At 42.8% G+C, this 144179-nt stretch overlaps 12 non-coding genes across 12 annotated transcripts; 6 read left to right on the top strand and 6 right to left on the bottom strand.

Moving 5' to 3' along the window:
- The first annotated feature begins 31578 nt into the window (after window positions 1–31578).
- On the top strand, window positions 31579–31692 carry LOC140280726 (U5 spliceosomal RNA). Its single transcript, XR_011909656.1, has one exon. It is a non-coding gene; the product is annotated as a U5 spliceosomal RNA (small nuclear RNA).
- A 308-nt stretch (window positions 31693–32000) lies between these two features.
- LOC140280475 (U2 spliceosomal RNA) lies at window positions 32001–32184 on the top strand. Its single transcript, XR_011909439.1, has one exon. It is a non-coding gene; the product is annotated as a U2 spliceosomal RNA (small nuclear RNA).
- An 11075-nt stretch (window positions 32185–43259) lies between these two features.
- Window positions 43260–43373, top strand: LOC140280711 (U5 spliceosomal RNA). The gene has a single exon (XR_011909642.1). It is a non-coding gene; the product is annotated as a U5 spliceosomal RNA (small nuclear RNA).
- Window positions 43374–43689: 316 nt separating this feature from the next.
- LOC140280775 (U2 spliceosomal RNA) lies at window positions 43690–43880 on the top strand. The gene has a single exon (XR_011909702.1). It is a non-coding gene; the product is annotated as a U2 spliceosomal RNA (small nuclear RNA).
- Window positions 43881–66737: 22857 nt separating this feature from the next.
- Window positions 66738–66928, bottom strand: LOC140280803 (U2 spliceosomal RNA). The gene has a single exon (XR_011909722.1). It is a non-coding gene; the product is annotated as a U2 spliceosomal RNA (small nuclear RNA).
- Window positions 66929–67244: 316 nt separating this feature from the next.
- Window positions 67245–67358, bottom strand: LOC140280706 (U5 spliceosomal RNA). Its single transcript, XR_011909638.1, has one exon. It is a non-coding gene; the product is annotated as a U5 spliceosomal RNA (small nuclear RNA).
- Window positions 67359–88784: 21426 nt separating this feature from the next.
- On the bottom strand, window positions 88785–88898 carry LOC140280643 (U5 spliceosomal RNA). The gene has a single exon (XR_011909581.1). It is a non-coding gene; the product is annotated as a U5 spliceosomal RNA (small nuclear RNA).
- Window positions 88899–102005: 13107 nt separating this feature from the next.
- LOC140280779 (U5 spliceosomal RNA) lies at window positions 102006–102122 on the bottom strand. Its single transcript, XR_011909704.1, has one exon. It is a non-coding gene; the product is annotated as a U5 spliceosomal RNA (small nuclear RNA).
- Window positions 102123–117286: 15164 nt separating this feature from the next.
- On the top strand, window positions 117287–117400 carry LOC140280599 (U5 spliceosomal RNA). Its single transcript, XR_011909540.1, has one exon. It is a non-coding gene; the product is annotated as a U5 spliceosomal RNA (small nuclear RNA).
- Window positions 117401–117708: 308 nt separating this feature from the next.
- On the top strand, window positions 117709–117892 carry LOC140280528 (U2 spliceosomal RNA). The gene has a single exon (XR_011909487.1). It is a non-coding gene; the product is annotated as a U2 spliceosomal RNA (small nuclear RNA).
- A 5027-nt stretch (window positions 117893–122919) lies between these two features.
- Window positions 122920–123103, bottom strand: LOC140280527 (U2 spliceosomal RNA). Its single transcript, XR_011909486.1, has one exon. It is a non-coding gene; the product is annotated as a U2 spliceosomal RNA (small nuclear RNA).
- A 308-nt stretch (window positions 123104–123411) lies between these two features.
- On the bottom strand, window positions 123412–123525 carry LOC140280722 (U5 spliceosomal RNA). The gene has a single exon (XR_011909652.1). It is a non-coding gene; the product is annotated as a U5 spliceosomal RNA (small nuclear RNA).
- Window positions 123526–144179: the final 20654 nt, after the last annotated feature.

Below are 144179 nucleotides of genomic sequence, written 5' to 3'. Positions count from 1 at the left end.
CTTTTCCTACCCATTTTTCAGTAATTATAGGTGGATATTCACATCTTCTTGCAGCTGAACACCTCCTCTCCCGCTAATGATCATGTAAGGTTTGATATTCGAAAATTTTCTTTCATGTTTTAAAGCAATTATTAATGGACATTCACACCTACTTGCAGCCGAACACCACCTCTCCCGCTTTTGATGATGTATGGACCGGCATTCTTACCTTTTCTAACACATTTTTCAGCAATTATGGTTGGAGAATCACACCTACTCACAGCCGAACAACTCCGCTACCGCATTTGATGGTGTATAGTCGGGATTTCTCACCCTTTCTCATCAGCTTTTTGCAAATTATTCTCTGACATTCACACCTACTTGCAGTCGAACAGCTCTGCTCCCGCTTTTGATTATGTTTGGTTAGATATTCGAACCTTTTCTTAACTGCTTTTTTACAAACTTTGGTCGGACGTTCACACCTTCTTGCAGCCGAACACCTACACTTCCGGTTTTGATAGTGTATATTAGGGCATACGAACCTTTTCTTACCCGCTTTTTACAAACCATGGTCGGACTTTCACACCTTCTCTTAGCTGAACAACTCAGCTCCCTCTTTTGATTGTGTACAGTCGGGTATTTTAACCTTTTCTTACCCGCTTTTTACCAACTATGATCGGACATTCACACCGTCTTACAGCGGAACACCTCCGCTCCCTCTTTTGATGGTGTATGTTTGGGCATTCGAACCTTTTCTTACCCGCTTTTTACAAACCAGGGTCGGACTTTCACACCTTTTAGTAGCCGAACAACTCCGCTCCCGCTATTGATTGTGTACAGTCGGGTATTTTAACCTTTTCTTACCCGCTTTTTACCAACTATGGTCGGACATTCACACCGTCTTACAGCGGAACACCTCCTCTCCCGCTTATGATCATGTACGGTTTGATATTCGAAAATTTACTTTCTTGTTTTAAAGCAATTATTGATGGACATTCAAACCTTCTTTTTGATGGTGTATAGTCGGGCTTTCGAGCCTTTTCTTCCCGGTTTTTACAAACCATGGTCGGACTTTCACACCTTCTTGTAGCCGAACAACTCCGCTCTTGCTATTGATTGTGTACAGTGGGGTATTTTAACCTTTTCTTACCCGCTTTTTACCAACTATGGTCGGACATTCACACCGTCTTACAGCGGAACACCTCTGCTCCCGCTTTTGATGGTGTATAGTCGGGCATTCGAACCTTTTCTTACCCGCTTTTTACAAACTATGGTGGGACATTCAAACCTTCTTGTATCCGAAAACCTCCGCTCTCTCTTTTGATCATACATTGTCGGACATTCGCACCTTTTCTTACCCGCTTTTTACAAACCATGGTCGGACTTTCACACCTTCTTGTAGCCGAACACATCCGCTCCCGCTATTGATTGTGTACAGTCGGGTATTTTAACCTTTTCTTACCCGCTTTTTACCAACTATGGTCGGACATTCACACCTTCGTACAGCGGAACACCTCCGCTCCCTCTTTTGATGGTGTATGTTCGGGTATTCAAACCTTTTCTTACCCGCTTTTTCCAAACTATGGTCGGCTATTCACAGCTTCCTCTCCACCATACTTGTATGGTTGGATATTCACACCCACTTGCATCCGAAGACCTCTGCCCCAAATTTTTTTGATATTTAGTCGGACATTCGCACCTTACCCGCTTTTGGCAAACTATGGCCTTCTTGCGGCCAAACACCTCTGATCTCGCATTTGATGATGTAAGGTTTGGCATTCAGACCTTGCTTCACCTGCTTTTCACCAAATATAGTCGGACATTCACACCTTCTTGCAGCCGAACACTTCCGCTCCACCTTTTAGTGTTCTATCACACCTTTTTTTCACCGCATTTTATACATTATGGTCGGAAATTTTCAACCACTCTCATCCGAAGACCTCTCCTCCCGCTTTCTTTAATATATTTGAACTTTAGTCGGACATTCAAACCTTCTTGCAGCTGAACCACCTCCGCTCCCTGTTTTGATCATATATGGTCTGGCAATACTACCTTTTCTTACCCGTTTGTGAGTAATTATGGCTGGACATTCACACCTACTTGCCGCCGAACACAACCCCTCTCGCTTTTGATGATGTATGGACCGGTATTTTTACCTTTTCTAACACATTTTTCAGCAATTATGGTCGGAGATTCACACCTACTCACAGCCGAACAACTCCGCTCCCGCATTTGATGATGTATAGTCGGGCATTCTCACCCTTTCTCATCAGCTTTTTGCAAATTATGATCTGACATTCACACCTACTTGCAGTCGAACAGCTCTGCTCCCGCTTTTGATTATGTTTGGTTGGATATTCGAACCTTTTCTTAACTTCTTTTTACATATTTTGGTTGGACGTTCACACCTTCTTGTAGCCGAACACTTCCACTCCTGCTTTTGATGATGTATGGTTGGGCATTCACACCTTTTTTTTGCCCATTTTTTAGGAATTATGGGTGGACATTCACACCTTGCAGCTGAACACCTCCTGTCCCACTTATGATCATGTGCGGTTTGATTTTCGAAAAGTTTCTTTCATGTTTTCTAGCAATTATTGATGGACATGTAGACCTTCTTGCAGCTGAACACCTCCGCTCCCGCTTTTGATCATACATTGTCAGGCATTCGCACCTTGTCTTACCCACTTTTTACAAACTTTAGTCGAACAGTCACACCTACTTGCAGCCGAACACAACCTCTCTCGCTTTTGATGATGTATGGACCGGCATTCTTACCTTTTCTAACACATTTTTCAGCAATTATGGTCGGAGATTCACACCTACTCACAGCCGAACAACTCCGCTCCCGCATTTGAAGGTGTATAGTCGGGCATTCTCACCCTTTCTCATCAGCTTTTTGCAAATTATGATCTGACATTCACACCTACTTGCAGTCGAACAGCTCTGCTCCTGCTTTTGATTATGTATGGTTGGATATTCGAACCTTTTCTTAACTGCTTTTTACAAACTTTGGTTGGACGTTCACACCTTCTTGTAGCCGAACACATGCACTCCTGCTTTTGATGATGTATGGTTGGGCATTCGCACCTTTTTCTTACCCATTTTTCAGGTATTATGGGTGGACATTCACACCTTCTTGCAGCTGAACACCTCCTCTCCCACTTATGATCATGTGTGGTTTGATTTTCGAAAATTTTCTTTCATGTTTTCTAGCAATTATTGATGGACATTTAGACCTTCTTGCAGCTGAACACCACCTCTCCCGATTTCGATGATGTATGGACCGGCATTTTTACCTTTTCTAACACATTTTTCAGCAATTATGGTTGGAGATTCACACCTACTCACAGCCGAACAACTCCGCTACCGCATTTAATGGTGTATAGTCGGGCATTCTCACCCTTTCTCATCAGCTTTTTGCAAATTATGATCTGACATTCACACCTACTTGCAGTCGAACAGCTCTGCTCCCGCTTTTGATTATGTATGGTTGGATATTCGAACCTTTTCTTAACTGCTTTTTACAAACTTTGGTTGGACGTTCACACCTTCTTGTAGCCGAACACATGCACTCCTGCTTTTGATGATGTATGGTTGGGCATTTGCACCTTTTTTTTTACCCATTTTTCAGGTATTATGGGTGGACATTCACACCTTCTTGCAGCTGAACACCTCCTCTCCCACTTATGATCATGTGTGGTTTGATTTTCGAAAATTTTCTTTCATGTTTTCTAGCAATTATTGATGGACATTTAGACCTTCTTGCAGCTGAACAGGCTTTGTGCACATGTCTCATGAAAATAAAATGGGTGTATGATTGCTGACGGCAGAGCAATACTGCCAAACTTATGAGTTCTTGTGGCAAACTTGATTCAGTGTCTTGACGTGTATACGCTGTTTCGCTGACTTGTCACAAGAAACAAAGTGTGTTTGATAAGATCCGACCATTTTATTACGGGAGGATCAGTATGTATGGATTCTGATGTGACTGATAAACCCATTCGTATCTTAAGCATAATCTAATACGTGAGACAACGCCCTGGCACACAATCAAAAAAAAAATAGAGAGAGAGCGGTTTTGTGTCCCCACAGTCCATAATGTAGAAAAGAGAGAAAAAAGCCTTTCTGATTTGGTGTGTGTGCTCACAGTGCAGAGTGTAGAGAAAAGAGAGAAAAGAAAGCCGTTTTGGTGTCACGGGTGTTGTGACTTACACACACACATTTCTGAATTGAGAAAGGAAATTATTTTAGAGAAAGCACTAGAGTTTAGATCCCACATTTGTTGATAGGCATTCATTTAATTTTTCTTTTAATCAGTTTTAAAGTGAATACTAACTGAGAAATGAAAAAGGTGAAGAGTTTAGAAGCTTGGTTCAAGAGCAAAACTTGGTTTATGATCAGCTGAGTCTCTAAACAGAACAGCAAAGGGCTTCATCGAACATTTAAAAAAGATTCAGATTGTTAGAATATCCAGAATTTATAGGAATGGTGGTGATTACTCTTATTTTCTAGAATGGAAATAACTGCACCATGTCTGTTTTATGAATTTAAGGGGCTAAAAAGTTTTGTTCTCGTTTTCCTATGATTAACCGAATGTATGTGAGAGTCCAAACAGACAGAAGGGTTACGGCCGAGCGCTGGACCTTCCAAAAAAGATGAGACAGGCTGGACCTGTGCCATACTAGTTAAGACCTGCCTGTGGATAACAGGTTCTTTAAACTCTCACACACACAAACTCACACACGTTCGCACACATACACCCATACACACACACATTCTTGAACTTGCTGCAAGATTAAACATTTGCATTAACTGACTCCAGCAACTCTGAGTCTCATTGAGAGACTTTTCTCAACAATTGGGTCCTCAAACCAGATCTCAACGTTTTTTCCGCTTTCCAGGGTCGGAGCTGAAACCGTGCACGGGGGAGTCCAGTACTCCTAATGAAAGACCCCCTGCTGAATTGCGGTAATTAGGGGCCAGTGTCCACTGAAAGGGGGAAACAGGGACGAGATCGTACTTTTGAATCAATGGCCAGAAGCCATTGGCAGTGCAGGCATCAACAATAATGGTGTTATTTCACCCATTAACACTTAAGGTACCTCATGCAGTGGCTGTGATATGGTTACTTAACAAAATATCTTTACCAGACATCTCTCCTACATAACAGTTCTTCTTTCACAGCCACACCTTGTTGTCGAGAGATGTGCTACACTTAATCCATCCACACTGCTACCTACCCCACAGATGGAAAGCCTCATGATTGCATGTCAGAAATAACCATCAGTGTTTTACCCAGGCCAGACTTAACTGATATACGTTATGAAAATGCAGAAATAACTATATTTATTCAACAGGTCAAGCAAAAAACCCTGATGGCACAAATGCTACAGGATTTGCAGTAGTAACAGAAACTGAAGTTTTCTTAAAACAACCACTACCAAAAAATTACTCTGTTCAAGCAGTCGAATTGGTAGCTTTAACTGAAGCTTGTAAATTAAATAACAAAAAGGTTGTTAACGTTTACACTGACAGTCAGTATGCCTTCTCAACTGTACATGTGTTAACACAGCATTGGAAAAACAGGTATGTTGACATCCACAGCTAAATGTATAAACTACAAATATTTTAGCATTATTAGATGTTATTCAATTGCCATCTACAATAGACTCGTATGAATGACCGGAAGGAAAACCATACTGCCAAAGAATTTGTTTAAATATGCTGCAGTATTGAGCCACGGACCATGTCATGTCTCAACCGGAGGGATGGAAGCAATAATGAACAAGGTTTTTACAGCATATGGTTTTACTATTTATTGAATTTTTTTTTTAGAATAAATAAATGAATAAAGTTTTGTCTAGCAGGTCAAATATGTGCAAAATACATTCCACAGGGCAATCTAAGACCAAAACGAAGATAATTCCCTAAGCCAGTGTATCTTTTTCAACATATTTGTTTGGATTTCATTATTTCATTATTGTGTAGATTTCATTGAACTAAATTAATGTTAAGGGAAACGGATGAGAGTGGTTGAAAATTTCCGACCATAATGTATAAAATGCGGTGAAAAAAAGGTGTGATAGAACACTAAAAGGTGGAGCGGAAGTGTTCGGCTGCAAGAAGGTGTGAATGTCCGACTATATTTGGTGAAAAGCAGGTGAAGCAAGGTCTGAATGCCAAACCTTACATCATCAAATGCGAGATCAGAGGTGTTTGGCTGCAAGAAGGCCATAGTTTGCCAAAAGCGGGTAAGGTGCGAATGTCCGACTAAATATCAAAAAAATTTGGGGCAGAGGTCTTCGGATGCAAGTGGGTGTGAATATCCAACCATACAAGTATGGTGGAGAGGAAGCTGTGAATAGCCGACCATAGTTTGGAAAAAGCGGGTAAGAAAAGGTTTGAATACCCGAACATACAACATCAAAAGAGGGAGCGGAGGTGTTCCGCTGTACGAAGGTGTGAATGTCCGACCATAGTTGGTAAAAAGTGGGTAAGAAAAGGTTAAAATACCCGACTGTACACAATCAATAGCGGGAGCGGATGTGTTCGGCTACAAGAAGGTGTGAAAGTCCGACCATGGTTTGTAAAAAGCGGGTAAGAAAAGGTGCGAATGTCCGACAATGTATGATCAAAAGAGAGAGCGGAGGTTTTCGGATACAAGAAGGTTTGAATGTCCCACCATAGTTTGTAAAAAGCGGGTAAGAAAAGGTTCGAATGCCCGACTCTACACCATCAAAAGGGGGAGAGGAGGTGTTCCGCTGTAAGACGGTGTGAATGTCCGACCATAGTTGGTAAAAAGCGGGTAAGACAAGGTTAAAATACCCGACTGTACACAATCAATAGCAGGAGCGGAGTTGTTCGGCTACAAGAAGGTGTGAAAGTCCGACCATGGTTTGTAAAAACCGGGAAGAAAAGGCTCGAAAGCCCGACTATACACCATCAAAAAGAAGGTTTGAATGTCCATCAATAATTGCTTTAAAAGAAGAAAGTAAATTTTCGAATATCAAACCGTACATGATCATAAGCGGGAGAGGAGGTGTTCCGCTGTAAGACGGTGTGAATGTCCGACCATAGTTGGTAAAAAGCGGGTAAGAAAAGGTTAAAATACCCGACTGTACACAATCAATAGCGGGAGCGGAGTTGTTCGGCTACTAAAAGGTGTGAAAGTCCGACCCTGGTTTGTAAAAAGCGGGTAAGAAAAGGTTCGAATGCCCGAACATACACCATCAAAAGAGGGAGCGGAGGTGTTCCGCTGTAAGACGGTGTGAATGTCCGATCATAGTTGGTAAAAAGCGGGTAAGAAAAGGTTAAAATACCCGACTGTACACAATCAAAAGAGGGAGCGGAGTTGTTCAGCTAAGAGAAGGTGTGAAAGTCCGACAATGGTTTGTAAAAAGCGGGTAAGAAAAGGTTCGTATGCCCGAATATACACTATCAAAACCGGAAGTGTAGGTGTTCGGCTGCAAGAAGGTGTGAACGTCCGACCAAAGTTTGTAAAAAAGCAGTTAAGAAAAGGTTCGAATATCTAACCAAACATAATCAAAAGCGGGAGCAGAGCTGTTTGACTGCAAGTAGGTGTGAATGTCAGAGAATAATTTGCAAAAAGCTGATGAGAAAGGGTGAGAAATCCCGACTATACACCATCAAATGCGGTAGCCTAGTTGTTGGGCTGTGAGTAGGTGTGAATCTCCAACCATGATTGCTGAAAAATATGTTAGAAAAGGTAAAAATGCCGGTCCATACATCATCAAAATCGGGAGAGGTGGTGTTCAGCTGCAAGAAGGTCTAAATGTCCATCAATAATTGCTAGAAAACATGAAAGAAAATTTTCGAAAATCAAACCACACATGATCATAAGTGGGAGAGGAGGTGTTCAGCTGCAAGAAGGTGTGAATGTCCACCCATAATACCTGAAAAAATGGTAAAAAAAAAAGGTGCGAATGCCCAACCATACATCATCAAAAGCAGGAGTGCATGTGTTCGGCTACAAGAAGGTGTGAACGTCCAACCAAAGTTTGTAAAAAGCAGTTAAGAAAAGGTTCGAATATCCAACCAAACATAATCAAAAGCAGGAGCAGAGCTGTTCGACTGCAAGTACGTGTGAATGTCAGATCATAATTTGCAAAAAGCTGATGAGAAAGGGTGAGAATGCCCGACTATACACCATCAAATGCGGGAGCGGAGTTGTTCGGCTGTGAGTAGGTGTGAATCTCCGACCATAATTGCTGAAAAATGTGTTAGAAAAGGTAAGAATGCCGGTCCATACATCATCAAAAGCGAGAGAGGTTGTGTTCGGCTGCAAGTAGGTGTGACTGTTCGACTAAAGTTTGTAAAAAGTGGGTAAGACAAGGTGCGAACGCCCGACAATGTATGATCAAAAGCGGGAGCGGAGGTGTTCAGCTGCAAGAAGGTCTACATGTCCATCAATAATTGCTAGAAAACATGAAAGAAACTTTTCGAAAATCAAACCGCACATGATCATAAGTGGGATAGGAGGTGTTCAGCTGCAAGGTGTGAATGTCCACCCATAATTCCTGAAAAATTGGCAAAAAAAAGGTGTGAATGCCCAACCATACATCATCAAAAGCAGGAGTGCATGTGTTCGGCTACAAGAAGGTGTGAACGTCCAACCAAAATATGTAAAAAGCAATTAAGAAAAGGTTCGAATATCCAACCAAACATAATCAAAAGCGGGAGCAGAGCTTTTCGACTGCAAGTAGGTGTGAATGTCAGATCATAATTTGCAAAAAGCTGATGAGAAAGGGTGAGAATGCCCGACTATACATCATCAAATGCGGGAGCGGAGTTGTTCGGCTGTGAGTAGGTGTGAATCTCCGACCATAATTGCTGAAAAATGTGTTAGCTAAAGGTTTGATGAAAATAGCAAAAAGTGAGGGAGAAAGTGAGCAACCCTGTCTTGTACTTCTCTGCAGACTGAAGCATGGAGAAGTTTGATCATTTGTCCTGACACTTGCATTTGGGGAGTCAGTTATTTTCTTGTGAGGAGATAAGAGACTTTAATAATAATATCTTGCAAGAGAGAACAACACAGTACAGAATACAGAGTTGCTCTGACCACTGAAGCAAAAACACACAGTTATATTGCCCGCTCATCACGTCATCTGTTTTTGGGTATAATTGATTGTTCTTTTAACTTTCCTCCCCAACCATCAGTTGAGGTTACCCAGACACACTCGTAAATACCAGCCTAACCCTGTCCCCCCTAAAGTGCAGCTATCTCATTATAACAAGCCCACCATTGTAAAGATGAATTTAAGAAAACAGGGCAGGGTGGTACCTTGCAGCTCGGTCATTTGCAGGTTATACACAGTAACACTCAATACAATGCATATAAGAATTATTTTCCATTACATTCCTCCCTTTTGATTATAATAATACCATTGTATTAATCAACCCAAAAGAAACAAGGAAAATAATAACTTTATCTGTAAAACATCAGCCTGCATTTGCACACAACGTGAGTTTAAAATGCAGGCATCATAGTAATAAAGGGTCCAATGATAAACAATCAAAACATGAACAATTAAACATGATTATCTTCATCCCTCTCTAAGTCAGCGTCACTAGAGGAAAGATTTTGAAAGCAAGAAAGTTATTTGAGTCATTTGGTCTTTTTCACACTGTTGTTTAGATGGACTACATAAAAGGATGTCATCCACATACTGCAAAAGAGCAGAGCCTGTGGTTGATTGAAGTGAATCCAGACTAGCTTTGAGGGCAGCATTGTAAATAGTGGGACTTTCACAGTACCCCTGGCATAACCGGGTAAAAGTCCAAGATCTCCCTTCAAACTAAAAAGCAAACCAAAATGGGCTATCAGGGTGCACTGGCGACAAGTCAACCACTGAGAAAAACTGTGCATCTGATGTAATTTGAGACAAAATAGTGTGTGGGTTGGGCACAGTAGGAGCATGTGGCTGAACTGCAGCATTCACCGCTTGGAGGTCCTGTACAAAACGCCATTCATCTGGCTGGCCAGCATCTTTAATCTTTTTAACAGGAAACAATGGAGTAAGCACAGGTGAATTTTCAAAAGGAACAATAACGCCTGTTTTCTGAAAAGATTGAAAAACAGGTTTAATCCCTTTAATTGCTTCAGGCTTAAAAGGGTATTGTTTTTTACATGGACAAAAGTCTGATTTAGGGGTGACAATTACTGGTTCACAGCCTTTTATCAACCCCACATCATATTTGCTCTTAGCCCAAAGATCATTGGGCACTTCAGCCAACATGGGTATCGAAGACAAATCTGTTTCAGATAAAAAACATGCTTCAAAATGTGATTCTGTGGTAGGAATTAAGTCCACAGTTCTTTGACAATGCATTGTACTCCAAAATGTTTTTTTGTATGCTGACAATCGTTCAGAAAACATCAAATTTGGATCAGCAGGTGAAACAGTCCACTCCATTTCTTTCTGACATTTAGCAACAAACTCTCCCACACCTTGTCACTGCCAGTGTGTACGTTTGGCCAAGGAAATGTGAGGGCGAGTACCACAAACATTAAAAAAATCGAAGTGCTCTGGAGTGAGCGACACAGCCAATAAAGTAGGCGCACATATTTTTTCACTTCTTCTCATAGTCATCGTCAGGCCCCAAAGAAATGTGTGATGTGCAGTGCAAATCAGTAGGTTGCATGAAATCAGAAAGGGGTGAAACTAACGCTTTTGCTTCTTCCACTAGTTGTTGTGAAAAAGGAGAGCTGGGAAGTTTCCACTCATAAGCATATGTAAGTGCCGATGAATCAAACTGCACTGCTGTGAAAACTTTGTCAGGCTGTAACATAACCTTAACACCCTCTGGTGTAGAAGTTAAAATAATGCCTAATTTACACATGAGATCACAGCCCATCAGGTGAATGGGACACAACTCTGATAACAAAAATGAGTGTTTGAAGGAGAGCTCATCGGGAGTGACAACACGCAATGGGCATTGTCATTTTCTCCTTCACAACCTGGCCTGATGCAGACATACAGTAAACGTGGTTTCCACTTAACTTTGGAGGACAATCAAACTCCCCTGACGTCACTACTGATGAACATAAGTTCCTATATTCTGAAAGAAATATCTTTGCTCTAGGACGGAAATAGCATGCAAAACTTTACTACGTGAATCACAGTCGGCAAGCGTTGCTTCACTACACAGAGCAGGAAAAATGTGTGAGTGTGTTTGTGCTATCACCCATTAGTGAAGGCTCCGCTGCCGCGTGACGTCCAGAACCTGCCTCCCACCCTCAGTCAGCCTTTTGCCCAATTTCATCACTTTTTAGCTGTGGACAGTCCTTCTTCCAGTGTCCAGTCTGGCCACAGTAAAAACAAATATTCGGATCATAGCTCTGGCGTGGCCCATTTCGACCTCCTCTCCCACACGTCCACGTCTTCGACTTCGGCCTCGTCCTCTGTTTACACCAACTGCGTAATACATGGTCATGGTTGCCAAATGCAGCTCCTTTTCACACTTGTCCCTTTTGGTTGTCTTACGCGTCTCAACTTGGTTCTGAGCATGGCGAGCATATCGGCGAACGTCAGCCAAACGAGGACCCTCACACCATCCCACGTAAATGTTCTTTACTTCAGTGGCGACATCTATATAATATTGTCTGGGTCCCGTTAAAACATGTATTTTTCCCATCTAATTCCTTGTTTGCTTTAAAACAAGTATTCCCCATTTTCTATCCCTTCAGTAGCCAACCAGTTTGTATGGAGTACACTGGAGCAACTTGACTGATCAGTAAAACACTGCTTTTGTTGTCACCGCAAGGCTTCCCCTGTCGGTTGTTTCACTGAGACACTACTGAGTAACTACAACTCAACACAGTTTATACACATAACATTCATATACATACTAACAAACAAACAAACAATAATTTAACGCAATTTTCTCATCTCTGTTTGAACGTACACCCAGGTAAATATTCCTGTAGTCTTCTCATACCGACTATGGACCCATTCATTGTTTAACTTCACTGTTTTGCAAATCCTAATTGAATATTACACATTGACATTGAACTTTACTGGATAAGCAGGTCTTCATTGCATTCAGCAGCCTATATGTGAGCATCTATGTGTAAGCTGTTCTTCTTTGCATTTATCAGCAGCAAGCAATTCTTCACTGCACATGCATATGTAAATAGTAAAACAATTCCAATGTGTTAGCGAAACCTTCTATATCACAGTGGTTTCTAAGATCTAAGTTCTTTGCCATCAGTGAGATGACATAGTTTACAAAGTGTGTCAAATTATCACTGAAGATCTTTTCAGGAATTTCAAATCTAGAAATGAGTTATTTTACGCGTGATTTTGCTACTGAGAGTGCATCTGCTTGTGCACATGGAAATATTTCAGACCATTTGGTAAAAACCTCTGTTGTCACTGAGCAGAATCGTTTCCCTTAACATTAATTTAGTTCAATGAAATCTACACAATAATGAAATAATGAAATCCAAACAAATATGTTGAAAAAGATACACTGGCTTAGGGAATTATCTTCGTTTTGGTCTTAGATTGCCCTGTGGAATGTATTTTGCACATATTTGACCTGCTAGACAAAACTTTATTCATTTATTTATTCTAAAAAAAAAATTCAATAATTAGTAAAACCATATGCTGTAAAAACCTTGTTCATTATTGCTTCCATCCCTCCGGTTGAGACATGACATGGTCCGTGGCTCAATACTGCAGCATATTTAAACAAATTCTTTGGCAGTATGGTTTTCCTTCCGGTCATTCATACGAGTCTATTGTAGATGGCAATTGAATAACATCTAATAATGCTAAAATATTTGTAGTTTATACATTTAGCTGTGGATGTCAACATACCTGTTTTTCCAATGCTGTGTTAACACATGTACAGTTGAGAAGGCATACTGACTGTCAGTGTAAACGTTAACAACCTTTTTGTTATTTAATTTACAAGCTTCAGTTAAAGCTACCAATTCGACTGCTTGAACAGAGTAATTTTTTGGTAGTGGTTGTTTTAAGAAAACTTCAGTTTCTGTTACTACTGCAAATCCTGTAGCATTTGTGCCATCAGGGTTTTTTGCTTGACCTGTTGAATAAATATAGTTATTTCTGCATTTTCATAACGTATATCAGTTAAGTCTGGCCTGGGTAAAACACTGATGGTTATTTCTGACATGCAATCATGAGGCTTTTCATCTGTGGGGTAGGTAGCAGTGTGGATGGATTAAGTGTAGCACATCTCTCGACAACAAGGTGTGGCTGTGAAAGAAGAACTGTTATGTAGGAGAGATGTCTGGTAAAGATATTTTGTTAAGTAACCATATCACAGCCACTGCATGAGGTACCTTAAGTGTTAATGGGTGAAATAACACCATTATTGTTGATGCCTGCACTGCCAATGGCTTCTGGCCATTGATTCAAAAGTACGATCTCGTCCCTGTTTCCCCCTTTCAGTGGACACTGGCCCCTAATTACCGCAATTCAGCAGGGGGTCTTTCATTAGGAGTACTGGACTCCCCCGTGCACGGTTTCAGCTCCGACCCTGGAAAGCGGAAAAAACGTTGAGATCTGGTTTGAGGACCCAATTGTTGAGAAAAGTCTCTCAATGAGACTCAGAGTTGCTGGAGTCAGTTAATGCAAATGTTTAATCTTGCAGCAAGTTCAAGAATGTGTGTGTGTATGGGTGTATGTGTGCGAACGTGTGTGAGTTTGTGTGTGTGAGAGTTTAAAGAACCTGTTATCCACAGGCAGGTCTTAACTAGTATGGCACAGGTCCAGCCTGTCTCATCTTTTTTGGAAGGTCCAGCGCTCGGCCGTAACCCTTCTGTCTGTTTGGACTCTCACATACATTCGGTTAATCATAGGAAAACGAGAACAAAACTTTTTAGCCCCTTAAATTCATAAAACAGACATGGTGCAGTTATTTCCATTCTAGAAAATAAGAGTAATCACCACCATTCCTATAAATTCTGGATATTCTAACAATCTGAATCTTTTTTAAATGTTCGATGAAGCCCTTTGCTGTTCTGTTTAGAGACTCAGCTGATCATAAACCAAGTTTTGCTCTTGAACCAAGCTTCTAAACTCTTCACCTTTTTCATTTCTCAGTTAGTATTCACTTTAAAACTGATTAAAAGAAAAATTAAATGAATGCCTATCAACAAATGTGGGATCTAAACTCTAGTGCTTTCTCTAAAATAATTTCCTTTCTCAATTCAGAAATGTGTGTGTGTAAGTCACAACACCCGTGACACCAAAACGGCTTTCTTTTCTCTCTTTTCTCTACACTCTGCACTGTGAGCACACACACCAAATCAGAAAGGCTTTTTTCTCTCTTTTCTACATTATGGACTGTGGGGACACAAAACCGCTCTCTCTCTATTTTTTTTTTGATTGTGTGCCAGGGCGTTGTCTCACGTATTAGATTATGCTTAAGATACGAATGGGTTTATCAGTCACATCAGAATCCATACATACTGATCCTCCCGTAATAAAATGGTCGGATCTTATCAAACACACTTTGTTTCTTGTGACAAGTCAGCGAAACAGCGTATACACGTCAAGACACTGAATCAAGTTTGCCACAAGAACTCATAAGTTTGGCAGTATTGCTCTGCCGTCAGCAATCATACACCCATTTTATTTTCATGAGACATGTGCACAAAGCCTGTTCAGCTGCAAGAAGGTCTAAATGTCCATCAATAATTGCTAGAAAACATGAAAGAAAATTTTCGAAAATCAAACCACACATGATCATAAGTGGGAGAGGAGGTGTTCAGCTGCAAGAAGGTGTGAATGTCCACCCATAATACCTGAAAAATGGGTAAAAAAAAAGGTGCAAATGCCCAACCATACATCATCAAAAGCAGGAGTGCATGTGTTCGGCTACAAGAAGGTGTGAACGTCCAACCAAAGTTTGTAAAAAGCAGTTAAGAAAAGGTTCGAATATCCAACCATACATAATCAAAAGCGGGAGCAGAGCTGTTCGACTGCAAGTAGGTGTGAATGTCAGATCATAATTTGCAAAAAGCTGATGAGAAAGGGTGAGAATGCCCGACTATACACCATTAAATGCGGTAGCGGAGTTGTTCGGCTGTGAGTAGGTGTGAATCTCCAACCATAATTGCTGAAAAATGTGTTAGAAAAGGTAAAAATGCCGGTCCATACATCATCGAAATCGGGAGAGGTGGTGTTCAGCTGCAAGAAGGTCTAAATGTCCATCAATAATTGCTAGAAAACATGAAAGAAAATTTTCGAAAATCAAACCACACATGATCATAAGTGGGAGAGGAGGTGTTCAGCTGCAAGAAGGTGTGAATGTCCACCCATAATACCTGAAAAATGGGTAAGAAAAAGGTGCGAATGCCCAACCATACATCATCAAAAGCAGGAGTGCATGTGTTCGGCTACAAGAAGGTGTGAACGTCCAACCAAAGTTTGTAAAAAGCAGTTAAGAAAAGGTTCGAATATCCAACCATACATAATCAAAAGCAGGAGCAGAGCTGTTCGACTGCAAGTAGGTGTGAATGTCAGATCATAATTTGCAAAAAGCTGATGAGAAAGGGTGAGAATGCCCGACTATACACCTTCAAATGCGGGAGCGGAGTTGTTCGGCTGTGAGTAGGTGTGAATCTCCGACCATAATTGCTGAAAAATGTGTTAGAAAAGGTAAGAATGCCGGTCCATACATCATCAAAAGCGAGAGAGGTTGTGTTCGGCTGCAAGTAGGTGTGACTGTTCGACTAAAGTTTGTAAAAAGTGGGTAAGACAAGGTGCGAATGCCTGACAATGTATGATCAAAAGCGGGAGCGGAGGTGTTCAGCTGCAAGAAGGTCTACATGTCCATCAATAATTGCTAGAAAACATGAAAGAAACTTTTCGAAAATCAAACCGCACATGATCATAAGTGGGACAGGAGGTGTTCAGCTGCAAGGTGTGAATGTCCACCCATAATTCCTAAAAAATGGGCAAAAAAAAGGTGTGAATGCCCAACCATACATCATCAAAAGCAGGAGTGGAAGTGTTCGGCTACAAGAAGGTGTGAACGTCCAACCAAAATATGTAAAAAGAAGTTAAGAAAAGGTTCGAATATCCAACCAAACATAATCAAAAGCGGGAGCAGAGCTGTTCGACTGCAAGTAGGTGTGAATGTCAGATCATAATTTGCAAAAAGCTGATGAGAAAGGGTGAGAATGCCCGACTATACATCATCAAATGCGGGAGCGGAGTTGTTCGGCTGTGAGTAGGTGTGAATCTCCGACCATAATTGCTGAAAAATGTGTTAGAAAAGGTAAAAATACCGGTCCATACATCATCAAAAGCGAGAGGGGTTGTGTTCGGCGGCAAGTAGGTGTGAATGTCCAGCCATAATTACTCACAAACGGGTAAGAAAAGGTAGTATTGCCAGACCATATATGATCAAAACAGGGAGCGGAGGTGGTTCAGCTGCAAGAAGGTTTGAATGTCCGACTAAAGTTCAAATATATTAAAGAAAGCGGGAGGAGAGGTCTTCGGATGAGAGTGGTTGAAAATTTCCGACCATAATGTATAAAATGCGGTGAAAAAAAGGTGTGATAGAACACTAAAAGGTGGAGCGGAAGTGTTCGGCTGCAAGAAGGTGTGAATGTCCGACTATATTTGGTGAAAAGCAGGTGAAGCAAGGTCTGAATGCCAAACCTTACATCATCAAATGCGAGATCAGAGGTGTTTGGCCGCAAGAAGGCCATAGTTTGCCAAAAGCGGGTAAGGTGCGAATGTCCGACTAAATATCAAAAAAATTTGGGGCAGAGGTCTTCGGATGCAAGTGGGTGTGAATATCCAACCATACAAGTATGGTGGAGAGGAAGCTGTGAATAGCCGACCATAGTTTGGAAAAAGCGGGTAAGAAAAGGTTTGAATACCCGAACATACACCATCAAAAGAGGGAGCGGAGGTGTTCCGCTGTACGAAGGTGTGAATGTCCGACCATAGTTGGTAAAAAGCGGGTAAGAAAAGGTTAAAATACCCGACTGTACACAATCAATAGCGGGAGCGGATGTGTTCGGCTACAAGAAGGTGTGAAAGTCCGACCATGGTTTGTAAAAAGCGGGTAAGAAAAGGTGCGAATGTCCGACAATGTATGATCAAAAGAGAGAGCGGAGGTTTTCGGATACAAGAAGGTTTGAATGTCCCACCATAGTTTGTAAAAAGCGGGTAAGAAAAGGTTCGAATGCCCGACTATACACCATCAAAAGCGGGAGCAGAGGTGTTCCGCTGTAAGACGGTGTGAATGTCCGACCATAGTTGGTAAAAAGCGGGTAAGAAAAGGTTAAAATACCCCACTGTACACAATCAATAGCAAGAGCGGAGTTGTTCGGCTACAAGAAGGTGTGAAAGTCCGACCATGGTTTGTAAAAACCGGGAAGAAAAGGCTCGAAAGCCCGACTATACACCATCAAAAAGAAGGTTTGAATGTCCATCAATAATTGCTTTAAAACAAGAAAGTAAATTTTCGAATATCAAACCGTACATGATCATAAGCGGGAGAGGAGGTGTTCCGCTGTAAGACGGTGTGAATGTCCGACCATAGTTGGTAAAAAGCAGGTAAGAAAAGGTTAAAATACCCGACTGTACACAATCAATAGCGGGAGCGGAGTTGTTCGGCTACTAAAAGGTGTGAAAGTCCGACCCTGGTTTGTAAAAAGCGGGTAAGAAAAGGTTCGAATGCCCAAACATACACCATCAAAAGAGGGAGCGGAGGTGTTCCGCTGTAAGACGGTGTGAATGTCCGATCATAGTTGGTAAAAAGCGGGTAAGATAAGGTTAAAATACCCGACTGTACACAATCAAAAGAGGGAGCTGAGTTGTTCAGCTAAGAGAAGGTGTGAAAGTCCGACCATGGTTTGTAAAAAGCGGGTAAGAAAAGGTTCGTATGCCCTAATATACACTATCAAAACCGGAAGTGTAGGTGTTCGGCTGCAAGAAGGTGTGAACGTCCGACCAAAGTTTGTAAAAAAGCAGTTAAGAAAAGGTTCGAATATCTAACCAAACATAATCAAAAGCGGGAGCAGAGCTGTTCGACTGCAAGTAGGTGTGAATGTCAGAGAATAATTTGCAAAAAGCTGATGAGAAAGGGTGAGAAATCCCGACTATACACCATCAAATGCGGTAGCGGAGTTGTTCGGCTGTGAGTAGGTGTGATTCTCCAACCATAATTGCTGAAAAATGTGTTAGAAAAGGTAAGAATGCCGGTCCATACATCATCAAAAGCGGGAGAGGTGGTGTTCGGCTGCAAGTAGGTGTGAATGTCCATTAATAATTGCTTTAAAACATGAAAGAAAATTTTCGAATATCAAACCTTACATGATCATTAGCGGGAGAGGAGGTGTTCAGCTGCAAGAAGATGTGAATATCCACCTATAATTACTGAAAAATGGGTAGGAAAAGATGCAAATGTCCAACCATAAATCATCAAAAGCAGGAGTGGAGTTGTTCAGCTACAAGAAGGTATGAAAGTCCAACCATGGTTTGTAAAAAGCGGGTAAGAGAAGGTTCGAATACCCGAATATATACCATCAAAAGCGGAAGCGGGGGTGTTCGGCTGCAAGAAGGTGTGAACGTCCGACCAAAGTTTGTAAAAAGCAGTTAAGAAAAGGTTTGAATATCCAACCGAACATAATCAAAAGCGGGAGCAGAGCTGTTCGACTGCAAGTAGGTGTGAATGTCAGATCATAATTGCTGAAAAATGTGATAGAAAAGACTAGAATGCCGGACAATACATCATCAAAAGCGGGAGAGGTGGTTTTTCGGCTGCAAGTAGGTGTGAATGTCCAGCCATAATTACTCACAAACGGGGGAAGAAAAGGTAGTATTTCCAGACCACACATGATCAAAACAGGGAATGGAGGTGGTTCAGCTGCAAGGTGTGAATGTCTGACTAAAGTTTGTAAAAACCGTGTAAGACAAGGGGCGAATGCCCGACAATGTATGATCAAAAGAGGGAGCGGAGGTTTTCGGCTGCAAGGTCTGAATGTCCAACCATAATTTGTAAAAATCGGGGAAGAAAAGGCTCGAAAGCCCGACTATACACCATCAAAAGCGGGAGCAGAGGTGTTCAGGTGCAAGAAGGTCTGAATGTCCGACCAATAATTACTGAAAAATGGGTAAGAAAAGGTGCAAATGCCAAATCATACATCATCAAAAGCAGGAGCGGATGTGTTCGGCTACAAGAAGGTTTGAATGTCCAACCATAGTAAGTAATAGGTGGGTAAGAAAAGGCTCGAATGCCCGACTATACACCATCAAAAGCGGAAGCGGAGGTGTTCGGCTGCAAGACGGTGTGAACGTCCGACCAAAGTTTGTAAAAAGCATTAAGAAAATGTTCGAATATCCAACCAAACATAATCAAAAGCGGGAGCAGAGCTGTTCGACTTCAAGTAGGTGTGAATATCAGATCATAATTTGCAAAAAGCTGATGAGAAAGGGTGAGAATGCCCGACTATACACTATCAAATGTGGGAGCGGAGGTGTTCGTCTGTGAGTAGGTGTGAATGTCCGACCATAATTGCTGAAAAATGTGTTAGAAAAGGTAAGAAGGCCGGACCATATATCATCAAAAGCGGGAGAGGTTGGGTTCAGCTGCAAGAAGGTTTGAATGCCCGACTAAAGTTCAAATATATTAACAAAAGCGGGAGGAGAGGTCTTCGGATGAGAGTGGTTGAAAATTTCCAACCATAATGTATAAAATGCGGTGAAAAAAAGGTGTGATAGAACACTAAAAGGTGGAGCGGAAGTGTTCGGCTGCAAGAAGGTGTGAATGTCCGACTATATTTGGTGAAAAGCAGGTGAAGCAAGGTCTGAATGCCAAACCTTACATCATCAAATGCGAGATCAGAGGTGTTTGGCCGCAAGAAGGCCATAGTTTGCCAAAAGCGGGTAAGGTGCGAATGTCCGACTAAATATCAAAAAAATTTGGGGCAGAGGTCTTCGGATGCAAGTGGGTGTGAATATCCAACCATACAAGTATGGTGGAGAGGAAGCTGTGAATAGCCGACCATAGTTTGGAAAAAGCGGGTAAGAAAAGGTTTGAATACCCGAACATACACCATCAAAAGAGGGAGCGGAGGTGTTCCGCTGTACGAAGGTGTGAATGTCCGACCATAGTTGGTAAAAAGCGGGTAAGAAAAGGTTAAAATACCCGACTGTACACAATCAATAGCGGGAGCGGATGTGTTCGGCTACAAGAAGGTGTGAAAGTCCGACCATGGTTTGTAAAAAGCGGGTAAGAAAAGGTGCGAATGTCCGACAATGTATGATCAAAAGAGAGAGCGGAGGTTTTCGGATACAAGAAGGTTTGAATGTCCCACCATAGTTTGTAAAAAGCGGGTAAGAAAAGGTTCGAATGCCCGACTATACACCATCAAAAGCGGGAGCAGAGGTGTTCCGCTGTAAGACGGTGTGAATGTCCGACCATAGTTGGTAAAAAGCGGGTAAGAAAAGGTTAAAATACCCCACTGTACACAATCAATAGCAAGAGCGGAGTTGTTCGGCTACAAGAAGGTGTGAAAGTCCGACCATGGTTTGTAAAAACCGGGAAGAAAAGGCTCGAAAGCCCGACTATACACCATCAAAAAGAAGGTTTGAATGTCCATCAATAATTGCTTTAAAACAAGAAAGTAAATTTTCGAATATCAAACCGTACATGATCATAAGCGGGAGAGGAGGTGTTCCGCTGTAAGACGGTGTGAATGTCCGACCATAGTTGGTAAAAAGCAGGTAAGAAAAGGTTAAAATACCCGACTGTACACAATCAATAGCGGGAGCGGAGTTGTTCGGCTACTAAAAGGTGTGAAAGTCCGACCCTGGTTTGTAAAAAGCGGGTAAGAAAAGGTTCGAATGCCCAAACATACACCATCAAAAGAGGGAGCGGAGGTGTTCCGCTGTAAGACGGTGTGAATGTCCGATCATAGTTGGTAAAAAGCGGGTAAGAAAAGGTTAAAATACCCGACTGTACACAATCAAAAGAGGGAGCTGAGTTGTTCAGCTAAGAGAAGGTGTGAAAGTCCGACCATGGTTTGTAAAAAGCGGGTAAGAAAAGGTTCGTATGCCCTAATATACACTATCAAAACCGGAAGTGTAGGTGTTCGGCTGCAAGAAGGTGTGAACGTCCGACCAAAGTTTGTAAAAAAGCAGTTAAGAAAAGGTTCGAATATCTAACCAAACATAATCAAAAGCGGGAGCAGAGCTGTTCGACTGCAAGTAGGTGTGAATGTCAGAGAATAATTTGCAAAAAGCTGATGAGAAAGGGTGAGAAATCCCGACTATACACCATCAAATGCGGTAGCGGAGTTGTTCGGCTGTGAGTAGGTGTGATTCTCCAACCATAATTGCTGAAAAATGTGTTAGAAAAGGTAAGAATGCCGGTCCATACATCATCAAAAGCGGGAGAGGTGGTGTTCGGCTGCAAGTAGGTGTGAATGTCCATTAATAATTGCTTTAAAACATGAAAGAAAATTTTCGAATATCAAACCTTACATGATCATTAGCGGGAGAGGAGGTGTTCAGCTGCAAGAAGATGTGAATATCCACCTATAATTACTGAAAAATGGGTAGGAAAAGATGCAAATGTCCAACCATAAATCATCAAAAGCAGGAGTGGAGTTGTTCAGCTACAAGAAGGTATGAAAGTCCAACCATGGTTTGTAAAAAGCGGGTAAGAGAAGGTTCGAATACCCGAATATATACCATCAAAAGCGGAAGCGGGGGTGTTCGGCTGCAAGAAGGTGTGAACGTCCGACCAAAGTTTGTAAAAAGCAGTTAAGAAAAGGTTTGAATATCCAACCGAACATAATCAAAAGCGGGAGCAGAGCTGTTCGACTGCAAGTAGGTGTGAATGTCAGATCATAATTGCTGAAAAATGTGATAGAAAAGACTAGAATGCCGGACAATACATCATCAAAAGCGGGAGAGGTGGTTTTTCGGCTGCAAGTAGGTGTGAATGTCCAGCCATAATTACTCACAAACGGGGGAAGAAAAGGTAGTATTTCCAGACCACACATGATCAAAACAGGGAATGGAGGTGGTTCAGCTGCAAGGTGTGAATGTCTGACTAAAGTTTGTAAAAACCGTGTAAGACAAGGGGCGAATGCCCGACAATGTATGATCAAAAGAGGGAGCGGAGGTTTTCGGCTGCAAGGTCTGAATGTCCAACCATAATTTGTAAAAATCGGGGAAGAAAAGGCTCGAAAGCCCGACTATACACCATCAAAAGCGGGAGCAGAGGTGTTCAGGTGCAAGAAGGTCTGAATGTCCGACCAATAATTACTGAAAAATGGGTAAGAAAAGGTGCAAATGCCAAATCATACATCATCAAAAGCAGGAGCGGATGTGTTCGGCTACAAGAAGGTTTGAATGTCCAACCATAGTAAGTAATAGGTGGGTAAGAAAAGGCTCGAATGCCCGACTATACACCATCAAAAGCGGAAGCGGAGGTGTTCGGCTGCAAGACGGTGTGAACGTCCGACCAAAGTTTGTAAAAAGCATTAAGAAAATGTTCGAATATCCAACCAAACATAATCAAAAGCGGGAGCAGAGCTGTTCGACTTCAAGTAGGTGTGAATATCAGATCATAATTTGCAAAAAGCTGATGAGAAAGGGTGAGAATGCCCGACTATACACTATCAAATGTGGGAGCGGAGGTGTTCGTCTGTGAGTAGGTGTGAATGTCCGACCATAATTGCTGAAAAATGTGTTAGAAAAGGTAAGAAGGCCGGACCATATATCATCAAAAGCGGGAGAGGTTGTGTTCGGCTGCAAGAAGGTGTGAATGTCCAGCCATAATTACTCACAAACGGGTAAGAAAAGGTACTATTGCCAGACCATATATGATCAAAACAGGGAGCGGAGGTGGTTCAGCTGCAAGAAGGTTTGAATGTCCAACTAAAGTTTGTAAAAAGCGGGTAAGACAAGGTGTGAATGCCCGACAATGTATGATCAAAAGAGGAGCGGAGGTTTTCGGCTGCAAGAAGGTCTGAATGTCCACCCATAATTACTGAAAAATGGGTAAGAAAAGGTGCGAAAGCCCAACCGCACATGATCATAAGTGGATGAGAAGGTGTTCGACTGCAAGTAGGTGTGAATGTAATCAATGTCTAGATAGATTTCAACAAAAAACAACGTTTTACTTTGCAGTAAAAGAAAGTGCAAATCAAAAGTTTTAGGAATCCGAGAATAAGCTTATTTTCATGAGTTCTGCACGATTTCGGATTTTATGTATAAAATTAATTTCTTCACGCAAACTAAGTTAACACTGCTTTGTCCTTCATATGTACCCATTTCTACATATATTTCAAGCATAAACTTCCTCATATTACCCTGAATGAGAAAGAGCCACACTTGTGATTAAGCCATACCTCCCTTTTGAGGAGTTCTGCATGATTTGGGATTTTATCTATAAAATTAATTCCTTCACTCAAACTATGTTAAAACGGCTTTTACCTTCATATATATCAATGTCTCGATAGATTTAAACAAAAAAACAACGTTGTACTTTGCAATAAAAGAAAGAGCAAATCAAAAGTTTTAGGAATCCGACAATAAGCTTATTTTCATGAGTTCTGCACGATTTCGGATTTTATGTATAAAATGAATTCATTCACTCAAACCAAGTTAAAACTGCTTTTTCCTTCATATTTATCAATGTCTAGATCGACTTCAACAAAGAACAACATTGTATTTTGCAGTAGAAGAAAGAGCAAAACTGAAGGATCAGGAATCCGAGAATAAGCTTCTTTTCATACGTTCTGCATGATTTGGGATTTTATGTATAAAATGAATTCCTTCACTCAAACTAAGTTAACACTGCTTTGTCCTTCATATGTACCCATTTCTACATATATTTCAAGCATAAACTTCCTCATACTACCCCGAATGAGAAAGAACCACACTTGTGATTAAGCCATACGCCCCTTTTGAGGAGTTCTGCATGATTTGGGATTTTATCTATAAAATCAATTCCTTCACTCAAACTATGTTAAAACGGCTTTTACCTTCATATTTATCAATGTCTCGATATATTTAAACAAAAAAAACAACGTTGTACTTTGCAGTAAAAGAAAGAGCCAATCAAAAGTTTTAGGAATCCGAGAATAAGCTTATTTTCATGAGTTCTGCACGATTTCGGATTTTATGTATAAAATGAATTAATTCACTCAAACCAAGTTAAAACTGCTTTTTCCTTCATATTTATCAATGTCTAGATCGACTTCAACAAAGAACAACATTGTATTTTGCAGTAGAAGAAAGAGCAACACTGAAGGATCAGGAATCCGAGAATAAGCTTATTTTCTTATGGGCAAGTGGGAACTGCTTTGTCCTTCATATTAATCAATGTGTAGATGGATTTCAACTTCTTCTACTGCAAAGTCCAATGTTTTTCTTTGTTGAAGTCGATCTAGACATTGATGAATATGGAAGGACAAAGCAGTTTTAACTTGGTTTGAGCAAAGCAATTCATTTTATAGCAAAATCCGAAATCGTGCAGAACTCATGAAAGCAGGCTTATACTCGGATTCCTGAAACTTTAGATTTGCTCTTTCTTTTACTGCAAAGTACAACGTTGTTTTTTTGTTTAAATATTTCTAGACATGGTAAATATGAAGGACAAATCAGTTTTAACATAGTTTGAGTGAAGTAATGCATTTTATAAGCAAAATCCCAAATCATGCAGAACTCACGAAATGCTTTTTCTCGCTTTTCACTGCTTTTTACAAACTTTGGTCGGACGTTCACACCTTCTTGCATCCGAACACCTCCGCTTCCACTTTTGATGATGTATATTCGGGCATTTGAACCTTTTTTTACCCGCTTTTTACAAACCATTGTCGGACTTTCACACCTTCTTGCAGCCGAACACCACCTCTCCCGCTTTTGATGATGTATGGTCCAGTATTCTTACCTTTTCTAACACATTTTTCAGCAATTATGGTCGGACATTCACACCTACTCACAGCTGGACACCTCCGCTCCCGCTTTTGATCATACAATGTCGGGACATCGCTCCTTGTCTTACCAGCTTTTTACAAACTTTAGTCGAACATTCACACCTTCTTGCAGCTGAACACCTCCGCTCCCGCTTTTGATGATGTATAGTCGGGCTTTCGAGCCTTTTCTTACCCGGTTTTTACAAATTATGGTTGGACATTCAGACCTTGCAGCCGAACACCTCCGCTCTCTCTTTTGATCATACATTGTTGGGCATTCGCACCTTGTCTTACCCCCTTTTTACAAACTATAGTCAGACATTAACACCTTGCAGCTGAACCTCCGCTCCCTGTTTTGATCATGTATGGTCTGGCAATACTACCTTTTCTTCCCCCGTTTGTGAGTAATTGTGGCTGGACATTCACACCTACTTGCAGTCGAACAGCTCTGCTCCCGCTTTTGATTATGTTTGGTTGGATATTCGAGCCTTTTCTTAACTGCTTTTTACAAACCATGGTTGGACTTTCACACCTTCTTGTAGCCGAACAACTCCGCTCCCGCTATTGATTGTGTACAGTCGGGTATTTTAACCTTTTCTTACCCGCTTTTTACCAACTATGGTCGGACATTCACACCGTCTTACAGCGGAACACCTCCGCTCCCGCTTTTTATGGTGTATAGTCGGGCATTCGAACCTTTTCTTACCCGCTTTTTACAAACTATGGTAGGACATTCAAACCTTCGTGTATCCGAAAACCTCCGCTCTCTCTTTTGATCATACATTGTCGGACATTCGCACCTTTTCTTACCCGCTTTTTACAAACCATGGTCGGACTGTCACACCTTCTTGTAGCCGAACACATCCGCTCCCGCTATTGATTGTGTACAGTCGGGTATTTTAACCTTTTCTTACGCGCTTTTTACCAAGTATGGTCGGACATTCACACCTTCGTACAGCGGAACACCTCCGCTCCCTCTTTTGATGGTGTATGTTCGGGCATTCAAACCTTTTCTTACCCGCTTTTTCCAAACTATGGTCGGCTATTCACAGCTTCCTCTCCACCATACTTGTATGGTGGGATATTCACACCCACTTGCATCCGAAAACCTCCGCCCCAAATTTTGTTGATATTTAGTCGGACATTCGCACCTTACCCGCTTTTGGCAAACTATGGCCTTCTTGCAGCCTAACAACTCTGATCTTGCTTTTGATGATGTAAGGTTGGGCATTCAGACCTTGCTTCACCTGCTTTTCACCAAATATAGTCGGACATTCACACCTTCTTGCAGCCGAACACTTCCGCTCCACCTTTTAGTGTTCTATCACACCTTTTTTTCACCGCATTTTATACATTATGGTTGGAAATTTTCAACCACTCTCATCCGAAGACCTCTCCTCCCGCTTTTGTTAATATATTTGAACTTTAGTCGGGCATTCAAACCTTCTTGCAGCTGAACCACCTCCGCTCCCTGTTTTGATCATATATGGTCTGGCAATACTACCTTTTCTTACCCGTTTGTGAGTAATTATGGCTGGACATTCACACCTACTCACAGCCGAACAACTCCGCTCCCGCATTTGATGATGTATAGTCGGGCATTCTCACCCTTTCTCATCAGCTTTTTGCAAATTATGATCTGACATTCACACCTACTTGCAGTCGAACAGCTCTGCTCCCGCTTTTGATTATGTTTGGTTGGATATTCGAACCTTTTCTTAACTTCTTTTTACATATTTTGGTTGGACGTTCACACCTTCTTGTAGCCAAACACTTCCACTCCTGCTTTTGATGATGTATGGTTGGGCATTCACACCTTTTTTTTGCCCATTTTTCAGGAATTATGGGTGGACATTCACACCTTGCAGCTGAACACCTCCTATCCCACTTATGATCATGTGCGGTTTGATTTTCGAAAAGTTTCTTTCATGTTTTCTAGCAATTATTGATGGACATGTAGACCTTCTTGCAGCTGAACACCTCCGCTCCCGCTTTTGATCATACATTGTCAGGCATTCGCACCTTGTCTTACCCACTTTTTACAAATTATGGTCGAACATTCACACCTACTTGCAGCCGAACACCTCCGCTCCCGCTTTTGATGGTGTATAGTCGGGCTTTCGAGCCTTTTCTTCCCCGGTTTTTCCAAATTATGGTTGTACATTCAGACCTTGCAGCCGAAAACCTCCGCTCCCTCATTTGATCATACATTGTCAGGCATTCGCACCTTGTCTTACCCGCTTTTTATAAACTTTAGTCAGACATTCACACCTTGCAGCTGAACCACCTCCGCTCCCTGTTTTGATAATGTATGGTCTGGCAATACTACCTTTTCTTACCGGTTTGTGAGTAATTATGGCTGGACATTCACACCTACTTGTAGCCGAACACCACTTTTCCCGCTTTTGATGATGTATGGTCCGGCATTCTAGTCTTTTCTAACACATTTTTCAGCAATTATGGTTTGACATTCACACCTACTCACAGCCGAACACTTCCGCTCCCGCTTTTGATTATGTTTGGTTGGATATTCGAAACTTTTCTTCACTGCTTTTTACAAACTTTGGTCGGACATTCACACCTTCTTGCAGCCGAACACCTCCGCTTCCGCTTTTGATGGTATATATTCGGGCATTCGAACCTTTTCTTACCCGCTTTTTACAAACCATGGTCGGACTTTCACACCTTCTTGTAGCCGAACAACTCCGCTCCCGCTATTGATTGTGTACAGTCGGGTATTTTAACCTTTTCTTACCCGCTTTTTACCAACTATTGTTGGACATTCACACCGTCTTACAGCGGAACACCTCCGCTCCCTCTTTTGATGGTGTATGTTCGGGCATTCGAACCTTTTCTTACCCGCTTTTTACAAACCAGGGTCGGACTTTCACACCTTTTAGTAGCCGAACAACTCCGCTCCCGCTATTGATTGTGTACAGTCGGGTATTTTCACCTTTTCTTACCCGCTTTTTACCAACTATGGTCAGACATTCACACCTTCTTACAGTGGAACACCTCCGCTCCCTCTTTTGATGGTGTATGTTCGGGCATTCGAACCTTTTCTTACCCGTTTTTTACAAACTATGGTCGGACATTAAAACCTTCTTGTAGCCGAACACATCCACTCCTGCTTTTGATGATGTATGGTTGGGCATTCGTACCTTTTCTTACCCATTTTGCAGTAATTATGGGTGGACATTCACACCTTTTTGCATTTTAACACCTCCTCTCCCGCTTATGATCATGTGCGGTTTGATATTCGAAAATTCTCTTCCATGTTTTCTAGCAATTATTGATGGACATTCAGACCTTCTTGCAGCTGAACACCTCCGCTCCAGCTGTTGATGGTGTATAGTCGGGCTTTCGAGCCTTTTCTTCCCCGATTTTTCAAATTATGGATGGACATTCAGACCTTCTTTCAGCCGAAAACCTCCGCTCCCTTTTTTGATCATACATTGTCGGGCATTCGCACCTTTTCTTACCCGCTTTTTACAATTCATGGTCGGACTTTCACACCTTTTAGTAGCGGAACAACTCTGCTCCCGCTATTGATTGTGTACAATAGGGTATTTTAACCTTTTCTTACCTGCTTTTTGCCAATTATGGTTGGACATTCACACCTTCTTACAGCGGAACACCTCCGCTCCCTCCTTTGATGGTGTATGTTCGGGCATTCGAACCTTTTCTGACCCGCTTTTTACAAACTATGGTCAGACATTCAAACCTTCTTGTAGCCGAACACATCCACTCCTGCTTTTGATGATGGGTATTCAAACCTACTTGTTGCCCGCTTTTCATTAATTATGGGTGTACATACACACCTTGTCGCAGCCAAACACCTCCGCTCCCTGTTAGGATCATGTATGGTTGGGCATTCGTACCTTTTCTTACCCATTTTGCAGTAATTATGGGTGGACATTCACACCTTCTTGCATTTGAACACCTCCTCTCCCGCTTATGATCATGTGCGGTTTGATATTCGAAAATTCTCTTCCATGTTTTCTAGCAATTATTGATGGACATTCAGACCTTCTTGCAGCTGAACACCTCCGCTCCAGCTGTTGATGGTGTATAGTCGGGCTTTTGAGCCTTTTCTTCCCAGATTTTTACAAAATATGGATGGACATTCAGACCTTGTTTCAGCCGAAAACCTCCTCTCCCTCTTTTGATCATACATTGTCGGGCATTCACACCTTTTCTTACCCGCTTTTTACAAACCATGGTCGGACTTTCACACCTTTTAGTAGCGGAACAACTCTGCTCCCGCTATTGATTGTGTACAATCGGGTATTTTAACCTTTTCTTACCTGCTTTTTGCCAACTATGGTCGGACATTCACACCTTCTTACAGCGGAACACCTCCGCTCCCTCCTTTGATGGTGTATGTTCGGGCATTCGAACCTTTTCTTACCCGCTTTTTACAAACTATGGTCAGACATTCACACCTTCTTGCAGCCGAACACTTCCGCTCTACCTTTTAGTGTTCTATGGGGTATTCACACCTTTTTTTTCACCACATTTTATAGATTATGGTTGTAAATTCTCACCCACTCGTATCCGAAGACCTCTCCTCCTGCTTTGGTTAATATATAGTCGGGCATTCGAACCTTTTCTTACCCGCTTTTTACAAATTATGGTCGAACATTCACACCTACTTGCAGCCGAACACCTCCGCTCCCGCTTTTGATGGTGTATAGTCGGGCTTTCGAGCCTTTTCTTCCCCGGTTTTTACAAATTATGGTTGGACATTCAGACCTTGCAGCCGAAAACCTCCGCTCCCTCTTTTGATCATACATTGTCAGGCATTCGCACCTACTTGCAGCCGAATACTTCCGCTCCACCTTTTAGTGATGTATGGTTGGCATTTGCACCTTTTCTTACCCTTTCTTACCCTACTGATTGCTTAAGATGAAGTTGTTTTTTCTCAAACTACAAAATTTTTTTAATTGTTGAAACTTGATTTGAAGTGGATAAATAAGGAGGACAAACAGTTTTAAGTCAGGCTGATAGAAGGAATTAATTTTATAGCAAAATCTGTATTTCGTCATATGTCGAGAGATGCTTATTGCTGAAGAAGTTCTTTCTCATTCTACAAAGTTTGTTGTTTATTGTTGAAACTTCATCAGAAGTGAAGAAATAAATGAATGCCTATCAACAAATGTGGGATCTAAACTCTAGTGCTTCCTCTAAAATAATTTCCTTTCTCAATTCAGAAATGTGTGTGTGTAAGTCACAACACCCGTGACACCAAAACGACTTTCTTTTCTCTCTTTTCTCTACACTCTGCACTGTGAGCACACACACCAAATCAGAAAGGCTTTTTTCTCTCTTTTCTACATTATGGACTGTGGGGACACAAAACCGCTCTCTCTTTTTTTTTTGATTGTGTGCCAGGGCGTTGTCTCACGTATTAGATTATGCTTACGATACGAATGGGTTTATCAGTCACATCAGAATCCATACATACTGATCCTCCCGTAATAAAATGGTCGGATCTTATCAAACACACTTTGTTTCTTGTGACAATCAAGTCAGCGAAACAGCGTATACACGTCAAGACACTGAATCAAGTTTGCCACAAGAACTCATAAGTTTGGCAGTATTGCTCTGCCGTCAGCAATCATACACCCATTTTATTTTCGTGAGACATGTGCAGGCACCTGTTCATCTACTGTTCTATCACTATGAATTAGTTTATCTATTATCAATAAGGATACTTCTACAACTACTATCAAAGTATGTCCAGACTTCTTATGTTGTCAGTTGCTATATATGAATAAGTGGGTAGCTACTGACAAGCATTAAGCATGTCACACAGCCCAAACATATAACATTTCAGGACACACCACACAGTTAACAACCACAGTGAAGTGTCAAAGCCCAAACATGTAACATTCAACAGGACACTTACACAACACATTCAAATCAAACAGTCAGACAACATACAAGAACATATACCCCAGCCGGCATTGCTCCCTGCCTATTTTCCTACAGCTCACTATGTGTGCGCACACCTTTATTCACAAACTCTTCAACTTATACTCTTTTACCAAAGCTGCTACAGCTCGATTGGCCGAATACCCTTAGATCCTATTTCGGTGAATTTGACATCTGCCTTACATGTAACAGATTAGCGGTTTAGCAGTTTTAATTTAGTTTGAGTGAAGGAATTCATTTTATAGCAAAATCCGAAATCGTGAAGAACTCATGAAAGTAAGCTTATTCTCGGATTCCTGAAACTTTAGATTTGCTCTTTCTTTTTCTGCAAAGTACAACGTTGTTTTTTTTTTGTTTAAATCTTTCTAGACATGGTAAATATGAAGGACAAAGCAGTTTTAACATAGTTTGAGTGAAGGAATTCATTTTATAGATAAAATCCCAAGAGTCTGCTGAGAAAAGAGAGTGAATGCGAAGTAGACTTTAACACGGCTCTGGGAGCGAGCCGAGTGTGGGCTAACCGGGAGAATTGCTTGAAAGAAACGCGACACCGAATGAGAGGTCAGAACAAAGCCTCAATACGGTGTTCCCGTGGTGTTTTTGTTGCTGCCTTGTCGATTGCACAGGGGCAAGCGTTTCAACCAAGCAACGCTCACCATGGGGAAGGTGGCTATGGCAACTAGCCTGATGCCCTGCTCCCGCAGTGACGGATAATCGTACTCTGGTTTCCCTTCATAACATACAAGTCTTTCGCCTTTTACTAAAGACTTTCGTGGAGAGCAGCACTAATGAGTTGTTTCTATTTTTGGCAGGCTTTACCTTTGCGGGTGAAGCCCTTTCTGTCTGTGCAAAAGAAATCTTGTTACTGTGCAGAGTGACTTCTCTGAGTAGAGTCGCCTTACTTGTTGCGATTGTGCCGATGTTCGAAGCTGGAGTGCAAAGTTGTTGCTTGAATGGTGCTTGCTGGAGCATGCGGGAGTGCAAAGTTATACCATTTAAAAGGGCTGAAGAGTGCTCAGTGCAGCGGGTGGGCGGAGGTGCAACGTGACACTCTGGCCACCTATGGCCATAAAAAGAACACTGCTACAAGTGCGCATTGTGCCAGCAAGGGCCCTCGGACCTGAAACAGTGGACAGTTATCGCTTCTCGGCCTTTTGGCTAAGATCAAGTGTAGTATCTGTTCTTATCAGTTTAATATGTCCTCTATACGAGGACTACATATTAAATGGATTTTTAAGAATAGGAGTTGAAAAAGAAGCTTGCTCCGTTCACTCCAAGCATTGACCCAGTACTGCAGTGCCGCTGGGAACGGTGCGCTCTTCTCTGCTCTTGTGAAAAAGCAAACAGCGGTGCAGGATGCAAGTTTCAGGGAGCCCAAGATGAAACTTTCTTTTAATCTGCTGAGAAAAGAGAGTGAATGCGAAGTAGACTTTAACACAGCTCTGGGAGCGAGCCGAGTGTGGGCTAACCGGGAGAATTGCTTGAAAGAAACGCGACACCGAATGAGTGGTCATAACAAAGCCTCAATACGGTGTTCCCGTGGTGTTTGTGGCTGCCTTGTCTTTTGCACAGAGTAAAAGACAAGGCAGCCATCGAATAGGGCCCGATTGTTCCTACTTGGTCAGCCGAGGAGCAAGTGGGGGGAGCAAGCGTCTCAACCAAGCAAATCTCACCAAGTAGGAACAATCGGGCCCTATTCGATGGCTGCAACACCTGAAAGAGATATTGATGCGAGACCCGATCAAAAGCTTTTTCAAAGTCTAAATTTAAGATGACAAGCCGGGTGTTTCTGTCTCTAGCGTAATCAATGATGTCTCGAATCAGTACGAGGCTGTCGGTGAGTTGTCTCTCTGAGATGGCACAAGCCTGGTCTGGGTGAATTACCTCCTCTAAAACAGAGGACATCCGTGTCGTTAAAACCTTGCTAAAAAGTTTACAGTCAAAGTTTAAAAGTGTGATGGGCCTCCAATTCTTTAGGTCAGTAGACTTTAACACAGCTCTGGGAGCGAGCCGAGTGCGGGCTAACCGGGAGAATTGCTTGAAAGAAACGCCATACCAAATGAGCGGTCAGAACAAAGCCTCAATACGGTGTTCCCGTTGTGTTTTTGTTGCTGCCGCTGTTTTTTTTTTCACAAGAGCGCACCTGTTGAGGGGGGGCCTGGGGGGGCCTGGGTGATGGTGGGTCTCAGGCCCGGGCTGCTGCGACTGGTGTGACCGGGTGGTTTGTTTGTTTGTTTTTTGTTGTTGTTTGTTTGTTTTTTGTAGAGGTCCTCCGGAGTGGGGTTGGGTTGAGTGGGGTGGGGCGGGATGGGTACCTTCTGGGGGTACAGTAGCTCCCAGAATATGGTCGCTGCAGGCCCCTGGCCTGGTGGACATCAGGCCCTCCTGTCCTGTGTTGGCTCCCTGGTAGCGGGGATGCCTATTGCAGCCAGTCCCTGGCTGCCCCCAGTGTATATCCCCATACCCCTCTCCCTTCTGGCTCCTGTACACAGCACACACTCACACATGAAGGGTTTTGGGGGCGTGTGTGTTCGGTGGGGTGTAGTGGACTCTGCAGTAGTTGCCCTCTGCAGTTCCCACCCCTGTTTTAATTACACCTTAGACATTACTACTTATCAAACACACTCACACACACACATTAGGTCTTGGGGGGTGGTTACACTGAGTGGCATCTGGTGGGCGGGGCTCTTTGGGTATGTAGGCTGCCCAGAGGGCCACGCTCCCAGTTCTACAAATTTGGCTGCCCCTCAATTTTAATTGCTCACTATTAGAAAATATTGAAGAGCCAGAAGGGTGAGGGGAGGGGTCTTCTTCGCACACCCCTGCTTCCTGGTTGCTGCTCGGGGCGGGAGGGGCCAGGAGGATTAATTAATTGTTCTGCTGGTTTGGGGTCTGTGGTGGCTGGGGGGCTGCTGGCCCCCTGGTGTGCCCGCTGCACTACACCCCAGCGGAGTCGAGGGAGGGAGGACGTGTAGATGTATGGGACATGAAAGTGTGTGTGGTAATGATTGGGCCTGGATCTTGGACTTGCTGTCGCCTGGCCTGCCTGTGCTTCTCCCGATGGGGGGGGCGGCGTGGCCTCTCTCCGCTGCTCGCGACTTCACCCACCTGTGGGCACGTCTTGACTCCCAGGGCACTTGGCCAGGGGTGCTGGGGCAGGCACTGACCCACTGTGTGGCTGTCTGGGGCGCTTGGCCCTCCTGGGTATTGGGTGGGGCCTCTGCCGGGGGGTTTGGGGGCGCTCGGGCTCCTGGGACCCGGATCCAGTGCACGGCCCATGTCTGGGCGGCTGGGGCCTGGCGACGTCGGTGGGCTGTTGCCCCTGGCTCCCGGAGGGCCTCTGCCCTATGCTTAGGGGGGCTCTTTCCGGGGGCTTCCTCTGCAGTCTTCTGGGTGGATGCGTGGTTGCCCCTGCGGTGGGCTTCCTGGGTTCTGTGCTCTGTGGGGGAACCTTTTCTTAACTGCTTTTTTACAAACTTTGGTCGGACGTTCACACCTTCTTGCAGCCGAACACCTACACTTCCGGTTTTGATAGTGTATATTCGGGCATACGAACCTTTTCTTACCCGCTTTTTACAAACCATGGTCGGACTTTCACACCTTCTCTTAGCTGAACAACTCCGCTCCCTCTTTTGATTGTGTACAGTCGGGTATTTTAACCTTTTCTTACCCGCTTTTTACCAACTATGATCGGACATTCACACCGTCTTACAGCGGAACACCTCCGCTCCCTCTTTTGATGGTGTATGTTCGGGCATTCGAACCTTTTCTTACCCGCTTTTTACAAACCAGGGTCGGACTTTCGCACCTTTTAGTAGCCGAACAACTCCGCTCCCGCTATTGATTGTGTACAGTCGGGTATTTTAACCTTTTCTTACCCGCTTTTTACCAACTATGGTCGGACATTCACACCGTCTTACAGCGGAACACCTCCTCTCCCGCTTATGATCATGTACGGTTTGATATTCGAAAATTTACTTTCTTGTTTTAAAGCAATTATTGATGGACATTCAAACCTTCTTTTTGATGGTGTATAGTCGGGCTTTCGAGCCTTTTCTTCCCGGTTTTTACAAACCATGGTCGGACTTTCACACCTTCTTGTAGCCGAACAACTCCACTCCCGCTATTGATTGTGTACAGTCGGGTATTTTAACCTTTTCTTACCCGCTTTTTACCAACTATGGTCGGACATTCACACCGTCTTACAGCGGAACACCTCCGCTCCCGCTTTTGATGGTGTATAGTCGGGCATTCGAACCTTTTCTTACCCGCTTTTTACAAACTATGGTGGGACATTCAAACCTTCTTGTATCCGAAAACCTCCGCTCTCTCTTTTGATCATACATTAACGGACATTCGCACCTTTTCTTACCCGCTTTTTACAAACCATGGTCGGACTTTCACACCTTCTTGTAGCCGAACACATCCGCTCCCGCTATTGATTGTGTACAGTCGGGTATTTTAACCTTTTCTTACCCGCCTTTTACCAACTATGGTCGGACATTCACACCTTCGTACAGCGGAACACCTCCGCTCCCTCTTTTGATGGTGTATGTTCGGGTATTCAAACCTTTTCTTACCCGCTTTTTCCAAACTATGGTCGGCTATTCACAGCTTCCTCTCCACCATACTTGTATGGTTGGATATTCACACCCACTTGCATCCGAAGACCTCTGCCCCAAATTTTTTTGATAATTAGTCGGACATTCGCACCTTACCCGATTTTGGCAAACTATGGCCTTCTTGCAGCCAAACACCTCTGATCTCGCATTTGATGATGTAAGGTTTGGCATTCAGACCTTGCTTCACCTGCTTTTCACCAAATATAGTCGGACATTCACACCTTCTTGCAGCCGAACACTTCCGCTCCACCTTTTAGTGTTCTATCACACCTTTTTTTCACCGCATTTTATACATTATGGTCGGAAATTTTCAACCACTCTCATCCGAAGACCTCTCCTCCCGCTTTTGTTAATATATTTGAACTTTAGTTCCGCTCCCTGTTTTGATCATATATGGTCTGGCAATACTACCTTTTCTTACCCGTTTGTGAGTAATTATGGCTGGACATTCACACCTACTTGCAGCCGAACACAACCCCTCTCGCTTTTGATGATGTATGGACCGGCATTTTTACCTTTTCTAACAAATTTTTCAGCAATTATGGTCGGAGATTCACACCTACTCACAGCCGAACAACTCCGCTCCCGCATTTGATGATGTATAGTCGGGCATTCTCACCCTTTCTCATCAGCTTTTTGCAAATTATGATCTGACATTCACACCTACTTGCAGTCGAAAAGCTCTGCTCCCGCTTTTGATTATGTTTGGTTGGATATTCGAACTTTTTCTTAACTGCTTTTTACATATTTTGGTTGGACGTTCACACCTTCTTGTAGCCGAACACTTCCACTCCTGCTTTTGATAATGTATGGTTGGGCATTCACACCTTTTTTTTGCCCATTTTTCAGGAATTATGGGTGGACATTCACACCTTGCAGCTGAACACCTCCTATCCCACTTATGATCATGTGCGGTTTGATTTTCGAAAAGTTTCTTTCATGTTTTCTAGCAATTATTGATGGACATGTAGACCTTCTTGCAGCTGAACACCTCCGCTCCCGCTTTTGATCATACATTGTCAGGCATTCGCACCTTGTCTTACCCACTTTTTACAAACTTTAGTCGAACAGTCACACCTTTTTGCAGCCGAACAACTCCGCTCCCGCATTTGATGGTCTATAGTCGGGCATTCTACAGCGGAAAAGACTCATTCTTATGTTTGGTTAGATATTCAAACCTTTTCTTAACTGCTTTTTACAAACTTTGGTCGGACGTTCACAATATCTTGCAGCCGAACACCTCCGCTTCCGCTTTTGATGGTGTATATTCGGGCATACGAACCTTTTCTTACCCGCTTTTTACAAACCAAGGTCGGACTTTCACACCTTCTCTTAGCTGAACAACTCCGCTCCCTCTTTTGATTGTGTACAGTCGGGTAATTTAACCTTTTCTTACCCGCTTTTTACCATCTATGGTCGGACATTCACACCGTCTTACAGCGGAACACCTCCGCTCCCTCTTTTGATGATGTATGGTTAGGCATTCGCACCTTTTCTTACCCATTTTTCAGTAATTATGGGTAGACATTCACACCTTCTTGCAGCTGAACACCTCCTCTCCTGCTTATGATCATGTGCAGTTTGATATTCGAAAATTTTCTTTCATGTTTTCTAGCAATTATTGATGGACATTCAGACCGTCTTGAAGCTGAACACCGTCTTGAAGCTGAACACCTCCGCTCCCACTTTTGATGGTGTATAGTCGGGCTTTCGAGCATTTTCTTCCCCGGTTTTTACAAATTATGGTTGGACATTCAGACCTTCTTGCAGCCGAAAACCTCCACTCCCTCTTTTGATCATACATTGTCGGGCATTCGCACCTTTTCTTACCCGCTTTTTACAAACCATGGTCGGACTTTCACACCTTCTTGTAGCCGAACAACTCCGCTCCCGCTATTGATTGTGTACAGTCGGGTATTTTAACCTTTTCTTACCCGCTTTTTACCAACTATTGTTGGACATTCACACCGTCTTACAGCGGAACACCTCCGCTCCCTCTTTTGATGGTGTATGTTCGGGCACTCGAACCTTTTCTTACCCGCTTTTTACAAACTATGGTCAGACATTCAAACCTTCTTGTAGCCGAACACATCCACTCCTGCTTTTGATGATGGGTATTCAAACCTACTTGTTGCCCGCTTTTCATTAATTATGGGTGGACATACACACCTTGTCGCAGCCAAACACCTCCGCTCCCTGTTTTGATCATGTATGATTGGACATTCGCACCTTTTCTCACCCGCTTTTTACTATGGTCGGCCATTCACAGCTTCCTCTCCACCATACTTGTATGGTGGGATATTCACACCCACTTGCATCCGAAGACCTCCGCCCCCACTTTTGTTGATATTTAGTCGGTCATTCGCAGCTTTCCCGCTTTTGGCAAACTATGGCCTTCTTGCAGCCAAACACCTCTGATCTCGTTTTTGATGATGTAAGGTTGGGCATTCAGACCTTGCTTCACCTGCTTTTCACCAAATATAGTCGAACAGTCACACCTTCTTGCAGCCGAACACTTCTGCTCCACCTTTTAGTGTTCTATGGGGTATTCACACCTTTTTTTTCACCGCATTTTATTGATTATGGTTGGAAATTCTCACCCACTCTTATCCGAAGACCTCTCCTCCCGCTTTTGTTAATATATAGTCGGGCATTCAAACCTTTTCTTACCCGCTTTTTACAAATTATGGTCGAACATTCACACCTACTTGCAGCCGAACACCTCCGCTCCCGCTTTTGATGGTGTATAGTCGGGCTTTCGAGCCTTTTCTTCCCCAGTTTTTACAAATTATGGTTGTACATTCAGACCTTGCAGCCGAAAACCTCCGCTCCCTCATTTGATCATACATTGTCAGGCATTCGCACCTTGTCTTACCCGCTTTTTATAAACTTTAGTCAGACATTCACACCTTGCAGCTGAACCACCTCCGCTCCCTGTTTTGATAATGTATGGTCTGGCAATACTACCTTTTCTTACCGGTTTGTGAGTAATTATGGCTGGACATTCACACCTACTTGCAGCCGAAAACCACTTTTCCCGCTTTTGATGATGTATGGTCCGGCATTCTAGTCTTTTCTAACACATTTTTCAGCAATTATGGTTTGACATTCACACCTACTCACAGCCGAACACTTCCGCTCCCGCTTTTGATTATGTTTGGTTGGATATTCGAAACTTTTCTTCACTGCTTTTTACAAACTTTGGTCGGACATTCACACCTTCTTGCAGCCGAACACCTCCGCTTCCGCTTTTGATGGTATATATTCGGGCATTCGAACCTTTTCTTACCCACTTTTTACAAACCATGGTCGGACTTTCACACCTTCTTGTAGCCGAACACATCCACTCCTGCTTTTGATGATGTATGGTTGAGCATTCGCACCTTTTCTTACCCATTTTTTACAAACTATGGTCGAACATTCACACCTTCTTGCAGCTGAACACCTCCTCTCCCGCTTATGATGATGTGTGGTTTGATATTCGAAAATTTTCTTTCATTTTTTCTAGCAATTATTGATGGACATTCAGACCTTCTTGCAGCTGAACACCTCCGCTCCCGCTTTTGATGATGTATAGTCGGGCTTTCGAGCCTTTTCTTCCCCGGTTTTTACAAAATTATTGTTGGACATTCAGACCTTCTTGCAGCCGAAAACCTCCGCTCCCTCTTTTGATCATACATTGTCGGGCATTCGCACCTTCTCTTACCCGCTTTTTACAAACCAGGGTCGGACTTTCACACCTTTTAGTAGCCGAACAACTCCGCTCCCGCTATTGATTGTGTACAGTCGGGTATTTTCACCTTTTCTTACCCGCTTTTTACCAACTATGGTCAGACATTCACACCTTCTTACAGTGGAACACCTCCGCTCCCTCTTTTGATGGTGTATGTTCGGGCATTCAAACCTTTTCTTACCCGTTTTTTACAAACTATGGTCGGACATTAAAACCTTCTTGTAGCCGAACACATCCACTCCTGCTTTTGATGATGTATGGTTGGGCATTCGTACCTTTTCTTACCCATTTTGCAGTAATTATGGGTAGACATTCACACCTTTTTGCATTTTAACACCTCCTCTCCCGCTTATGATCATGTGCGGTTTGATATTCGAAAATTCTCTTCCATGTTTTCTAGCAATTATTGATGGACATTCAGACCTTCTTGCAGCTGAACACCTCCGCTCCAGCTGTTGATGGTGTATAGTCGGGCTTTCGAGCCTTTTCTTCCCCGATTTTTACAAATTATGGATCGACATTCAGACCTTCTTTCAGCCGAAAACCTCCGCTCCCTTTTTTGATCATACATTGTCGGGCATTCGCACCTTTTCTTACCCGCTTTTTACAATTCATGGTCGGACTTTCACACCTTTTAGTAGCGGAACAACTCTGCTCCCGCTATTGATTGTGTACAATAGGGTATTTTAACCTTTTCTTACCTGCTTTTTGCCAATTATGGTTGGACATTCACACCTTCTTACAGCGGAACACCTCCGCTCCCTCCTTTGATGGTGTATGTTCGGGCATTCGAACCTTTTCTTACCCGCTTTTTACAAACTATGGTCAGACATTCAAACCTTCTTGTAGCCGAACACATCCACTCCTGCTTTTGATGATGGGTATTCAAACCTACTTGTTGCCCGCTTTTCATTAATTATGGGTGTACATACACACCTTGTCGCAGCCAAACACCTCCGCTCCCTGTTAGGCACATGTATGGTTGGGCATTCGTACCTTTTCTTACCCATTTTGCAGTAATTATGGGTGGACATTCACACCTTCTTGCATTTGAACACCTCCTCTCCCGCTTATGATCATGTGCGGTTTGATATTTGAAAATTCTCTTCCATGTTTTCTAGCAATTATTGATGGACATTCAGACCTTCTTGCAGCTGAACACCTCCGCTCCAGCTGTTGAAGGTGTATAGTCGGGCTTTCGAGCCTTTTCTTCCCAGATTTTTACAAAATATGGATGGACATTCAGACCTTGTTTCAGCCGAAAACCTCCTCTCCCTCTTTTGATCATACATTGTCGGGCATTCACACCTTTTCTTACCCGCTTTTTACAAACCATTGTCGGACTTTCACACCTTTTAGTAGTGGAACAACTCTGCTCCCGCTATTGATTGTGTACAATCGGGTATTTTAACCTTTTCTTACCTGCTTTTTGCCAACTATGGTCGGACATTCACACCTTCTTACAGCGGAACACCTCCGCTCCCTCCTTTGATGGTGTATGTTCGGGCATTCGAACCTTTTCTTACCCGCTTTTTACAAACCAGGGTCAGACATTCACACCTTCTTGCAGCCGAACACTTCCGCTCTACCTTTTAGTGTTCTATGGGGTATTCACACCTTTTTTTTCACCGCATTTTATAGATTATGGTTGTAAATTCTCACCCACTCGTATCCGAAGACCTCTCCTCCTGCTTTGGTTAATATATAGTCGGGCATTCAAACCTTTTCTTACCCGCTTTTTACAAATTATGGTCGAACATTCACACCTACTTGCAGTCGAACACCTCCGCTCCCGCTTTTGATGGTGTATAGTCGGGCTTTCGAGCCTTTTCTTCCCCAGTTTTTACAAATTATGGTTGGACATTCAGACCTTGCAGCCGAAAACCTCCGCTCCCTCTTTTAATCATACATTGTCAGGCATTCGCACCTACTTGCAGCCGAATACTTCCGCTCCACCTTTTAGTGATGTATGGTTGGCATTTGCACCTTTTCTTACCCTTTCTTACCCTACTGATTGCTTAAGATTAAGTTGTTTTGTCTCAAACTACAAAATTTTTTTAATTGTTGAAACTTGATTTGAAGTGGATAAATAAGGAGGACAAACAGTTTTAAGTCAGGCTGATAGAAGGAATTAATTTTATAGCAAAATCTGTATTTCGTCATATGTCGAGAGATGCTTATTGCTGAAGAAGTTCTTTCTCATTCTACAAAGTACAACGTTGTTTATCGTTGAAACTTGATTAGACATGAATAAATATGAAGGACAAAGCAGTCTTAAGTTGGTTAGAGTTAAGGAATTCGTTTTATTGGAGAATCCGAATTCGTGCATAACTCGTAAAATAGAGCTTATTTTCGGATTCCTGAAGAATGAGTCTGGTTCTTTCTCATAATACAAAGTTTGTTGTTTATTGTTGAAACTTCATCAGAAGTGAAGAAATAAATGAATGCCTATCAACAAATGTGGGATCTAAACTCTAGTGCTTCCTCTAAAATAATTTCCTTTCTCAATTCAGAAATGTGTGTGTGTAAGTCACAACACCCGTGACACCAAAACGGCTTTCTTTTCTCTCTTTTCTCTACACTCTGCACTGTGATTACACACACCAAATCAGAAAGGCTTTTTTTCTCTCTTTTCTACATTATGGACTGTGGGGACACAAAACCGCTCTCTCTTTTTTTTTTGATTGTGTGCCAGGGCGTTGTCTCACGTATTAGATTATGCTTACGATACGAATGGGTTTATCAGTCACATCAGAATCCATACATACTGATCCTCCCGTAATAAAATAGTCGGATCTTATCAAACACACTTTGTTTCTTGTGACAATCAAGTCAGCGAAACAGCGTATACACGTCAAGACACTGAATCAAGTTTGCCACAAGAACTCATAAGTTTGGCAGTATTGCTCTGCCGTCAGCAATCATACACCCATTTTATTTTCGTGAGACATGTGCAGGCACCTGTTCATCTACTGTTCTATCACTATGAATTAGTTTATCTATTATCAATAAGGATACTTCTACAACTACTATCAAAGTATGTCCAGACTTCTTATGTTGTCAGTTGCTATATATGAATAAGTGGGTAGCTACTGACAAGCATTAAGCATGTCACACAGCCCAAACCTATAACATTTCAGGACACACCACACAGTTAACAACCACAGTGAAGTGTCAAAGCCCAAACATGTAACATTCAACAGGACACTTACACAACACATTCAAATCAAACAGTCAGACAACATACAAGAACATATACCCCAGCCGGCATTGCTCCCTGCCTATTTTCCTACAGCTCACTATGTGTGCGCACACCTTTATTCACAAACTCTTCAACTTATACTCTTTTACCAAAGCTGCTACAGCTCGATTGGCCGAATACCCTTTGATCCTATTTCGGTGAATTTGACATCTGCCTTACATGTAACAGATTAGCGGTTTAGCAGTTTTAATTTAGTTTGAGTGAAGGAATTCATTTTATAGCAAAATCCGGAATCGTGAAGAACTCATGAAAGTAAGCTTATTCTCGGATTCCTGAAACTTTAGATTTGCTCTTTCTTTTACTGCAAAGTACAACGTTGTTTTTTTTTGTTTAAATCTTTCTAGATATGGTAAATATGAAGGACAAAGCAGTTTTAACATAGTTTGAGTGAAGGAATTCATTTTATAGATAAAATCCCAAGAGTCTGCTGAGAAAAGAGAGTGAATGCGAAGTAGACTTTAACACGGCTCTGGGAGCGAGCCGAGTGTGGGCTAACCGGGAGAATTGCTTGAAAGAAACGCGACACCGAATGAGCGGTCAGAACAAAGCCTCAATACGGTTTTCCCGTGGTGTTTTTGTTGCTGCCTTGTCTTTTGCACAGAGTAAAAGACAAGGCAGCCATCGAATAGGGCCCGATTGTTCCTACTTGGTCAGCCGAGGAGCAAGGGGGTGGGGGGGGGGGTGGGGGGGGGGCAAGCGTCTCAACCAAGCAAAGCTCACCATGGGGAAGGTGGCTATGCCAACTAGCCTGATGCCCTGCTCCCGCAGTGACGGATAATCGTACTCTGGTTTCTCTTCATAACGTACAAGTCTTTCGCCTTTTACTAAAGACATCTGTGGAGAGCAGCACTAATGAGTTGTTTCTATTTTTGGCAGGCTTTACCTTTGCGGGTGAAGCCCTTTCTGTCTGTGCAAAAGAAATCTTGTTACTGTGCAGAGTGACTTCTCTGAGTAGAGTCGCCTTACTTGTTGCGACTGTGCCGATGTTCGAAGCTGGAGTGCAAAGTTGTTGCTTGAATGGTGCTTGCTGGAGCGTGCGGGAGTGCAAAGTTATACCATTTAAAAGGGCTGAAGAGTGCTCAGTGCAGCAGGTGGGCGGAGGTGCAAAGTGACACTCTGGCCACCTATGGCCATAAAAAGAACAGGGGTGTTAGCGGACAAGTGCGCATTGTGCCAGGAAGGGCCCTCGGACGTGAACCAGTGGACAGTTGTCGCTTCTCGGCCTTTTGGCTAAGATCAAGTGTAGTATCTGTTCTTATCAGTTTAATATCTGATATGTCCTCTCTACGAGGACTACATATTAAATGGATTTTTAGCAATAGGAGTTGAAAAATTAGCTTGCTCCGTTCACTCCAAGCATTGACCCCGTACTGCAGTGCCGCTGGGAACGGTGCGCTCTTCTCTACTCTTGTGAAAAAGCAAACAGCGGTGCAGGATGCAAGTTTCAGGGAGCCCAAGATGAAACTTTCTTTTAGTCTGCGGAGAAAAGAGAGTGAATGCGAAGTAGACTTTAACACGGCTCTGGGAGCGAGCCGAGTGCGGGCTAACCGGGAGAATTGCTTGAAAGAAACGCCATACCAAATGAGCGGTCAGAACAAAGCCTCAATACGGTGTTCCCGTTGTGTTTTTGTTGCTGCCGCTGTTTGCTTTTTCACAAGAGCGCACCTGTTGAGGGGGGGCCTGGGGGGGCCTGGGTGATGGTGGGTCTCAGGCCCGGGCTGCTGCGACTGGTGTGACCGGGTGGTTTGTTTGTTTGTTTTTTGTTGTTGTTTGTTTGTTTTTTGTAGAGGTCCTCCGGAGTGGGGTTGGGTTGAGTGGGGTGGGGCGGGATGGGTACCTTCTGGGGGTACAGTAGCTCCCAGAATATGGTCGCTGCAGGCCCCGAGCCTGGTGGACATCAGGCCCTCCTGTCCTGTGTTGGCTCCCTGGTAGCGGGGATGCCTATTGCAGCCAGTCCCTGGCTGCCCCCAGTGTATATCCCCATACCCCTCTCCCTTCTGGCTCCTGTACACAGCACACACTCACACATGAAGGGTTTTGGGGGCGTGTGTGTTCGGTGGGGTGTAGTGGACTCTGCAGTAGTTGCCCTCTGCAGTTCCCACCCCTGTTTTAATTACACCTTAGACATTACTACTTATCAAACACACTCACACACACACATTAGGTCTTGGGGGGTGGTTACACTGAGTGGCATCTGGTGGGCGGGGCTCTTTGGGTATGTAGGCTGCCCAGAGGGCCACGCTCCCAGTTCTACAAGTTTGGCTGCCCCTCAATTTTAATTGCTCACTATTAGAAAATATTGAAGAGCCAGAAGGGTGAGGGGAGGGGTCTTCTTCGCACACCCCTGCTTCCTGGTTGCTGCTCGGGGCGGGAGGGGCCAGGAGGATTAATTAATTGTTCTGCTGGTTTGGGGTCTGTGGTGGCTGGGGGGCTGCTGGCCCCCTGGTGTGCCCGCTGCACTACACCCCAGCGGAGTCGAGGGAGGGAGGACGTGTGGATGTATGGGACATGAAAGTGTGTGTGGTAATGATTGGGCCTGGATCTTGGACTTGCTGTCGCCTGGCCTGCCTGTGCTTCTCCCGATGGGGGGGGCGGCGTGGCCTCTCTCCGCTGCTCGCGACTTCACCCACCTGTGGGCACGTCTTGACTCCCAGGGCACTTGGCCAGGGGTGCTGGGGCAGGCACTGACCCACTGTGTGGCTGTCTGGGGCGCTTGGCCCTCCTGGGTATTGGGTGGGGCCTCTGCCGGGGGGTTTGGGGGCGCTCGGGCTCCTGGGGCCCGGATCCAGTACACGGCCCATGTCTGGGCGGCTGGGGCCTGGCGACGTCGGTGGGCTGTTGCCCCTGGCTCCCGGAAGGCCTCTGCCCTATGCTTATGGGGGCTCTTTCCGGGGGCTTCCTCTGCAGTCTTCTGGGTGGATGCGTGGTTGCCCCTGCGGTGGGCTTCCTGGGTTCTGTGCTCTGTGGGGGCTGCTGGTGGCCTGGGTCTTGTGGCCTTCTCTGCCTGCTTCTGATTGCTTGGGGGGGCTGTGGATTGTGGCCCTGTACGCTTATACACTCATAACTAAGCACGGTTATCATGTAGGTCCTGTGCCATGGGTGTTGCATGTTCTCACACACACACAACCACATTCATTAGTCCAGTAGCATGGTCGCTAAGCAGTTGATGTATTATCATGTCGTCTCAGGACATCTATATCCACAGCTGTGTTGTATGCGATGTATGTTCTGTTTTTCTCTTCTTTCCTCTTCTTCTTCTTCTTCTTTCCTTGTCCCCCGGTCCGGTTCAGTTCTATTACATGTCATATATTGTAAACAGAAATAAATATATTTATTATATATATAAAAATCATATTTACCATGTCTTGAAAGATTTAAACAAAAAAACCAACGTTGTACTTTGCAGTAAAAGAAATAGCAAATCTAAAGTTTCAGGAATCCGAGAATAAGCTTACTTTCATGAGTTCTTCACGATTTCGGATTTTGCTATAAAAATGAATTCCTTCACTCAAACTAAATTAAAACTGCTAAACCGCTAATCTGTTACATGTAAGGCAGATGTCAAAATTTCCGACCATAATGTATAAAATGCGGTGAAAAAAAGGTGTGATAGAACACTAAAAGGTGGAGCGGAAGTGTTCGGCTGCAAGAAGGTGTGAATGTCCGACTATATTTGGTGAAAAGCAGGTGAAGCAAGGTCTGAATGCCAAACCTTACATCATCAAATGCGAGATCAGAGGTGTTTGGCTGCAAGAAGGCCATAGTTTGCCAAAAGCGGGTAAGGTGCGAATGTCCGACTAAATATCAAAAAAATTTGGGGCAGAGGTCTTCGGATGCAAGTGGGTGTGAATATCCAACCATACAAGTATGGTGGAGAGGAAGCTGTGAATAGCCGACCATAGTTTGGAAAAAGCGGGTAAGAAAAGGTTTGAATACCCGAACATACACCATCAAAAGAGGGAGCGGAGGTTTTCGGATACAAGAAGGTTTGAATGTCCCACCATAGTTTGTAAAAAGCGGGTAAGAAAAGGTTCGAATGCCCGACTATACACCATCAAAAGCGGGAGCAGAGGTGTTCCGCTGTAAGACGGTGTGAATGTCCGACCATAGTTGGTAAAAAGCGGGTAAGAAAAGGTTAAAATACCCGACTGTACACAATCAATAGCAGGAGCGCAGTTGTTCGGCTACAAGAAGGTGTGAAAGTCCGACCATGGTTTGTAAAAACCGGGAAGAAAAGGCTCGAAAGCCCGACTATACACCATCAAAAAGAAGGTTTGAATGTCCATCAATAATTGCTTTAAAACAAGAAAGTAAATTTTCGAATATCAAACCGTACATGATCATAAGCGGGAGAGGAGGTGTTCCGCTGTAAGACGGTCTAAATGTCCATCAATAATTGCTAGAAAACATGAAAGAAAATTTTCGAAAATCAAACCACACATGATCATAAGTGGGAGAGGAGGTGTTCAGCTGCAAGAAGGTGTGAATGTCCACCCATAATACCTGAAAAATGGGTAAAAAAAAGGTGCGAATGCCCAACCATACATCATCAAAAGCAGGAGTGCATGTGTTCGGCTACAAGAAGGTGTGAACGTCCAACCAAAGTTTGTAAAAAGCAGTTAAGAAAAGGTTAGAATATCCAACCATACATAATCAAAAGCAGGAGCAGAGCTGTTCGACTGCAAGTAGGTGTGAATGTCAGATCATAATTTGCAAAAAGCTGATGAGAAAGGGTGAGAATGCCCGACTATACACCATCAAATGCGGTAGCGGAGTTGTTCGGCTGTGAGTAGGTGTGAATCTCCAACCATAATTGCTGAAAAATGTGTTAGAAAAGGTGAAAATGCCGGTCCATACATAATCAAAATCGGGAGAGGTTGTGTTCAGCTGCAAGAAGGTCTAAATGTCCATCAATAATTGCTAGAAAACATGAAAGAAAATTTTCGAAAATCAAACCACACATGATCATAAGTGGGAGAGGAGGTGTTCAGCTGCAAGAAGGTGTGAATGTCCACCCATAATACCTGAAAAATGGGTAAAAAAAAGGTGCGAATGCCCAACCATACATCATCAAAAGCAGGAGTGCATGTGTTCGGCTACAAGAAGGTGTGAACGTCCAACCAAAGTTTGTAAAAAGCAGTTAAGAAAAGGTTCGAATATCCAACCATACATAATCAAAGCGGGAGCAGAGCTGTTCGACTGCAAGTAGGTGTGAATGTCAGATCATAATTTGCAAAAAGCTGATGAGAAAGGGTGAGAATGCCCGACTATACACCATCAAATGCGGGAGCGGAGTTGTTCGGCTGTGAGTAGGTGTGAATCTCCGACCATAATTGCTGAAAAATGTGTTAGAAAAGGTAAGAATGCCGGTCCATACATCATCAAAAGCGAGAGAGGTTGTGTTCGGCTGAAAGTAGGTGTGAATGTCCAGCCATAATTACTCACAAACGGGTAAGAAAAGGTAGTATTGCCAGACCATATATGATCAAAACAGGGAGCGGAGGTGGTTCAGCTGTAAGAAGGTTTGAATGTCCGACTAAAGTTCAAATATATTAACAAAAGCGGGAGGAGAGGTCTTCGGGTGAGAGTGGTTGAAAATTTCCAACCATAATGTATAAAATGCGGTGAAAAAAAGGTGTGATAGAACACTAAAAGGTGGAGCGGAAGTGTTCGGCTGCAAGAAGGTGTGAATGTCCGACTATATTTGGTGAAAAGCAGGTGAAGCAAGGTCTGAATGCCCAACCTTACATCATCAAAAGCGAGATCAGAGGGGTTTGGCTGCAAGAAAGCCATAGTTTGCCAAAAGCGGGTAAGGTGCGAATGTCCGACTAAATATCAACAAAATTTGGGGCGGAGGTCTTCGGATGCAAGTGGGTGTGAAAGTCCGACTATATTTGGTGAAAAGCAGGTGAAGCAAGGTCTGAATGCCCAACCTTACATCATCAAAAGCGAGATCAGAGGTGTTTGGCTGCAAGAAGGCCATAGTTTGCCAAAAGCGGGTAAGGTGCGAATGACCGACTAAATATCAACAAAAGTGGGGGCGGAGGTCTTCGGATGCAGGTGGGTGTGAATATCCCACCATACAAGTATGGTGGAGAGGAAGCTGTGAATGGCCGACCATAGTAAAAGGCGGGTGAGAGAAGGTGCGAATGTCAAACCATACATAATCAAAACAAGGAGCGGAGGTGTTCTGCTGTAAGGTGTGAATGTCCAACCATAGTTGGTAAAAAGAGGGTAAGAAAAGGTTAAAATACCCGACTGTACACACTCAATAGCGGGAGCGGAGTTGTTCGGCTACTAAAAGGTGTGAAAGTCCGACCATGGTTTGTAAAAAGCGGGTAAGAAAGGGTGCGAATGCCCGACAATGTATGATCAAAAGAGGGAGTGGAGGTTTTCGGCTGCAAGAAGGTCTGAATGTCCAACCATAATTTGTAAAAACCGGGGAAGAAAAGGCTCGAAAGCCCGACTATACACCATCAAAAGTGGGAGCGGAGGTGTTCAGCTGCAAGACGGTCTGAATGTCCATCAATAATTGCTAGAAAACATGAAAGAAAATTTTCGAATATCAAACTGCACATGATCATAAGCGGGAGAGGAGGTGTTCAGCTGCAAGAAGGTGTGAATGTCTACCCATAATTACTGAAAAATGGGTAAGAAAAGGTGCGAATGCCTAACCATACATCATCAAAAGAGGGAGCGGAGGTGTTCCGCTGTAAGACGGTGTGAATGTCCGACCATAGATGGTAAAAAGCGGGTAAGAAAAGGTTAAATTACCCGACTGTACACAATCAAAAGAGGGAGCGGAGTTGTTCAGCTAAGAGAAGGTGTGAAAGTCCGACCTTGGTTTGTAAAAAGCGGGTAAGAAAAGGTTCGTATGCCCGAATATACACCATCAAAAGCGGAAGCGGAGGTGTTCGGCTGCAAGATATTGTGAACGTCCGACCAAAGTTTGTAAAAAGCAGTTAAGAAAAGGTTCGAATATCTAACCAAACATAATCAAAAGCGGGAGCAGAGCTGTTCGACTGGAAGTAGGTGTGAATGTCAGATCATAATTTGCAAAAAGCTGATGAGAAAGGGTGAGAATGCCCGACTATACACCATCAAATGCGGTAGCGGAGTTGTTTGGCTGTGAGTAGGTGTGAATCTCCAACCATAATTGCTGAAAAATGTGTTAGAAAAGGTAAAAATGCCGGTCCATACATCATCAAAATCGGGAGAGGTGGTGTTCAGCTGCAAGAAGGTCTACATGTCCATCAATAATTGCTAGAAAACATGAAAGAAACTTTTCGAAAATCAAACCGCACATGATCATAAGTGGGATAGGAGGTGTTCAGCTGCAAGGTGTGAATGTCCACCCATAATTCCTGAAAAATGGGCAAAAAAAAGGTGTGAATGCCCAACCATACATCATCAAAAGCAGGAGTGCATGTGTTCGGCTACAAGAAGGTGTGAACGTCCAACCAAAATATGTAAAAAGAAGTTAAGAAAAGGTTCGAATATCCAACCAAACATAATCAAAAGCGGGAGCAGAGCTGTTCGACTGCAAGTAGGTGTGAATGTCAGATCATAATTTGCAAAAAGCTGATGAGAAAGGGTGAGAATGCCCGACTATACATCATCAAATGCGGGAGCGGAGTTGTTCGGCTGTGAGTAGGTGTGAATCTCCGACCATAATTGCTGAAAAATGTGTTAGAAAAGGTAAAAATGCCGGTCCATACATCATCAAAAGCGAGAGGGGTTGTGTTCGGCTGCAAGTAAGTGTGAATGTCCAGCCATAATTACTCACAAACGGGTAAGAAAAGGTAGTATTGCCAGACCATATATGATCAAAACAGGGAGCGGAGGTGGTTCAGCTGCAAGAAGGTTTGAATGTCCGACTAAAGTTCAAATATATTAAAGAAAGCGGGAGGAGAGGTCTTCGGATGAGAGTGGTTGAAAATTTCCGACCATAATGTATAAAATGCGGTGAAAAAAAGGTGTGATAGAACACTAAAAGGTGGAGCGGAAGTGTTCGGCTGCAAGAAGGTGTGAATGTCCGACTATATTTGGTGAAAAGCAGGTGAAGCAAGGTCTGAATGCCAAACCTTACATCATCAAATGCGAGATCAGAGGTGTTTGGCTGCAAGAAGGCCATAGTTTGCCAAAAGCGGGTAAGGTGCGAATGTCCGACTAAATATCAAAAAAATTTGGGGCAGAGGTCTTCGGATGCAAGTGGGTGTGAATATCCAACCATACAAGTATGGTGGAGAGGAAGCTGTGAATAGCCGACCATAGTTTGGAAAAAGCGGGTAAGAAAAGGTTTGAATACCCGAACATACAACATCAAAAGAGGGAGCGGAGGTGTTCCGCTGTACGAAGGTGTGAATGTCCGACCATAGTTGGTAAAAAGTGGGTAAGAAAAGGTTAAAATACCCGACTGTACACAATCAATAGCGGGAGCGGATGTGTTCGGCTACAAGAAGGTGTGAAAGTCCGACCATGGTTTGTAAAAAGCGGGTAAGAAAAGGTGCGAATGTCCGACAATGTATGATCAAAAGAGAGAGCGGAGGTTTTCGGATACAAGAAGGTTTGAATGTCCCACCATAGTTTGTAAAAAGCGGGTAAGAAAAGGTTCGAATGCCCGACTCTACACCATCAAAAGGGGGAGAGGAGGTGTTCCGCTGTAAGACGGTGTGAATGTCCGACCATAGTTGGTAAAAAGCGGGTAAGACAAGGTTAAAATACCCGACTGTACACAATCAATAGCAGGAGCGGAGTTGTTCGGCTACAAGAAGGTGTGAAAGTCCGACCATGGTTTGTAAAAACCGGGAAGAAAAGGCTCGAAAGCCCGACTATACACCATCAAAAAGAAGGTTTGAATGTCCATCAATAATTGCTTTAAAAGAAGAAAGTAAATTTTCGAAAATCAAACCGTACATGATCATAAGCGGGAGAGGAGGTGTTCCGCTGTAAGACGGTGTGAATGTCCGACCATAGTTGGTAAAAAGCGGGTAAGAAAAGGTTAAAATACCCGACTGTACACAATCAATAGCGGGAGCGGAGTTGTTCGGCTACTAAAAGGTGTGAAAGTCCGACCCTGGTTTGTAAAAAGCGGGTAAGAAAAGGTTCGAATGCCCGAACATACACCATCAAAAGAGGGAGCGGAGGTGTTCCGCTGTAAGACGGTGTGAATGTCCGATCATAGTTGGTAAAAAGCGGGTAAGAAAAGGTTAAAATACCCGACTGTACACAATCAAAAGAGGGAGCGGAGTTGTTCAGCTAAGAGAAGGTGTGAAAGTCCGACAATGGTTTGTAAAAAGCGGGTAAGAAAAGGTTCGTATGCCCGAATATACACTATCAAAACCGGAAGTGTAGGTGTTCGGCTGCAAGAAGGTGTGAACGTCCGACCAAAGTTTGTAAAAAAGCAGTTAAGAAAAGGTTCGAATATCTAACCAAACATAATCAAAAGCGGGAGCAGAGCTGTTTGACTGCAAGTAGGTGTGAATGTCAGAGAATAATTTGCAAAAAGCTGATGAGAAAGGGTGAGAAATCCCGACTATACACCATCAAATGCGGTAGCCTAGTTGTTGGGCTGTGAGTAGGTGTGAATCTCCAACCATGATTGCTGAAAAATATGTTAGAAAAGGTAAAAATGCCGGTCCATACATCATCAAAATCGGGAGAGGTGGTGTTCAGCTGCAAGAAGGTCTAAATGTCCATCAATAATTGCTAGAAAACATGAAAGAAAATTTTCGAAAATCAAACCACACATGATCATAAGTGGGAGAGGAGGTGTTCAGCTGCAAGAAGGTGTGAATGTCCACCCATAATACCTGAAAAAATGGTAAAAAAAAAAGGTGCGAATGCCCAACCATACATCATCAAAAGCAGGAGTGCATGTGTTCGGCTACAAGAAGGTGTGAACGTCCAACCAAAGTTTGTAAAAAGCAGTTAAGAAAAGGTTCGAATATCCAACCAAACATAATCAAAAGCAGGAGCAGAGCTGTTCGACTGCAAGTACGTGTGAATGTCAGATCATAATTTGCAAAAAGCTGATGAGAAAGGGTGAGAATGCCCGACTATACACCATCAAATGCGGGAGCGGAGTTGTTCGGCTGTGAGTAGGTGTGAATCTCCGACCATAATTGCTGAAAAATGTGTTAGAAAAGGTAAGAATGTCGGTCCATACATCATCAAAAGCGAGAGAGGTTGTGTTCGGCTGCAAGTAGGTGTGACTGTTCGACTAAAGTTTGTAAAAAGTGGGTAAGACAAGGTGCGAACGCCCGACAATGTATGATCAAAAGCGGGAGCGGAGGTGTTCAGCTGCAAGAAGGTCTACATGTCCATCAATAATTGCTAGAAAACATGAAAGAAACTTTTCGAAAATCAAACCGCACATGATCATAAGTGGGATAGGAGGTGTTCAGCTGCAAGGTGTGAATGTCCACCCATAATTCCTGAAAAATTGGCAAAAAAAAGGTGTGAATGCCCAACCATACATCATCAAAAGCAGGAGTGCATGTGTTCGGCTACAAGAAGGTGTGAACGTCCAACCAAAATATGTAAAAAGCAATTAAGAAAAGGTTCGAATATCCAACCAAACATAATCAAAAGCGGGAGCAGAGCTTTTCGACTGCAAGTAGGTGTGAATGTCAGATCATAATTTGCAAAAAGCTGATGAGAAAGGGTGAGAATGCCCGACTATACATCATCAAATGCGGGAGCGGAGTTGTTCGGCTGTGAGTAGGTGTGAATCTCCGACCATAATTGCTGAAAAATGTGTTAGAAAAGCTAAAAATGCCAGTCCATACATCATCAAAAGCGAGAGGGGTTTTGTTCGGCTGCAAGTAGGTGTGAATGTCCAGCCATAATTACTCACAAACGGGTAAGAAAAGGTAGTATTGCCAGACCATATATGATCAAAACAGGGAGCGGAGGTGGTTCAGCTGCAAGAAGGTTTGAATGTCCGACTAAAGTTCAAATATATTAAAGAAAGTGGGAGGAGAGGTCTTCGGATGAGAGTGGTTGAAAATTTCCGACCATAATGTATAAAATGCGGTGAAAAAAAGGTGTGATAGAACACTAAAAGGTGGAGCGGAAGTGTTCGGCTGCAAGAAGGTGTGAATGTCCGACTATATTTGGTGAAAAGCAGGTGAAGCAAGGTCTGAATGCCAAACCTTACATCATCAAATGCGAGATCAGAGGTGTTTGGCTGCAAGAAGGCCATAGTTTGCCAAAAGCGGGTAAGGTGCGAATGTCCGACTAAATATCAAAAAAATTTGGGGCAGAGGTCTTCGGATGCAAGTGGGTGTGAATATCCAACCATACAAATATGGTGGAGAGGAAGCTGTGAATAGCCGACCATAGTTTGGAAAAAGCGGGTAAGAAAAGGTTTGAATACCCGAACATACACCATCAAAAGAGGGAGCGGAGGTGTTCCGCTGTACGAAGGTGTGAATGTCCGACCATAGTTGGTAAAAAGCGGGTAAGAAAAGGTTAAAATACCCGACTGTACACAATCAATAGCGGGAGCGGATGTGTTCGGCTACAAGAAGGTGTGAAAGTCCGACCATGGTTTGTAAAATGAGGGTAAGAAAAGGTGCGAATGTCCGACAATGTATGATCAAAAGAGAGAGCGGAGGTTTTCGGATAAAAGAAGGTTTGAATGTCCCACCATAGTTTGTAAAAAGCGGGTAAGAAAAGGTTCGAATGCCCGACTATACACCATCAAAAGCGGGAGAGGAGGTGTTCCGCTGTAAGACGGTGTGAATGTCCGACCATAGTTGGTAAAAAGCGGGTAAGAAAAGGTTAAAATACCCGACTGTACACAATCAATAGCGGGAGCGGAGTTGTTCGGCTACTAAAAGGTGTGAAAGTCCGACTCTGGTTTATAAAAAGCGGGTAAGAAAAGGTTCGAATGCCCGAACATACACCATCAAAAGAGGGAGCGGAGGTGTTCCGCTGTAAGACGGTGTGAATGTCCGATCATAGTTGGTAAAAAGCGGGTAAGAAAAGGTTAAAATACCCGACTGTACACAATCAAAAGAGGGAGCGGAGTTGTTCGGCTACAAGAAGGTGTGAAAGTCCGACCATGGTTTGTAAAAACCGGGAAGAAAAGGCTCGAAAGCCCGACTATACACCATCAAAAAGAAGGTTTGAATGTCCATCAATAATTGCTTTAAAACAAGAAAGTAAATTTTCGAATATCAAACCGTACATGATCATAAGCGGGAGAGGAGGTGTTCCGCTGTAAGACGGTGTGAATGTCCGACCATAGTTGGTAAAAAGCGGGTAAGAAAAGGTTAAAATACCCGACTGTACACAATCAATAGCGGGAGCGGAGTTGTTCGGCTACTAAAAGGTGTGAAAGTCCGACCATGGTTTGTAAAAAGCGGGTAAGAAAAGGTTCGTATGCCCGAATATACACTATCAAAACCGGAAGTGTAGGTGTTCGGCTGCAAGAAGGTGTGAACGTCCGACCAAAGTTTGTAAAAAAGCAGTTAAGAAAAGGTTCGAATATCTAACCAAACATAATCAAAAGCGGGAGCAGAGCTGTTCGACTGCAAGTAGGTTTGAATGTCAGAGAATAATTTGCAAAAAGCTGATGAGAAAGGGTGAGAAATCCCGACTATACACACTCAAATGCGGTAGCGAAGTTGTTCGGCTGTGAGTAGGTGTGATTCTCCAACCATAATTGCTGAAAAATGTGTTAGAAAAGGTAAGAATGCCGGTCCATACATCATCAAAAGCGGGAGAGGTGGTGTTCGGCTGCAATTAGGTGTGAATGTCCATTAATAATTGCTTTAAAACATGAAAGAAAATTTTCGAATATCAAACCTTACATGATCATTAGCGGGAGAGGAGGTGTTCAGCTGCAAGAAGATGTGAATATCCACCTATAATTACTGAAAAATGGGTAGGAAAAGATGCGAATGTCCAACCATAAATCATCAAAAGCAGGAGTGGAGTTGTTCAGCTACAAGAAGGTATGAAAGTCCAACCATGGTTTGTAAAAAGCGGGTAAGAGAAGGTTCGAATACCCGAATATATACCATCAAAAGCGGAAGCGGGGGTGTTCGGCTGCAAGAAGGTGTGAACGTCCGACCAAAGTTTTTAAAAAGCAGTTAAGAAAAGGTTTGAATATCCAACCGAACATAATCAAAAGCGGGAGCAGAGCTGTTCGACTGCAAGTAGGTGTGAATGTCAGATCATAATTGCTGAAAAATGTGATAGAAAAGACTAGAATGCCGGACAATACATCATCAAAAGCGGGAGAGGTGGTTTTTCGGCTGCAAGTAGGTGTGAATGTCCAGCCATAATTACTCACAAACGGGGGAAGAAAAGGTAGTATTTCCAGACCACACATGATCAAAACAGGGAATGGAGGTGGTTCAGCTGCAAGGTGTGAATGTCTGACTAAAGTTTGTAAAAACCGTGTAAGACAAGGGGCGAATGCCCGACAATGTATGATCAAAAGAGGGAGCGGAGGTTTTCGGCTGCAAGGTCTGAATGTCCAACCATAATTTGTAAAAATCGGGGAAGAAAAGGCTCGAAAGCCCGACTATACACCATCAAAAGCGGGAGCAGAGGTGTTCAGGTGCAAGAAGGTCTGAATGTCCGACCAATAATTACTGAAAAATGGGTAAGAAAAGATGCGAATGCCAAATCATACATCATCAAAAGCAGGAGCGGATGTGTTCGGCTACAATAAGGTTTGAATGTCCAACCATAGTAAGTAATAGTTGGGTAAGAAAAGGCTCGAATGCCCGACTATACACCATCAAAAGCGGAAGCGGAGGTGTTCGGCTGCAAGACGGTGTGAACGTCCGACCAAAGTTTGTAAAAAGCATTAAGAAAATGTTCGAATATCCAACCAAACATAATCAAAAGCGGGAGCAGAGCTGTTCGACTGCAAGTAGGTGTGAATGTCCACCCATAATTCCTGAAAAATGGGTAAGAAAAGGTGCGAATGCCCAACCATACATCATCAAAAGAAGAAGTGGATGTGTTCTGCTACAAGAAGGTTTGAATATCCGACCATAGTTTGTAAAAAGTGGGTAAGAAAAAGTTCGAATGCCCGAACATACACCATCAAAAGAGGGAGCGGAGGTGTTCCGCTGTAAGATGCTGCGAATGTCCGACCATAGTTGGTAAAAAGCGGGTAAAAAAAGGTTAAAAAACCCGACTGTACACAATCAATAGCGGAAGCGGAGTTGTTCGGCTACAAGAAGGTGTGAAAGTCCACCAATAATTACTGAAAAATGGGTAAGAAAAGGTGTGAATGCCCAACTATACATCATCAAAAGCAGAAGTGGATGTGTTCGGCCACAAGAAGGTTTGAATGTCCGACCATAGTTTGTAAAAGGCGGGTAAGAAAAGGTTCGAATGCCCGTACATACACAATCAAAAGAGGGAGCGGAGGTGTTTCGCTGCAAGAAGGTGTGAATGTCCGAGCATAGTTTGTAAAAAGTGGGTGAGAAAAGGTTCGAATGCCAGAACATACACCATCAAAAGAGGGAGCGGAGGTGTTCCGCTGTAAGAAGGTGTGAATGTCCGACCATAGTTGGTAAAAAGCGGGTAAGAAAAGGTTCGAATGCCAAAATATACACCATCAAAAGCGGAAGCCTAGGTGTTCGGCTGCAAGTAGGTGTGAATGTCAGATCATAATTTGCAAAAAGCTGATGAGAAAGCTGTGAATGACCGACAATAATTGCTGAAAAATGTGTTAGAAAAGGTAAGAATGCCGGACCATTCATCATCAAAAGCGGGAGAAGAGGTGTTCGGCTGCAAGAAGCTGTGAATGTCCAGCCATAATTACTCAAAAACGGGTAAGAAAAGGTAGTATTGCCAGACCATAAATGATCAAAAAAGGGAGCGGAGGTTTTCCGCTGTAAGAAGGTGTGAATATCCGACCATAATTGGTAAAAAGCGGGTAAGAAAAGGTGCAAATGCCCGACAATGTATGATCAAAAGAGGGAGCGGAGGTTTTCGGCTGCAAGAAGGTCTAAATGTCCAACCATAATTTGTAAAAACCGGGGAAGAAAAGGCTCCGAAGCCCAACTATACATAATCAAAAGCGGGAGCGGAGGTGTTCAGCTGCAAGAAGGTCTGAATGTCCATCAATAATTGCTAGAAAACATGAAAAAAAAATTTCGAATATCCAACCGCACATGATCATAAGTGGGAGAAGAGGTGTTCAGCTGCAAGAAGGTGTGAATGTCCACCCATAATTCCTCAAAAATGGGTAAGAAAAGGTGCGAATGCCCAACCATACATCATCAAAAGAAGAAGTGGATGTGTTCTGCTACAAGAAGGTTTGAATGTCCGACCATAGTTTGTAAAAAGTGGGTAAGAAAAAGTTCGAATGCCCGAACATACACCATCAAAAGAGGGAGCGGAGGTGTTCCGCTGTAAGATGCTGCGAATGTCCGACCATAGTTGGTAAAAAGCGGGTAATAAAAGATTAAAAAAACCCGACTGTACACAATCAATAGCGGAAGCGGAGTTGTTCGGCTACAAGAAGGTGTGAAAGTCCACCAATAATTACTGAAAAATGGGTAAGAAAAGGTGTGAATGCCCAACTATACATCATCAAAAGCAGAAGTGGATGTGTTCGGCCACAAGGTTTGAATGTCCGACCATAGTTTGTGAAAAGTGGGTAAGAAAAAGTTCGAATGCCCGAACATACACCATCAAAAGAGGGAGCGGAGGTGTTCCGCTGTAAGATGCTGCGAATGTCCGACCATAGTTGGTAAAAAGCGGGTAAGAAAAGGTTAAAAAACCCGACTGTACACAATCAATAGCGGAAGCGGAGTTGTTCGGCTACAAGAAGGTGTGAAAGTCCACCAATAATTACTGAAAAATGGGTAAGAAAAGGTGTGAATGCCCAACTATACATCATCAAAAGCAGAAGTGGATGTGTTCGGCCACAAGAAGGTTTGAATGTCCGACCATAGTTTGTAAAAGGCGGGTAAGAAAAGGTTCGAATGCCCTTACATACACAAATGAAAAGAGGGAGCGGAGGTGTTTCGCTGCAAGAAGGTGTGAATGTCCAGCCATAATTACTCAAAAACGGGTAAGAAAAGGTAGTATTGCCAGACCATAAATGATCAAAAAAGGGAGCGGAGGTTTTCCGCTGTAAGAAGGTGTGAATATCCGACCATAATTGGTAAAAAGCGGGTAAGAAAAGGTGCAAATGCCCGACAATGTATGATCAAAAGAGGGAACAGAGGTTTTCGGCTGCAAGAAGGTCTAAATGTCCAACCATAATTTGTAAAAACCGGGGAAGAAAAGGCTCGGAAGCCCAACTATACACCATCAAAAGCGGGAGCGGAGGTGTTCAGCTGCAAGAAGGTCTGAATGTCCATCAATAATTGCTAGAAAACATGAAAATTTTTTTTCGAATATCCAACCGCACATGATCATAAGTGGGAGAGGAGGTGTTCAGCTGCAAGAAGGTGTGAATGTCCACCCATAATTCCTCAAAAATGGGTAAAAAAAAAGGTGCGAATGCCCAACCATACATCATCAAAAGCAGGACTGGATGTGTTCGGCTACAAGAAGGTTTGAATGTCCGAGCATAGTTTGTAAAAAGCGGGTAAGAAAAGGTTCGAATGCCCGAACATACACCATCAAAAGAGGGAGCGGAGGTGTTCCGCCATAAGAAGGTGTGAATGTCCGACCGTAGTTGGTTAAAATACCCGACTGTACACAATCAATAGCGGGAGCGAATGTGTTCGGCTACAAGAAGGTGTGAATGGCCGACCATTTTTTGTAAATAGCGGGTAAGAAAAGGTGCGAATGCCCGACAATGTATGATCAAAAGAGGGAGCGGAGGTTTTCGGCTAAAAGAAGGTCTGAATTTCCAACCATAATTTGTAAAAACCGGGGAAGAAAAGGCTCGAAAGCCCGACTATACACCATCAAAAGCGGCAGCAGAGGGGTTCAGCTGCAAGAAGGTCTGAATGTCCATCAATAATTGCTAGAAAAAATGAAAGAAAATTTTCGAATATAAAACCGCACATGATCATATGCGGGAGAGGAGGTGTTCAGCTGCAAGAAGGTGTGAATGTCCACCCATAATTCCTGAAAAATGGGTAAAAAAAGGTGCGAATGCCCAACCATACATCATCAAAAGCATGTGTGAATGTCAGATCATAATTTGCAAAAACCTGATTGTGTGCAGCTGAACACCTCTGCTCCCGCTTTTGATGGTGTATAGTCGGGCTTTCGAGGCTTTTCTTCAACGGTGTTTACAAATTATGGTTGGAAATTCAGACCTTGCAGCCGAACACCTCCGCTCCCTCTTTTGATCATACATTGTCGGGCATTCGCACCTTGTCTTACCCGCGTTTTACAAACCATGGTCGGACTTTCACACCTTCTTGTAGCTGAACAACTCCGCTCCCGCTATTGATTGTGTACAGTCGGGTATTTTAACCTTTTCTTACCCGCTTTTTACCAATTATGGTCGGACATTCACACCGTCTTACAGCGGAACACCTCCGCTCCCTCTTTTGATGGTGTATGTTCGGGCATTCAAACTTTTTCTTACCCACTTTTCACAAACTATGGTCGGACATTCAAACCTTCTTGTAGCAGAACACATCCACTTCTTCTTTTGATGATGTATGGTTGGGCATTCGCACCTTTTCTTACCCATTTTTCAGGAATTATGGGTGGACATTCACACCTACTTGCAGTCGAACAGCTCTGCTCCCACTTTTGATTATGTTTGGTTGGATATTCGCACCTTTTTTTACCCGCTTTTTACAAACCATTGTCGGACTTTCACACCTTCTTGCAGCCGAACACCACCTCTCCCGCTTTTTATGATGTATGGTCCAGTATTCTTACCTTTTCTAACACATTTTTCAGCAATTATGGTCGGACATTCACACCTACTCACAGCTGGACACCTCCGCTCCCGCTTTTGATCATACAATGTCGGGACATCGCTCCTTGTCTTACCAGCTTTTTACAAACTTTAGTCGAACATTCTTCAGCAATTATGGTCGGACATTCACACCTACTCAGAGCCGAACACCTCCGCTCCCGCATTTGATGGTGTATAGTCGGGCATTCTCACCCTTTCTCATCAGCTTTTTACAAATTATGATCTGACATTCACACCTGCTTTTGATAATGTATTGTTAGGCATTCGCACCTTTTTTTTTTCCCATTTTTCATGAATTATGGGTGGACATTCACACCTTCTTGCAGCCGAACACCTCCTCTCCCGCTTATGATCATGTGCGGTTTGATATTCGAAAATTTACTTTCTTGTTTTAAAGCAATTATTGATGGACATTCAGACCGTCTTGCAGCTGAACACCTCCGCTCCCACTTTTGATGGTGTATACTCGGGCTTTCGAGCCTTTTCTTCCCGGTTTTTACAAACCATGGTCGGACTTTCACACCTTCTTGTAGCCGAACAACTCCGCTCCGCTATTGATTTTGTACAGTCGGGTATTTTAACCTTTTCTTACCCGCTTTTTACCAACTATGGTCGGACATTCACACCTTCGTACAGCAGAACACCTCCGCTCCCGCTTTTGATGGTGTATAGTCGGGCATTCGAACCTTTTCTTACCCGCTTTTTACAAACTATGGTGGGACATTCAAACATTCTTGTATCCCAAAACCTCCGCTCTCTCTTTTGATCATACATTGTCGGACATTCGCACCTTTTCTTACCCGCTTTTTACAAACCATGGTCGGACTTTCACATCTTCTTGTAGCCGAACACATCCGCTCCCGCTATTGATTGTGTACAGTCGGGTATTTTAACCTTTTCTTACCCGCTTTTTACCAACTATGGTCGGACATTCACACCTTCGTACAGCGGAACACCTCCGCTCCCTCTTTTGATGGTGTATGTTCGGGTATTCAAACCTTTTCTTACCCGCTTTTTCCAAACTATGGTCGGCTATTCACAGCTTCCTCTCCACCATACTTGTATGGTTGGATATTCACACCCACTTGCATCCGAAGACCTCTGCCCCAAATTTTTTTGATATTTAGTCGGACATTCGCACATTCGCTTTTGGCAAACTATGGCCTTCTTGCAGCCAAACACCTCTGATCTCGCATTTGATGATGTAAGGTTGGGCATTCAGACCTTGCTTCACCTGCTTTTCACCAAATATAGTCGGACATTCACACCTTCTTGCAGCCGAACACTTCCGCTCCACCTTTTAGTGTTCTATCACACCTTTTTTTCACCGCATTTTATACATTATGGTCGGAAATTTTCAACCACTCTCATCCGACGACCTCTCCTCCCGCTTTCTTTAATATATTTGAACTTTAGTCGGACATTAGAACCCACTTGCAGCTGAACCACCTCCGCTCCCTGTTTTGATCATATATGGTCTGGCAATACTACCTTTTCTTACCCGTTTGTGAGTAATTATGGCTGGACATTCACACCTACTTGCAGCCGAACACAACCCCTCTCGCTTTTGATGATGTATGGACCGGCATTTTTACCTTTTCTAACACATTTTTCAGCAATTATGGTCGGAGATTCACACCTACTCACAGCCGAACAACTCCGCTCCCGCATTTGATGATGTATAGTCGGGCATTCTCACCCTTTCTCATCAGCTTTTTGCAAATTATTCTCTGAAATTCACACCTAATTGCAGTCGAACAGCTCTGCTCCCGCTTTTGATTATATTTGGTTAGATATTCGAACCTTTTCTTAACTGCTTTTTACATATTTTGGTTGGACGTTCACACCTTCTTGTAGCCGAACACTTCCACTCCTGCTTTTGATGATGTATGGTTGGGCATTCACACCTTTTTTTTGCCCATTTTTCAGGAATTATGGGTGGACATTCACACCTTGCAGCTGAACACCTCCTATCCCACTTATGATCATGTGCGGTTTGATTTTCGAAAAGTTTCTTTCATGTTTTCTAGCAATTATTGATGGACATGTAGACCTTCTTGCAGCTGAACACCTCCGCTCCCGCTTTTGATCATACATTGTCAGGCATTCGCACCTTGTCTTACCCACTTTTTACAAACTTTAGTCGAACAGTCACACCTACTTGCAGCCGAACACAACCTCTCTCGCTTTTGATGATGTATGGACCGGCATTCTTACCTTTTCTAACACATTTTTCAGCAATTATGGTCGGAGATTCACACCTACTCACAGCCGAACAACTCCGCTCCCGCATTTGATGGTGTATAGTCGGGCATTCTCACCCTTTCTCATCAGCTTTTTGCAAATTATGATCTGACATTCACACCTACTTGCAGTCGAACAGCTCTGCTCCTGCTTTTGATTATGTTTGGTTGGATATTCGAACCTTTTCTTAACTGCTTTTTACAAACTTTGGTTGGACGTTCACACCTTCTTGTAGCCGAACACATACACTCCTGCTTTTGATGATGTATGGTTTGGCATTCGCACCTTTTTTTTACCCATTTTTCAGGTATTATGGGTGGACATTCACACCTTCTTGCAGCTGAACACCTCCTCTCCCACTTATGATCATGTGTGGTTTGATTTTTGAAAATTTTCTTTCATGTTTTCTAGCAATTATTGATGGACATTTAGACCTTCTTGCAGCTGAACACCAGCTCTCCCGATTTTGATGATGTATGGACCGGCATTTTTACCTTTTCTAACACATTTTTCAGCAATTGTGGTTGGAGATTCACACCTACTCACAGCCGAACAACTAGGCTACCTAATTTGATGGTGTATGGTCGGGATTTCTCACCCTTTCTCATCAGCTTTTTGCAAATTATTCTCTGACATTCACACCTACTTGCAGTTGAACAGCTCTGCTCCCGCTTTTGATTATGTTTGGTTAGATATTCGAACCTTTTCTTAACTGCTTTTTTACAAACTTTGGTCGGACGTTCACACCTTCTTGCAGCCAAACACCTACACTTCCGGTTTTGATAGTGTATATTCGGGCATACGAACCTTTTCTTACCCGCTTTTTACAAACCATGGTCGGACTTTCACCCCTTCTCTTAGCTGAACAACTCCGCTCCCTCTTTTGATTGTGTACAGTCGGGTATTTTAAGCTTTTCTTACCCGCTTTTTACCAACTATGATCGGACATTCACACCGTCTTACAGCGGAACACCTCCGCTCCCTCTTTTGATGGTGTATGTTCGGGCATTCGAACCTTTTCTTACCCGCTTTTTACAAACCAGGGTCGGACTTTCACACCTTTTAGTAGCCGAACAACTCCGCTCCCGCTATTGATTGTGTACAGTCGGGTATTTTAACCTTTTCTTACCCGCTTTTTACCAACTATGGTCGGACATTCACACCGTCTTACAGCGGAACACCTCCTCTCCCGCTTATGATCATGTACGGTTTGATATTCGAAAATTTACTTTCTTGTTTTAAAGCAATTATTGATGGACATTCAAACCTTCTTTTTGATGGTGTATAGTCGGGCTTTCGAGCCTTTTCTTCCCGGTTTTTACAAACCATGGTCGGACTTTCACACCTTCTTGTAGCCGAACAACTCCGCTCCTGCTATTGATTGTGTACAGTCGGGTATTTTAACCTTTTCTTACCCGCTTTTTACCAACTATGGTCGGACATTCACACCGTCTTACAGCGGAACACCTCTGCTCCCGCTTTTGATGGTGTATAGTCGGGCATTCGAACCTTTTCTTACCCGCTTTTTACAAACTATGGTGGGACATTCAAACCGTCTTGTATCCGAAAACCTCCGCTCCCTCTTTTGATGGTTTATGTTCGGGTATTCAAACCTTTTCTTACCCGCTTTTTCCAAACTATGGTCGGCTATTCACAGGTTCCTCTCCACCATACTTGTATGGTTGGATATTCACACCCACTTGCATCCGAAGACCTCTGCCCCAAATTTTTTTGATATTTAGTCGGACATTCGCACCTTACCCGCTTTTGGCAAACTATGGCCTTCTTGCAGCCAAACACCTCTGATCTCGCATTTGATGATGTAAGGTTTGGCATTCAGACCTTGCTTCACCTGCTTTTCACCAAATATAGTCGGACATTCACACCTTCTTGCAGCCGAACACTTCCGCTCCACCTTTTAGTGTTCTATCACACCTTTTTTTCACCGCATTTTATACATTATGGTCGGAAATTTTGACATCTGCCTTACATGTAACAGATTAGCGGTTTAGCAGTTTTAATTTAGTTTGAGTGAAGGAATTCATTTGATAGCAAAATCCGAAATCGTGAAGAACTCATGAAAGTAAGCTTATTCTCGGATTCCTGAAACTTTAGATTTGCTATTTCTTTTACTGCAAAGTACAACGTTGGTTTTTTTGTTTAAATCTTTCAAGACATGGTAAATATGATTTTTATATATATAATAAATATATTTATTTCTGTTTACAATATATGACATGTAATAGAACTGAACCGGACCGGGGGACAAGGAAAGAAGAAGAAGAAGAAGAGGAAAGAAGAGAAAAACAGAACATACATCGCATACAACACAGCTGTGGATATAGATGACCTGAGACGACATGATAATACATCAACTGCTTAGCGACCATGCTACTGGACTAATGAATGTGGTTGTGTGTGTGTGAGAACATGGAACACCCATGGCACAGGACCTACATGATAACCGTGCTTAGTTATGAGTGTATAAGCGTACAGGGCCACAATCCACAGCCCCCCCAAGCAATCAGAAGCAGGCAGAGAGGGCCACAAGACCCAGGCCACCAGCAGCCCCCACAGAGCACAGAACCCAGGAAGCCCACCGCAGGGGCAACCACGTATCCACCCAGAAGACTGCAGAGGAAGCCCCCGGAAAGAGCCCCCATAAGCATAGGGCAGAGGCCTTCCGGGAGCCAGGGGCAACAGCCCACCGACGTCGCCAGGCCCCAGCCGCCCAGACATGGGCCGTGCACTGGATCCGGGCCCCAGGAGCCCGAGCGCCCCCAAACCCCCCGGCAGAGGCCCCACCCAATACCCAGGAGGGCCAAGCGCCCCAGACAGCCACACAGTGGGTCAGTGCCTGCCCCAGCACCCCTGGCCAAGTGCCCTGGGAGTCAAGACGTGCCCACAGGTGGGTGAAGTCGCGAGCAGCGGAGAGAGGCCACGCCCCCCCCCCCCCATCGGGAGAAGCACAGGCAGGCCAGGCGACAGCAAGTCCAAGATCCAGGCCCAATCATTACCACACACACTTTCATGTCCCATACATCCACACGTCCTCCCTCCCTCGACTCCGCTGGGGTGTAGTGCAGCGGGCACACCAGGGGGCCAGCAGCCCCCCAGCCACCACAGACCCCAAACCAGCAGAACAATTAATTAATCCTCCTGGCCCCTCCCGCCCCGAGCAGCAACCAGGAAGCAGGGGTGTGCGAAGAAGACCCCTCCCCTCACCCTTCTGGCTCTTCAATATTTTCTAATAGTGAGCAATTAAAATTGAGGGGCAGCCAAACTTGTAGAACTAGGAGCGTGGCCCTCTGGGCAGCCTACATACCCAAAGAGCCCCGCCCACCAGATGCCACTCAGTGTAACCACCCCCCAAGACCTAATGTGTGTGTGTGAGTGTGTTTGATAAGTAGTAATGTCTAAGGTGTAATTAAAACAGGGGTGGGAACTGCAGAGGGCAACTACTGCAGAGTCCACTACACCCCACCGAACACACACGCCCCCAAAACCCTTCATGTGTGAGTGTGTGCTGTGTACAGGAGCCAGAAGGGAGAGGGGTATGGGGATATACACTGGGGGCAGCCAGGGACTGGCTGCAATAGGCATCCCCGCTACCAGGGAGCCAACACAGGACAGGAGGGCCTGATGTCCACCAGGCACGGGGCCTGCAGCGACCATATTCTGGGAGCTACTGTACCCCCAGAAGGTACCCATCCCGCCCCAACCCACTCAACCCAACCCCACTCCGGAGGACCTCTACAAAAAACAAACAAACAACAACAAAAAACAAACAAACAAACCACCCGGTCACACCAGTCGCAGCAGCCCGGGCCTGAGACCCACCATCACCCAGGCCCCCCCAGGCCCCCCCTCAACAGGTGCGCTCTTGTGAAAAAGCAAACAGCGGCAGCAACAAAAACACAACGGGAACACCGTATTGAGGCTTTGTTCTGACCGCTCATTTGGTATGGCGTTTCTTTCAAGCAATTCTCCCGGTTAGCCCGCACTCGGCTCGCTCCCAGAGCTGTGTTAAAGTCTACTTCGCATTCACTCTCTTTTCTCAGCAGACTAAAATAAAGTTTCATCTTGGGCTCCCTGAAACTTGCATCCTGCACCGCTGTTTGCTTTTTCACAAGAGTAGAGAAGAGCGCACCGTTCCCAGCGGCACTGCAGTACGGGGTCAATGCTTGGAGTGAACGGAGCAAGCTAATTTTTCAACTCCTATTGCTAAAAATCCATTTAATATGTAGTCCTCGTAGAGAGGACATATCAGATATTAAACTGATAAGAACAGATACTACACTTGATCTTAGCCAAAAGGCAGAGAAGCGACAACTGTCCACTGGTTCACGTCCGAGGGCCCTTCCTGGCACAATGCGCACTTGTCCGCTAACACCCCTGTTCTTTTTATGGCCATAGGTGGCCAGAGTGTCACTTTGCACCTCCGCCCACCTGCTGCACTGAGCACTCTTCAGCCCTTTTAAATGGTATAACTTTGCACTCCCGCACGCTCCAGCAAGCACCATTCAAGCAACAACTTTGCACTCCAGCTTCGAACATCGGCACAGTCGCAACAAGTAAGGCGACTCTACTCAGAGAAGTCACTCTGCACAGTAACAAGATTTCTTTTGCACAGACAGAAAGGGCTTCACCCGCAAAGGTAAAGCCTGCCAAAAATAGAAACAACTCATTAGTGCTGCTCTCCACAGAAGTCTTTAGTAAAAGGCGAAAGACTTGTACGTTATGAAGAGAAATCAGAGTACGATTATCCGTCACTGCGGGAGCAGGGCATCAGGCTAGTTGGCATAGCCACCTTCCCCATGGTGAGCTTTGCTTGGTTGAGACGCTTTGGTAAAAGAGTATAAGTTGAAGAGTTTGTGAATAAAGGTGTGCGCACACATAGTGAGCTGTAGGAAAATAGGCAGGGAGCAATGCCGGCTGGGGTATATGTTCTTGTATGTTGTCTGACTGTTTGATTTGAATGTGTTGTGTAAGTGTCCTGTTGAATGTTACATGTTTGGGCTTTGACACTTCACTGTGGTTGTTAACTGTGTGGTGTGTCCTGAAATGTTATATGTTTGGGCTGTGTGACATGCTTAATGCTTGTCAGTAGCTACCCACTTATTCATATATAGCAACTGACAACATAAGAAGTCTGGACATACTTTGATAGTAGTTGTAGAAGTATCCTTATTGATAATAGATAAACTAATTCATAGTGATAGAACAGTAGATGAACAGGTGCCTGCACATGTCTCACGAAAATAAAATGGGTGTATGATTGCTGACGGCAGAGCAATACTGCCAAACTTATGAGTTCTTGTGGCAAACTTGATTCAGTGTCTTGACGTGTATACGCTGTTTCGCTGACTTGATTGTCACAAGAAACAAAGTGTGTTTGATAAGATCCGACCATTTTATTACGGGAGGATCAGTATGTATGGATTCTGATGTGACTGATAAACCCATTCGTATCGTAAGCATAATCTAATACGTGAGACAACGCCCTGGCACACAATCAAAAAAAAAAAGAGAGAGCGGTTTTGTGTCCCCACAGTCCATAATGTAGAAAAGAGAGAAAAAAGCCTTTCTGATTTGGTGTGTGTGCTCACAGTGCAGAGTGTAGAGAAAAGAGAGAAAAGAAAGCCGTTTTGGTGTCACGGGTGTTGTGACTTACACACACACATTTCTGAATTGAGAAAGGAAATTATTTTAGAGGAAGCACTAGAGTTTAGATCCCACATTTGTTGATAGGCATTCATTTATTTCTTCACTTCTGATGAAGTTTCAACAATAAACAACAAACTTTGTATTATGAGAAAGAACCAGACTCATTCTTCAGGAATCCGAAAATGCACTGCACGAATTCGGATTCTCCTATAAAACGAATTCCTTAACTCTAACCAAGTTAAGACTGCTTTGTCCTTCATATTTATTCATGTCTAATCAAGTTTCAACGATAAACAACGTTGTACTTTGTAGAATGAGAAAGAACTTCTTCAGCAATAAGCATCTCTCGACATATGACGAAATACAGATTTTGCTATAAAATTAATTCCTTCTATCAGCCTGATTTAAAACTGTTTGTCCTCCTTATTTATCCACTTCAAATCAAGTTTCAACAATTAAAAAAATTTTGTAGTTTGAGAAAAAACCACTTCATCTTAAGCAATCAGTAGGGTAAGAAACGGTAAGAAAAGGTGCAAATGCCAACCATACATCACTAAAAGGTGGAGCGGAAGTATTCGGCTGCAAGTAGGTGCGAATGCCTGACAATGTATGATTAAAAGAGGGAGCGGAGGTTTTCGGCTGCAAGGTCTGAATGTCCAACCATAATTTGTAAAAACCGGGGAAGAAAAGGCTCGAAAGCCCGACTATACACCATCAAAAGTGGGAGCGGAGGTGTTCGTCTGCAAGTAGGTGTGAATGTTCGACCATAATTTGTAAAAAGCGGGTAAGAAAAGGTTCGAATGCCCGACTATATATTAACCAAAGCAGGAGGAGAGGTCTTCGGATACGAGTGGGTGAGAATTTACAACCATAATCTATAAAATGTGGTGCAAAAAAAGGTGTGAATACCCCATAGAACACTAAAAGGTAGAGCGGAAGTGTTCGGCTGCAAGAAGGTGTGAATGTCTGACCATAGTTTGTAAAAAGCGGGTAAGAAAAGGTTCGAATGCCCGAACATACACCATCAAAGGAGGGAGTGGAGGTGTTCCGCTGTAAGAAGGTGTGAATGTCCGACCATAGTTGGCAAAAAGCAGGTAAGAAAAGGTTAAAATACCCGATTGTACACAATCAATAGCGGGAGCAAAATTGTTCCACTACTAAAAGGTGTGAAAGTCCGACCATGAATTGTAAAAAGCGGGTAAGAAAAGGTGCGATTGCCTGACAATGTATGATCAAAAAAGGGAGCGGAGGTTTTCGGCTGAAAGAAGGTCTGAATGTCCATCCATAATTTGTAAAAATCGGGGAAGAAAAGGCTCGAAAGCCCGACTATACACCATCAAAAGTGGGAGCGGAGGTGTTCAGCTTCAAGACGGTGTTCAGCTTCAAGACGGTCTGAATGTCCATCAATAATTGCTAGAAAACATGAAAGAGAATTTTGAAATATCAAACTGCACATGATCATAAGCAGGAGAGGAGGTGTTCAGCTGCAAGAAGGTGTGAATGTCTACCCATAATTACTGAAAAATGGGTAAGAAAAGGTGCGAATGCCTAACCATACATCATCAAAAGAGGGAGCGGAGGTGTTCCGCTGTAAGACGGTGTGAATGTCCGACCATAGATGGTAAAAAGCGGGTAAGAAAAGGTTAAATTACCCGACTGTACACAATTAAAAGAGGGAGCGGAGTTGTTCAGCTAAGAGAAGGTGTGAAAGTCCGACCCTGGTTTGTAAAAAGCGGGTAAGAAAAGGTTCGTATGCCCGAATATACACCATCAAAAGCGGAAGCGGAGGTGTTCGGCTGCAAGATATTGTGAACGTCCGACCAAAGTTTGTAAAAAGCAGTTCAGAAAAGGTTTGAATATCTAACCAAACATAAGAATGAGTCTTTTCCGCTGTAGAATGCCCGACTATAGACCATCAAATGCGGGAGCGGAGGTGTTCGGCTCTGAGTAGGTGTGAATGTCCGACCATAATTGCTGAAGAATGTGTTAGAAAAGGTAAGAATGCTGGACCATACATCATCAAAAGCGGTAGAGGTGGTGTTCGGCTGCAAAAAGGTGTGACTGTTCGACTAAAGTTTGTAAAAAGTGGGTAAGACAAGGTGCGAATGCCTGACAATGTATGATCAAAAGCGGGAGCGGAGGTGTTCAGCTGCAAGAAGGTCTACATGTCCATCAATAATTGCTAGAAAACATGAAAGAAACTTTTCGAAAATCAAACCGCACATGATCATAAGTGGGATAGGAGGTGTTCAGCTGCAAGGTGTGAATGTCCACCCATAATTCCTGAAAAATGGGCAAAAAAAAGGTGTGAATGCCCAACCATACATCATCAAAAGCAGGAGTGGAAGTGTTCGGCTACAAGAAGGTGTGAACGTCCAACCAAAATATGTAAAAAGAAGTTAAGAAAAGGTTTGAATATCCAACCAAACATAATCAAAAGCGGGAGCAGAGCTGTTCGACTGCAAGTAGGTGTGAATGTCAGATCATAATTTGCAAAAAGCTGATGAGCAAGGGTGAGAATGCCCGACTATACATCATCAAATGCGGGAGCGGAGTTGTTCGGCTGTGAGTAGGTGTGAATCTCCGACCATAATTGCTGAAAAATGTGTTAGAAAAGGTAAAAATGCCGGTCCATACATCATCAAAAGCGAGAGGGGTTGTGTTCGGCTGCAAGTAGGTGTGAATGTCCAGCCATAATTACTCACAAACGGGTAAGAAAAGGTAGTATTGCCAGACCATATATGATCAAAACAGGGAGCGGAGGTGGTTCAGCTGCAAGAAGGTTTGAATGTCAAACTAAAGTTCAAATATATTAACAAAAGCGGGAGGAGAGGTCTTCGGATGAAAGTGGTTGAAAATTTCCAACCATAATGTATAAAATGCGGTGAAAAAAAAGGTGTGATAGAACACTAAAAGGTGGAGCGGAAGTGTTCGGCTGCAAGAAGGTGTGAATGTCCGACTATATTTGGTGAAAAGCAGGTGAAGCAAGGTCTGAATGCCAAACCTTACATCATCAAAAGCAAGATCAGAGTTGTTAGGCTGCAAGAAGGCCATAGTTTGCCAAAAGCGGGTAAGGTGCGAATGTCCGACTAAATATCAACAAAATTTGGGGCAGAGGTCTTCGGATGCAAGTGGGTGTGAATATCCCACCATACAAGTATGGTGGAGAGGAAGCTGTGAATAGCCGACCATAGGTTGGAAAAAGCGGGTAAGAAAAGGTTTGAATGCCCGAACATACACCATCAAAAGAGGGAGCGGAGGTGTTCCGCTGTACGAAGGTGTGAATGTCCGACCATACTTGGTAAAAAGCGGGTAAGAAAAGGTTAAAATACCCGACTGTACACAATCAATAGCGGGAGCGGATGTGTTCGGCTACAAGAAGGTGTGACAGTCCGACCATGGTTTGTAAAAAGCGGGTAAGAAGAGGTGCAAATGTCCGACAATGTATGATCAAAAGAGAGAGCGGAGGTTTTCGGATACACGAAGGTTTGAATGTCCTACCAAAGTTTGTAAAAAGCGGGTAAGAAAAGGTTCGAATGCCCGACTATACACCATAAAAAGCGGGTGCGGAGGTGTTCCGCTGTAAGACGGTGTGAATGTCCGACCATAGTTGGTAAAAAGCGGGTAAGAAAAGGTTAAAATACCCGACTGTACACAATCAATAGCGGGAGCGGAGTTGTTCGGCTACAAGAAGGTGTGAAAGTCCGACCATGGTTTGTAAAAAGCAGTTAAGAAAAGGTTCGAATATCCAACCAAACATAATCAAAAGCGGGAGCAGAGCTGTTCGACTGCAAGTAAGTGTGAATGTCCAGCCATAATTACTCACAAACGGGGGAAGAAAAGGTAGTATTGCCAGACCATACATGATCAAAACAGGGAGCGGAGGTTCAGCTGCAAGGTGTTAATGTCTGACTATAGTTTGTAAAAAGCGGGTAAGACAAGGTGCGAATGCCAAACAATGTATGATCAAAAGAGAGAGCGGAGGTGTTCGGCTGCAAGGTCTGAATGTCCAACCATAATTTGTAAAAACTGGGTAAGAAAAGGCTCGAAAGCCCGACTATACATCATCAAAAGCGGGAGCGGAGGTGTTCAGCTGCAAGAAGGTGTGAATGTTCGACTAAAGTTTGTAAAAAGCTGGTAAGACAAGGAGCGATGTCCCGACATTGTATGATCAAAAGCGGGAGCGGAGGTGTCCAGCTGTGAGTAGGTGTGAATGTCCGACCATAATTGCTGAAAAATGTGTTAGAAAAGGTAAGAATACTGGACCATACATCATCAAAAGCGGGAGAGGTGGTGTTCGGCTGCAAGAAGGTGTGAAAGTCCGACAATGGTTTGTAAAAAGCGGGTAAAAAAAGGTTCAAATGCCCGAATATACATCATCAAAAGCGGAAGCGGAGGTGTTCGGATGCAAGAAGGTGTGAACGTCCGACCAAAGTTTGTAAAAAGCAGTGAAAAGCGAGAAAAAGCATTTCGTGAGTTCTGCATGATTTGGGATTTTGCTTATAAAATGCATTACTTCACTCAAACTATGTTAAAACTGATTTGTCCTTCATATTTACCATGTCTAGAAATATTTAAACAAAAAAACAACGTTGTACTTTGCAGTAAAAGAAAGAGCAAATCTAAAGTTTCAGGAATCCGAGTATAAGCCTGCTTTCATGAGTTCTGCACGATTTCGGATTTTGCTATAAAATGAATTGCTTTGCTCAAACCAAGTTAAAACTGCTTTGTCCTTCCATATTCATCAATGTCTAGATCGACTTCAACAAAGAAAAACATTGGACTTTGCAGTAGAAGAAGTTGAAATCCATCTACACATTGATTAATATGAAGGACAAAGTAGTTCCCACTTGCCCATAAGAAAATAAGCTTATTCTCGGATTCCTGATCCTTCAGTGTTGCTCTTTCTTCTACTGCAAAATACAATGTTGTTCTTTGTTGAAGTCGATCTAGACATTGATAAATATGAAGGAAAAAGCAGTTTTAACTTGGTTTGAGCAAAGCAATTCATTTTATACATAAAATCCGAAATCGTGCAGAACTCATGAAAATAAGCTTATTCTCGGATTCCTAAAACTTTTGATTGGCTCTTTCTTTTACTGCAAAGTACAACGTTGTTTTTTTTTGTTTAAATATATCGAGACATTGATAAATATGAAGGTAAAAGCCGTTTTAACATAGTTTGAGTGAAGGAATTCATTTTATAGATAAAATCCCAAATCATGCAGAACTCCTCAAAAGGGGCGTATGGCTTAATAACAAGTGTGGTTCTTTCTCATTCAGGGTAGTATGAGGAAGTTTATGCTTGAAATATATGTAGAAATGGGTACATATGAAGGACAAAGCAGTGTTAACTTAGTTTGAGTGAATGAATTCATTTTATACATAAAATCCCAAATCATGCAGAACGTATGAAAAGAAGCTTATTCTCGGATTCCTGATCCTTCAGTTTTGCTCTTTCTTCTACTGCAAAATACAATGTTGTTCTTTGTTGAAGTCGATCTAGACATTGATAAATATGAAGGAAAAAGCAGTTTTAACTTGGTTTGAGTGAATGAATTCATTTTATACATAAAATCCGAAATCGTGCAGAACTCATGAAAATAAGCTTATTCTCGGATTCCTAAAACTTTTGATTTGCTCTTTCTTTTATTGCAAAGTACGTTGTTTTTTTGTTTAAATCTATCGACACATTGATATATATGAAGGTAAAAGCCGTTTTAACATAGTTTGAGTGAAGGAATTAATTTTATAGATAAAATCCCAAATCATGCAGAACTCCTCAAAAGGGAGGTATGGCTTAATCACAAGTGTGGCTCTTTCTCATTCAGGGTAATATGAGGAAGTTTATGCTTGAAATATATGTAGAAATGGGTACATATGAAGGACAAAGCAGTGTTAACTTAGTTTGCATGAAGAAATTCATTTTATACATAAAATCCGAAATCGTGCAGAACTCATGAAAATAAGCTTATTCTCGGATTCCTAAAACTTTTGATTTGCACTTTCTTTTACTGCAAAGTACAACGTTGTTTTTTGTTGAAATCTATCTAGACATTGATTACATTCACACCTACTTGCAGTCGAACACCTTCTCATCCACTTATGATCATGTGCGGTTGGGCTTTCGCACCTTTTCTTACCCATTTTTCAGTAATTATGGGTGGACATTCAGACCTTCTTGCAGCCGAAAACCTCCGCTCCTCTTTTGATCATACATTGTCGGGCATTCACACCTTGTCTTACCCGCTTTTTACAAACTTTAGTCGGACATTCAAACCTTCTTGCAGCTGAACCACCTCCGCTCCCTGTTTTGATCATATATGGTCTGGCAATAGTACCTTTTCTTACCCGTTTGTGAGTAATTATGGCTGGACATTCACACCTTCTTGCAGCCGAACACAACCTCTCCCGCTTTTGATGATATATGGTCCGGCCTTCTTACCTTTTCTAACACATTTTTCAGCAATTATGGTCGGACATTCACACCTACTCACAGACGAACACCTCCGCTCCCACATTTGATAGTGTATAGTCGGGCATTCTCACCCTTTCTCATCAGCTTTTTGCAAATTATGATCTGATATTCACACCTACTTGAAGTCGAACAGCTCTGCTCCCGCTTTTGATTATGTTTGGTTGGATATTCGAACATTTTCTTAATGCTTTTTACAAACTTTGGTCGGACGTTCACACCGTCTTGCAGCCGAACACCTCCGCTTCCGCTTTTGATGGTGTATAGTCGGGCATTCGAGCCTTTTCTTACCCACCTATTACTTACTATGGTTGGACATTCAAACCTTCTTGTAGCCGAACACATCCGCTCCTGCTTTTGATGATGTATGATTTGGCATTCGCACCTTTTCTTACCCATTTTTCAGTAATTATTGGTCGGACATTCAGACCTTCTTGCACCTGAACACCTCTGCTCCCGCTTTTGATGGTGTATAGTCGGGCTTTCGAGCCTTTTCTTCCCCGATTTTTACAAATTATGGTTGGACATTCAGACCTTGCAGCCGAAAACCTCCGCTCCCTCTTTTGATCATACATTGTCGGGCATTCGCCCCTTGTCTTACACGGTTTTTACAAACTTTAGTCAGACATTCACACCTTGCAGCTGAACCACCTCCATTCCCTGTTTTGATCATGTGTGGTCTGGAAATACTACCTTTTCTTCCCCCGTTTGTGAGTAATTATGGCTGGACATTCACACCTACTTGCAGCCGAAAAACCACCTCTCCCGCTTTTGATGATGTATTGTCCGGCATTCTAGTCTTTTCTATCACATTTTTCAGCAATTATGATCTGACATTCACACCTACTTGCAGTCGAACAGCTCTGCTCCCGCTTTTGATTATGTTCGGTTGGATATTCAAACCTTTTCTTAACTGCTTTTTAAAAACTTTTGTCGGACGTTCACACCTTCTTGCAGCCGAACACCCCCGCTTCCGCTTTTGATGGTATATATTCGGGTATTCGAACCTTCTCTTACCCGCTTTTTACAAACCATGGTTGGACTTTCATACCTTCTTGTAGCTGAACAACTCCACTCCTGCTTTTGATGATTTATGGTTGGACATTCGCATCTTTTCCTACCCATTTTTCAGTAATTATAGATGGATATTCACATCTTCTTGCAGCTGAACACCTCCTCTCCCGCTAATGATCATGTAAGGTTTGATATTCGAAAATTTTCTTTCATGTTTTAAAGCAATTATTAATGGACATTCACACCTACTTGCAGCCGAACACCACCTCTCCCGCTTTTGATGATGTATGGACCGGCATTCTTACCTTTTCTAACACATTTTTCAGCAATTATGGTTGGAGAATCACACCTACTCACAGCCGAACAACTCCGCTACCGCATTTGATGGTGTATAGTCGGGATTTCTCACCCTTTCTCATCAGCTTTTTGCAAATTATTCTCTGACATTCACACCTACTTGCAGTCGAACAGCTCTGCTCCCGCTTTTGATTATGTTTGGTTAGATATTCGAACCTTTTCTTAACTGCTTTTTTACAAACTTTGGTCGGACGTTCACACCTTCTTGCAGCCGAACACCTACACTTCCGGTTTTGATAGTGTATATTCGGGCATACGAACCTTTTCTTACCCGCTTTTTACAAACCATGGTCGGACTTTCACACCTTTTAGTAGCCGAACAACTCCGCTCCCGCTATTGATTGTGTACAGTCGGGTATTTTAACCTTTTCTTACCCGCTTTTTACCAACTATGGTCGGACATTCACACCGTCTTACAGCGGAACACCTCCTCTCCCGCTTATGATCATGTACGGTTTGATATTCGAAAATTTACTTTCTTGTTTTAAAGCAATTATTGATGGACATTCAAACCTTCTTTTTGATGGTGTATAGTCGGGCTTTCGAGCCTTTTCTTCCCGGTTTTTACAAACCATGGTCGGACTTTCACACCTTCTTGTAGCCGAACAACTCCGCTCCCTCTTTTGATTGTGTACAGTCGGGTATTTTAACCTTTTCTTACCCGCTTTTTACCAACTATGATCGGACATTCACACCGTCTTACAGCGGAACACCTCCGCTCCCTCTTTTGATGGTGTATGTTCGGGCATTCGAACCTTTTCTTACCCGCTTTTTACAAACCAGGGTTGGACTTTCACACCTTTTAGTAGCCGAACAACTCCGCTCCCGCTATTGATTGTGTACAGTCGGGTATTTCAACCTTTTCTTACCCGCTTTTTACCAACTATGATCGGACATTCACACCGTCTTACAGCGGAACACCTCCTCTCCCGCTTTTGATGGTGTATAGTCGGGCATTCGAACCTTTTCTTACCCGCTTTTTACAAACTATGGTGGGACATTCAAACCTTCTTGTATCCGAAAACCTCCGCTCTCTCTTTTGATCATACATTGTCGGACATTCGCACCTTTTCTTACCCGCATTTTACAAACCATGGTCGGAATTTCACACCTTCTTGTAGCCGAACACATCCGCTCCCGCTATTGATTGTGTACAGTCCGGTATTTTAACCTTTTCTTACCCGCTTTTTACCAACTATGGTCGGACATTCACACCTTCGTACAGCGGAACACCTCCGCTCCCTCTTTTGATGGTGTATATTCGGGTATTCAAACCTTTTCTTACCCGCTTTTTCCAAACTATGGTCGGCTATTCACAGCTTCCTCTCCACCATACTTGTATGGTTGGATATTCACACCCACTTGCATCCGAAGACCTCTGCCCCAAATTTTTTTGATATTTATTCGGACATTCGCACCTTACCCGCTTTTGGCAAACTATGGCCTTCTTGCAGCCAAACACCTCTGATCTCGCATTTGATGATGTAAGGTTTGGCATTCAGACCTTGCTTCACCTGCTTTTCACCAAATATAGTCGGACATTCACACCTTCTTGCAGCCGAACACTTCCGCTCCACCTTTTAGTGTTCTATCACACCTTTTTTTCACCGCATTTTATACATTATGGTCGGAAATTTTCAACCACTCTCATCCGAAGACCTCTCCTCCCGCTTTCTTTAATATATTTGAACTTTAGTCGGACATTCAAACCTTCTTGCAGCTGAACCACCTCCGCTCCCTGTTTTGATCATATATGGTCTGGCAATACTACCTTTTCTTACCCGTTTGTGAGTAATTATGGCTGGACATTCACACCTACTTGCAGCCGAACACAACCCCTCTCGCTTTTGATGATGTATGGACCGGCATTTTTACCTTTTCTAACACATTTTTCAGCAATTATGGTCGGAGATTCACACCTACTCACAGCCGAACAACTCCGCTCCCGCATTTGATGATGTATAGTCGGGCATTCTCACCCTTTCTCATCAGCTTTTTGCAAATTATGATCTGACATTCACACCTACTTGCAGTCGAAAAGCTCTGCTCCCGCTTTTGATTATGTTTGGTTGGATATTCGAACCTTTTCTTAACTGCTTTTTACATATTTTGGTTGGACGTTCACACCTTCTTGTAGCCGAACACATGCTCTCCTGCTTTTGATGATGTATGGTTGGGCATTCACACCTTTTTTTCGCCCATTTTTCAGGAATTATGGGTGGACATTCACACCTTGCAGCTGAACACCTCCTATCCCACTTATGATCATGTGCGGTTTGATTTTCGAAAAGTTTCTTTCATGTTTTCTAGCAATTATTGATGGACATGTAGACCTTCTTGCAGCTGAACACCTCCGCTCCCGCTTTTGATCATACATTGTCGGGCATTCGCACCTTGTCTTACCCACTTTTTACAAACTTTAGTCGAACAGTCACACCTACTTGCAGCCGAACACAACCTCTCTCGCTTTTGATGATGTATGGACCGGCATTCTTACCTTTTCTAACACATTTTTCAGCAATTATGGTCGGAGATTCACACCTACTCACAGCCGAACAACTCCGCTCCCGCATTTGATGGTGTATAGTCGGGCATTCTCACCCTTTCTCATCAGCTTTTTGCAAATTATGATCTGACATTCACACCTACTTGCAGTCGAACAGCTCTGCTCCTGCTTTTGATTATGTTTGGTTGGATATTCGAACCTTTTCTTAACTGCTTTTTACAAACTTTGGTTGGACGTTCACACCTTCTTGTAGCCGAACACATGCACTCCTGCTTTTGATGATGTATGGTTGGGCATTCGCACCTTTTTTTTAACCATTTTTTCAGGTATTATGGGTGGACATTCACACCTTCTTGCAGCTGAACACCTCCTCTCCCACTTATGATCATGTGTGGTTTGATTTTCGAAAATTTTCTTTCATGTTTTCTAGCAATTATTGATGGACATTTAGACCTTCTTGCAGCTGAACACCACCTCTCCCGATTTTGATGATGTATGGACCGGCATTTTTACCTTTTCTAACATATTTTTCAGCAATTATGGTTGGAGATTCACACCTACTCACAGCCGAACAACTAGGCTACCGCATTTGATGGTGTATAGTCGGGATTTCTCACCCTTTCTCATCAGCTTTTTGCAAATTATTCTCTGACATTCACACCTACTTGCAGTCGAACAGCTCTGCTCCCGCTTTTGATTATGTTTGGTTAGATATTCGAACCTTTTCTTAACTGCTTTTTTACAAACTTTGGTCGGACGTTCACACCTTCTTGCAGCCGAACACCTACACTTCCGGTTTTGATAGTGTATATTCGGGCATACGAACCTTTTCTTACCCGCTTTTTACAAACCATGGTCGGACTTTCACACCTTCTCTTAGCTGAACAACTCCGCTCCCTCTTTTGATTGTGTACAGTCGGGTATTTTAACCTTTTCTTACCCGCTTTTTACCAACTATGATCGGACATTCACACCGTCTTACAGCGGAACACCTCCGCTCCCTCTTTTGATGGTGTATGTTCGGGCATTCGAACCTTTTCTTACCCGCTTTTTACAAACCAGGGTCGGACTTTCACACCTTTTAGTAGCCGAACAACTCCGCTCCCGCTATTGATTGTGTACAGTCGGGTATTTTAACCTTTTCTTACCCACTTTTTACCAACTATGGTCGGACATTCACACCGTCTTACAGCGGAACACCTCCTCTCCCGCTTATGATCATGTACGGTTTGATAATCGAAAATTTACTTTCTTGTTTTAAAGCAATTATTGATGGACATTCAAACCTTCTTTTTGATGGTGTATAGTCGGGCTTTCGAGCCTTTTCTTCCCGGTTTTTACAAACCATGGTCGGACTTTCACACCTTCTTGTAGCCGAACAACTCCGCTCCTGCTATTGATTGTGTACAGTCGGGTATTTTAACCTTTTCTTACCCGCTTTTTACCAACTATGGTCGGACATTCACACCGTCTTACAGCGGAACACCTCTGCTCCCGCTTTTGATGGTGTAGAGTCGGGCATTCGAACCTTTTCTTACCCGCTTTTTACAAACTATGGTGGGACATTCAAACCTTCTTGTATCCGAAAACCTCCGCTCTCTCTTATGATCATACATTGTCGGACATTCGCACCTTTTCTTACCCGCTTTTTACAAACCATGATCAGACTTTCACACCTTCTTGTAGCCGAACACATCCGCTCCCGCTATTGATTGTGTACAGTCGGGTATTTTAACCTTTTCTTACCCGCTTTTTACCAACTATGGTCGGACATTCACACCTTCGTACAGCGGAACACCTCCGCTCCCTCTTTTGATGGTGTATGTTCGGGTATTCAAACCTTTTCTTACCCGCTTTTTCCAAACTATGGTCGGCTATTCACAGCTTCCTCTCCACCATACTTGTATGGTTGGATATTCACACCCACTTGCATCCGAAGACCTCTGCCCCAAATTTTTTTGATATTTAGTCGGACATTCGCACCTTACCCGCTTTTGGCAAACTATGGCCTTCTTGCAGCCAAACACCTCTGATCTCGCATTTGATGATGTAAGGTTTGGCATTCAGACCTTGCTTCACCTGCTTTTCACCAAATATAGTCGGACATTCACACCTTCTTGCAGCCGAACACTTCCGCTCCACCTTTTAGTGTTCTATCACACCTTTTTTTTCACCGCATTTTATACATTATGGTCGGAAATTTTCAACCACTCTCATCCGAAGACCTCTCCTCCCGCTTTCTTTAATATATTTGAACTTTAGTCGGACATTCAAACCTTCTTGCAGCTGAACCACCTCCGCTCCCTGTTTTGATCATATATGGTCTGGCAATACTACCTTTTCTTACCCGTTTGTGAGTAATTATGGCTGGACATTCACACCTACTCACAGCCGAACAACTCCGCTCCCGCATTTGATGATGTATAGTCGGGCATTCTCACCCTTTCTCATCAGCTTTTTGCAAATTATGATCTGACATTCACACCTACTTGCAGTCGAACAGCTCTGCTCCTGCTTTTGATTATGTTTGGTTGGATATTCGAACCTTTTCTTAACTTCTTTTTACAAACTTTGGTTGGACGTTCACACCTTCTTGTAGCCGAACACATGCACTCCTGCTTTTGATGATGTATGGTTGGGCATTCACACCTTTTTTTTTACCATTTTTCAGGAATTATGGGTGGACATTCACACCTTGCAGCTGAACACCTCCTATCCCACTTATGATCATGTGCGGTTTGATTTTCGAAAAGTTTCTTTCATGTTTTCTAGCAATTATTGATGGACATGTAGACCTTCTTGCAGCTGAACACCACCTCTCCCGATTTTGATGATGTATGGACCGGCATTTTTACCTTTTCTAACACATTTTTCAGCAATTATGGTTGGATATTCACACCTACTCACAGCCAAACAACTCCGCTACCGCATTTGATGGTGTATAGTCGGGCATTCTCACCCTTTCTCATCAGCTTATTGCAAATTATGATCTGACATTCACACCTACTTCCAGTCGAACAGCTCTGCTCCCGCTTTTGATTATGTTTGGTTAGATATTCGAACCTTTTCTTAACTGCTTTTTACAAACTTTGGTCGGACGTTCACAATATCTTGCAGCCGAACACCTCCGCTTCCGCTTTTGATGGTGTATATTCGGGCATACGAACTTTTTCTTACCCGCTTTTTACAAACCAAGGTCGGACTTTCACACCTTCTCTTAGCTGAACAACTCCGCTCCCTCTTTTGATTGTGTACAGTCGGGTAATTTAACCTTTTCTTACCCGCTTTTACCATCTATGGTCGGACATTCACACCGTCTTATAGCGGAACACCTCCGCTCCCTCTTTTGATGATGTATGGTTAGGTATTCGCACCTTTTCTTACCCATTTTTCAGTAATTATGGGTAGACATTCACACCTTGCAGCTGAACACCTCCTCTCCCGCTTATGATCATGTGCAGTTTGATATTCGAAAATTTTCTTTCATGTTTTCTAGCAATTATTGATGGACATTCAGACCGTCTTGCAGCTGAAAACCTCCGCTCCCACTTTTGACGGTGTATAGTCGGGCTTTCGAGCCTTTTCTTCCCCGGTTTTTACAAATTATGGTTGGACATTCAGACCTTCTTGCAGCCGAAAACCTCCACTCCCTCTTTTGATCATACATTGTCGGGCATTTGCACCTTTTCTTACCCGCTTTTTACAAACCATGGTCGGACTTTCACACCTTTTAGTAGCCGAACAACTCCGCTCCCGCTATTGATTGTGTACAGTCGGGTATTTTAACCTTTTCTTACCCGCTTTTTACCAACTATGGTTGGACATTCACACCTTCTTACAGCAGAACACCTCCGCTCCCTGTTTTGATTATGTATGGTTTGACATTTGCACCTTCTCTCACCCGCCTTTTACTATGGTCGGCCATTCACAGCTTCCTCTCCACCATACTTGTATGGTGGGATATTCACACCCACCTGCATCCGAAGACCTCCGCCCCCACTTTTGTTGATATTTAGTCGGTCATTCGCACCTTACCCGCTTTTGGCAAACTATGGCCTTCTTGCAGCCAAACACCTCTGATCTCGCTTTTGATGATGTAAGGTTGGGCATTCAGACCTTGCTTCACCTGCTTTTCACCAAATATAGTCGGACATTCACACCCACTTGCATCCGAAGACCTCCGCCCCAAATTTTGTTGATATTTAGTCGGACATTCGCACCTTACCCGCTTTTGGCAAACTATGGCCTTCTTGCAGCCAAACACCTCTGATCTCGCTTTTGATGATGTAAGGTTGGGCATTCAGACCTTGCTTCACCTGCTTTTCACCAAATATAGTCGGACATTCACATCTTCTTGCAGCCGAACACTTCCGCTCCACCTTTTAGTGTTCTATCACACCTTTTTTTCACCGCATTTTATACATTATGGTTGGAAATTTTCAACCACTCTCATCCGAAGACCTCTCCTCCCGCTTTTGTTAATATATTTGAACTTTAGTCGGACATTCAAACCTTCTTGCAGCTGAACCACCTCCGCTCCCTGTTTTGATCATATATGGTCTGGCAATACTACCTTTTCTTACCCGTTTGTGAGTAATTATGGCTGGACATTCACACCTACTTGCAGCCGAACACAACCTCTCTCGCTTTTGATGATGTATGGACCGGCATTCTTACCTTTTCTAACACATTTTTCAGCAATTATGGTCGGAGATTCACACCTACTCACAGCCGAACAACTCCGCTCCCGCATTTGATGGTGTATAGTCGGGCATTCTCACCCTTTCTCATCAGCTTTTTGCAAATTATGATCTGACATTCACACCTACTTGCAGTCGAACAGCTCTGCTCCCGCTTTTGATTATGTATGGTTGGATATTCGAACCTTTTCTTAACTGCTTTTTACAAACTTTGGTTGGACGTTCACACCTTCTTGTAGCCGAACACATGCACTCCTGCTTTTGATGATGTATGGTTGGGCATTCGCACCTTTTTTTTACCCATTTTTCAGGTATTATGGGTGGACATTCACACCTTCTTGCAGCTGAACACCTCCTCTCCCACTTATGATCATGTGTGGTTTGATTTTCGAAAATTTTCTTTCATGTTTTCTAGCAATTATTGATGGACATTTAGACCTTCTTGCAGCTGAACACCACCTCTCCCGATTTTGATTATGTATGGACCGGCATTTTTACCTTTTCTAACACATTTTTCAGCAATTATGGTTGGAGATTCACACCTACTCACAGCCGAACACCTCCGCTACCGCATTTGATGGTGTATAGTCGGGCATTCTCACCCTTTCTCATCAGCTTTTTGCAAATTATGATCTGACATTCACACCTACTTGCAGTTGAACAGCTCTGCTCCCGCTTTTGATTATGTATGGTTGGATATTCGAACCTTTTCTTAACTGCTTTTTACAAACTTTGGTTGGACGTTCACACCTTCTTGTAGCCGAACACATGCACTCCTGCTTTTGATGATGTATGGTTGGGCATTCGCACCTTTTTTTTACCCATTTTTCAGGTATTATGGGTGGACATTCACACCTTCTTGCAGCTGAACACCTCCTCTCCCACTTATGATCATGTGTGGTTTGATTTTCGAAAATTTTCTTTCATGTTTTCTAGCAATTATTGATGGACATTTAGACCTTCTTGCAGCTGAACACCACCTCTCCCGATTTTGATTATGTATGGACCGGCATTTTTACCTTTTCTAACACATTTTTCAGCAATTATGGTTGGAGATTCACACCTACTCACAGCCGAACAACTCCGCTACCGCATTTGATGGTGTATAGTCGGGCATTCTCACCCTTTCTCATCAGCTTTTTGCAAATTATGATCTGACATTCACACCTACTTCCAGTCGAACAGCTCTGCTCCCGCTTTTGATTATGTTTGGTTAGATATTCTAACCTTTTCTTAACTGCTTTTTACAAACTTTGGTCGGACGTTCACAATATCTTGCAGCCGAACACCTCCGCTTCCGCTTTTGATGGTGTATATTCGGGCATACGAACCTTTTCTTACCCGCTTTTTACAAACCAAGGTCGGACTTTCACACCTTCTCTTAGCTAAACAACTCCGCTCCCTCTTTTGATTGTGTACAGTCGGGTAATTTAACCTTTTCTTACCCGCTTTTTACCATCTATGGTCGGACATTCACACCGTCTTACAGCGGAACACCTCCGCTCCCTCTTTTGATGATGTATGGTTAGGCATTCGCACCTTTTCTTACCCATTTTTCAGTAATTATGGGTAGACATTCACACCTTCTTGCAGCTGAACACCTCCTCTCCCGCTTATGATCATGTGCAGTTTGATATTCGAAAATTTTCTTTCATGTTTTCTAGCAATTATTGATGGACATTCAGACCGTCTTGCAGCTGAACACCTCCGCTCCCACTTTTGATGGTGTATAGTCGGGCTTTCGAGCCTTTTCTTCCCCGGTTTTTACAAATTATGGTTGGACATTCAGACCTTCTTGCAGCCGAAAACCTCCACTCCCTCTTTTGATCATACATTGTCGGGCATTCGCACCTTTTCTTACCTGCTTTTTACAAACCATGGTCGGACTTTCACACCTTTTAGTAGCCGAACAACTCCGCTCCCGCTATTGATTGTGTACAGTCGGGTATTTTAACCTTTTCTTACCCGCTTTTTACCAACTATGGTTGGACATTCACACCTTCTTACAGCAGAACACCTCCGCTCCCTGTTTTGATTATGTATGGTTTGACATTCGCACCTTCTCTCACCCGCCTTTTACTATGGTCGGCCATTCACAGCTTCCTCTCCACCATACTTGTATGGTGGGATATTCACACCCACTTGCATCCGAAGACCTCCGCCCCCACTTTTGTTGATATTTAGTCGGTCATTCGCACCTTACCCGCTTTTGGCAAACTATGGCCTTCTTGCAGCCAAACACCTCTGATCTCGCTTTTGATGATGTAAGGTTGGGCATTCAGACCTTGCTTCACCTGCTTTTCACCAAATATAGTTGGACATTCACACCTTCTTGCAGCCGAACACTTCCGCTTTTAGTGTTCTATGAGGCATTCACATATTTTTTTTCACCGTATTTTATAGATTATGGTTGGAAATTCTCCCCCAATACGGTGTTCCCGTGGTGTTTGTGGCTGCCTTGTCTTTTGCACAGAGTAAAAGACAAGGCAGCCATCGAATAGATTGTTTCTACTTGGTCAGCCGAGGAGCAGGGGGGGGGGGCAAGCGTCTCAACCAAGCAAAGCTCACCAAGTAGGAACAATCGGGCCCTTTTCGATGGCTGCAACACCTGAAAGAGATATTGATGCGAGACCCGATCAAATGCTTTTTCAAAGTCTAAATTTAAGATGACAAGCCGGGTGTTTCTGTCTCTAGCGTAATCAATGATGTCTCGAATCAGTACGAGGCTGTCGGTGAGTTGTCTCCCTGAGATGGCACAAGCTTGGTCTGGGTGAATTACCTCCTCTAAAACAGAGGACATCCGTGTCGCTAAAACCTTGCTAAAAAGTTTACAGTCAAAGTTTAAAAGTGTGATGGGCCTCCAATTCTTTAGGTCAGTCTTATCATTTTTTTTATAAAGTAGAGTCACTATTCCCACTCTAAAACTGTCAGGCAGTCGGTCGAGTTTTTCAAAATCTTTAAAAACATCTAAAATGTCTGATGATAAAAGGTCCCAATAGGTCAGATAGAATTCTGCAGGAAGCCCGTCTAAACCCGGAGCTCGACTTCTCTTAAAACCTGTTAGGCATTTTTTTAACTCTAAAGCAGTAAAATTCTGTGTCAAGTGTGCATTCTCTTTTACGGTTTTGTCAACGAATTTTAAGATTTCTGCCGATGTTTCCAAGTGCACTGGTTTCTCTTTGTACATGTTACTATAAAAGGTATGTACAGTTTCAATCATCTCTTGTGTGGATTTTGTTAAAAACCCATCTTCTCTTTTTAGATTTTGAATACACTCCTTTTTATTTATAACTTTCTTTCTTTTTCACCTTCCTCAATTTCCTGCTCCCTGCTTCTTACAAAAATTCCTTTACTCTTTATTTCTGCTAAAACTGACATTTCCTTTTTGACATCTTTGATTTCTTCTTTAAAGTCTATGCCACACTGATTTAGTTTAAAGTAGCGCTGTAAGCGTTTATGTAGTCCCATCATACATCTATTCTCTTTCCTTTTTTTACGTTTACCTTGCTGTTTATAAAAAGTCTGGGTCGTTTCCTTCACCATTTCCCACCATTGTGCATGTGTTTCGTAGAGGTCTTGAAGGGTCTGCCACTCTTTATAACATTCCCTGTACTGACTGACTATGATTTCATCCTCCAACAGGGAACAGTTGAGTTTCCACAGACCACTTCCTACCGTCACACCAGAAGGGGGTGAAAGGGTGCAGGAGAGCATAAGGTGGTCTGAAAAGAAAACAGGGGTTAATCTAACATCAGTGGGTGGGCAATCTCTAGTAAAGAAATAATCAATGCGAGAGGCTCTGGTGCCATCATGACTAAACCAGGTGAAGCCCTCCTCTCTGGGATGCATGGTTTTAAAACAGTCAGTAAGCTTAAAATCCCTGCATATGCCCTGAAGTAAAATCGAAGTCTTATCCACTTTAAAATCTACCCCTGCTCTTTTTCTATCTTTCCTGCTCAAGATACAGTTAAAATCCCCTCCTACAACTAAAGGTACTTGCCCTAGCATGTAAAGCTGTATATCTTCTAAAAGGTCATACCTTTCATTTTTTCCATTGAAACCATAAATATTTAAGAGGTTAAAGTCTTGCCCCATAAAATTCAAGTGTGCTAAAAGTGCCCGTCCGTCTCTCACCACTGTGCTACCTTTCACCAGAACATGCGGATTTTTAATTAGAATGGCCACACCATCATTTTTATTTTGATTTGAGCCACTCCATATCGATAAATGGGGCCACATTTCCTCCCATTGTCTATGGTTTTTTAAAAAAGGTAGTCCACATTCTTGTATTAAAAACACATCTGATTTTATGGAGTCTAAGAAGGATAAAATACTCTGGGCTCTTGTCTTTGATTTCACACTTCTCACATTTAGTGTTGAGAAGGTGAGAACCATTAAAAGCATAAAGGAAAGTAGGTATGTCATTTTCGTTTTTCTAAGTTATCAAAACAAATTACACACAGGTTATTTCTTGGGAAACTAGCTCTTCCTTCATTTCTTTAGGTGAAAAGTGAGTAGGGTGATCTATATTTCCTTTTCGGACTCTCGGTGTTGGCCTCTGACGCAATGTTGCATTTAACTTTGAGTCCCTGAGGGTTGATTGCAGAGCTGAAGTTAAAAAGGAGACCTCATTTGGTGAGTCGGAGGGGAAGACTCTAGGTTCTTCCACTGAAGAACTGTCTGAAAGGGACCTAACCCTTCCCCTCATCTCTGATACCACTGGGGAATCAGAGGCTCAGATGCCGTCCTCTTCGGCTGTTGACCTTTGGGGAGGTGAGTATCTTCACTAGACTCACCTGTCTGCTCTTCCTCCTCATTTAGCGTAGCTCCACCCTCTGCCTGTGAATTCTCACAGACTTCAACACTGAGTGGTGAGGCCTCTACAGGCCCCTCCCCTTTTTGCTCCTCACTTTCAATCCAAGCTTTTGGCGGGAAGTTTGAATTTATTGGGTCAACCTCTTCACTTTGTTCACCAACTGCCACCTTTGGTCCTTCTCTTTGTTGGCTTGACTGTGGCTTTACCATCTTTAATTTGTTGGCAAAAGATTTAGGGCAATCTCTGAAGAGGTGATTTAATTCTCCACAGAGATTACATTTCCTGCCATTTGGACACTCTCCAAAAGTTTGCCCAATTTCTCTGCTCTTCCCACATAACACCTTGGTACAAGCCTCAACCAGGTGCCCATGCTCACCACACTTGCGGCAGAACTTGGGCTGCCCCTGGTAGTGGATGTAACCTCGGTTTTCAAGGTGGACAGAGTGTTGCCCACCCGCTGCACTGAGCACTCTTCAGCCCTTTTAAATGGTATAACTTTGCACTCCCGCACGCTCCAGCAAGCACCATTCAAGCAACAACTTTGCACTCCAGCTTCGAACATCGGCACAGTCGCAACAAGTAAGGCGACTCTACTCAGAGAAGTCACTCTGCACAGTAAGAAGATTTCTTTTGCACAGACAGAAAGGGCTTCACCCGCAAAGGTAAAGCCTGCCAAAAATAGAAACAACTCATTAGTGCTGCTCTCCACAGAAATCTTTAGTAAAAGGCGAAAGACTTGTACGTTATGAAGAGAAACCAGAGTACGATTATCCGTCACTGCGGGAGCAGGGCATCAGGCTAGTTGGCATAGCCACCTTCCCCATGGTGAGCTTTGCTTGGTGGAGACGCTTGCTCCCCCCCCCCTTGCTCCTCGGCTGACCAACTAGGAACAATCGGGCCCTATTCGATGGCTGCCTTGTCCTTTACTCTGTGCAAAAGACAAGGCAGCAACAAAAACACCACGAGAATCCCGTATTGAGGCTTTGTTCTGATCGCTCATTCGGTGTCGCGTTTCTTTCAAGCAATTCTCCCGGTTAGCCCACACTCGGCTCGCTCCCATAGCCGTGTTAAAGTCTACTTCGCATTCACTCTCTTTTCTCAGCAGACTCTTGGGATTTTATCTATAAAATGAATTCCTTCACTCAAACTATGTGAAAACTGCTTTGTCCTTAATATTTACCATGTCTAGAAAGATTTAAACAAAAAAAAACAACGTTGTACTTTGCAGTAAAAGAAAGAGCAAATCTAAAGTTTCAGGAATCCGAGAATAAGCTTACTTTGATGAGTTCTTCACGATTTCGGATTTTGCTATAAAATGAATTCCTTCACTCAAACTAAATTAAAACTGCTAAACCGCTAATCTGTTATATGTAAGGCAGATGTCAAATTCACCGAAATAGGATCAAAGGGTATTCGGCCAATCGAGCTGTAGCAGCTTCGGTAAAAGAGTATAAGTTGAAGAGTTTGTGAATAAAGGTGTGCGCACACATAGTGTGCTGTACGAAAATAGGCAGGGAGCAATGCCGGCTGGGGTATATGTTCTTGTATGTTGTCTGACTGTTTGATTTGAATGTGTTGTGTAAGTGTCCTGTTGAATGTTACATGTTTGGGCTTTGACACGCTTCACTGTGGTTGTTAACTGTGTGGTGTGTCCTGAAATGTTATATGTTTGGGCTGTGTGACATGCTTAATGCTTGTCAGTAGCTACCCACTTATTCATATATAGCAACTGACAACATAAGAAGTCCGGACATACTTTGATAGTAGTTGTAGAAGTATCCTTATTGATAATAGATCACTAATTCATAGTGATAGAACAGTAGATGAACAGGTGCTTGCACATGTCTCACGAAAATAAAATGGGTGTATGATTGCTGACGGCAGAGCAATACTGCCAAACTTATGAGTTCTTGTGGCAAACTTGATTCAGTGTCTTGACGTGTATACGCTGTTTCGCTGACTTGATTGTCACAAGAAACAAAGTGTGTTTGATAAGATCCGACCATTTTATTACGGGAGGATCAGTATGTATGGATTCTGATGTGACTGATAAACCCATTCGTATCTTAAGCATAATCTAATACGTGAGACAACGCCCTGGCACACGATAAAAAAAAAAAAGAGAGAGAGCGGTTTTGTGTCCCCACAGTCCATAATGTAGAAAAGAGAGAAAAAAGCCTTTCTGATTTGGTGTGTGTACTCATAGTGCAGAGTGTAGAGAAAAGAAAGCCGTTTTGGTGTCACGGGTGTTGTGACTTACACACACACATTTCTAAATTGAGAAAGGAAATTATTTTAGAGGAAGCACTAGAGTTTAGATCCCACATTTGTTGATAGGCATTCATTTATTTCTTCACTTCTGATGAAGTTTCAACAATAAACAACAAACTTTGTATTATGAGAAAGAACCAGACTCATTCTTCAGGAATCCGAAAATAAGCTCTATTTTATGAGTTATGCACGAATTCGGATTCTCCTATAAAACGAATTCATTAACTCAAACCAAGTTAAGACTGCTTTGTCCTTCATATTTATTCATGTCTAATCAAGTTTCAACGATAAACAACGTTGTACTTTGTAGAATGAGAAAGAACTTCTTGAGCAATAAGCATCTCTCGACATATGACGAAATACAGATTTTGCTATAAAATTAATTCCTTCTATCAGCCTGACTTAAAACTGTTTGTCCTCCTTATTTATCCACTTCAAATCAAGTTTCAACAATTAAAAAAAATTTGTAGTTTGAGAAAGAACAACTTAATCTTCAGCAATCAGTATAAAAAGAGGTGCAAATGCCAACCATACATACCTAAAAGGTGGAGCGGAAGTATTCAGCTGCAAGTAGGTGTGAATGTTCGACCATAATTTGTAAAAAGCGGGTAAGAAAAGGTTCGAATGCCCGACTATATATTAACAAAAGCGGGTCTTCGGATTTTAATCTATAAAATACGGTGAAAAAAAATATGTGAATGCCTCATAGAACACTAAAAGCGGAGGTCTTCGGATGCAAGAAGGTGTGAATGTCCGACTATATTTGGTGAAAAGCAGGTGAAGCAAGGTCTGAATGCCCAACCTTACATCATCAAAAGCGAGATCAGAGGTGTTTGGCTGCAAGAAGGCCATAGTTTGCCAAAAGCGGGTAAGGTGCGAATGACCGACTAAATATCAACAAAAGTGGGGGCGGAGGTCTTCGGATGCAAGTGGGTGTGAATATCCCACCATACAAGTATGGTGGAGAGGAAGCTGTGAATGGCCGACCATAGTAAAAGGCGGGTGAGAGAAGGTGCGAATGTCAAACTATACATAATCAAAACAGGGAGCGGAGGTGTTCTGCTGTAAGAAGGTGTGAATGTCCAACCATAGTTGGTAAAAAGCGGGTAAGAAAAGGTTAAAATACCCGACTGTACACAATCAATAGCGGGAGCGGAGTTGTTCGGCTACTAAAAGGTGTGAAAGTCTGACCATGGTTTGTAAAAAGCGGGTAAGAAAAGGTGCGAATGCCCGACAATGTATGATCAAAAGAGGGAGTGGAGGTTTTCGGCTACAAGAAGGTCTGAATGTCCAACCATAATTTGTAAAAACCGGGGAAGAAAAGGCTCGAAAGCCCGACTATACACCATCAAAAGTGGGAGCGGAGGTGTTCAGCTGCAAGACGGTCTGAATGTCCATCAATAATTGCTAGAAAACATGAAAGAAAATTTTCGAATATCAAACTGCACATGATCATAAGCGGGAGAGGAGGTGTTCAGCTGCAAGAAGGTGTGAATGTCTACCCATAATTACTGAAAAATGGGTAAGAAAAGGTGCGAATGCCTAACCATACATCATCAAAAGAGGGAGCGGAGGTGTTCCGCTGTAAGACGGTGTGAATGTCCGACCATAGATGGTAAAAAGCGGGTAAGAAAAGGTTAAATTACCCGACTGTACACAATCAAAAGAGGGAGCGGAGTTGTTCAGCTAAGAGAAGGTGTGAAAGTCCGACCTTGGTTTGTAAAAAGCGGGTAAGAAAAGGTTCGTATGCCCGAATATACACCATCAAAAGCGGAAGCGGAGGTGTTCGGCTGCAAGATATTGTGAACGTCCGACCAAAGTTTGTAAAAAGCAGTTAAGAAAAGGTTCGAATATCTAACCAAACATAATCAAAAGCGGGAGCAGAGCTGTTCGACTGGAAGTAGGTGTGAATGTCAGATCATAATTTGCAAAAAGCTGATGAGAAAGGGTGAGAATGCCCAACTATACACCATCAAATGCGGTAGCGGGGTTGTTCGGCTGTGAGTAGGTGTGAATCTCCAACCATAATTGCTGAAAAATGTGTTAGAAAAGGTAAAAATGCCGGTCCATACATAATCAAAATCGGGAGAGGTGGTGTTCAGCTGCAAGAAGGTCTAAATGTCCATCAATAATTGCTAGAAAACATGAAAGAAAATTTTCGAAAATCAAACCACACATGATCATAAGTGGGAGAGGAGGTGTTCAGCTGCAAGAAGATGTGAATGTCCACCCATAATACCTGAAAAATGGGTAAAAAAAAGGTGCGAATGCCCAACCATACATCATCAAAAGCAGGAGTGCATGTGTTCGGCTACAAGAAGGTGTGAACGTCCAACCAAAGTTTGTAAAAAGCAGTTAAGAAAAGGTTCGAATATCCAACCATACATAATCAAAAGCGGGAGCAGAGCTGTTCGACTGCAAGTAGGTGTGAATGTCAGATCATAATTTGCAAAAAGCTGATGAGAAAGGGTGAGAATGCCCGACTATACACCATCAAATGCGGGAGCGGAGTTGTTCGGCTGTAAGTAGGTGTGAATCTCCGACCATAATTGCTGAAAAATGTGTTAGAAAAGGTAAGAATGCCGGTCCATACATCATCAAAAGCGAGAGAGGTTGTGTTCGGCTGCAAGTAGGTGTGAATGTCCAGCCATAATTACTCACAAACGGGTAAGAAAAGGTAGTATTGCCAGACCATATATGATCAAAACAGGGAGCGGAGGTGGTTCAGCTGCAAGAAGGTTTGAATGTCCGACTAAAGTTCAAATATATTAACAAAAGCGGGAGGAGAGGTCTTCGGATGAGAGTGGTTGAAAATTTCCAACCATAATGTATAAAATGCGGTGAAAAAAAGGTGTGATAGAACACTAAAAGGTGGAGCGGAAGTGTTCGGCTGCAAGAAGGTGTGAATGTCCGACTATATTTGGTGAAAAGCAGGTGAAGCAAGGTCTGAATGCCCAACCTTACATCATCAAAAGCGAGATCAGAGGTGTTTGGCTGCAAGAAGGCCATAGTTTGCCAAAAGCGGGTAAGGTGCGAATGTCCGACAAAATATCAACAAAATTTGGGGCGGAGGTCTTCGGATGCAAGAAGGTGTGAATGTCCGACTATATTTGGTGAAAAGCAGGTGAAGCAAGGTCTGAATGCCCAACCTTACATCATCAAAAGCGAGATCAGAGGTGTTTGGCTGCAAGAAGGCCATAGTTTGCCAAAAGCGGGTAAGGTGCGAATGACCGACTAAATATCAACAAAATTGGGGGCGGAGGTCTTCGGATGCAAGTGGGTGTGAATATCCCACCATACAAGTATGGTGGAGAGGAAGCTGTGAATGGCCGACCATAGTAAAAGGCGGGTGAGAGAAGGTGCGAATGTCAAACCATACATAATCAAAACAGGGAGCGGAGGTGTTCTGCTGTAAGAAGGTGTGAATGTCCAACCATAGTTGGTAAAAAGCGGGTAAGAAAAGGTTAAAATACCCGACTGTACACAATCAATAGCGGGAGCGGAGTTGTTCGGCTACTAAAAGGTGTGAAAGTCCGACCATGGTTTGTAAAAAGCGGGTAAGAAAAGGTGCGAATGCCCGACAATGTATGATCAAAAGAGGGAGTGGAGGTTTTCAGCTACAAGAAGGTCTGAATGTCCAACCATAATTTGTAAAAACCGGGGAAGAAAAGGCTCGAAAGCCCGACTATACACCATCAAAAGTGGGAGCGGAGGTGTTCAGCTGCAAGACGGTCTGAATGTCCATCAATAATTGCTAGAAAACATTAAAGAAAATTTTCGAATATCAAACTGCACATGATCATAAGCGGGAGAGGAGGTGTTCAGCTGCAAGAAGGTGTGAATGTCTACCCATAATTACTGAAAAATGGGTAAGAAAAGGTGCGAATGCCTAAACATACATCATCAAAAGAGGGAGCGGAGATGTTCCGCTGTAAGACGGTGTGAATGTCCGACCATAGATGGTAAAAAGCGGGTAAGAAAAGATTAAATTACCCGACTGTACACAATCAAAAGAGGGAGCGGAGTTGTTCAGCAAAGAGAAGGTGTGAAAGTCCGACCTTGGTTTGTAAAAAGCGGGTAAGAAAAGGTTCGTATGCCCGAATATACACCATCAAAAGCGGAAGCGGAGGTGTTCGGCTGAAAGATATTGTGAACGTCCGACCAAAGTTTGTAAAAAGCAGTTTAGAAAAGGTTCGAATATCTAACCAAACATAATCAAAAGCGGGAGCAGAGCTGTTCGACTGGAAGTAGGTGTGAATGTCAGATCATAATTTGCAAAAAGCTGATGAGAAAGGGTGAGAATGCCCGACTATACACCATCAAATGCGGTAGCGGAGTTGTTCGGCTGTGAGTAGGTGTGAATCTCCAACCATAATTGCTGAAAAATGTGTTAGAAAAGGTAAAAATGCCGGTCCATACATAATCAAAATCGGGAGAGGTGGTGTTCAGCTGCAAGAAGGTCTAAATGTCCATCAATAATTGCTAGAAAACATGAAAGAAAATTTTCGAAAATCAAACCACAATTGATCATAAGTGGGAGAGGAGGTGTTCAGCTGCAAGAAGGTGTGAATGTCCACCCATAATACCTGAAAAATGGGTAAAAAAAGGTGCGAATGCCCAACCATACATCATCAAAAGCAGGAGTGCATGTGTTCGGCTACAAGAAGGTGTGAACGTCCAACCAAAGTTTGTAAAAAGCAGTTAAGAAAAGGTTCGAATATCCAACCATACATAATCAAAAGCGGGAGCAGAGCTGTTCGACTGCAAGTAGGTGTGAATGTCTGATCATAATTTGCAAAAAGATGATGAGAAAGGGTGAGAATGCCCGACTATACACCATCAAATGCGGTAGCGGAGTTGTTCGGCTGTGAGTAGGTGTGAATCTCCAACCATAATTGCTGAAAAATGTGTTAGAAAAGGTAAAAATGCCGGTCCATACATCATCAAAAGCGGGAGAGGTGGTGTTCGGCTGCAAGTAGGTGTGAATGTCCATTAATAATTGCTTTAAAATATGAAAGAAAATTTTCGAATATCAAACCTTACATGATCATTAGCGGGAGAGGAGGTGTTCAGCTGCAAGAAGATGTGAATATCCACCCATAATTACTGAAAAATGGGCAGGAAAAGATGCGAATGTCCAACCATACATCATCAAAAGCAGGAGTGGAGTTGTTCAGCTACAAGAAGGTATGAAAGTCCAACCATGGTTTGTAAAAAGCGGGTAAGAGAAGGTTCGAATACCCGAATATATACCATCAAAAGCGGAAGCGGGGGTGTTCGGCTACAAGAAGGTTTGAACGTCCGACCAAAGTTTGTAAAAAGCAGTTAAGAAAAGGTTTGAATCTCCAACCGAACATAATCAAAAGCGGGAGCAGAGCTGTTCGACTGCAAGTAGGTGTGAATGTCAGATCATAATTGCTGAAAAATGTGATAGAAAAGACTAGAATGCCGGACAATACATCATCAAAAGCGGGAGAGGTGGTTTTTCGGCTGCAAGTAGGTGTGAATGTCCAGCCATAATTACTCACAAACGGGGGAAGAAAAGGTAGTATTTCCAGACCACACATGATCAAAACAGGGAATGGAGGTGGTTCAGCTGCAAGGCGTGAATGTCTGACTAAAGTTTGTAAAAACCGTGTAAGACAAGGGGCGAATGCCCGACAATGTATGATCAAAAGAGGGAGCGGAGGTTTTCGGCTGCAAGGTCTGAATGTCCAACCATAATTTGTAAAAATCGGGGAAGAAAAGGCTCGAAAGCCCGACTATACACCATCAAAAGCGGGAGCAGAGGTGTTCAGGTGCAAGAAGGTCTGAATGTCCGACCAATAATTACTGAAAAATGGGTAAGAAAAGGTGCGAATGCCAAATCATACATCATCAAAAGCAGGAGCGGATGTGTTCGGCTACAAGGTTTGAATGTCCAACCATAGTAAGTAATAGGTGGGTAAGAAAAGGCTCGAATGCCCGACTATACACCATCAAAAGCGGAAGCGGAGGTGTTCGGCTGCAAGACGGTGTGAACGTCCGACCAAAGTTTGTAAAAAGCATTAAGAAAATGTTCGAATATCCAACCAAACATAATCAAAAGCGGGAGCAGAGCTGTTCGACTGCAAGTAGGTGTGAATATCAGATCATAATTTGCAAAAAGCTGATGAGAAAGGGTGAGAATGCCTGACTATACACTATCAAATGTGGGAGCGGAGTTGTTCGTCTGTGAGTAGGTGTGAATGTCCGACCATAATTGCTGAAAAATGTTTTAGAAAAGGTAAGAATGCCGGACCATATATCATCAAAAGCGGGAGAGGTTGTGTTCGGCTGCAAGAAGGTGTGAATGTCCAGCCATAATTACTCACAAACGGGTAAGAAAAGGTACTATATCCAGACCATATATGATCAAAACAGGGAGCGGAGGTGGTTCAGCTGCAAGAAGGTTTGAATGTCCGACTAAAGTTTGTAAAAAGCGGGTAAGACAAGGTGTGAATGCCCGACAATGTATGATCAAAAGAGGAGCGGAGGTTTTCGGCTGCAAGAAGGTCTGAATGTCCACCCATAATTACTGAAAAATGGGTAAGAAAAGGTGCGAAAGCCCAACCGCACATGATCATAAGTGGATGAGAAGGTGTTCGACTGCAAGTAGGTGTGAATGTAATATCATAATTTGTAAAAAGTGGGTAAGAAAAGGTAAGAATGCCCAACCATAAATTATCAAAAGCGGCAGCAGAGTTTCGGCTGGTATTTATCAATGTCTAGATAGATTTCAACAAAAAACAACGTTGTACTTTGCAGTAAAAGAAAGTGCAAATCAAAAGTTTTAGGAATCCGAGAATAAGCTTATTTTCATGAGTTCTGCACGATTTCGGATTTTATGTATAAAATGAATTTCTTCACGCAAACTAAGTTAACACTGCTTTGTCCTTCATATGTACCCATTTCTACATATATTTCAAGCATAAACTTCCTCATATTACCCTGAATGAGAAAGAGCCACACTTGTGATTAAGCCATACCTCCCTTTTGAGGAGTTCTGCATGATTTGGGATTTTATCTATAAAATTAATTCCTTCACTCAAACTATGTTAAAACGGCTTTTACTTTCATATTTATCAATGTCTCGATAGATTTAAACAAAAAAACAACGTTGTACTTTGCAATAAAAGAAAGAGCAAATCAAAAGTTTTAGGAATCCGAGAATAAGCTTATTTTCATGAGTTCTGCCCGATTTCGGATTTTATGTATAAAATGAATTCATTCACTCAAACCAAGTTAAAACTGCTTTGTCCTTCATATTTATCAATGGATGGATTTCAACTTCTTCTACTGCAAAGTCCAATGTTTTTCTTTGTTGAAGTCGATCTAGACATTGATGAATATGGAAGGACAAAGCAGTTTTAACTTGGTTTGAGCAAAGCAAATCATGCAGAACTCACGAAATGCTTTTTCTCGCTTTTGACTGCTTTTTACAAACTTTGGTCGGACGTTCACACCTTCTTGCATCCGAACACCTCCGCTTCCGCTTTTGATGATGTATATTCGGGCATTTGAACCTTTTTTTACCCGCTTTTTACAAACCATTGTCGGACTTTCACACCTTCTTGCAGCCGAACACCACCTCTCCCGCTTTTGATGATGTATGGTCCAGTATTCTTACCTTTTCTAACACATTTTTCAGCAATTATGGTCGGACATTCACACCTACTCACAGCTGGACACCTCCGCTCCCGCTTTTGATCATACAATGTCGGGACATCGCTCCTTGTCTTACAAGCTTTTTACAAACTTTAGTCGAACATTCACACCTTCTTGCAGCTGAAAACCTCCGCTCCCGCTTTTGATGATGTAAAGTCGGGCTTTCGAGCCTTTTCTTACCCGGTTTTTACAAATTATGGTTGGACATTCAGACCTTGCAGCCGAACACCTCCGCTCTCTCTTTTGATCATACATTGTTGGGCATTCGCACCTTGTCTTACCCGCTTTTTACAAACTATAGTCAGACATTCACACCTTGCAGCTGAACCTCCGCTCCCTGTTTTGATCATGTATGGTCTGGCAATACTACCTTTTCTTCCCCCGTTTGTGAGTAATTATGGCTGGACATTCACACCTACTTGCAGTCGAAAAGCTCTGCTCCCGCTTTTGATTATGTTTGGTTGGATATTCGAACCTTTTCTTAACTGCTTTTTACAAACCATGGTCGGACTTTCACACCTTCTTGTAGCCGAACAACTCCGCTCCCGCTATTGATTGTGTACAGTCGGGTATTTTAACCTTTTCTTACCCGCTTTTTACCAACTATGGTCAGACATTCACACCGTCTTACAGCGGAACACCTCCGCACCCGCTTTTTATGGTGTATAGTCGGGCATTTGAACCTTTTCTTACCCGCTATTTACAAACTATGGTAGGACATTCAAACCTTCGTGTATCCGAAAACCTCCGCTCTCTCTTTTGATCATACATTGTCGGACATTCGCACCTTTTCTTACCCGCTTTTTACAAACCATGGTCGGACTGTCACACCTTCTCTTAGCTGAACAACTCCGCTCCCTCTTTTGATTGTGTACAGTCGGGTAATTTAACCTTTTCTTACCCGCTTTTTACCATCTATGGTCGGACATTCACACCGTCTTACAGCGGAACACCTCCGCTCCCTCTTTTGATGATGTATGGTTAGGCATTCGCACCTTTTCTTACCCATTTTTCAGTAATTATGGGTAGACATTCACACCTTCTTGCAGCTGAACACCTCCTCTCCTGCTTATGATCATGTGCAGTTTGATATTCAAAAATTTTCTTTCATGTTTTCTAGCAATTATTGATGGACATTCAGACCGTCTTGAAGCTGAACACCTCCGCTCCCACTTTTGATGGTGTATAGTCGGGCTTTCGAGCCTTTTCTTCCCCGGTTTTTACAAATTATGGTTGGACATTCAGACCTTCTTGCAGCCGAAAACCTCCACTCCCTCTTTTGATCATACATTGTCGGGCATTCGCACCTTTTCTTACCCGCTTTTTACAAACCATGGTCGGACTTTCACACCTTCTTGTAGCCGAACAACTCCGCTCCCGCTATTGATTGTTTACAGTCGGGTATTTTAACCTTTTCTTACCCGCTTTTTACCAACTATTGTTGGACATTCACACCGTCTTACAGCGGAACACCTCCGCTCCCTCTTTTGATGGTGTATGTTCGGGCACTCGAACCTTTTCTTACCCGCTTTTTACAAACTATGGTCAGACATTCAAACCTTCTTGTAGCCGAACACATCCACTCCTGCTTTTGATGATGGGTATTCAAACCTACTTGTTGCCCGCTTTTCATGAATTATGGATGGACATACACATCTTGTCGCAGCCAAACACCTCCGCTCCCTGTTTTGATCATGTATGATTGGACATTCGCACCTTTTCTCACCCGCTTTTTACTATGGTCGGCCATTCACAGCTTCCTCTCCACCATACTTGTATGGTGGGATATTCACACCCACTTGCATCCGAAGACCTCCGCCCCCACTTTTGTTGATATTTAGTCGGTCATTCGCAGCTTACCCGCTTTTGGCAAACTATGGCCTTCTTGCAGCCAAACACCTCTGATCTCGTTTTTGATGATGTAAGGTTGGGCATTCAGACCTTGCTTCACCTGCTTTTCACCAAATATAGTCGAACAGTCACACCTTCTTGCAGCCGAACACTTCTGCTCCACCTTTTAGTGTTCTATGGGGTATTCACACCTTTTTTTTCACCGCATTTTATTGATTATGGTTGGAAATTCTCACCCACTCTTATCCGAAGACCTCTCCTCCTGCTTTTGTCAATATATAGTCGGGCATTCAAACCTTTTCTTACCCGCTTTTTACAAATTATGGTCGAACATTCACACCTACTTGCAGCAGAACACCTCCGCTCCCGCTTTTGATGGTGTATAGTCGGGCTTTCGAGCCTTTTCTTCCCCGGTTTTTACAAATTATGGTTGTACATTCAGACCTTGCAGCCGAAAACCTCCGCTCCCTTATTTGATCATACATTGTCAGGCATTCGCACCTTGTCTTACCCGCTTTTTATAAACTTTAGTCAGACATTCACACCTTGCAGCTGAACCACCTCCGCTCCCTGTTTTGATAATGTATGGTCTGGCAATACTACCTTTTCTTACCGGTTTGTGAGTAATTATGGCTGGACATTCACACCTACTTGCAGCCGAACACCACTTTTCCCGCTTTTGATGATGTATGGTCCGGCATTCTAGTCTTTTCTAACACATTTTTCAGCAATTATGGTTTGACATTCACACCTACTCAGAGCCGAACACTTCCGCTCCCGCATTTGATGGTGTATAGTCGGGCATTCTCACCCTTTCTCATCAGCTTTTAGCAAATTATGATCTGACATTCACACCTACTTGCAGTCGAACAGCTCTGCTCCCGCTTTTGATTATGTTTGGTTGGATATTCGAAACTTTTCTTCACTGCTTTTTACAAACTTTGGTCGGACGTTCACACCTTCTTGCAGCCGAACACCTCCGCTTCCGCTTTTGATGGTATATATTCGGGCATTCGAACCTTTTCTTACCCGCTTTTTACAAACCATGGTCGGACTTTCACACCTTCTTTTAGCCGAACACATCCACTCCTGCTTTTGATGATGTATGGTTGAGCATTCGCACCTTTTCTTACCCATTTTTTACAAACTATGGTCGGACATTCACACCTTCTTGCAGCTGAACACCTCCTCTCCCGCTTATGATGATGTGTGGTTTGATATTCGAAAATTTTCTTTCACGTTTTCTAGCAATTATTGATGGACATTCAGACCTTCTTGCAGCAGAAAACCTCCGCTCCCTCTTTTGATCATACATTGTCGGGCATTCGCACCTTCTCTTACCCGCTTTTTACAAACCAGGGTCGGACTTTCACACCTTTTAGTAGCCGAACAACTCCGCTCCCGCTATTGATTGTGTACAGTCGGGTATTTTAACCTTTTCTTACCCTTTTTTTACCAACTATGGTCAGACATTCACACCTTCTTACAGTGGAACACCTCTACTCCCTCTTTTGATGGTGTATGTTCGGGCATTCGAACCTTTTCTTACCCGCTTTTTACAAACTATGGTCGGACATTAAAACCTTCTTGTAGCCGAACACATCCACTCCTGCTTTTGATGATGTATGGTTTGGCATTCGTACCTTTTCTTACCCATTTTGCAGTAATAATTGGTGGACATTCACACCTTTTTGCATTTTAACACCTCCTCTCCCGCTTATGATCATGTGCGGTTTGATATTCGAAAATTCTCTTCCATGTTTTCTAGCAATTATTGATGGACATTCAGACCTTGCAGCTGAACACCTCCGCTCCAGCTGTTGATGGTGTATAGTCGGGCTTTCGAGCCTTTTCTTCCCCGATTTTTAGAAATTATGGTTGGACATTCAGACCTTGCAGCCGAAAACCTCCGCTCCCTCTTTTGATCATACATTGTCAGGCATTCGCACCTACTTGCAGCCGAATACTTCCGCTCCACCTTTTAGTGATGTATGGTTGGCATTTGCACCTTTTCTTACCCTTTCTTACCCTACTGATTGCTTAAGATTAAGTTGTTTTTTCTCAAACTAAAACATTTCCACTTTTAGTGTTCTATGAGGCATTCACATATTTTTTTTCACCGTAATGAAGTCTTTAGTAAAAGGCGAAAGACTTGTACGTTATGAAGAGAAACCAGAGTACGATTATCCGTCACTGCGGGAGCAGGGCATCAGGCTAGTTGGCATAGCCACCTTCCCAATGGTGAGCTTTGCTTGGTTGAGACGCTTGCTCCCCCCCCCCCCCCCCCTTGCTCCTCGGCTGACCAAGTAGGAACAATCGGGCCCTATTCGATGGCTGCCTTGTCTTTTACTCTGTGCAAAAGACAAGGCAGCAACAAAAACACCACGGGAAAACCGTATTGAGGCTTTGTTCTGACCGCTCATTCGGTGTCGCGTTTCTTTCAAGCAATTCTCCCGGTTAGCCCGCACTCGGCTCGCTCCCAGAGCCGTGTTAAAGTCTACTTCGCATTCACTCTCTTTTCTCAGCAGACTCTTGGGATTTTATCAATAAAATGAATTCCTTCACTCAAACTATGTTAAAACTGCTTTGTCCTTCATATGTACCATGTCTTGAAAGATTTAAACAAAAAAACCAACGTTGTACTTTGCAGTAAAAGAAATAGCAAATCTAAAGTTTCAGGAATCCGAGAATAAGCTTACTTTCATGAGTTCTTCACGATTTCGGATTTTGCTATAAAATGAATTCCTTCACTCAAACTAAATTAAAACTGCTAAACCGCTAATCTGTTACATGTAAGGCAGATGTCAAATTCACCAAATTAGGATTATTCCGTATTCGGCCAATCGAGCTGTAGCAGCTTCGGTAAAAGAGTATAAGTTGAAGAGTTTGTGAATAAAGGTGTGCGCACACATAGTGAGCTGTAGGAAAATAGGCAGGGAGCAATGCCGGCTGGGGTATATGTTCTTGTATGTTGTCTGACTGTTTGATTTGAATGTGTTGTGTAAGTGTCCTGTTGAATGTTACATGTTTGGGCTTTGACACTTCACTGTGGTTGTTAACTGTGTGGTGTGCCCTGAAATGTTATAGGTTTGGGCTGTGTGACATGCTTAATGCTTGAGGAAGCACTAGAGTTTAGATCCCACATTTGTTGATAGGCATTCATTTATTTCTTCACTTCTGATGAAGTTTCAACAATAAACAACAAACTTTGTATTATGAGAAAGAACCAGACTCATTCTTCAGGAATCCGAAAATAAGCTCTATTTTACGAGTTATGCACGAATTCGGATTCTCCTATAAAACGAATTCCTTAACTCTAACCAAGTTAAGACTGCTTTGTCCTTCATATTTATTCATGTCTAATCAAGTTTCAACGATAAACAACGTTGTACTTTGTAGAATGAGAAAGAACTTCTTCAGCAATAAGCATCTCTCGACATATGACGAAATACAGATTTTGCTATAAAATTAATTCCTTCTATCAGCCTGACTTAAAACTGTATGTCCTCCTTATTTATCCACTTCAAATCAAGTTTCAACAATTAAAAAAATGTTGTAGTTTGAGAAAAAACAACTTAATCTTAAGCAATCAGTAGGGTAAGAAAGGGTAAGAAAAGGTGCAAAAGTCAACCATACATCACTAAAAGGTGGAGCGGAAGTATTCGGCTGCAAGTAGGTGCGAATGCCTGACAATGTATGATCAAAAGAGGGAGCGGAGGTTTTCGGCTGCAAGGTCTGAATGTCCAACCATAATTTGTAAAAACCGGGGAAGAAAAGGCTCGAAAGCCCGACTATACACCATCAAAAGCGGGAGCGGAGGTGTTCGGCTGCAAGTAGGTGTGAATGTTCGACCATAATTTGTAAAAAGCGGGTAAGAAAAGGTTCGAATGCCCGACTATATATTAACCAAAGTAGGAGGAGAGGTCTTCGGATAAGAGTGGGTGAGAATTTACAACCATAATCTATAAAATGCGGTGAAAAAAAAGGTGTGAATACCCCATAGAACACTAAAAGGTAGAGCGGAAGTGTTCGGCTGCAAGAAGGTGTGAATGTCTGACCATAGTTTGTAAAAAGCGGGTAAGAAAAGGTTCGAATGCCCGAACATACACCATCAAAGGAGGGAGCGGAGGTATTCCGCTGTAAGAAGGTGTGAATGTCCGACCATAGTTGGCAAAAAGCAGGTAAGAAAAGGTTAAAATACCCGATTGTACACAATCAATAGCGGGAGCAGAGTTGTTCCGCTACTAAAAGGTGTGAAAGTCCGACCATGGTTTGTAAAAAGCGGGTAAGAAAAGGTGCGAATGCCCGACAATGTATGATCAAAAGAGGAAGCGGAGGTTTTCGGCTGAAACAAGGTCTGAATGTCCATCCATATTTTGTAAAAATCTGGGAAGAAAAGGCTCGAAAGCCCGACTATACACCATCAACAGCTGGAGCGGAGGTGTTCAGCTGCAAGAAGGTCTGAATGTCCATCAATAATTGCTAGAAAACATGGAAGAGAATTTTCGAATATCAAACCGCACATGATCATAAGCGGGAGAGGAGGTGTTCAAATGCAAGAAGGTGTGAATGTCCACCCATAATTACTGCAAAATGGGTAAGAAAAGGTACGAATAACCAACCATACATGATCCTAACAGGGAGCGGAGGTGTTTGGCTGCGACAAGGTGTGTATGTCCACCCATAATTAATGAAAAGCGGGCAACAAGTAGGTTTGAATACCCATCATCAAAAGCAGGAGTGGATGTGTTCGGCTACAAGAAGGTTTGAATGTCTGACCATAGTTTGTAAAAAGCGGGTAAGAAAAGGTTCGAATGCCCGAACATACACCATCAAAGGAGGGAGCGGAGGTGTTCCGCTGTAAGAAGGTGTGAATGTCCAACCACAATTGGCAAAAAGCAGGTAAGAAAAGGTTAAAATACCCTATTGTACGCAATCAATAGCGGGAGCAGAGTTGTTCCGCTACTAAAAGGTGTGAAAGTCCGACCATGAATTGTAAAAAGCGGGTAAGAAAAGGTGCGAATGCCCGACAATGTATGATCAAAAGAGGGAGCGGAGGTTTTCGGCTGCAAGAAGGTCTGAATGTCCAACAATAATTTTGTAAAACCGGGGAAGAAAAGGCTCGAAAGCCCGACTATACATCATCAAAAGCGGGAGCGGAGGTGTTCAGCTGCAAGAAGGTCTGAATGTCCATCAATAATTGCTAGAAAACATGAAAGAAAATTTTCGAATATCAATCCACACATCATCATAAGCGGGAGAGGAGGTGTTCAGCTGCAAGAAGATGTGAATGTCCGACCATAGTTTGTAAAAAATGGGTAAGAAAAGGTGCGAATGCTCAACCATACATCATCAAAAGCAGGAGTGGATGTGTTCGGCTAAAAGAAGGTTTGAATGTCCGACCATAGTTCGTAAAATGCGGGTAAGAAAAGGTTCGAATGCCCGAACATACACCATCAAAAGAGGGAGCGGAGGTTTTCGGCTGCAAGAAGGTCTGAATGTCCAACAATAATTTTGTAAAAACCGGGGAAGAAAAGCCTCGAAAGCCCGACTATACATCATCAAAAGCGGGAGCGGAGGTGTTCAGCTGCAAGAAGGTCTGAATGTCCTACAATAATTTTGTAAAAACCGGGGAAGAAAAGGTTCGAATGCCCGAACATACACCATCAAAAGAGGGAGCGGAGGTGTTCCGCTGTAAGACGGTGTGAATGTCCGACCATAGTTGGTAAAAAGCGGGTAAGAAAAGGTTAAAATACCCGACTGTACACAATCAATAGCGGGAGCGGAGTTGTTCGGCTACTAAAAGGTGTGAAAGTCCGACCCTGGTTTTAAAAAGCGGGTAAGAAAAGGTTCGAATGCCCGAACATACACCATCAAAAGAGGTAGCGGAGGTGTTCCGCTGTAAGACGGTGTGAATGTCCGATCATAGTTGGTAAAAAGCGGGTAAGAAAAGGTTAAAATACCCGACTGTACACAATCAAAAGAGGGAGCGGAGTTGTTCAGCTAAGAGAAGGTGTGAAAGTCCGACCATGGTTTGTAAAAAGCGGGTAAGAAAAGGTTCGTATGCCCGAATATACACTATCAAAACCGGAAGCGTAGGTGTTCGGCTGCAAGAAGGTGTGAACGTCCGACCAAAGTTTGTGAAAAAGCAGTTAAGAAAAGGTTCGAATATCTAACCAAACATAATCAAAAGCGGGAGCAGAGCTGTTCGACTGCAAGTAGGTGTGAATGTCCATTAATAATTGCTTTAAAACATGAAAGAAAATTTTCGAATATCAAACCTTACATGATCATTAGCGGGAGAGGAGGTGTTCAGCTGCAAGAAGGTGTGAATATCCACCCATAATTACTGAAAAATGGGCAGGAAAAGATGCGAATGTCCAACCATACATCATCAAAAGCAGGAGTGGAGTTGTTCAGCTACAAGAAGGTATGAAAGTCCAACCATGGTTTGTAAAAAGCGGGTAAGAGAAGGTTCGAATACCCGAATATATACCATCAAAAGCGGAAGCGGAGGTGTTCGGCTGCAAGAAGGTGTGAACGTCCGACCAAAGTTTGTAAAAAGCAGTTAAGAAAAGGTTTGAATATCCAACCGAACATAATCAAAAGCGGGAGCAGAGCTGTTCGACTGCAAGTAGGCGTGAATGTCAGATCATAATTGCTGAAAAATGTGATAGAAAAGACTAGAATGCCGGACAATACATCATCAAAAGCGGGAGAGGCAGTTTTTCGGCTGCAAGTAGGTGTGAATGTCCAGCCATAACTACTCACAAACGGGGGAAGAAAAGGTAGTATTTCCAGACCACACATGATCAAAACAGGGAATGGAGGTGGTTCAGCTGCAAGGTGTGAATGTCTGACTAAAGTTTGTAAAAACCGTGTAAGACAAGGGGCGAATGCCCGACAATGTATGATCAAAAGAGGGAGCGGAGGTTTTCGGCTGCAAGGTCTGAATGTCCAACCACAATTTGTAAAAATCGGGGAAGAAAAGGCTCGAAAGTCCGACTATACACCATTAAAAGCGGGAGCAGAGGTGTTCAGGTGCAATAAGGTCTGAATGTCAAACCAAAAATTACTGAAAAATGGGTAAGAAAAGGTGCGAATGCCAAATCATACATCATCAAAAGCAGGAGCGGATGTGTTCAGCTACAAGAAGGTTTGAATGTCCAACCATAGTAAGTAATAGGCGGGTAAGAAAAGGCTCGAATGCCCGACTATATACCATCAAAAGCGGAAGCGGAGGTGTTCGGCTGCAAGACGGTGTGAACGTCCGACCAAAATATGTAAAAAGCAGTTAAGAAAATGTTCGAATATCCAACCAAACATAATCAAAAGCGGGAGCAGAGCTGTTCGACTGCAAGTAGGTGTGAATATCAGATCATAATTTGCAAAAAGCTGTTGAGAAAGGGTGAGAATGCCTGACTATACACTATCAAATGTGGGAGCGGAGGTGTTCGTCTGTGAGTAGGTGTGAATGTCCGACCATAATTGCTGAAAAATGTGTTAGAAAAGGTAAGAATGCCGGATCATATATCATCAAAAGCGGGAGAGGTTGTGTTCGGCTGCAAGTAGGTGTGAATGTCCAGCCATAATTACTCACAAACGGGTAAGAAAAGGTACTATTGCCAGACCATATATGATCAAAACAGGGAGCGGAGGTGGTTCAGCTGCAAGAAGGTTTGAATGTCCGACTAAAGTTTGTAAAATGCGGGTATGACAAGGTGTGAATGCCCGACAATGTATGATCAAAAGAGGAGCGGAGGTTTTCGGCTGCAAGAAGGTGTGAATGTCCACCCATAATTACTGAAAAATGGGTAAGAAAAGGTGCGAAAGCCCAACCGCACATGATCATAAGTGGATGAGAAGGTGTTCGACTGCAAGTAGGTGTGAATGTAAGATCATAATTTGTTAAAAAGCGGGTAAGAAAAGGTAAGAATGCCCAACCATAAATTATCAAAAGCGGCAGCAGAGTTTCGGCTGGTATTTATCAATGTCTAGATAGATTTCAACAAAAAACAACGTTGTACCTTGCAGTAAAAGAAAGTGCAAATCAAAAGTTTTAGGAATCCGAGAATAAGCTTATTTTCATGAGTTCTGCACGATTTCGGATTTTATGTATAAAATGAATTCCTTCACGCAAACTAAGTTAACACTGCTTTGTCCTTCATATGTACCCATTTCTACATATATTTCAAGCATAAACTTCCTCATACTACCCTGAATGAGAAAGAGCCACACTTGTGATTAAGCCATACACCCCTTTTGAGGAGCTCTGCGTGGTTTGGGATTTTATCTATAAAATTAATTCCTTCACTCAAACTATGTTAAAACGGCTTTTACCTTCATATTTATCAATGTCTAGATCGACTTCAAGAAAGAACAACATTGTATTTTGCAGTAGAAGAAAGAGCAAAACTGAAGGATCAGGAATCCGAGAATAAGCTTCTTTTCATACGTTCTGCACGATTTCGGATTTTATGTATAAAATGAATTCCTTCACTCAAACTAAGTTAACACTGCTTTGTCCTTCATATGTACCCATTTCTACATATATTTCAAGCATAAACTTCCTCATACTACCCTGAATGAGAAAGAGCCACACTTGTGATTAAGCCATACGCCCCTTTTGAGGAGTTCTGCATGATTTGGGATTTTATCTATAAAATCAATTCCTTCACTCAAACTATGTTAAAACGGCTTTTACCTTCATATTTATCAATGTCTCGATAGATTTAAACAAAAAAACAACGTTGTACTTTGCAGTAAAAGAAAGAGCCAATCAAAAGTTTTAGGAATCCGAGAATAAGCTTATTTTCATGAGTTCTGCACGATTTCGGATTTTATGTATAAAATGAATTCATTCACTCAAACTAAGTTAACACTGCTTTGTCCTTCATATGTACCCATTTCTACATATATTTCAAGCATAAACTTCCTCATACTACCCTGAATGAGAAAGAGCCACACTTGTGATTAAGCCATACGCCCCTTTTGAGGAGTTCTGCATGATTTGGGATTTTATCTATAAAATCAATTCCTTCACTCAAACTATGTTAAAACGGCTTTTACCTTCATATTTATCAATGTCTCGATAGATTTAAACAAAAAAACAACGTTGTACTTTGCAGTAAAAGAAAGAGCCAATCAAAAGTTTTAGGAATCCGAGAATAAGCTTATTTTCATGAGTTCTGCACGATTTCGGATTTTATGTATAAAATGAATTCATTCACTCAAACCAAGTTAAAACTGCTTTTTCATTCATATTTATCAATGTCTAGATCGACTTCAACAAAGAACAACATTGTATTTTGCAGTAGAAGAAAGAGCAAAACTGAAGGATCAGGAATCCGAGAATAAGCTTATTTTCTTATGGGCAAGTGGGAACTGCTTTGTCCTTCATATTTATCAATGTGTAGATGGATTTCAACTTCTTCTACTGCAAAGTCCAATGTTTTTCTTTGTTGAAGTCGATCTAGACATTGATGAATATGGAAGGACAAAGCAGTTTTAACTTGGTTTGAGCAAAGCAATTCATTTTATAGCAAAATCCGAAATCGTGCAGAACTCATGAAAGCAGGCTTATACTCGGATTCCTGAAACTTTAGATTTGCTCTTTCTTTTACTGCAAAGTACAACGTTGTTTTTTTTGTTTAAATCTTTCTAGACATGGTAAAAATGAAGGACAAATCAGTTTTAACATAGTTTGAGTGAAGTAATGCATTTTATAAGCAAAATCCCAAATCATGCAGAACTCACGAAAAGCTTTTTCTCGCTTTTCACTGCTTTTTAAAAACTTTGGTCGGACGTTCACACCTTCTTGCATCCGAACACCTCCGCTTCCGCTTTTGATGATGTATATTCGGGCATTCGAACCTTTTATTACCCGCTTTTTACAAACCATTGTCGGACTTTCACACCTTCTTGCAGCCGAACACCACCTCTCCCGCTTTTGATGATGTATGGTCCAGTATTCTTACCTTTTCTAACACGTTTTTCAGCAATTATGGGCAGACATTCACACCTACTCAAAGCTGGACACCTCCGCTCCCGCTTTTGATCATACAATGTCGGGACATCGCTCCTTGTCTTACCAGCTTTTTACAAACTTTAGTCGAACATTTACACCTTCTTGAAGCTGAACACCTCCGCTCCCGCTTTTGATGATGTATAGTCGGGCTTTCGAGCCTTTTCTTACCCGGTTTTTACAAATTATGGTTGGATATTCAGACCTTGCAGCCGAACACCTCCGCTCTCTCTTTTGATCATACATTGTCGGGCATTCGCACCTTTTCTTACCCGCTTTTTACAAACTATAGTCAGACATTCACACCTTGCAGCTGAACCTCCGCTCCCTGTTTTGATCATGTATGGTCTGGCAATACTACCTTTTCTTCCCCCGTTTGTGAGTAATTATGGCTGGACATTCACACCTACTTGCAGTCGAACAGCTCTGCTCCCGCTTTTGATTATGTTTGGTTGGATATTCGAAACTTTTCTTAACTGCTTTTTACAAACCATGGTCGGACTTTCACACCTTCTTGTAGCCGAACAACTCCGCTCCCGCTATTGATTTTGTACAGTCGGGTATTTTAACCTTTTCTTACCCGCTTTTTACCAACTATTGTTGGACATTCACACCGTCTTACAGCGGAACACCTCCGCTCCCGCTTTTTATGGTGTATAGTCGGGCATTCGAACCTTTTCTTACCCGCTATTTACAAACTATGGTAGGACATTCAAACTTTCGTGTATCCGAAAACCTCCGCTCTCTCTTTTGATCATACATTGTCGGACATTCGCACCTTTTCTTACCCGCTTTTTACAAACCATGGTCGGACTGTCACACCTTCTTGTAGCCGAACACATCCACTCCCGCTATTGATTGTGTACAGTCGGGTATATTAACCTTTTCTTACCCGCTTTTTATCAAGTATGGTTGGACATTCACACCTTCGTACAGCGGAACACCTCCGCTCCCTCTTTTGATGGTGTATGTTCGGGCATTCAAACCTTTTCTTACCCGCTTTTTCCAAACTATGGTCGGCTATTCACAGTTTCCTCTCCACCATACTTGTATGGTGGGATATTCACACCCACTTGCATCCGAAGACCTTCGCCCCAAATTTTGTTGATATTTAGTCGGACATTCGCACCTTACCCGCTTTTGGCAAACTATGGCCTTCTTGCAGCCAAACAACTCTGATCTTGCTTTTGATGATGTAAGGTTGGGCATTCAGACCTTGCTTCACCTGCTTTTCACCAAATATAGTCGGACATTCACACCTTCTTGCAGCCGAACACTTCCGCTCCACCTTTTAGTGTTCTATCACACCTTTTTTTTCACCGCATTTTATACATTATGGTTGGAAATTTTCAACCACTCTCATCCGAAGACCTCTCCTCCCGCTTTTGTTAATATATTTGAACTTTAGTTTGACATTCAAACCTTCTTGAAGCTGAACCACCTCCGCTCCCTGTTTTGATCATATATGGTCTGGCTACTACCTTTTCTTACCCGTTTGTGAGTAATTATGGCTGGACATTCACACCTACTTGCAGTCGAACACAACCTCTCTCGCTTTTGATGATGTATGGACCGGCATTTTTACCTTTTCTAACACATTTTTCAGAGATTATGGTCGGAGATTCACACCTACTCACAGCCGAACAACTCCGCTCCCGCATTTGATGATGTATAGTCGGGCATTCTCACCCTTTCTCATCAGCTTTTTGCAAATTATGATCTGACATTCACACCTACTTGCAGTCGAACAGCTCTGCTCCCGCTTTTGATTATGTTTGGTTGGATATTCGAACCTTTTCTTAACTTCTTTTTACATATTTTGGTTGGACGTTCACACCTTCTTGTAGCCGAACACTTCCACTCCTGCTTTTGATGATGTATGGTTGGGCATTCACACCTTTTTTTTGCCCATTTTTCAGGAATTATGGGTGGACATTCACACCTTGCAGCTGAACACCTCCTATCCCACTTATGATCATGTGCGGTTTGATTTTCGAAAAGTTTCTTTCATGTTTTCTAGCAATTATTGATGGACATGTAGACCTTCTTGCAGCTGAACACCTCCGCTCCCGCTTTTGATCATACATTGTCAGGCATTCGCACCTTGTCTTACCCACTTTTTACAAACTTTAGTCGAACAGTCACACCTTTTTGCAGCCGAACACCACCTCTCCCGCTTTTGATGATGTATGGTCCAGCATTCTTACCTTTTCTAACACATTCTTCAGCAATTATGGTCGGACATTCACACCTACTCAGAGCCGAACACCTCCGCTCCCGCATTTGATGGTGTATAGTCGGGCATTCTCACCCTTTCTCATCAGCTTTTTACAAATTATGATCTGACATTCACACCTGCTTTTGATAATGTATTGTTAGGCATTCGCACCTTTTTTTTTACCCATTTTTCATGAATTATGGGTGGACATTCACACCTTCTTGCAGCCGAACACCAGCTCTCCCGCTTATGATCATGTGCGGTTTGATATTCGAAAATTTACTTTCTTGTTTTAAAGCAATTATTGATGGACATTCAGACCGTCTTGCAGCTGAACACCTCCGCTCCCACTTTTGATGGTGAATACTCGGGCTTTCGAGCCTTTTCTTCCCGGTTTTTACAAACCATGGTCGGACTTTCACACCTTCTTGTAGCCGAACAACTCCGCTCCCGCTATTGATTGTGTACAGTCGGGTATTTTAACCTTTTCTTACCCGCTTTTTACCAACTATGGTCGGACATTCACACCGTCTTACAGCGGAACACCTCTGCTCCCGCTTTTGATGGTGTATAGTCGGGCATTCGAACCTTTTCTTACCGGCTTTTTACAAACTATGGTGGGACATTCAAACATTCTTGTATCCGAAAACCTCCGCTCTCTCTTTTGATCATACATTGTCGGACATTCGCACCTTTTCTTACCCGCTTTTTACAAACCATGGTCGGACTTTCACATCTTCTTGTAGCCGAACACATCCGCTCCCGCTATTGATTGTGTACAGTCGGGTATTTTAACCTTTTCTTACCCGCTTTTTACCAAGTATGGTCGGACATTCACACCTTCGTACAGCAGAACACCTCCGCTCCCTCTTTTGATGGTGTATGTTCGGGCATTCAAACCTTTTCTTACCCGCTTTTTCCAAACTATGGTCGGCTATTCACAGCTTCCTCTCCACCATACTTGTATGGTGGGATATTCACACCCACTTGCATCCGAAGACCTCCGCCCCAAATTTTGTTGATATTTAGTCGGACATTCGCACCTTACCCGCTTTTGGCAAACTATGGCCTTCTTGCAGCCAAACACCTCTGATCTCGCTTTTGATGATGTAAGGTTGGGCATTCAGACCTTGCTTCACCTGCTTTTCACCAAATATAGTCGGACATTCACACCTTCTTGCAGCCGAACACTTCCGCTCCACCTTTTAGTGTTCTATCACACCTTTTTTTCACCGCATTTTATACATTATGGTCGGAAATTTTCAACCACTCTCATCCGAAGACCTCTCCTCCCGCTTTTGTTAATATATTTGAACTTTAGTCGGACATTCAAACCTCCTTGCAGCTGAACCACCTCCGCTCCCTGTTTTGATCATATATGGTCTGGCAATACTACCTTTTCTTACCCGTTTGTGAGTAATTATGGCTGGACATTCACACCTACTTGCAGCCGAACACAACCTCTCTCGCTTTTGATTATGTATGGACCGGCATTCTTACCTTTTCTAACACATTTTTCAGCAATTATAGTTGGAGAATCACACCTACTCACAGCAGAACAACTCCGCTACCGCATTTGATGGTGTATAGTCGGGATTTCTCACCCTTTCTCATCAGCTTTTTGCAAATTATTCTCTGACATTCACACCTACTTGCAGTCGAACAGCTCTGCTCCCGCTTTTGATTATGTTTGGTTAGATATTCGAACCTTTTCTTAACTGCTTTTTCACAAACTTTGGTCGGACGTTCACACCTTCTTGCAGCTGAACACCTACGCTTCCGGTTTTGATAGTGTATATTCGGGCATACGAACCTTTTCTTACCCGCTTTTTACAAACCATGGTCGGACTTTCACACCTTCTCTTTGCTGAACAACTCCGCTCCCTCTTTTGATTGTGTACAGTCGGGTATTTTAACCTTTTCTTCCCCGGTTTTTACAAATTATGGTTGGACATTCAGACCTTCTTTCAGCCGAAAACCTCCGCTCCCTCTTTTGATAATACATTGTCGGGCATTCGCACCTTTTCTTACCCGCTTTTTACAAACTTTAGTCGGACATTAACACCTTCTTGCAGCTTAACCACCTCCGCTCCCTGTTTTGATCATGTATGGTCTGGCAATACTACCTTTTCTTACCCATTTGTGAGTAATTATGGCTGGACATTCACACCTACTTGCAGCCGAACACCACCTCTCCCGCTTTTGATGATGTATGGACCGGCATTCTTACCTTTTCTAACACATTTTTCAGAAATTATGGTTGGAGATTCACACCTACTCACAGCCGAACACCTCCGCTCCCGCATTTGATGGTGTATATTCGGGCATACGAACCTGTTCTTACCCGCTTTTTACAAACCATGGTCGGACTTTCACACCTTCTTGTAGCTGAACAACTCCGCTCCCTCTTTTGATTGTGTACAGTCGGGCATACAAACCTGTTCTTACCCGCTTTTTACAAACTATGGTCGGACATTCAAACCTTCTTGTAGCCGAACACATCCACTCCTGCTTTTGATGATGTATGGTTGGGCATTCGCACCTTTTCTTACCCATTTTTCAGTAATTATGGGTGGATATTCACACCTTCTTGCAGCGGAACACCTCCGCTCCCGCTTATGATTATGTGCGGTTTGATATTCGAAAATTTTCTTTCATGTTTTATAGCAATTATTGATGGACATTCATACCTTCTTGAAGCCGAACACATCCACTCCTGCTTTTGATGATGTATGGTTGTGCATTCGAACCTACTTGTTGTCCGTTTTTCATTAATTATGGGTGGACATTCACACCTTGTCGCAGCCAAACACCTCCGCTCCCTGTTTTGATCATGTATGTTTTGACATTCGCACCTTTTCTCACCTGCTTTTTACTATTGTCGGCCAATCACAGCTTCCTCTCCACCATACTTGTATGGTAGGAAATTCTCACCCACTCTCATCCGAAGACCTCTCCTCCCGCTTATGTTAATATTTAGTCGGGCATTCGAACCTTTTCTTACCCACTTTTTACAAATTATGGTCGAACATTCACACCTACTTGCAGCTGAATACTTCCGCTCCACCTTTTAGTGATGTATGGTTGGCATTTGCACCTTTTGTTACCCTCTTTTTATACTGATTGCTGAAGATTAAGTTGTTCTTTCTCAAACTACAATTTTTTTTTAATTGTTGAAACTTGATTTGAAGTGGATAAATAAGGAGGACAAACAGTTTTAAGTCACGCTGATAGAAGAAATTAATTTTATAGCAAAATCTGTATTTCGTCATATGTCGAGAGATGCTTATTGCTGAAGAAGTTCTTTCTCATTCTACAAAGTACAACGTTGTTTATCGTTGAAACTTGATTAGACATGAATAAATATGAAGGACAAAGCAGTCTTAACTTGGTTTGAGTTAATTAATTCGTTTTATAGGAGAATCCGAATTCGTGCTTATTTTCGGATTCCTGAAGAATGAGTGGTTCTTTCTCATAATACAAAGTTTGTTGTTTATTGTTGAAACTTCATCAGAAGTGAAGAAATAAATGAATGCCTATCAACAAATGTGGGATATAAACTCTACTGCTTCCTCTAAAATAATTTATTTTCTCAATTCAGAAATGTGTGTGTGTAAGTCACAACACCCGTGACACCAAAACGGCTTTCTTTTCTCTCTTTTCTCTACACTCTGCACTATGAGCACACACACCAAATCAGAAAGGCTTTTTTCTCTCTTTTCTACATTATGGACTGTGGGGACACAAAACCGCTCTCTCTTTTTTTTTTTGATTGTGTGCCAGGGCGTTGTCTCACGTATTAGATTATGCTTAAGATACGAATGGGTTTATCAGTCACATCAGAATCCATACATACTGATCCTCCCGTAATAAAATGGTCGGATCTTATCAAACACACTTTGTTTCTTGTGACAATCAAGTCAGCGAAACAGCGTATACACGTCAAGACACTGAATCAAGTTTGCCACAAGAACTCATAAGTTTGGCAGTATTGCTCTGCCGTCAGCAATCATACACCCATTTTATTTTCGTGAGACGTGCAGGCACCTGTTCATCTACTGTTCTATCACTATGAATTAGTTTATCTATTATCAATAAGGATACTTCTACAACTACTATCAAAGTATGTCCAGACTTCTTATGTTGTCAGTTGCTATATATGAATAAGTGGGTAGCTACTGACAAGCATTAAGCATGTCACACAGCCCAAACATATAACATTTCAGGACACACCACACAGTTAACAACCACAGTGAAGTGTCAAAGCCCAAACATTCAACAGGACACTTACACAACACATTCAAATCAAACAGTCAGACAACATACAAGAACATATACCCCAGCCGGCATTGCTCCCTGCCTATTTTCCTACAGCTCACTATGTGTGCGCACACCTTTATTCACAAACTCTTCAACTTATACTCTTTTACCGAAGCTGCTACAGCTCAATTGGCCGAATACCCTTATATCCTATTTCGGTGAATTTGACATCTGCCTTACATGTAACAGATTAGCGGTTTAGCAGTTTTAATTTAGTTTGAGTGAAGGAAATCATTTTATAGCAAAATCCGAAATCGTGAAGCACTCATGAAAGTAAGCTTATTCTCGGATTCCTGAAACTTTAGATTTGCTCTTTCTTTTACTGCAAAGTACAACGTTGTTTTTTTTGTTTAAATCTTTCTAGACATGGTAAATATGAACGACAAAGCAGTTTTAACATAGTTTGAGTGAAGGAATTCATTTTATAGATAAAATCCCAAGAGTCTGCAGAGAAAAGAGAGTGAATGCGAAGTAGACTTTAACACGGCTATGGGAGCGAGCCGAGTGTTGGCTAACCGGGAGAATTGCTTGAAAGAAACGCGACACCGAATGAGCGATCAGAACAAAGCCTCAATACGGGATTCTCGTGGTGTTTTTGTTGCTGCCTTGTCTTTTGCATAGAGTAAAAGACAAGGCAGCCATCGAATAGGGCCCGATTGTTCCTACTTGGTCAGCCGAGGAGCAAGGGGGGGGGGTCAAGCGTCTCAACCAAGCAAAGCTCACCATGGGGAAGGTGGCTATACCAACTAGCCTGATGCCCTGCTCCCGCAGTGACGGATAATCGTACTCTGGTTTCTCTTCATAACATACAAGTCTTTCGCCTTTTACTAAAGACTTCCGTGGAGAGCAGCAATAATGAGTTGTTTCTATTATTGGCAGGCTTTACCTTTGCGGGTGAAGCCTTTTCTGTCTGTGCAAAAAAAATCTTGCTACTTTGCAGAGTGACTTCTCTGAGTAGAGTCGCCTTACTTGTTGCGACTGTGCCGATGTTCGAAGCTGGAGTGCAAAGTTGTTGCTTGAATGGTGCTTGCTGGAGCATGCGGGAGTGCAAAGTTATACCATTTAAAAGGGCTGAAGAGTGCTCAGTGCAGCGGGTGGGCGGAGGTGCAACGTGACACTCTGGCCACCTATGGCCATAAAAAGAACACTGCTACAAGTGCGCATTGTGCCAGCAAGGGCCCTCGGACCTGAAACAGTGGACAGTTATCGCTTCTCGGCCTTTTGGCTAAGATCAAGTGTAGTATCTGTTCTTATCAGTTTAATATGTCCTCTATACGAGGACAACATATTAAATGGATTTTTAAGAATAGGAGTTGAAAAAGAAGCTTGCTCCGTTCACTCCAAGCCTCGACCCGGGACTGCAGTGCCGCTGGGAACGGTGCGCTCTCCTCTGCTCTTGTGAAAAAGCAAACAGCGGTGCAGGATGGAAGTTTCAGGGAGCCCAAGATGAAACTTTCTTTTAATCTGCTGAGAAAAGAGAGTGAATGCGAAGTGGACTTTAACACGGCTCTGGGAGCGAGCCGAGTGCGGGTTAACCGGGAGAATTGCTTGAAAGAAACGCGACACCGAATGAGTGGTCAGAACAAAGCCTCAATACGGTGTTCCCGTGGTGTTTGTGGCTGACTTGTCTTTTGCACAGAGTAAAAGACAAGGCAGCCATCGAATAGATTGTTTCTACTTGGTCAGCCGAGGATCAGGGGGGGGGGGGGGGCGGCAAGCGTCTCAACCAAGCAAAGCTCACCAAGTAGGAACAATCGGGCCCTTTTCGATGGCTGCAACACCTGAAAGAGATATTGATGCGAGACCCGATCAAATGCTTTTTCAAAGTCTAAATTTAAGATGACAAGCCGGGTGTTTCTGTCTCTAGCGTAATCAATGATGTCTCGAATCAGTACGAGGCTGTCGGTGAGTTGTCTCCCTGAGATGGCACAAGCTTGGTCTGGGTGAATTACCTCCTCTAAAACAGAGGACATCCGTGTCGCTAAAACCTTGCTAAAAAGTTTACAGTCAAAGTTTAAAAGTGTGATGGGCCTCCAATTCTTTAGGTCAGTCTTATCATTTTTTTTATAAAGTAGAGTCACTATTCCCACTCTAAAACTGTCAGGCAGTCGGTCGAGTTTTTCAAAATCTTTAAAAACATCTAAAATGTCTGATGATAAAAGGTCCCAATAGGTCAGATAGAATTCTGCAGGAAGCCCGTCTAAACCCGGAGCTCGACTTCTCTTAAAACCTGTTAGGCATTTTTTTAACTCTAAAGCAGTAAAATTCTGTGTCAAGTGTGCATTCTCTTTTACGGTTTTGTCAACGAATTTTAAGATTTCTGCCGATGTTTCCAAGTGCACTGGTTTCTCTTTGTACATGTTACTATAAAAGGTATGTACAGTTTCAATCATCTCTTGTGTGGATTTTGTTAAAAACCCATCTTCTCTTTTTAGATTTTGAATACACTCCTTTTTATTTATAACTTTCTTTCTTTTTCACCTTCCTCAATTTCCTGCTCCCTGCTTCTTACAAAAATTCCTTTACTCTTTATTTCTGCTAAAACTGACATTTCCTTTTTGACATCTTTGATTTCTTCTTTAAAGTCTATGCCACACTGATTTAGTTTAAAGTAGCGCTGTAAGCGTTTATGTAGTCCCATCATACATCTATTCTCTTTCCTTTTTTTACGTTTACCTTGCTGTTTATAAAAAGTCTGGGTCGTTTCCTTCACCATTTCCCACCATTGTGCATGTGTTTCGTAGAGGTCTTGAAGGGTCTGCCACTCTTTATAACATTCCCTGTACTGACTGACTATGATTTCATCCTCCAACAGGGAACAGTTGAGTTTCCACAGACCACTTCCTACCGTCACACCAGAAGGGGGTGAAAGGGTGCAGGAGAGCATAAGGTGGTCTGAAAAGAAAACAGGGGTTAATCTAACATCAGTGGGTGGGCAATCTCTAGTAAAGAAATAATCAATGCGAGAGGCTCTGGTGCCATCATGACTAAACCAGGTGAAGCCCTCCTCTCTGGGATGCATGGTTTTAAAACAGTCAGTAAGCTTAAAATCCCTGCATATGCCCTGAAGTAAAATCGAAGTCTTATCCACTTTAAAATCTACCCCTGCTCTTTTTCTATCTTTCCTGCTCAAGATACAGTTAAAATCCCCTCCTACAACTAAAGGTACTTGCCCTAGCATGTAAAGCTGTATATCTTCTAAAAGGTCATACCTTTCATTTTTTCCATTGAAACCATAAATATTTAAGAGGTTAAAGTCTTGCCCCATAAAATTCAAGTGTGCTAAAAGTGCCCGTCCGTCTCTCACCACTGTGCTACCTTTCACCAGAACATGCGGATTTTTAATTAGAATGGCCACACCATCATTTTTCACACTCTGGCCACCTTGAAAACCGAGGTTACATCCACTACCAGGGGCAGCCCAAGTTCTGCCGCAAGTGTGGTGAGCATGGGCACCTGGTTGAGGCTTGTACCAAGGTGTTATGTGGGAAGAGCAGAGAAATTGGGCAAACTTTTGGAGAGTGTCCAAATGGCAGGAAATGTAATCTCTGTGGAGAATTAAATCACCTCTTCAGAGATTGCCCTAAATCTTTTGCCAACAAATTAAAGACGGTAAAGCCACAGTCAAGCCAACAAAGAGAAGGACCAAAGGTGGCAGTTGGTGAACAAAGTGAAGAGGTTGACCCAATAAATTCAAACTTCCCGCCAAAAGCTTGGATTGGAAGTGAGGAGCAAAAAGGGGAGGGGCCTGTAGAGGCCTCACCACTCAGTGTTGAAGTCTGTGAGAATTCACAGGCAGAGGGTGGAGCTACGCTAAATGAGGAGGAAGAGCAGACAGGTGAGTCTAGTGAAGATACTCACCTCCCCGAAGGTCAACAGCCGAAGAGGACGGCATCTGAGCCTCTGATTCCCCAGTGGTATCAGAGATGAGGGGAAGGGTTAGGTCCCTTTCAGACAGTTCTTCAGTGGAAGAACCTAGAGTCTTCCCCTCCGACTCACCAAATGAGGTCTCCTTTTTAACTTCAGCTCTACAATCAACCCCCAGGGACTCAAAGTTAAATGCAACATTGCGTCAGAGGCCAACACCGAGAGTCCGAAAAGGAAATATAGATCACCCTACTCACTTTTCACCTAAAGAAATTAAGGAAGAGCTAGTTTCCCAAGAAATAACCTGTGTGTAATTTGTTTTGATAACTTAGAAAAACGAAAATGACATACCTACTTTCCTTTATGCTTTTAATGGTTCTCACCTTCTCAACACTAAATGTGAGAAGTGTGAAATCAAAGACAAGAGCCCAGAGTATTTTATCCTTCTTAGACTCCATAAAATCAGATGTGTTTTTAATACAAGAATGTGGACTACCTTTTTAAAAAAACCATAGACAATGGGAGGAAATGTGGCCCCATTTATCGATATGGAGTGGCTCAAATCAAAATAAAAATGATGGTGTTGCCATTCTAATTAAAAATCCGCATGTTCTGGTGAAAGGTAGCACAGTGGTGAGAGACGGACGGGCACTTTTAGCACACTTGAATTTTATGGGGCAAGACTTTAACCTCTTAAATATTTATGGTTTCAATGGAAAAAATGAAAGGTATGACCTTTTAGAAGATATACAGCTTTACATGCTAGGGCAAGTACCTTTAGTTGTAGGAGGGGATTTTAACTGTATCTTGAGCAGGAAAGATAGAAAAAGAGCAGGGGTAGATTTTAAAGTGGATAAGACTTCGATTTTACTTCAGGGCATATGCAGGGATTTTAAGCTTACTGACTGTTTTAAAACCATGCATCCCAGAGAGGAGGGCTTCACCTGGTTTAGTCATGATGGCACCAGAGCCTCTCGCATTGATTATTTCTTTACTAGAGATTGCCCACCCACTGATGTTAGATTAACCCCTGTTTTCTTTTCAGACCACCTTATGCTCTCCTGCACCCTTTCACCCCCTTCTGGTGTGACGGTAGGAAGTGGTCTGTGGAAACTCAACTGTTCCCTGTTGGAGGATGAAATCATAGTCAGTCAGTACAGGGAATGTTATAAAGAGTGGCAGACCCTTCAAGACCTCTACGAAACACATGCACAATGGTGGGAAATGGTGAAGGAAACGACCCAGACTTTTTTTAAACAGCAAGGTAAACGTAAAAAAAGGAAAGAGAATAGATGTATGATGGGACTACATAAACGCTTACAGCGCTACTTTAAACTAAATCAGTGTGGCATAGACTTTAAAGAAGAAATCAAAGATGTCAAAAAGGAAATGTCAGTTTTAGCAGAAATAAAGAGTAAAGGAATTTTTGTAAGAAGCAGGGAGCAGGAAATTGAGGAAGGTGAAAAAGAAAGAAAGTTATAAATAAAAAGGAGTGTATTCAAAATCTAAAAAGAGAAGATGGGTTTTTAACAAAATCCACACAAGAGATGATTGAAACTGTACATACCTTTTATAGTAACATGTACAAAGAGAAACCAGTGCACTTGGAAACATCGGCAGAAATCTTAAAATTCGTTGACAAAACCGTAAAAGAGAATGCACACTTGACACAGAATTTTACTGCTTTAGAGTTAAAAAAATGCCTAACAGGTTTTAAGAGAAGTCGAGCTCCGGGTTTAGACGGGCTTCCTGCAGAATTCTATCTGACCTATTGGGACCTTTTATCATCAGACATTTTAGATGTTTTTAAAGATTTTGAAAAACTCGACCGACTGCCTGACAGTTTTAGAGTGGGAATAGTGACTCTACTTTATAAAAAAAATGATAAGACTGACCTAAAGAATTGGAGGCCCATCACACTTTTAAACTTTGACTGTAAACTTTTTAGCAAGGTTTTAGCGACACGGATGTCCTCTGTTTTAGAGGAGGTAATTCACCCAGACCAAGCTTGTGCCATCTCAGGGAGACAACTCACCGACAGCCTCGTACTGATTCGAGACATCATTGATTACGCTAGAGACAGAAACACCCGGCTTGTCATCTTAAATTTAGACTTTGAAAAAGCATTTGATCGGGTCTCGCATCAATATCTCTTTCAGGTGTTGCAGCCATCGAAAAGGGCCCGATTGTTCCTACTTGGTGAGCTTTGCTTGGTTGAGACGCTTGCCGCCCCCCCCCCCCCTGATCCTCGGCTGACCAAGTAGAAACAATCTATTCGATGGCTGCCTTGTCTTTTACTCTGTGCAAAAGACAAGTCAGCCACAAACACCACGGGAACACCGTATTGAGGCTTTGTTCTGACCACTCATTCGGTGTCGCGTTTCTTTCAAGCAATTCTCCCGGTTAACCCGCACTCGGCTCGCTCCCAGAGCCGTGTTAAAGTCCACTTCGCATTCACTCTCTTTTCTCAGCAGATTAAAAGAAAGTTTCATCTTGGGCTCCCTGAAACTTCCATCCTGCACCGCTGTTTGCTTTTTCACAAGAGCAGAGGAGAGCGCACCGTTCCCAGCGGCACTGCAGTCCCGGGTCGAGGCTTGGAGTGAACGGAGCAAGCTTCTTTTTCAACTCCTATTCTTAAAAATCCATTTAATATGTTGTCCTCGTATAGAGGACATATTAAACTGATAAGAACAGATACTACACTTGATCTTAGCCAAAAGGCCGAGAAGCGATAACTGTCCACTGTTTCAGGTCCGAGGGCCCTTGCTGGCACAATGCGCACTTGTAGCAGTGTTCTTTTTATGGCCATAGGTGGCCAGAGTGTCACGTTGCACCTCCGCCCACCCGCTGCACTGAGCACTCTTCAGCCCTTTTAAATGGTATAACTTTGCACTCCCGCATGCTCCAGCAAGCACCATTCAAGCAACAACTTTGCACTCCAGCTTCGAACATCGGCACAGTCGCAACAAGTAAGGCGACTCTACTCAGAGAAGTCACTCTGCAAAGTAGCAAGATTTTTTTTGCACAGACAGAAAAGGCTTCACCCGCAAAGGTAAAGCCTGCCAATAATAGAAACAACTCATTAGTGCTGCTCTCCACAGAAATCTTTAGTAAAAGGCGAAAGACTTGTACGTTATGAAGAGAAACCAGAGTACGATTATCCGTCACTGCGGGAGCAGGGCATCAGGCTAGTTGGCATAGCCACCTTCCCCATGGTGAGCTTTGCTTGGTTGAGACGCTTGCTCCCCCCCCCCCCCCCTTGCTCCTCGGCTGACCAACTAGGAACAATCGATGGCTGCCTTGTCTTTTACTCTGTGCAAAAGACAAGGCAGCAACAAAAACACCACGAGAATCCCGTATTGAGGCTTTGTTCTGATCGCTCATTCGGTGTCGCGTTTCTTTCAAGCAATTCTCCCGGTTAGCCCACACTCGGCTCGCTCCCATAGCCGTGTTAAAGTCTACTTCGCATTCACTCTCTTTTCTCAGCAGACTCTTGGGATTTTATCTATAAAATGAATTCCTTCACTCAAACTATGTGAAAACTGCTTTGTCCTTAATATTTACCATGTCTAGAAAGATTTAAACAAAAAAAACAACGTTGTACTTTGCAGTAAAAGAAAGAGCAAATCTAAAGTTTCAGGAATCCGAGAATAAGCTTACTTTCATGAGTTCTTCACGATTTCGGATTTTGCTATAAAATGAATTCTTTCACTCAAACTAAATTAAAACTGCTAAACCGCTAATCTGTTATATGTAAGGCAGATGTCAAATTCACCGAAATAGGATCAAAGGGTATTCGGCCAATCGAGCTGTAAAAACTTCGGTAAAAGAGTATAAGTTGAAGAGTTTGTGAATAAAGGTGTGCGCACACATAGTGTGCTGTACGAAAATAGGCAGGGAGCAATGCCGGCTGGGGTATATGTTCTTGTATGTTGTCTGACTGTTTGATTTGAATGTGTTGTGTAAGTGTCCTGTTGAATGTTACATGTTTGGGCTTTGACACGCTTCACTGTGGTTGTTAACTGTGTGGTGTGTCCTGAAATGTTATATGTTTGGGCTGTGTGACATGCTTAATGCTTGTCAGTAGCTACCCACTTATTCATATATAGCAACTGACAACATAAGAAGTCCGGACATACTTTGATAGTAGTTGTAGAAGTATCCTTATTGATAATAGATCACTAATTCATAGTGATAGAACAGTAGATGAACAGGTGCTTGCACATGTCTCACGAAAATAAAATGGGTGTATGATTGCTGACGGCAGAACAATACTGCCAAACTTATGAGTTCTTGTGGCAAACTTGATTCAGTGTCTTGACGTGTATACGCTGTTTCGCTGACTTGATTGTCACAAGAAACAAAGTGTGTTTGATAAGATCCGACCATTTTATTACGGGAGGATCAGTATGTATGGATTCTGATGTGACTGATAAACCCATTCGTATCTTAAGCATAATCTAATACGTGAGACAACGCCCTGACACACGATAAAAAAAAAAAAAGAGAGAGAGCGGTTTTGTGTCCCCACAGTCCATAATGTAGAAAAGAGAGAAAAAAGCCTTTCTGATTTGGTGTGTGTGCTCATAGTGCAGAGTGTAGAGAAAAGAAAGCCGTTTTGGTGTCACGGGTGTTGTGACTTACACACACACATTTCTAAATTGAGAAAGGAAATTATTTTAGAGGAAGCACTAGAGTTTAGATCCCACATTTGTTGATAGGCATTCATTTATTTCTTCACTTCTGATGAAGTTTCAACAATAAACAACAAACTTTGTATTATGAGAAAGAACCAGACTCATTCTTCAGGAATCCGAAAATAAGCTCTATTTTATGAGTTATGCACGAATTCAGATTCTCCTATAAAACGAATTCATTAACTCAAACCAAGTTAAGACTGCTTTGTCCTTCATATTTATTCATGTCTAATCAAGTTTCAACGATAAACAACGTTGTACTTTGTAGAATGAGAAAGAACTTCTTCAGCAATAAGCATCTCTCGACATATGACGAAATACAGATTTTGCTATAAAATTAATTCCTTCTATCAGCCTGACTTAAAACTGTTTGTCCTCCTTATTTATCCACTTCAAATCAAGTTTCAACAATTAAAAAAAAATTGTAGTTTGAGAAAGAACAACTTAATCTTCAGCAATCAGTATAAAAAGAGGTGCAAATGCCAACCATACATACCTAAAAGGTGGAGCGGAAGTATTCAGCTGCAAGTAGGTGTGAATGTTCGACCATAATTTGTAAAAAGCGGGTAAGAAAAGGTTCGAATGCCCGACTATATATTAACAAAAGCGGGAGGAGAGGTCTTCGGATGAGAGTGGGTGAGAATTTCCAACCATAATCTATAAAATACGGTGAAAAAAAATATGTGAATGCCTCATAGAACACTAAAAGCGGAAGTGTTCGGCTGCAAGAAGGTGTGAATGTCCGACTATATTTGGTGAAAAGCAGGTGAAGCAAGGTCTGAATGCCCAACCTTACATCATCAAAAGCGAGATCAGAGGTGTTTGGCTGCAAGAAGGCCATAGTTTGCCAAAAGCGGGTAAGGTGCGAATGTCCGACTAAATATCAACAAAATTTGGGGCGGAGGTCTTCGGATGCAAGTGGGTGTGAATGTCCGACTATATTTGGTGAAAAGCAGGTGAAGCAAGGTCTGAATGCCCAACCTTACATCATCAAAAGCGAGATCAAAGGTGTTTGGCTGCAAGAAGGCCATAGTTTGCCAAAAGCGGGTAAGGTGCGAATGACCGACTAAATATCAACAAAAGTGGGGGCGGAGGTCTTCGGATGCAGGTGGGTGTGAATATCCCACCATACAAGTATGGTGGAGAGGAAGCTGTGAATGGCCGACCATAGTAAAAGGCGGGTGAGAGAAGGTGCGAATGTCAAACCATACATAATCAAAACAGGGAGCGGAGGTGTTCTGCTGTAAGAAGGTGTGAATGTCCAACCATAGTTGGTAAAAAGCGGGTAAGAAAAGGTTAAAATACCCGACTGTACACAATCAATAGCGGGAGCGGAGTTGTTCGGCTACTAAAAGGTGTGAAAGTCCGACCATGGTTTGTAAAAAGCGGGTAAGAAAAGGTGCGAATGCCCGATAATGTATGATCAAAAGAGGTAGTGGAGGTTTTCGGCTGCAAGAAGGTCTGAATGTCCAACCATAATTTGTAAAAACCGGGGAAGAAAAGGCTTGAAAGCCCGACTATACACCATCAAAAGTGGGAGCGGAGGTGTTCAGCTGCAAGACGGTCTGAATGTCCATCAATAATTGCTAGAAAACATGAAAGAAAATTTTCGAATATCAAACTGCACATGATCATAAGCGGGAGAGGAGGTGTTCAGCTGCAAGAAGGTGTGAATGTCTACCCATAATTACTGAAAAATGGGTAAGAAAAGGTGCGAATGCCTAACCATACATCATCAAAAGAGGGAGCGGAGGTGTTCCGCTGTAAGACGGTGTGAATGTCCGACCATAGATGGTAAAAAGCGGGTAAGAAAAGGTTAAATTACCCGACTGTACACAATCAAAAGAGGGAGCGGAGTTGTTCAGCTAAGAGAAGGTGTGAAAGTCCGACCTTGGTTTGTAAAAAGCGGGTAAGAAAAGGTTCGTATGCCCGAATATACACCATCAAAAGCGGAAGCGGAGGTGTTCGGCTGCAAGATATTGTGAACGTCCGACCAAAGTTTGTAAAAAGCAGTTAAGAAAAGGTTCGAATATCTAACCAAACATAATCAAAAGCGGGAGCAGAGCTGTTTGACTGGAAGTAGGTGTGAATGTTAGAGCATAATTTGCAAAAAGCTGATGAGAAAGGGTGAGAATGCCCGACTATACACCATCAAATGCGGTAGCGGAGTTATTCGGCTGTGAGTAGGTGTGAATCTCCAACCATAATTGCTGAAAAATGTGTTAGAAAAGGTAAAAATGCCGGTCCATACATAATCAAAATCGGGAGAGGTGGTGTTCAGCTGCAAGAAGGTCTAAATGTCCATCAATAATTGCTAGAAAACATGAAAGAAAATTTTCGAAAATCAAACCACACATGATCATAAGTGGGAGAGGAGGTGTTCAGCTCCAAGAAGGTGTGAATGTCCACCCATAATACCTGAAAAATGGGTAAAAAAAAGGTGCGAATGCCCAACCATACATCATCAAAAGCAGGAGTGCATGTGTTCGGCTACAAGAAGGTGTGAACGTCCGACCAAAGTTTGTAAAAAGCAGTTAAGAAAAGGTTCGAATATCCAACCATACATAATCAAAAGCGGGAGCAGAGCTGTTCGACTGCAAGTAGGTGTGAATGTCAGATCATAATTTGCAAAAAGCTGATGAGAAAGTGTGAGAATGCCCGACTATACACCATCAAATGCGATAGCGGAGTTGTTCGGCTGTGAGTAGGTGTGAATCTCCAACCATAATTGCTGAAAAATGTGTTAGAAAAGGTAAGAATGCCGGTCCATACATAATCAAAAGCGAGAGAGGTTGTGTTCGGCTGCAAGTAGGTGTGAATGTCCAATCATAAATACTCACAAACGGGTAAGAAAAGGTAGTATTGCCAGACCATATATGATCAATACAGGGAGCGGAGGTGGTTCAGCTGCAAGAAGGTTTGAATGTCCGACTAAAGTTCAAATATATTAACAAAAGCGGGAGGAGAGGTCTTCGGATGAGAGTGGTTGAAAATTTCCAACCATAATGTATAAAATGCGGTGAAAAAAAGGTGTGATAGAACACTAAAAGGTGGAGCGGAAGTGTTCGGCTGCAAGAAGGTGTGAATGTCCGACTATATTTGGTGAAAAGCAGGTGAAGCAAGGTCTGAATGCCCAACCTTACATCATCAAAAGCGAGATCAGAGGTGTTTGGCTGCAAGAAGGCCATAGTTTGCCAAAAACGGGTAAGGTGCGAATGTCCGACTAAATATCAACAAAATTTGGGGCGGAGGTCTTCGGATGCAAGTGGGTGTGAATGTCCGACTATATTTGGTGAAAAGCAGGTGAAGCAAGGTCTTAATGCCCAACCTTACATCATCAAAAGCGAGATCAGAGGTGTTTGGCTGCAAGAAGGCCATAGTTTGCCAAAACTATAGTGCGAATGACCGACTAAATATCAACAAAAGTGGGGGCGGCGGTCTTCGGATGCAGGTGGGTGTGAATATCCCACCATACAAGTATGGTGGAGAGGAAGCTGTGAATGGCCGACCATAGTAAAAGGCGGGTGAGAGAAGGTGCGAATGTCAAACCATACATAATCAAAACAGGGAGCGGAGGTGTTCTGCTGTAAGAAGGTGTGAATGTCCAACCATAGTTGGTAAAAAGCGGGTAAGAAAAGGTTAAAATACCCGACTGTACACAATCAATAGCGGGAGCGGAGTTGTTCGGCTACTAAAAGGTGTGAAAGTCCGTCCATGGTTTGTAAAAAGCGGGTAAGAAAAGGTGCGAATGCCCGACAATATATGATCAAAAGAGGTAGTGGAGGTTTTCGGCTGCAAGAAGGTCTGAATGTCCAACCATAATTTGTAAAAACCGGGGAAGAAAAGGCTTGAAAGCCCGACTATACACCATCAAAAGTGGGAGCGGAGGTGTTCAGCTGCAAGACGGTCTGAATGTCCATCAATAATTGCTAGAAAACATGAAAGAAAATTTTCGAATATCAAACTGCACATGATCATAAGCGGGAGAGGAGGTGTTCAGCTGCAAGAAGGTGTGAATGTCTACCCATAATTACTGAAAAATGGGTAAGAAAAGGTGCGAATGCCTAACCATACATCATCAAAAGAGGGAGCGGAGGTGTTCCGCTGTAAGACGGTGTGAATGTCCGACCATAGATGGTAAAAAGCGGGTAAGAAAAGGTTAAATTACCCGACTGTACACAATCAAAAGAGGGAGCGGAGTTGTTCAGCTAAGAGAAGGTGTGAAAGTCCGACCTTGGTTTGTAAAAAGCGGGTAAGAAAAGGTTCGTATGCCCGAATATACACCATCAAAAGCGGAAGCGGAGGTGTTCGGCTGCAAGATATTGTGAACGTCCGACCAAAGTTTGTAAAAAGCAGTTAAGAAAAGGTTCGAATATCTAACCAAACATAATCAAAAGCGGGAGCAGAGCTGTTTGACTGGAAGTAGGTGTGAATGTTAGATCATAATTTGCAAAAAGCTGATGAGAAAGGGTGAGAATGCCCGACTATACACCATCAAATGCGGTAGCGGAGTTATTCGGCTGTGAGTAGGTGTGAATCTCCAACCATAATTGCTGAAAAATGTGTTAGAAAAGGTAAAAATGCCGGTCCATACATAATCAAAATCGGGAGAGGTGGTGTTCAGCTGCAAGAAGGTCTAAATGTCCATCAATAATTGCTAGAAAACATGAAAGAAAATTTTCGAAAATCAAACCACACATGATCATAAGTGGGAGAGGAGGTGTTCAGCTCCAAGAAGGTGTGAATGTCCACCCATAATACCTGAAAAATGGGTAAAAAAAAGGTGCGAATGCCCAACCATACATCATCAAAAGCAGGAGTGCATGTGTTCGGCTACAAGAAGGTGTGAACGTCCGACCAAAGTTTGTAAAAAGCAGTTAAGAAAAGGTTCGAATATCCAACCATACATAATCAAAAGCGGGAGCAGAGCTGTTCGACTGCAAGTAGGTGTGAATGTCAGATCATAATTTGCAAAAAGCTGATGAGAAAGTGTGAGAATGCCCGACTATACACCATCAAATGCGATAGCGGAGTTGTTCGGCTGTGAGTAGGTGTGAATCTCCAACCATAATTGCTGAAAAATGTGTTAGAAAAGGTAAGAATGCCGGTCCATACATAATCAAAAGCGAGAGAGGTTGTGTTCGGCTGCAAGTAGGTGTGAATGTCCAGCCATAAATACTCACAAACGGGTAAGAAAAGGTAGTATTGCCAGACCATATATGATCAATACAGGGAGCGGAGGTGGTTCAGCTGCAAGAAGGTTTGAATGTCCGACTAAAGTTCAAATATATTAACAAAAGCGGGAGGAGAGGTCTTCGGATGAGAGTGGTTGAAAATTTCCAACCATAATGTATAAAATGCGGTGAAAAAAAGGTGTGATAGAACACTAAAAGGTGGAGCGGAAGTGTTCGGCTGCAAGAAGGTGTGAATGTCCGACTATATTTGGTGAAAAGCAGGTGAAGCAAGGTCTGAATGCCCAACCTTACATCATCAAAAGCGAGATCAGAGGTGTTTGGCTGCAAGAAGGCCATAGTTTGCCAAAAACGGGTAAGGTGCGAATGTCCGACTAAATATCAACAAAATTTGGGGCGGAGGTCTTCGGATGCAAGTGGGTGTGAATGTCCGACTATATTTGGTGAAAAGCAGGTGAAGCAAGGTCTTAATGCCCAACCTTACATCATCAAAAGCGAGATCAGAGGTGTTTGGCTGCAAGAAGGCCATAGTTTGCCAAAACTATAGTGCGAATGACCGACTAAATATCAACAAAAGTGGGGGCGGCGGTCTTCGGATGCAGGTGGGTGTGAATATCCCACCATACAAGTATGGTGGAGAGGAAGCTGTGAATGGCCGACCATAGTAAAAGGCGGGTGAGAGAAGGTGCGAATGTCAAACCATACATAATCAAAACAGGGAGCGGAGGTGTTCTGCTGTAAGAAGGTGTGAATGTCCAACCATAGTTGGTAAAAAGCGGGTAAGAAAAGGTTAAAATACCCGACTGTACACAATCAATAGCGGGAGCGGAGTTGTTCGGCTACTAAAAGGTGTGAAAGTCCGTCCATGGTTTGTAAAAAGCGGGTAAGAAAAGGTGCGAATGCCCGACAATATATGATCAAAAGAGGTAGTGGAGGTTTTCGGCTGCAAGAAGGTCTGAATGTCCAACCATAATTTGTAAAAACCGGGGAAGAAAAGGCTCGAAAGCCCGACTATACACCATCAAAAGTGGGAGCGGAGGTGTTCAGCTGCAAGACGGTCTGAATGTCCATCAATAATTGCTAGAAAACATGAAAGAAAATTTTCGAATATCAAACTGCACATGATCATAAGCGGGAGAGGAGGTGTTCAGCTGCAAGAAGGTTTTAATGTCTACCCATAATTACTGAAAAATGGGTAAGAAAAGGTGCGAATGCCTAACCATACATCATCAAAAGAGGGAGCGGAGGTGTTCCGCTGTAAGACGGTGTGAATGTCCGACCATAGATGGTAAAAAGCGGGTAAGAAAAGGTTAAATTACCCGACTGTACACAATCAAAAGAGGGAGCGGAGTTGTTCAGCTAAGAGAAGGTGTGAAAGTCCGACCTTGGTTTGTAAAAAGCGGGTAAGAAAAGGTTCGTATGCCCGAATATACACCATCAAAAGCGGAAGCGGAGGTGTTCGGCTGCAAGATATTGTGAACGTCCGACCAAAGTTTGTAAAAAGCAGTTAAGAAAAGGTTCGAATATCTAACCAAACATAATCAAAAGCGGGAGCAGAGCTGTTTGACTGGAAGTAGGTGTGAATGTTAGATCATAATTTGCAAAAAGCTGATGAGAAAGGGTGAGAATGCCCGACTATACATCATCAAATGCGGGAGCGGAGTTGTTCGGCTGTGAGTAGGTGTGAATCTCCGACCATAATTGCTGAAAAATGTGTTAGAAAAGGTAAAAATGCCGGTCCATACATCATCAAAAGCGAGAGAGGTTGTGTTCGGCTGCAAGTAGGTGTGAATGTCCAGCCATAATTACTCACAAACGGGTAAGAAAAGGTAGTATTGCCAGACCATATATGATCAAAACAGGGAGCGGAGGTGGTTCAGCTGCAAGAAGGTTTGAATGTCCGACTAAAGTTCAAATATATTAAAGAAAGCGGGAGGAGAGGTCTTCGGATGAGAGTGGTTGAAAATTTCCGACCATAATGTATAAAATGCGGTGAAAAAAAGGTGTGATAGAACACTAAAAGATGGAGCGGAAGTGTTCGGCTGCAAGAAGGTGTGAATGTCCGACTATATTTGGTGAAAAGCAGGTGAAGCAAGGTCTGAATGCCCAACCTTACATCATCAAAAGCGAGATCAGAGGTGTTTGGCTGCAAGAAGGCCATAGTTTGCCAAAAGCGGGTAAGGTGCGAATGTCCGACTAAATATCAACAAAATTTGGGGCAGAGGTCTTCGGATGCAAGTGGGTGTGAATATCCAACCATACAAGTATGGTGGAGAGGAAGCTGTGAATAGCCGACCATAGTTTGGAAAAAGCGGGTAAGAAAAGGTTTGAATACCCGAACATACACCATGAAAGAGGGAGCGGAGGTGTTCCGCTGTAAGACGGTGTGAATGTCCGATCATAGTTGGTAAAAAGCGGGTAAGAAAAGGTTAAAATACCCGACTGTACACAATCAAAAGAGGGAGCGGAGTTGTTCAGCTAAGAGAAGGTGTGAAAGTCCGACCATGGTTTGTAAAAAGCGGGTAAGAAAAGGTTCGTATGCCCGAATATACACTATCAAAACCGGAAGCGTAGGTGTTCGGCTGCAAGAAGGTGTGAACGTCCGACCAAAGTTTGTAAAAAAGCAGTTAAGAAAAGGTTCGAATATCTAACCAAACATAATCAAAAGCGGGAGCAGAGCTGTTCGACTGCAAGTAGGTGTGAATGTCAGAGAATAATTTGCAAAAAGCTGATGAGAAAGGGTGAGAAATCCCGACTATACACCATCAAATGCGGTAGCGGAGTTGTTCGGCTGTGAGTAGGTGTGATTCTCCAACCATAATTGCTGAAAAATGTGTTAGAAAAGGTAAGAATGCCGGTCCATACATCATCAAAAGCGAGAGAGGTTGTGTTCGGCTGCAAGTAGGTGTGAATGTCCATTAATAATTGCTTTAAAACATGAAAGAAAATTTTCGAATATCAAACCTTACATGATCATTAGCGGGAGAGGAGGTGTTCAGCTGCAAGAAGATGTGAATATCCACCCATAATTACTGAAAAATGGGTAGGAAAAGATGCGAATGTCCAACCATAAATCATCAAAAGCAGGAGTGGAGTTGTTCAGCTACAAGAAGGTATGAAAGTCCAACCATGGTTTGTAAAAAGCGGGTAAGAGAAGGTTCGAATACCCGAATATATACCATCAAAAGCGGAAGCGGGTGTGTTCGGCTGCAAGAACGTGTGAACGTCCGACCATAGTTTGTAAAAAGCAGTTAAGAAAAGGTTTGAATATCCAACCAAACATAATCAAAAGCGGGAGCAGAGTTGTTCGACTGCAAGTATGTCAGATCATAATTGCTGAAAAATGTGATAGAAAAGACTAGAATGCCGGACAATACATCATCAAAAGCGGGAGAGGTGGTTTTTCGGCTGCAAGTAGGTGTGAATGTCCAGCCATAATTACTCACAAACGGGGGAAGAAAAGGTAGTATTTCCAGACCACACATGATCAAAACAGGGAATGGAGGTGGTTCAGCTGCAAGGTGTGAATGTCTGACTAAAGTTTGTAAAAACCGTGTAAGACAAGGGGCGAATGCCCGACAATGTATGATCAAAAGAGGGAGCGGAGGTTTTCGGCTGCAAGGTCTGAATGTCCAACCATAATTTGTAAAAATCGGGGAAGAAAAGGCTCGAAAGCCCGACTATACACCATCAAAAGCGGGAGCAGAGGTGTTCAGGTGCAAGAAGGTCTGAATGTCCGACCAATAATTACTGAAAAATGGGTAAGAAAAGGTGCGAATGCCAAATCATACATCATCAAAAGCAGGAGCGGATGTGTTCGGCTACAAGAAGGTTTGAATGTCCAACCATAGTAAGTAATAGGTGGGTAAGAAAAGGCTCGAATGCCCAACTATACACCATCAAAAGCGGAAGCGGAGGTGTTCGGCTGCAAGACGGTGTGAACGTCCAACCAAAGTTTGTAAAAAGCATTAAGAAAATGTTCGAATATCCAACCAAACATAATCAAAAGCGGGAGCAGAGCTGTTCGACTGCAAGTAGGTTTGAATATCAGATCATAATTTGCAAAAAGCTGATGAGAAAGGGTGAGAATGCCCGACTATACACTGTCAAATGTGGGAGCGGAGGTGTTCGTCTTAGAGTAGGTGTGAATGTCCGACCATAATTGCTGAAAAATGTGTTAGAAAAGGTAAGAATGCCGGATCATATATCATCAAAAGCGGGAGAGGTTGTGTTCGGCTGCAAGTAGGTGTGAATGTCCAGCCATAATTACTCACAAACGGGTAAGAAAAGGTAGTATTGCCAGACCATATATGATCAAAACAGGGAGCGGAGGTGGTTCAGCTGCAAGAAGGTTTGAATGTCCGACTAAAGTTCAAATATATTAACAAAAGCGGGAGGAGAGGTCTTCGGATGAGAGTGGTTGAAAATTTCCAACCATAATGTATAAAATGCGGTGAAAAAAAGGTGTGATAGAACACTAAAAGGTGGAGCGGAAGTGTTCGGCTGCAAGAAGGTGTGAATGTCCGACTATATTTGGTGAAAAGCAGGTGAAGCAAGGTCTGAATGCCCAACCTTACATCATCAAAAGCGAGATCAGAGGTGTTTGGCTGCAAGAAGGCCATAGTTTGCCAAAAACGGGTAAGGTGCGAATGTCCGACTAAATATCAACAAAATTTGGGGCGGAGGTTTTCGGATGCAAGTGGGTGTGAATATCCAACTATACAAGTATGGTGGAGAGGAAGCTGTGAATAGCCGACCATAGTTTGGAAAAAGCGGGTAAGAAAAGGTTTGAATACCCGAACATACACCATGAAAGAGGGAGCGGAGGTGTTCCGCTGTAAGACGGTGTGAATGTCCGATCATAGTTGGTAAAAAGCGGGTAAGAAAAGGTTAAAATACCCGACTGTACACAATCAAAAGAGGGAGCGGAGTTGTTCAGCTAAGAGAAGGTGTGAAAGTCCGACCATGGTTTGTAAAAAGCGGGTAAGAAAAGGTTCGTATGCCCGAATATACACTATCAAAACCGGAAGCGTAGGTGTTCGGCTGCAAGAAGGTGTGAACGTCCGACCAAAGTTTGTAAAAAAGCAGTTAAGAAAAGGTTCGAATATCTAACCAAACATAATCAAAAGCGGGAGCAGAGCTGTTCGACTGCAAGTAGGTGTGAATGTCAGAGAATAATTTGCAAAAAGCTGATGAGAAAGGGTGAGAAATCCCGACTATACACCATCAAATGCGGTAGCGGAGTTGTTCGGCTGTGAGTAGGTGTGATTCTCCAACCATAATTGCTGAAAAATGTGTTAGAAAAGGTAAGAATGCCGGTCCATACATCATCAAAAGCGAGAGAGGTTGTGTTCGGCTGCAAGTAGGTGTGAATGTCCATTAATAATTGCTTTAAAACATGAAAGAAAATTTTCGAATATCAAACCTTACATGATCATTAGCGGGAGAGGAGGTGTTCAGCTGCAAGAAGATGTGAATATCCACCCATAATTACTGAAAAATGGGTAGGAAAAGATGCGAATGTCCAACCATAAATCATCAAAAGCAGGAGTGGAGTTGTTCAGCTACAAGAAGGTATGAAAGTCCAACCATGGTTTGTAAAAAGCGGGTAAGAGAAGGTTCGAATACCCGAATATATACCATCAAAAGCGGAAGCGGGGGTGTTCGGCTGCAAGAACGTGTGAACGTCCGACCATAGTTTGTAAAAAGCAGTTAAGAAAAGGTTTGAATATCCAACCGAACATAATCAAAAGCGGGAGCAGAGTTGTTCGACTGCAAGTATGTCAGATCATAATTGCTGAAAAATGTGATAGAAAAGACTAGAATGCCGGACAATACATCATCAAAAGCGGGAGAGGTGGTTTTTCGGCTGCAAGTAGGTGTGAATGTCCAGCCATAATTACTCACAAACGGGGGAAGAAAAGGTAGTATTTCCAGACCACACATGATCAAAACAGGGAATGGAGGTGGTTCAGCTGCAAGGTGTGAATGTCTGACTAAAGTTTGTAAAAACCGTGTAAGACAAGGGGCGAATGCCCGACAATGTATGATCAAAAGAGGGAGCGGAGGTTTTCGGCTGCAAGGTCTGAATGTCCAACCATAATTTGTAAAAATCGGGGAAGAAAAGGCTCGAAAGCCCGACTATACACCATCAAAAGCGGGAGCAAAGGTGTTCAGGTGCAAGAAGGTCTGAATGTCTGACCAATAATTACTGAAAAATGGGTAAGAAAAGGTGCGAATGCCAAATCATACATCATCAAAAGCAGGAGCGGATGTGTTCGGCTACAAGAAGGTTTGAATGTCCAACCATAGTAAGTAATAGGTGGGTAAGAAAAGGCTCGAATGCCCAACTATACACCATCAAAAGCGGAAGCGGAGGTGTTCGGCTGCAAGAAGGTGTGAACGTCCAACCAAAGTTTGTAAAAAGCATTAAGAAAATGTTCGAATATCCAACCAAACATAATCAAAAGCGGGAGCAGAGCTGTTCGACTGCAAGTAGGTTTGAATATCAGATCATAATTTGCAAAAAGCTGATAAGAAAGGGTGAGAATGCCCGACTATACACTGTCAAATGTGGGAGCGGAGGTGTTCGTCTTAGAGTAGGTGTGAATGTCCGACCATAATTGCTGAAAAATGTGTTAGAAAAGGTAAGAATGCCGGATCATATATCATCAAAAGCGGGAGAGGTTGTGTTCGGCTGCAAGTAGGTGTGAATGTCCAGCCATAATTACTCACAAACGGGTAAGAAAAGGTAGTATTGCCAGACCATATATGATCAAAACAGGGAGCGGAGGTGGTTCAGCTGCAAGAAGGTTTGAATGTCCGACTAAAGTTCAAATATATTAACAAAAGCGGGAGGAGAGGTCTTCGGATGAGAGTGGTTGAAAATTTCCAACCATAATGTATAAAATGCGGTGAAAAAAAGGTGTGATAGAACACTAAAAGGTGGAGCGGAAGTGTTCGGCTGCAAGAAGGTGTGAATGTCCGACTATATTTGGTGAAAAGCAGGTGAAGCAAGGTCTGAATGCCCAACCTTACATCATCAAAAGCGAGATCAGAGGTGTTTGGCTGCAAGAAGGCCATAGTTTGCCAAAAACGGGTAAGGTGCGAATGTCCGACTAAATATCAACAAAATTTGGGGCGGAGGTCTTCGGATGCAAGTGGGTGTGAATGTCCGACTATATTTGGTTGAAAAGCAGGTGAAGAAAGGTCTTAATGCCCAACCTTACATCATCAAAAGCGAGATCAGAGGTGTTTGGCTGCAAGAAGGCCATAGTTTGCCAAAACTATAGTGCGAATGACCGACTAAATATCAACAAAAGTGGGGGCGGAGGTCTTCGGATGCAGGTGGGTGTGAATATCCCACCATACAAGTATGGTGGAGAGGAAGCTGTGAATGGCCGACCATAGTAAAAGGCGGGTGAGAGAAGGTGCGAATGTCAAACCATACATAATCAAAAGCGGGAGCGGAGGTGTCCAGCTGTGAGTAGGTGTGAATGTCCGACCATAATTGCTGAAAAATGTGTTAGAAAAGGTAAGAATACCGGACCATATATCATCAAAAGCGGGAGAGGTTGTGTTCGGCTGCAAGAAGGTGTGAATGTCCAGCCATAATTACTCACAAACCGGTAAGAAAAGGTACTATTGCCAGACCATATATGATCAAAACAGGGAGCGGAGGTGGTTCAGCTGCAAGAAGGTTTGAATGTCCGACTAAAGTTTGTAAAAAGCGGGTAAGACAAGGTGCGAAAGCCCAACCGCACATGATCATAAGTGGATGAGAAGGTGTTCGACTGCAAGTAGGTGTGAATGTAAGATCATAATTTGTAAAAAGCGGGTAAGAAAAGGTAAGAATGCCCAACCATAAATTATCAAAAGCGGCAGCAGAGTTTCGGCTGGTATTTATCAATGTCTAGATAGATTTCAACAAAAAACAACGTTGTACTTTGCAGTAAAAGAAAGTGCAAATCAAAAGTTTTAGGAATCCGAGAATAAGCTTATTTTCATGAGTTCTGCACGATTTTGGATTTTATGTATAAAATGAATTTCTTCACGCAAACTAAGTTAACACTGCTTTGTCCTTCATATGTACCCATTTCTACATATATTTCAAGCATAAACTTCCTCATATTACCCTGAATGAGAAAGAGCCACACTTGTGATTAAGCCATACCTCCCTTTTGAGGAGTTCTGCATGATTTGGGATTTTATCTATAAAATTAATTCCTTCACTCAAACTATGTTAAAACGGCTTTTACCTTCATATTTATCAATGTCTCGATAGATTTAAACAAAAAAACAACGTTGTACTTTGCAATAAAAGAAAGAGCAAATCAAAAGTTTTAGGAATCCGAGAATAAGCTTATTTTCATGAGTTCTGCACGATTTCGGATTTTATGTATAAAATGAATTCATTCACTCAAACCAAGTTAAAACTGCTTTTTCCTTCATATTTATCAATGTCTAGATCGACTTCAACAAAGAACAACATTGTATTTTGCAGTAGAAGAAAGAGCAAAACTGAAGGATCAGGAATCCGAGAATAAGCTTCTTTTCATACGTTCTGCATGATTTGGGATTTTATGTATAAAATGAATTCCTTCACTCAAACTAAGTTAACACTGCTTTGTCCTTCATATGTACCCATTTCTACATATATTTCAAGCATAAACTTCCTCATACTACCCTGAATGAGAAAGAACCACACTTGTGATTAAGCCATACGCCCCTTTTGAGGAGTTCTGCATGATTTGGGATTTTATCTATAAAATCAATTCCTTCACTCAAACTATGTTAAAACGGCTTTTACCTTCATATTTATCAATGTCTCGATATATTTAAACAAAAAAACAACGTTGTACTTTGCAGTAAAAGAAAGAGCCAATCAAAAGTTTTAGGAATCCGAGAATAAGCTTATTTTCATGAGTTCTGCACGATTTCGGATTTTATGTATAAAATGAATTCATTCACTCAAACCAAGTTAAAACTGCCTTTTCCTTCATATTTATCAATGTCTAGATCGACTTCAACAAAGAACAACATTGTATTTTGCAGTAGAAGAAAGAGCAACACTGAAGGATCAGGAATCCGAGAATAAGCTTTTTTTCTTATGGGCAAGTGGGAACTGCTTTGTCCTTCATATTTATCAATGTGTAGATGGATTTCAACTTCTTCTACTGCAAAGTCCAATGTTTTTCTTTGTAGAAGTCGATCTAGACATTGATGAATATGGAAGGACAAAGCAGTTTTAACTTGGTTTGAGCAAAGCAATTCATTTTATAGCAAAATCCGAAATCGTGCAGAACTCATGAAAGCAGGCTTATACTCGGATTCCTGAAACTTTAGATTTGCTCTTTCTTTTACTGCAAAGTACAATGTTGTTTTTTTGTTTAAATATTTCTAGACATGGTAAATATGAAGGACAAATCAGTTTTAACATAGTTTGAGTGAAGTAATGCATTTTATAAGCAAAATCCCAAATCATGCAGAACTCACGAAATGCTTTTTCTCGCTTTTCACTGCTTTTTACAAACTTTGGTCGGACGTTCACACCTTCTTGCATCCGAACACCTCCGCTTCCGCTTTTGATGATGTATATTCGGGCATTCGAACCTTTTTTTACCCGCTTTTTACAAACCATTGTCGGACTTTCACACCTTCTTGCAGCCGAACACCACCTCTCCCGCTTTTGATGATGTATGGTCCAGTATTCTTACCTTTTCTAACATATTTTTCAGCAATTATGGTTGGACATTCACACCTACTCACAGCTGGACACCTCCGCTCCCGCTTTTGATCATACAATGTCGGGACATCGCTCCTTGTCTTACCAGCTTTTTACAAACTTTAGTCGAACATTCACACCTTCTTGCAGCTGAACACCTCCGATCCCGCTTTTATTGATGTATAGTCGGGCTTTCGAGCCTTTTCTTACCCGGTTTTTTCAAACTATAGTCAGACATTCACACCTTGCAGCTGAACCTCCGCTCCCTGTTTTGATCATGTATGGTCTTGCAATACTACCTTTTCTTCCCCCGTTTGTGAGTAATTATGGCTGGAATTCACACCTACTTGCAGTCGAACAGCTCTGCTCCCGCTTTTGATTATGTTTGGTTGGATATTCGAACCTTTTCTTACCCGCTTTTTACAAACCATGGTCGGACTTTCACACCTTCTTGTAGCCGAACAACTCCGCTCCCGCTATTGATTGTGTACAGTCGGGTATTTTAACCTTTTCTTACCCGCTTTTTACCAACTATGGTCGGACATTCACACCGTCTTACAGCGGAACACCTCCGCTCCCGCTTTTGATGGTGTATAGTCGGGCATTCGAACCTTTTCTTACCCGCTATTTACAAACTATGGTAGGACATTCAAACCTTCGTGTATCCGAAAACCTCCGCTCTCTCTTTTGATCATACATTGTCGGACATTCGCACCTTTTCTTACCCGCTTTTTACAAACCATGGTCGGACTGTCACACCTTCTTGTAGCCGAACACATCCGCTCCCGCTATTGATTGTGTACAGTCGGGTTTTTTAACCTTTTCTTACCCGCTTTTTACCAAGTATGGTCAGACATTCACACCTTCGTACAGCGGAACACCTCCGCTCCCTCTTTTGATGGTGTATGTTCGGGTATTCAAACCTTTTCTTACCCGCTTTTTCCAAACTATGGTCGGCTATTCACAGCTTCCTCTCCACCATACTTGTATAGTTGGATATTCACACCCACTTGCATCCGAAAACCTCCGCCCCAAATTTTGTTGATATTTAGTCGGACATTCGCACCTTACCCGCTTTTGGCAAACTATGGCCTTCTTGCAGCCAAACAACTCTGATCTTGCTTTTGATGATGTAAGGTTTGGCATTCAGACCTTGCTTCACCTGCTTTTCACCAAATATAGTCGGACATTCACACCTTCTTGCAGCCGAACACTTCCGCTCCACCTTTTAGTGTTCTATCACACCTTTTTTTTTTCACCGCATTTTATACATTATGGTCGGAAATTTTCAACCACTTTCATCCGAAGACCTCTCCTCCCGCTTTTGTTAATATATTTGAACTTTAGTTTGACATTCAAACCTTCTTGCAGCTGAACCACCTCCGCTCCCTGTTTTGATGATATATGGTCTGGCAATACTACCTTTTCTTACCCGTTTGTGAGTAATTATGGCTGGACATTCACACCTACTTGCAGTCGAACACAACCTCTCTCGCTTTTGATGATGTATGGACCGGCATTTTTACCTTTTCTAACACATTTTTCAGCAATTATGGTCGGAGATTCACACCTACTCACAGCCGAACAACTCCGCTCCCGCATTTGATGATGTATAGTCGGGCATTCTCACCCTTTCTCATCAGCTTTTTGCAAATTATGATCTGACATTCACACCTACTTGCAGTCGAACAGCTCTGCTCCCGCTTTTGATTATGTTTGGTTGGATATTCGAACCTTTTCTTCACTTCTTTTTACATATTTTGGTTGGACGTTCACACCTTCTTGTAGCCGAACACTTCCACTCCTGCTTTTGTTGATGTATGGTTGGGCATTCACACCTTTTTTTTGCCCATTTTTCAGGAATTATGGGTGGACATTCACACCTCGCAGCTGAACACCTCCTATCCCACTTATGATCATGTGCGGTTTGATTTTCGAAAAGTTTCTTTCATGTTTTCTAGCAATTATTGATGGACATGTAGACCTTCTTGCAGCTGAACACCTCCGCTCCCGCTTTTGATCATACATTGTCAGGCATTCGCACCTTGTCTTACCCACTTTTTACAAACTTTAGTCGAACAGTCACACCTTTTTGCAGCCGAACACCACCTCTCCCGCTTTTGATGATGTATGGTCCAGCATTCTTACCTTTTCTAACACATTCTTTAGCAATTATGGTCGGACATTCACACCTACTCAGAGCCGAACACCTCCGCTCCCGCATTTGATGGTCTATAGTCGGGCATTCTACAGCGGAAAAGACTCATTCTTATGTTTGGTTAGATATTCGAACCTTTTCTTAACTGCTTTTTACAAACTTTGGTCGGACGTTCACAATATCTTGCAGCCGAACACCTCCGCTTCCGCTTTTGATGGTGTATATTCGGGCATACGAACCTTTTCTTACCCGCTTTTTACAAACCAAGGTCGGACTTTCACACCTTCTCTTAGCTGAAAAACTCCGCTCCCTCTTTTGATTGTGTACAGTCGGGTAATTTAACCTTTTCTTACCCGCTTTTTACCATCTATGGTCGGACATTCACACCGTCTTACAGCGGAACACCTCCGCTCCCTCTTTTGATGATGTATGGTTAGGCATTCGCACCTTTTCTTACCCATTTTTCAGTAATTATGGGTAGACATTCACAACTTCTTGCAGCTGAACACCTTCTCTTCCGCTTATGATCATGTGCAGTTTGATATTCGAAAATTTTCTTTCATGTTTTCTAGCAATTATTGATGGACATTCAGACCGTCTTGAAGCTGAACACCTCCGCTCCCACTTTTGATGGTGTATAGTCGGGCTTTCGAGCCTTTTCTTCCCCGGTTTTTACAAATTATGGTTGGACATTCAGACCTTCTTGCAGCCGAAAACCTCCACTCCCTCTTTTGATCATACATTGTCGGGCATTCGCACCTTTTCTTACCCGCTTTTTACAAACCATGGTCGGATTTTCACACCTTTTAGTAGCCGAACAACTCCGCTCCCGCTATTGATTGTGTACAGTCGGGTATTTTAACCTTTTCTTACCCGCTTTTTACCAACTATTGTTGGACATTCACACCTTCTTACAGCGGAACACCTCCGCTCCCTCTTTTGATGGTGTATGTTCGGGCACTCGAACCTTTTCTTACCCGCTTTTTACAAACTATGGTCAGACATTCAAACCTTCTTGTAGCCGAACACATCCACTCCTGCTTTTGATGATGGGTATTCAAACCTACTTGTTGCCCGCTTTTCATTAATTATGGGTGGACATACACACCTTGTCGCAGCCAAACACCTCCGCTTCCTGTTTTGATCATGTATGATTGGACATTCACACCTTTTCTCACCCGCTTTTTACTATGGTCGGCCATTCACAGCTTCCTCTCCACCATACTTGTATGGTGGGATATTCACACCCACTTGCATCCGAAGACCTCCGCCCCCACTTTTGTTGATATTTAGTCGGTCATTCGCAGCTTACCCGCTTTTGGCAAACTATGGCCTTCTTTCAGCCAAACACCTCTGATCTCGTTTTTGATGATGTAAGGTTGGGCATTCAGACCTTGCTTCTCCTGCTTTTCACCAAATATAGTCGAACAGTCACACCTTCTTGCAGCCGAACACTTCTGCTCCACCTTTTAGTGTTCTATGGGGTATTCACACCTTTTTTTTCACCTTATTTTATTGATTATGGTTGGAAATTCTCACCCACTCTTATCCGAAGACCTCTCCTCCTGCTTTTGTTAATATATAGTCGGGCATTCAAACCTTTTCTTACCCGCTTTTTACAAATTATGGTCGAACATTCACACCTACTTGCAGCCGAACACCTCCGCTCCCGCTTTTGATAGTGTATAGTCGGGCTTTCGAGCCTTTTCTTCCCCGGTTTTTACAAATTATGGTTGTACATTCAGACCTTGCAGCCGAAAACCTCTGCTCCCTCATTTGATCATACATTGTCAGGCATTCGCACCTTGTCTTACCCGCTTTTTATAAACTTTAGTCAGACATTCACACCTTGCAGCTGAACCACCTCCGCTCCCTGTTTTGATAATGTATGGTCTGGCAATACTACCTTTTCTTACCGGTTTGTGAGTAATTATGGCTGGACATTCACACCTACTTGCAGCCGAACACCACTTTTCCCGCTTTTGATGATGTATGGTCCAGGATTCTAGTCTTTTCTAACACATTTTTCAGCAATTAT

The sequence above is a fragment of the Leuresthes tenuis genome, unplaced genomic scaffold, assembly GCF_036924035.1.
Source record: "Leuresthes tenuis unplaced genomic scaffold, fLeuTen1.0.hap1 SCAF_21, whole genome shotgun sequence".
Taxonomy (NCBI): Eukaryota; Metazoa; Chordata; class Actinopteri; order Atheriniformes; family Atherinopsidae; genus Leuresthes; species Leuresthes tenuis.
The sequence above is the reverse complement of the archived record's forward strand: the minus strand, read 5'-3'. Positions and strand labels throughout refer to the sequence as shown.